The sequence below is a fragment of the Pleurodeles waltl genome, chromosome 3_1, assembly GCF_031143425.1.
Source record: "Pleurodeles waltl isolate 20211129_DDA chromosome 3_1, aPleWal1.hap1.20221129, whole genome shotgun sequence".
Classification (NCBI taxonomy): domain Eukaryota; kingdom Metazoa; phylum Chordata; class Amphibia; order Caudata; family Salamandridae; genus Pleurodeles; species Pleurodeles waltl.
The window spans coordinates 668,410,111-668,533,676 of NC_090440.1; the positions used below are offsets into that span (position 1 = coordinate 668,410,111).

At 46.7% G+C, this 123,566-nt stretch overlaps 1 protein-coding gene and 2 long non-coding RNA genes across 3 annotated transcripts; 2 read left to right on the plus strand and 1 right to left on the minus strand.

The window, feature by feature from the left end:
* Positions 1–64,598: 64,598 nt before the first annotated feature.
* LOC138283248 (uncharacterized) lies at positions 64,599–78,465 on the plus strand. The gene is made up of 3 exons (XR_011201150.1): positions 64,599–64,714; positions 67,169–67,237; positions 78,297–78,465. It is a non-coding gene; the product is annotated as an uncharacterized lncRNA (long non-coding RNA).
* Positions 78,466–78,680: 215 nt separating this feature from the next.
* Positions 78,681–111,429, minus strand: LOC138284451 (uncharacterized). Its single transcript, XR_011201398.1, has 3 exons — positions 110,933–111,429; positions 84,621–84,665; positions 78,681–79,262 (listed from the first exon to the last, which is right to left on the minus strand). It is a non-coding gene; the product is annotated as an uncharacterized lncRNA (long non-coding RNA).
* Positions 111,430–112,290: 861 nt separating this feature from the next.
* On the plus strand, positions 112,291–118,046 carry FTH1 (ferritin heavy chain 1). Its single transcript, XM_069223218.1, has 4 exons — positions 112,291–112,742; positions 115,711–115,857; positions 116,407–116,532; positions 117,726–118,046. The coding sequence occupies exons 1-4, from the start codon at positions 112,641–112,643 to the stop codon at positions 117,882–117,884; spliced, it is 534 nt and encodes a 177-aa protein (XP_069079319.1). The 5' UTR covers positions 112,291–112,640; the 3' UTR covers positions 117,885–118,046.
* Positions 118,047–123,566: the final 5,520 nt, after the last annotated feature.

A 123,566-nucleotide genomic window follows, 5' to 3' on the forward strand; every position in this document is an offset into this window, starting at 1 on the left:
AGTGTCAATTCATGTACTTTCAGGAACTTCATCCAGTGCATGCCTGCTCAGCACTGCCACTGCTGCTGACATGGGACTGTATACAACTTGCACACTCAGTCCAAAATTGTAGGTCAGTTTCCATTGTTATTCCATTGCCTTGGAAAACTCAAAACAATTAAAGTACAACTTCAGAATAATGAGGACGTTTGCCCTGTTGCTCAGTGGCATCGCATAATTGCCTTTCATTGCAAGAAGCTGTTGAGAAAGAACTGAAAATGCTGTTAAAGAATGGCATCATTGAACGCTCCACTGGTCCTATGCCGTGGATTTTGCCTATAGTGGTGGTGCCCAAAAAGGAAAGTGGAGGTGCCATAAACATTTGTGTTGATATGCGCCAGGCTAACAAAGCAATCAAGAGAGAAAAGTCAACACATATATGGATATGATCATGCAGTTGAACGGTGCCAAAGTCTTCTCTCCTCTTGACCTGAACAAAGGATGGCACGAACTCAAGCTGGAAGAGAATTAAAAGTACATTACCACTTTTTCAACTAATTTTGATTTGTTCAGAGATAAAAGATTGAGCTTTGGAGTGTCCTCAGCTGCAGAGACATTTCAGGATGTTATATGTCACTTAATTCAGCCGGTCAAGCATGCTTACACTGCAGTGATGACATAATGGTGTCTGGAGCAACAAGGAAGGAGCATGACAAAGCTGTTACACAGGTGCGTAAATTACTCAGTGATGCCGGTTTCACTCTGAATGCAGCAAAGTGTGCGTTTCATAAGAACAAACTTAAATTCTTTGGACACATAGGCCCTCATTACGACTTTTGCGGTCTTCACAGAAGACCACCAAAGCCACGGGTGCCAGAAGACCACCAGTGCTGGCACCCATCATATCATGGGTACTGCTGGATTTCCGCCACACTTTGGGTGGAAATCCAGCAGTAGTCGTGCTGGCAGGTGGAGGCGCTTATGCGGTTCCACCACCGCCCGCCAGTAGGACTCCACCAGCAATATTATAGGAAATAATACGGCCTGGCGGTGTCCTGCTGGCAGGGCGCTGCCGGCGGTGGCAGCACCCCTTCCTGTTCCCTGGACCAGGTAAGATAATCGTCCGACAGGGGAGGGGTGGAAGGGTGTAGGATGTTGTGTGTGCATGTGTCAGTGTGTGGTGTCTGCGTGTGTGCATGACTGTGTGTATGCATGGTTGTATGCATGTCTGAATGTTGAAATGAGTGCATATATGCATGTAAGTGTGTATGCATGTGTGTATGTGAGTGTTGTGGTGAATGTGTGTTTGTCTGCGTGTGAGTATGCATGTTTGGATGGTGTGAGTAAGCATGTATGCATGTAAGTGAGTATACGTGCTTGAATGTGTGTATGAATGTTGAGATGAATACGTGTATGGATGCATGTGAGTGAATGGGTACATGTAAGTGTAGGTGAATGAGTGTATGCGTAGTGCGTGTGGGTGTCTGTGTGGGTGTGTATGTATGCAGGGAGAGGGGTAGGAAATGGGGAGGGGGATGCTGTGTCAGAAGGGAGTGTGTTGGAGCTGTGGCTGGAGGGGTGGGGGCGTCATCTACCAGAGACAGGGAAGAAATTCCCTGTCACTGGTAGCCTTTCCGCCATGGTTTTCGTGGCGGTGCTACCGCTGCGGAAACCATGGCAGAAAGGCGGCTTCTAATACCGCCAGCGGTCTTCTGTGGACCGCCGGGTCAGAGTTGATCATCTCCAGCCCGATGGTTCGGAATGCCATGGTGGTATGAATGGAGCTGTGTGGGGTTGCAGCAGCCAACCCGCCAGACTCATAATGTGGCAGTCTGCACCACCAGCCTGTTGGCGGTGGGAATGCCACATTTACCCTGGCGGTCAAAAGGATCACCATATTCTCCGATGTAGGAATGATTCCTTACCCAGACAAAGTGAAAGTGCTGTCAGCTACTTCCCCACCACAAGATGTCACCCTGCTGCGATCCTTATTGGGCATTGCCAGGTATTACTCAAGGTACATTCGTGATTTTGCCACAGTGAGTGCCCCACTGAGCAAGTTGATGAAGCAAGACAATCCTTTTCAGTGGTCTGATGAATGTGATCAGAGTTTCAAAAATATAAAACATGCAATTGAGAATGCGACTGAGAAGTCCTCTTTTGGCCCCAAGCTACACTCTCAGATCATCGAAGATGTGTGCTCCAATGTGGCTGGGGGCAATTCTTGCTCATAGAGACATTGTGGCCTATCCCAGGCAAAGCCTATTTAACACAGAACAAGCCTAATATCAACCGAAAAGGAAGGTCTGGCTGTTGTCTGGGCCTACGAACATTTTCATGGGTTTCTATATGGAAAACGTTTTACTTTCTTTACAGACCATCAAGCACTACTCCCTATCTTCAGCAACCCAAAAGCCAAGATGCCCCCTCGCATTGAGAAGTAGGGGTTGTGACTGCAAGAGTACGACTATGTGATTGTGCACAAGCCAGGTAAAGATCAGAACCCTGAGGATTACTTTTCACGAGTGCCTCTACACCGACACTACTCAACATCTAAAACTGGTTAAGAATATATCAGTTTCATTATAAAGTCCAGCACGCCGGCAGCCATATCAGTTGAACAGATCATTGGCGCTACTAATGCTGACAAGAAAATGCTCATTCGCGGAGACATCATTTGAGCTCAGTAATGGAAAAAGAGTGTTCAACCTTGGAGGATGACATTGAATTTCAAACGTTTAAAAATTTACAGGATGAACTGTCTGTAACCAAAGAAAGCATTGTGCTGAGAGGCTTGAGAATCGTCATACCCAAGAGCCTACGGCAGCAAGTCATTGAACTGGCTCATGAAGGACCTTGTGGCATTGTAACCACCAAAAGAGCGCAAGGAGACCCAGGGGCTCATTATCACCGCCGCATGCCAAAGTCCTGCGTTGGGATGACCACCTATGGAGCAGTCCCTCCTGAGGCAGTATTACGAGTTTCCTGTGTGAAACTCACCAAAACATTGACACCGGCTCATAACTGAGCCAGATGCAACGTTGTGGTGCGTCGGATGCGACAGCACCCATCATGCTTTACACTGCCCGTAATTCGGGCAGTAAAAAGCTCAACAGAGCTGTCCACGGGCGTCCCTGCACCGCCCATGCCTAGTGCATGAGCAGTGCAGGGCCTCCCTTGGGGCCCCTGACACCCCTTTTCTGCCAGCCTTTACATGGCGGTCTGACTGCCATTCAAAGGCTGGCAGAAAGGGGAATTGTAATCTGGAGCACTGCCCTGGTGGATTATGACTGCCGAAACCACTAGGCTTGAGACTGGCGGCAACCTGGCGATTCTGGTGGTCAGACTGTGGCGGCTCCACCACGGTCGTAATGTAGTGGTCGGACAGTCTTAAGACCGCCACACTCGTAATGAGGGCCCGAGTGTGGTTCCCCGGCCTGTAAGAGATAGTTGAGAGAGAACTGAAGGAGTGCCATCTTTGCAACTGTCTTTCCCCTAAAGTAATTCAGCATCCATTGACAATGTCTGACCTTCCTAGACAGATTTAGCAAAATGTTGCTCTTGATTTCTGTGGGCCCTTAAGGAACGGACATCATCTAATGGTAGTCAATGATGAGCATTCCCTCTTTCCGCTAGTGGAGGAAATGTCATTTACTACCCAAGACAAGGTCTGACAATGGTATTAGAAATCCAATCACTCCAATCATCCACACTCTCCCACTCACTGCTGACAACATTATCTTTCATGAGCCAAGCTTGCTCATTAGATAATCTCACAATGGCATTCTTACTCCACCTTCTTTTATCCTTCAACATAGAAGAGTTGGAAACTCTAACTACCTTGGCAGGGCCAGTAAATTTCAATATTCCTTTAACAACCTTGTAGGATTTCTGGATCAACACCCAATAACCAACACTACAACCCACTTGCTTTACACCTCTCCTCTTATCAGTATAAGCTTTAGAAATGGTTTGCTTGGTTGAAGCATCTTTCTGAATCTTCTGTAAATCCAAGCTGTTGTCAGGAATTCCAACTCCATCTTTTAACCACACCAGATTCAAACTTCAAACAAGAAGAATGTTTTCTACCTCACCATAAAACAAAAGGTGAAACACCAATGGTACTCCGCAAAATGATTTAACTCCACACATCTCCATCAATTACTTGGGTACACTTAAATCATTTGAAAAAGCTGTTTGTACACCCTCTTTTAACATACTGTTGGACCTGGCCCTTTCTGTAGGGTCATCCCTAAACTTTTTGCCTTCCTTTCCTTATTTCTGCTGAATTTGTTTTTGTTGGCCTTAGAACTTTGAGCACTTTACCTCTGCTAACCAGTGCTAAAGTGCATGTGCGCTCCCCTCTAGACATGGTAGCGTATTTTATTTACTTATAAGTCCTTAGTAAAGTGATACCAGATGTATCCGGGGCCTGTACATTAAATGCCACAAGTGGGCCTGCAGCACTGAATGTGCCACCCACTTAAGTAGGACTTTAAACATGTCTCAGGCCTGCCATTGCAGAACCTGTGTACTCAGTTTTAACCTTCCATAATGACCTGGAAAAATATTCCTTTTTAATACATACAAGGTAGACCCAGGACAGCCCAGAGGGCAGGATTCAGTGTATTTACAAATGTTGACATGTACTTTTAAGTTTTACATGTCCTGGTGGTGAAAAACTCTTAAATTCATTTTTCACTACTGCAAGGCCTATCTGTCCCATAGGATAACATTGAAGTTGCATTATTACATTTTATAAGTGTAATTCGCAAATGGGAAGAGATGACCAGTTCATATTTGGTGTCTCTGGAATCCTAATTTAAAATCCTAACATGGTAAAGTTGGATTTTAAATTACAGTTCTGAAAATGCCACTTTTAGAAAGTTGGCATTTAATTGCCTTATCCATTTGGTGCCGGAAGCCTGTCTCTGGTCACATGACTGGGTGTAGATGGCAGTTGGGCTTTGTGTATTAGATGTAACTGGGTGGGCCATCACTGACAGGATGGGAGAGAGGGGCTGGACCAGCCTCACTTACACCGGAATAGGCTGTACTCTATCCCCACCCAAAGGGCTTAACAACCCTGCAAATTCACTTCAGCCAGCTTGGAGCCAGAACGGGGGGTAGGAGGGGTGTAGGGCATTCCATGCATTCCAGATACACTCTCAAGAAGCTACTCCTACCTTCAAGAACCAGGGCACCAGTGTATAAAAGAAAGACCTCAGGCACCACCACTTCAGTACACTTCTGGACCCGTGCCAGGAGGAATGACTGCAGTGCTGCTAGAAGGACTGCCACTCTGCTGGACTGCTCCTCTCAAGGAGTTGCTGCCTTGTTGTGCTGACCTGCTGTCTTCTGCCCTCCTGCCTGGGGCTGAAGAACTGGACCTGCAATCCATCTCCCGATCTGAGCCTCAGGGTCATAACAGGCTCCCCAACAGCTCCTGCACCTGTATTCAGTTAGTTCCTGACCCACAAGAGGTGCCTCTCAGGGCCTGAGCCATTGGTGTGGGTCTTGGGCTCTTTAGTACAAGTACTTTTGGGCTTTTTGTGAATGGGTCAGTTTGTACTGGAACCACACTGCTTGCACTGAAAATCAGCATCTCTTCACCCAACAAGCATCAGTCATTCGTGAAGGACCGCCAATGCAAAGTACCAGCCCACCCATCCGTGACGCCCGGCCTGCTCCTCGTGCCATACCGACCACCATTAGCGACACGCTCCTGGCGACTTTCTTCAACGCAACGTAAACGGGACTCTTGCCACAAAACCTGAGACGGCAAACCGTCAGCAGGACTAATCCGGGTTGTATCCGATCCACACTCCATCATGGTCGGCCTGAACTTTTGACTTTGACCCGGCTCAGCACGGCCAGTTGGCATTTTATGCTTTTAGGCGCTATATTGCAGTTTTTCTTTATAAATGCATAACTCTGGTTATACTGATTGGATTTTTGCCATTTTAGTCTGGTTTTATTTATTAATTTCTGATCTATTTTTCAAAATTGGTATTGGATCTTTTTGTGTGGTGTTTTCACTGTTTTACTGTTTGAAGTACAAATGTGTTACACATTGCCTCTAAATTAAGCCTGACTGCTCTGTGCCAGCTAACAGGGGGTGAGCACAGGTTATTTTGAGGTTTGCTTGTTCCTTACCCTTGCTAGAATAGTGGTTGCTGCTTGAGCAGGGCTCACATCCCAGTCAAGCAGTAACCTAATTTCTAACACGCACAGTTTGCTTTTCAACTAAACCATTTGAAGAAGGACTGTACAGAAGTGTCCTCACATGTATGATTCAGTGGGGCCTGCTGCCAATCTGAAGTGGTATAGTGGGGGGATGTTAGGGGAATAATAAAAAAAATGAAAACCTACCTGCCGATCCCGCTGCTGGCTGCCTCCGTCACTCCTCTCTTCCCGGGCACAGGCTCCTAATCCAGACACTGCTCTCATCCTATACCAAGCACGAGAGCTGCACCGGGATTGGCCTTAACGGGTTGGTCTGACTCCTACTCCTGCACAGGAGACTAGACTCACATGATGGCTCAATCGGAATGAGAAATAAAATGATAATAAAATTATTTTATAATCATTTCATTTTTCATTTGCTGGTGCCTAGCAGGGGGGCAACGCTCCTCTGCTATTACGGAAGAGTGTTATGTTGTCATGGTGTCGTGTGAGTTCAAATGGAATGCCGAGGTCTGAGCTGGCCGTGGGGAAGGAGCCGTACTTGTTCGACTTAAATAAATCAATAGAAATTACCTCATTTAATCAACCCTGCGTGTCAGCGTCGTCACTTAATTTGGCAACGAGGATGGGATGGGATCCAGTCACATCCGTGACGCACTGACATTTGAACAAGACGTGCTCCACGTTGCGGACAGCCGATAACTGGAACTGGAGCTTGACAAGCGGCGAACTGGAAATTGGAGCTTGGCTGGAACCGTAATTGCTGAGACAAGAAATCTGTGCCACTATTGAACTTTCGAGGAAACCTTTGGTTATGTGAAGTTCGGGTGAGGCCTCTGTGTTATTATTTTTATTTTTTGAAGGAGCAGTATGTCATCGAGGGCACGCACAGCCAAGCTTTTCTAATCTCTGTCGGCTGTCACCTAGAAACGCTCACTCACAATGCGACCTACAAGCTTGTGCAGTTTTCGCGACAACAATTACACTCAGAGTGTACAGCAAGCTCGTGTGAATTCCTCCCTAGGGAAAGCTTCCGCATTGTCTCCCCATGAGAACCTCTCATTAGAGGAAAGTACTTTAGCAGATATACTTCGTTGTAAAAGTAGAAACTGAAAGTGGACTATATAACAGCCTCATTCACTGTAGTGCAGTTGTGCTTATAACTTCGCTGCAGTTATTCATAATATGCCTATGGCTTCCTCCATCAATTTATCTCCTACCTTGTTAGATCTGCATGGTCAACCAGCCATTCAGTGGGAGGAGTAGATAGATTTATTTGACAATTATCTATTGGCTTTGGATGGACAAAATGTGTCACCCTTGAGAAAAAAAGCTTTATTATTATTAAGTACTATTGGTAAGGAAGCTCATCACATATTTAAGTATTTACCTGAAATCTCCGATGATGATGGACAACCTTTGCAGAATGTTTTTGATGAGGCGAAACTACGCTTGGAGAAGAGATTTTCTAAAGAAGAGAACATCGTCATGTCACGATATAAATTTTACACCAGACCACAGAGAGAAGGAGAGTCACTAGATGACTTTATTTCGAGTCTACAAGACCTTTCAGTGAAGTGCAAGTTTGGTACAAGGACGGATAAACTGATTCGAGACCAACTTATTGTGCATTGTCGGAGCAAAAACGACTCAAGAGCGGTTATGGGCGGCAAAAATCCGTTTCTTAAGGATGCGATAGGCATAGCTAAAATAGTTGAAGAATCGGAACTATGCATGAAGGAAATCAGCAAAAAGGACATCATCTCAGGAGAGGGGGATGTAGCACTTACATCAAAGAAAATTCTGCCTCTAAGAGTAGCAGCTTAGCTAGTAGACAGTCTATATACGAGGGTAAACCAGCCAAATCAAAAGAACGCTCCAGGTGTGGGAGCTCTTCTCACAACAATGATGCCAAGTAGTGTTATGCACTAAACAAGGAGTGCAGAAAGTGTGGTCGCAAAGGGCATTTTGTGTGAATGTGCAAGGATATGTACAGAATGCATGTGGCTGCGACTGAATCTTTTGCAGAGGAGAATAGTTTGGATGACCGTGTACTCATGGTGTGCCCAGACGAAAGTGATATAGAACGAGAATTGAGATGGAAGGGTAATGTTTCTATTTTAGGCAAAAGCGTAGAGTTGATGGTAGATTCAGGCTCATTATATACCATTGTACCAAAGTCAGTGTGGATTGAGAATTGGTCTGATGTGTCTTTGTTACCCAAAGACATCAACCCTAGAGAATATCAGGGATCAAAGATCAATGTATTAGGATATTTTATTTAACCCATTCTCTTTAAGTCAAGGAGCATTGAAGGGAAAATATATGTAGCTGATAGTGGTCCCCCCATATTAGGTTGGGCTCATCAATATGACTTACATATTGTCACTGATCCTCATTCTGTGGAGAAAGTGTTGATGGTGAGTGATGTCAGTCTTGATGAAATTTTAAGTGACGCAAAAGATGTTTTTGGAGAAAGACTGGACGAGTTGAAAGGGTACATACAAAAAATGATTTTACAAAAAGGGGCTGTGCCTGTGAAATACAAGGTGAGGAGGGTGCCTGTAGTAGTTAGAAGTGAAGTTAAGAAAATTCTGGATGACATGATGAAAGAGGGTATCATCGAACCTATAGAGGCGTCTTCATGGATCTCTCCAGTAGTTATAACCAAGAAGTGTGATGGAAAACTTTGTTTCTGTGTGGACTTGAGAAGTGTGAACCAATTTGTGGTGACTTATGTTTTTCCGCTGCCTAATATAAATGAACTCTTGTTATTGCTTAAGGGAGGTAAATTCTTCTCTAAGTTAGATCTCAAGAGTGCATACCATCAAATTAGGTTGCATGAAGATTCCAGGGAGTTAACAGCATTTATAACTATGGAAGGCACTTTTCAATTCACTAGAATGCCTTTTGGGCTGTCTTCAGCCGCTAGTGTTTTTTAACAAGCAATGTCACTTATCTTTAGAGGAGTGTGGAATGTAATATTTTTTCAGGATGACATCCTGATTTTTGGCCAAACTGAAACAGAGCACAATTCAGTTCTCAGAGGTGTGTTGTGTATACTCAGAGAAGCGGGGTTAACACTGAGAAAAGACAAATGTAAATTTCTGGTTGAGGAAATTGAATACTTGGGCCACACAATTTCTGGCGAAGGGGTTAAACCCAAGGAAGACTTGTTAAAGGCTATTAGGTCTGTACCTGTTCCGTGTGACAAAGAACAACTACATTCTTTTATGGGGCTCATTGAGTACTACAGCAAATTTGTAGAAAATTTTGCAATGAAAACAGAGTGCCTGCAAAAAACTGTTTTGTAAAGGTAATAGTTTCATTTGGGAGCTTGATCAACAAGAAGTGTTTGATACGTTGAAACAAGATATTTGCAATGCAGGGATATTAACACCCTTTGACATGCTTTGCAAGACGATTTTAACTGTAGATGCTAGTGCGCATGGCATAGGAGCAGTGTTGTCGCAGGTGGTTGGGAAGAAAGAAGTGACAGTAGCCTTTGCTTCACGATCTTTAACGGAGAGTGAACGTAACTATTCCGTGATTGAATGTGAGGCGTTAGCTGCTACTCGGTCGGTGGAGCATTTTAGGACTTTTCTATGGGGCATAACGTTTACATTGCGTTCTGATCACTCTACTCAAAATCTTAAGTCCAGGTGGGGCAGGTAAGGGCTCTGCCAGGTTAGCAAGACTAGCTCCAAGTTGCAAGAGTATAAATATGTGATTGAACACATTCCTGGTTGGAAAAATTCCCAAGCTGACTGCTTATCTAGATTGCCTTTGAAGTGTGAAGATGTTAAAGACAAACATGTTGTTTGTAGAGATGAGGAAGGTGCAGTAGCTTGGCTGTCTGATGTGGTAGACTGTGGGGCTGGAACTTTCGGGGCTAAAGATTGGGAGCGGAGTATGGAGAAGGATACTTTATTGAGTGAAGTGGTGCGTATGGTTTTAGGGGGAAAAAGGAGAGAGAGAGAGCGCAGTCAGTATAGCAGTGCGACCCTATGTAAAGTTAGTTGATGAGTTGACATTAATAAATGAAAAGCTGTTGATGAGGAACAACAAATTTGTACCTCCAGAGGGTATCAGAAGGAAGATTTTTGCATTGGCTCATGAGGGTCATCTTGGGCAGACCTTGAAAAAAAAAAGGGTTATAGAGAATTTTTGCTGGCCTGGTATGGATGATTTGATTTCTCAATGGGTGGAAGATTGTGTGGATTGCAAAGAAAGCGAAAAAAAAAAAAAAACTGGAGCCACAAGTGTGTGTGGACACATAGAAGATCCAGGTTCATCATGGAGTACTGTTTGCTTAGATTTTATTGGTCCCATCTGTGGCATAAGGAACAATTTTCAAAATGCTTTAGTCATGGTTGATGTTCATTCAAGATGGATCATAGTCAAATTTCTGCGTGATATCACAACGAGAAGTACCATTGACATCTTAAACAGAGTTTTTCTTGAAGATGGTCTTCCACGTATTTTGATAACTGACAATAGGACCCAACTCACATTACGAGAGATGAAGGAGTTTCTTGACAGTCAGGGGATTGTTCATTACTGCACTGCTTTATACAATCATCAAGCAAATGGTATGGTTGAAAGAATAAATTGTTTGGTGAAAGGTACCATTCTTATGGCTATTCAAAGTGGGAAAGAGGTGACAAAAATGGTGGAAGATATGGTTTGGGCTCATCGCATCACCATTAACAAAGCAACTGGTTGTTCTCCATTTGAAATGAGAGGCAGGAAACCAGGTTCAAAATTAACCCCTGCTTGGATGTTGTGTAGTAACCGCAAGACTGTTGAGGCTAAGAACGAAATGGAAAAAAAAATTGATGTAGTCGAAGGGGATTGGGTGAAAATCAAACAAGGGAGGTTATCTGGTGGACTTTCGAAATATATAGGTCCATTCAAAGTCAGTAAAGCGTGTAGGAATTATGTGGTGTTAGAGAATGGAAACAAATGGAATAGATGGAGAATGGCATTATATAAAAAAGGGGTGATAGAGATGTGAAACTTGTGAGTGACATGTCAAGTGGTAACAGTTTTATGTTGATGAGTGATGAAGAATTGGGTTGTACGTCCAAGAGTAGAGTTCCTGAAGACTGATCTGGAAGCAAGCTTTCTCAAAGATGTGTTGAGAATTCTGGTGATTGCACTCCAAGTTTAAACAGGAGTTATCGAAGTCAAAGGTTTTGGAAACCACCTTGTTACTTGGAAGACTATGTTCAACTCAAATGAACGTATTGTTATACTCTTCAAGTTTATGTTATGTCTACTTTATAGAGAAATTGTTTTGTATTAGTTAACAGGTTTTTGTTTTGTTAGATTTTCAGAAAGGATGTAGATGTGTTATGTCGTCATGGTGCTGTATGAGTTCGAATGGAATGCCGAGGTCTGAGCTGGCTGTCTGTTTGTGACAGTTGGATGTGACTGGCCAGGGTGAAGGAGCCGTACTTGTTCAACTTAAATAAATCAATAGAAATTACCTCATTTAATCAACCCTGCGTGTCAGCGGCGTCACTTCAAAGAGGCGCCCCTGGCTTGATTGCATTCTTTTCTAAAATTTGTGTCCTCTGGTATGAAATTAAATATGAAATCAAATGGGTCCCATTATCAGTCACGTCAGTTTGTGGATAACCTTCCACCAAAAAAGGATGCTCCAAAAAAGCAACCACACTGTTGGTGTCACAGCAATTCACAAAAGAATAGTACACCCATTTTGAAAAATATTCCACACCCACCACCATTGATCTGCATTCACTATTTAAAATCTTATAATGTCTTGCAAGTTCCAAACCTAACTTTCCCCATGGCCCACCTGGGCATGGAATAGAAACTAATGGATGTTGCTAAGGTTCCAGTGCTTATCAGACATTAAGCACTCTTTACAACTATCAACAGGTTTTCTGACCAGAACATCTATGCAAGACCACCAATAGAATTGCTTGATTTGAGGTGGCATCAATGGCTGTAAAAATTAATTCATCATCTTGACATATACTACTAGTTGATCAAATTCATTTTCAACTGGCATACATGACAAGCAATCTGCTCCAACATTTTGTCTGCCTGGCAAATATGTTATATCAAAATTAAATTCTTGTTTTCAAATATAGATGAAGCCTTTTTGGAATTGCTTCTTCCTAACATATACAGAGGTTTATGATTTGTGTATAAATCAAATTTGGTACCCAAAATATACATTTAAAGTTTCTCAACCGCCCACGAACAGACTGAAACCTCTCTTTTGATTATATTATATTTACACTCCTTATCTTTCAGCATATGCGATGCAAATGCCACAGTTTGCTCTTTGCTATCCATCATCTGACTCTAAACTGCTACCAAACCACACACACTAGAATAAACAGTAATTATACTTTTCAAACCATGTACAGAATGTTTAATCACCCGAGTCCTTTCTATCACACTTTTAATGCTGTCAAATGCTTCATTAGTCTCCTTTGTCCATTCAAATTTAGAACCTTTTATTAAGCTGACGTAGAGGTTGAACAATAAAAGCATATTCATGGACAAAACAAGCATAGTATTCACTAAAGTCTAAAAAGATCTTAGCACATCTTTAGCCTTAGGAATGGGGGCATTTTAAATTGCATCAAGCAAAGAAATTTGGTTTAATGTCCTCCTCATATATGGTATGGCCTAGATAATCAACTTGTTGTATAGGAAAATTTAATTTGTCTCTATTTATTGTCATTACATGTTCTACAAGTGTTTCAAGCACAATTTCCACACTCTTATTATGCTGTTCCACACTATCTGCATAAACCAAAATGTCATCCTAGATTGTTTGAATGCCACTCTGATAGGCAAAAATAATATTCATTATGCTCTGAAAAACACTAGAACATCTGAGAAAATTGTGACTGGTGAACCTAAATCTACCTTTACTCTTAAATTAATGCTACCAATATGGAAATCAGAAATTGGTCCTTTAAATAATATCTGTTTTGTTTTAACCATGCTTCCATCTATAGTCAAAACCACATTTGATGACTCATCGCAAAGATTTCTGTCATCATTTTTACATGATTAACATTGACATTGGATTTGGTTGACTGACACCCGCTGAAATTGACCAACTATTTTGCACAAATTACATTTGTTTCCTTGAGCTGGACAATATGAACTGTTAACCAAATGATTTCTAGAACCACATCTATAGCAGGTTTTGTACATATTACAACAATTATTTATATTTTTCTTCTGCAAGACACTGCACACACATTGAGGTCTATACTTCCTGTCAAATCCATCACTTCACCCAATGAAAGATTTTTGTAACTTAAATTCCTTTCTTCAGTCTTCTTTGAACTACTGTTAAAGACAAATTGATTTCAAAGGTATGTTTTTAGGTTACATCCAAATTCACATTTCGCAGACAGAACTCGCAAACTAGTCCTCTACAGTCTCATCCATGTTTTGGTTCCTCTTGAAAAAATTATGGCCCTCATTACAACCCTGGCGGTCGGTGTTAAAGCAGCGGTAACACCGCCAACAGGCCGGCGAAAACCGCCAACATAGACAGCCACTTTTACACTCCGACTGCCACAGTGGTAGAAACAAATAGCCTGGCGGTAACTGCCAACAGACAGGCGGAAGACAAAGTAATGCCCACTGTATTTCAACACGCCTATCTGCCACCTTTTCCTGGGCGGAACCAACGCCATCAAAAGCATGGCGGAAACAGTACACAGAAGGGAAAACACTCACCTCTCGACACCGAACGAGGAACCAGGACACCATGGAGCCCGAACTACAGGTGTTACCAATGTTGGTGTATCTTCTCATCTAACAGGAGTACGAACAGCGGCGGCGGCGACCACAGTGAGTACTGCACCTACAACACGGGGGGAAGAGAGTGACACACACACACAACACGCAATACCCCCACCCCCACCCTCACCCATAACAACATACACACAAATACATGCAGCAACATTACATATACACCCCCCGCCCCCTGGAAGAACGCAAGGACAAAAGGAAATTATTGTAACAAGTGTAATCATGAAAAATCAAAATTCTAAATTCAGTATATACAAATATGTACACCAACTACACAATTCCGGATAGTGTACCAATTATTGTCCGTGTACCACTGGTCTCAAAATGCATGGGCGAAGCCCACACTAGATACCTGACTGGAAACGGAGATAACCCTGCTGGGGCATCAGACCGAAAATATACAGGCACCTCGGGGGTAGGGGGGGCACCTCAGCCAGATGAACGCACAACGCCACTGCTGCACGAGGGGACTCCATGCCCATTGCTTTATCCTGGGGAGTGCAAAGCCACAGTCTCTTGAGTCTCTCCAGTAGGTGGTTTGCCCACTGATTGGTCCTGGAGAGTGCAAAGCCACAGTCTCTCAAGTCTCTCCAGTGGGTGGTTTGCCCACTGATTGGTCCTATGGAGTGCAAAGCCACAGTCTGTCAAGTCTCTCAAGTGGGTGTGTTGCCCACTGTTTGGTCCTGGGGAGTGCAAAGCCACAGTCTCTCAAGTTTCTCAAGTGGGTGGGTTGCCCACTGTTTGGTCCTGGGGAGTGCAAAGCCCAGTCTCTCAAGTCTCTCCAGTGGGTGGTTTGTCCACTGATTGGTCCTGGGGAGTGCAAAGCCATAGTCTCTCAAGTGGATGTGAATCTCCACTGGTTCTGGAGGGGGCCTGGTACCCAGAGTGCTTCATCCTGCCAAGGACTGAGGTAGTGGATGTGAATCTCCACTGGTTCTGGAGGGGGCATGGTGCCCAGAGTGCTTCATCCTACCAAGGACTGAGGTATTGGATGTGAATCTCCACTGGTTCTGGAGGGGGCCTGGTGCCCAGAGTGCTTCATCCTGCTAAGGACTGAGGTAGTGGATGTGAATCTCCACTGGTTCTGGAGGGGGCCTGGTGCCCAGAGTGCTCCACGTGCAGTGTGGCCGGTACAATTCCCTCACCTGGGTGTGTGTGCCACAAGATTGCCGAGGTACAGGTAGCATGATACGCCATGGAGGCAGTGACATACCCCACACTGCTGCGGCTTCGCCTTCCACCTGCAGGTGCAAACAGTGATGGAAGTCATGCCTCATGGAAGCTGCCCAGGGTCCAGGAACTCTCCTCCAGCCTCGGACGACTGACCACTGGGGATCGTAGCCATTTCAGCGGTGGTGCCACTGTCCAAGCACGTCGCGGGGCTGGTGGCGGTGCTTGCGGCGGTGTCTGTGGAGGCGGTGCTGGCGATGGTGCATGGGTCAGCACCTACTGAGGGACACAGCAGGACTTCTCCCACTGGGGAAGAGCTGGGGACTGTCGCTGAGTGTAGGAAAGTACCATCTTGCCTGGCATGTTACCCCCATTTTTCACTGTATATATGTTGTTTTAGTTGTATGTGTCACTGGGACCCTGGTAACCCAGGGCCCCAGTGCTCATACGTGTGCCTGAATGTGTTACCTGTGTAGTGACTAACTGTCTCACTGAGGCTCTGCTAATCAGAACCTCAGTGGTTATGCTCTCTCATTTCTTTCCAAATTGTCACTAACAGGCTAGTGACCATTTTTACCAATTTACATTGGCTTACTGGAACACCCTTATAATTCCCTAGTATATGGTACTGAGGTACCCAGGGTATTGGGGTTCCAGGAGATCCCTATGGGCTGCAGCATTTCTTTTGCCACCCATAGGGAGCTCTGACAATTCTTACACAGGCCTGCCACTGCAGCCTGAGTGAAATAACGTCCACGTTATTTCACAGCCATTTTACACTGCACTTAAGTAACTTATAAGTCACCTATATGTCTAACCTTTACCTGGTAAAGGTTAGGTGCAAAGTTACTTAGTGTGAGGGCACCCTGGCACTAGCCAAGGTGCCCCCACATTGTTCAGAGCCAATTCCCTGGACTTTGTGAGTGCGGGGACACCATTACACGCGTGCACTACATATAGGTCACTACCTATATGTAGCTTCACAATGGTAACTCCGAATATGGCCATGTAACATGTCTATGATCATGGAATTGCCCCCTCTATGCCATCCTGGCATAGTTGGCACAATCGCATGATCCCAGTGGTCTGTAGCACAGACCCTGGTACTGCCAAACTGCCCTTCCTGGGGTTTCACTGCAGCTGCTGCTGCTGCCAACCCCTCAGACAGGCATCTGCCCTCCTGGGGTCCAGCCAGGCCTGGCCCAGGATGGCAGAACAAAGAACTTCCTCTGAGAGAGGGTGTTACACCCTCTCCCTTTGGAAAATGGTGTGAAGGCAGGGGAGGAGTAGCCTCCCCCAGCCTCTGGAAATGCTTTGTTGGGCACAGATGTGCCCAATTCTGCATAAGCCAGTCTACACCGGTTCAGGGGACCCCTTAGCCCTGCTCTGGCGCGAAACTGGACAAAGGAAAGGGGAGTGACCACTCCCCTGACCTGCACCTCCCCTGGGAGGTGTCCAGAGCTCCTCCAGTATGCTCCAGACCTCTGCCATCTTGGAAACAGAGGTGCTGCTGGCACACTGGACTGCTCTGAGTGGCCAGTGCCACCAGGTGACGTCAGAGACTCCTTGTGATAGGCTCCTTCAGGTGTTGCTAGCCTATCCTCTCTCCTAGGTAGCCAAACCCTCTTTTCTGGCTATTTAGGGTCTCTGTCTCTGGGGAAACTTCAGATAACGAATGCAAGAGCTCATCCGAGTTCCTCTGCATCTCTCTCTTCACCTTCTGATAAGGAATCGACTGCTGACCGCGCTGGAAGCCTGCAAACCTGCAACATAGTAGCAAAGACGACTACTGCAACTCTGTAACGCTGATCCTGCCGCCTTCTCGACTGTTTTCCTGCTTGTGCATGCTGTGGGGGTAGTCTGCCTCCTCTCTGCACCAGAAGCTCAGAAGAAATCTCCCGTGGGTCGACGGAATCTTCCCCCTGCAACCGCAGGCACCAAAAAGCTGCATTACCGGTCCCTTGGGTCTCCTCTCAGCACGACGAGCGAGGTCCCTCGAATCCAGCGACTCTGTCCAAGTGACCCCCACAGTCCAGTGACTCTTCAGCCCAAGTTTGGTGGAGGTAAGTCCTTGCCTCACCTCGCTGGGCTGCATTGCTGGGAACCGCGACTTTGCAGCTACTCCGGCCCCTGTGCACTTCCGGCGGAAATCCTTTGTGCACAGCCAAGCCTGGGTCCACGGCACTCTAACCTGCATTGCACGACTTTCTAAGTTGGTCTCCGGCGACGTGGGACTCCTTTGTGCAACTTCGGCGAGCACCGTTTCACGCATCCTCGTAGTGCCTGTTTCTGGCACTTCTCCGGGTGCTACCGGCTTCAGAGAGGGCTCCTTGTCTTGCTCGACGTCCCCTCTCTCTGCTGGTCCAATTTGCGACCTCCTGGTCCCTCCTGGGCCTCAGCAGCGTCCGAAAACGCTAACCGCACGATTTGCAGCTAGCAAGGCTTGTTGGCGTTCTTTCGGCGGGAAAACACTTCTGCACGACTCTCCACGACGAGAGGGATCCGCCCACCAAAGGGGAAGTCTCTAGCCCTTTTCGTTCCTGCAGAAACCTCAGCTTCTTCTGTCCAGTAGAAGCTTCTTTGCACCCGCAGCTGGCATTTCCTGGGCATCTGCCCATCTCCGACTTGCTTGTGACTTTTGGACTTGGTCCCCTTGTTCCACAGGTACCCTAGATTGGAAATCCACAGTTGTTGCATTGCTGGTTTGTGTCTTTCTTGCATTATTCCTCTAACACAACTTCTTTGTCCTTAGGGGAACTTTAGTGCACTTTGCACTCACTTTTCAGGGTCTTGGGGAGGGTTATTTTTCTAACTCTCACTATTTTCTAATAGTCCCAGCGACCCTCTACAAGGTCACATAGGTTTGGGGTCCATTCGTGGTTCTCATTCCACTTTTGGAGTATATGGTTTGTGTTGCCCCTATCCCTATGTTTCCCCATTGCATCCTATTGTAACTATACATTGTTTGCACTGTTTTCTAAGACTATACTGCATATTTTTGCTATTGTGTATATATATCTTGTGTATATTTCCTATCCTCTCACTGAGGGTACACTCTAAGATACTTTGGCATATTGTCATAAAAATAAAGTACCTTTATTTTTAGTATAACTGTGTATTGTGTTTTCTTATGATATTGTGCATATGACACTAAGTGGTACTGTAGTAGCTTCACACGTCTCCTAGTTCAGCCTAAGCTGCTCTGCTAAGCTACCATTATCTATCAGCCTAAGCTGCTAGACACCCTATACACTAATAAGGGATAACTGGGCCTGGTGCAAGGTGCAAGTACCCCTTGGTACTCACTACAAGCCAGTCCAGCCTCCTACATTGGTTGTGCAGTGGTGGGATAAGTGCTTTGAGACTACTTACCACTCTTGTCATTGTACTTTTCATAAGAGAAAAATATACAAAACAAGGTCAGTGTATATACACATAGCCAAAAAGTTTTGCATTTCCTCTTTTCACTCTTTTCTAAGTGCTGAAAAGTACTTCTAACTTTCTAAAAAGTTCTAAAAAGTTTTAAAAGTTTTTTTCTCTGTCTTTCTAAAAGCTCTGACAAACTTTTTATCTTTTACTATCACTTTAACTCTCTCTAAAAATGTCTGGCACAGGCCAAAATGTTGATCTGTCCAAACTTGCATATGACAACCTTAGCTGGAAAAGAGCAAGGAGTCTCTGTATAGAGAGAGGTTTGAGTGTAGGGAAGAATCCTTCCTTGGAACTGTTACTTAACATGCTTAGAGAACAGGATAAGGCCATAGGTGCCTCATCTGTTGAAAAAGTACCTAATAGTTCCCAATCTGATTCAGGGACTCCCCCAGGAAAAGATTCAGGAAAGAAACTTCCTAGCCTGCCCATTACTAGACAGTCTAGCATAGTTGGTAATGATGATGAGCCACACCATACAAATAGTGTTGTCTCACATCATAGCAAAAGCATTTATTCTCACCATACTGGTAGTAATGTTTCTGTTAGCCAAGCTGTTAGGGTGGCTTCTGTAAGGGACAGGTCTCCTTCTGTTCATTCCCATCATACCTCTGTATCTAGGAATGTCCCTCCCACCAACCCTGATGACAGAATGTTAGAGAGGGAACTCAATAAGTTGAGGGTGGAACAAACCAGACTGAAGCTTAAAAAGCAACAGCTGGATTTGGATAGACAGTCTTTTGAACTAGAGAAGGAAAGACAGAAGTTGGGTTTAGAAACCCATGGTGGCAGCAGCAGTATTCCCTATAGTCATCCTGCAAAAGAGCATGATTCCAGGAATCTGCACAAGATAGTTCCCCCTTATAAGGAGGGGGATGACATTAACAAGTGGTTTGCTGCACTTGAGAGGGCCTGTGTTGTACAGGATGTCCCTCAAAGGCAGTGGGCTGCTATCCTATGGCTATCATTTAGTGGAAAAGGTAGGGATAGGCTCCTTACTGTGAAAGAAAATGATGCCAATAATTTCCAAATTCTTAAGAATGCACTCCTGGATGGTTATGGCTTAACCACTGAACAGTACAGGATAAAGTTCAGAGAGACCAAAAAGGAGTCTTCACAAGACTGGGTTGATTTCATTGACCATTCAGTGAAGGCCTTGGAGGGGTGGTTACATGGCAGTAAAGTTACTGATTATGACAGCCTGTATAACTTAATCCTGAGAGAGCATATTCTTAATAATTGTGTGTCTGATTTGTTGCACCAGTACTTGGTGGACTCTGATCTGACCTCTCCCCAAGAATTGGGAAAGAAGGCAGACAAATGGGTCAGAACAAGAGTGAACAGAAAAGTTCATACAGGGGGTGACAAAGATGGCAACAAAAAGAAGGATGGTAAGTCTTCAGACAAGTGTGAGGACAAATCTAAAAATGAGTCTTCATCAGGCCCACAAAAACACTCTGGTGGGGGTGGTGGGTCCAAATCCTCCTTTAATCAGAACAAGGAAAAGAAACCATGGTGCTATTTATGTAAAATAAAAGGCCATTGGACAACAGATCCCAGTTGTCCAAAGAAAGGCACCACTGCTCCTACCACTACAACCCCTACTGCTACACCTAGTGTCCCTACTAATAGCAGTGGTGGTGGGAGCAAACCTACTAATAGCCAATCCAAGGGAGTAGCTGGGCTCACTTTTGGTAATTTAGTTGGGGTTGGCCTTGTTAGGGAGGCCACAGAGGCTGTGTTAGTCTCTGAGGGGGCTATTGATTTAGCCACCTTAGTTGCTTGTCCCCTTAATATGGATAAGTACAAGCAGCTACCCCTAATAAATGGTGTTGAGGTTCAGGCCTACAGGGACACTGGTGCCAGTGTGACTATGGTCATAGAGAAACTGGTCCACCCTGAACAACACCTACTTGGTCACCAGTACCAAGTAACCGATGCTCACAACAACACACTTAGCCACCCCATGGCTGTTGTAAATCTCAACTGGGGGGGGGGGTTACTGGTCCAAAGAAAGTTGTGGTAGCTTCAGATTTACCTGTAGACTGTCTATTAGGGAATGATTTGGAGACATCAGCTTGGTCAGATGTGGAGTTGGAGGCCCATGCAGCAATGCTGGGCATCCCAGGGCATATTTTTGCTTTGACAAGGGCTCAGGCCAAAAAGCAAAAAGGACAGGGAAGCTTGGATCCTGGAACAATGGACCAAGTGCTCCCTAAAGCTAGGGCTAGTAGAAGCAAACCACTTCCTACTATCCCTCCCTCTACAGTGGATTCTACTTCTGAGGAAGAAGAATTCCCTCTCTGTGCAGAACCTACACCAGAGGAGCTGGAAGCAGACACTGCTGAGCTTTTGGGTGAAGGGGGGCCTGCCAGAGAGGAGCTGAGTGTGGCACAGCAAACCTGTCCCACATTAGAGGGTCTCAGACAGCAAGCTGTCAAACAGGCTAATGGGGATGTCAGTGACTCTCACAGAGTTTACTGGGAGGACAACCTCTTGTACACTGAGCATAGGGATCCTAAACCTGGAGCTGCCAGGAGATTAGTGATCCCTCAGGAGTACAGAAAGTTCCTCCTAACACTGGCACATGACATTCCCTTAGCTGGGCATCTAGGACAAATGAAAACTTGGGACAGGCTTGTTCCCCTGTTTCATTGGCCTAGAATGTCTGAGGACACAAAGGAATTTTGTAAGTCCTGTGAAACCTGTCAAGCCAGTGGCAAGACAGGTGGCACCCCAAAGGCACCCCTTATCCCACTGCCTGTGGTTGGGGTTCCCTTTGAAAGGGTAGGGGTTGACATAGTTGGCCCCCTTGACCCTCCTACTGCTTCAGGCAATAGGTTTATCTTGGTGGTAGTGGACCATGCCACAAGATATCCTGAAGCTATTCCTTTAAGGACCACTACAGCACCTGCAGTGGCAAAGGCCCTCCTGGGAATATTTTCCAGGGTGGGCTTCCCAAAGGAAGTGGTATCAGACAGGGGAAGCAATTTCATGTCTGCATACTTAAAGGCCATGTGGAAGGAGTGTGGTGTAACGTACAAGTTCACAACACCCTATCATCCACAAACAAATGGACTGGTGGAGAGATTTAATAAAACTCTCAAAGGCATGATTATGGGTCTCCCTGAAAAACTCCGCAGGAGATGGGATATCCTTCTACCATGCCTCCTTTTTGCCTACAGGGAGGTACCCCAGAAAGGAGTGGGCTTCAGCCCCTTTGAACTTCTTTTGGGACACCCTGTTAGGGGTCCACTCACACTTGTAAAGGAGGGTTGGGAACAACCTTTAAAAGCTCCTAAGCAGGATATTGTGGATTATGTACTTGGCCTCAGATCAAGGATGGCTGAGTACATGAAAAAGGCCAGTAAAAACCTTCAGGCCAGCCAAGAGCTCCAGAAGCAATGGCATGATCAGAAGGCTGTTTTGGTTCAGTACCAACCAGGGCAGAAAGTGTGGGTCTTGGAGCCTGTGGCCCCAAGAGCACTCCAAGATAAATGGAGTGGTCCCCACACAATTGTTGAAAAGAAGGGAGAAGTCACCTATTTAGTTGACTTAGGCACTGCCAGGAGTCCCCTTAGGGTGCTCCATGTCAACCGCCTGAAACCCTACTATGACAGGGCTGATCTCACCCTGCTCATGGCAACTGATGAGGGACAGGAAGAAGACAGTGATCCTCTACCTGATCTCTTCTCTTCCACAGAACAAGATGCTCTTGTGGAAGGTGTAGTTTTGGCTGATTGTCTTACTGCTGAGCAGAAAGATAATTGCATAAATCTCCTAGATCAATTCTCTGAACTCTTCTCTACTGTGCAGGTACCACTTCTTGGTGTGAGCACACTATAGATACTGGAGACAGTTTACCTGTCAAAAGTAAGATCTATAGGCAGCCTGACCATGTCAGGGACTGCATAAAGCAAGAGGTCCAGAAAATGTTAGAACTAGGAGTAGTTGAGCACTCTGACAGTCCATGGGCTTCTCCTGTGGTACTGGTACCAAAACCCCATTCCAAAGATGGAAAGAAGGAAATGCGGTTTTGTGTAGACTATAGAGGTCTCAACTTGGTAACCAAAACTGATGCTCACCCTATACCCAGGGCAGATGAGCTCATAGATACACTGGCATCTGCCAAGTATCTAAGCACTTTTGATTTGACTGCAGGGTATTGGCAGATCAAATTATCAGAAGATGCTAAACCTAAGACTGCATTTTCTACCATTGGAGGACATTACCAGTTTACTGTAATGCCTTTTGGTTTGAAAAATGCACCTGCCACTTTTCAGAGGTTGGTGAACACAGTCCTGCAAGGGCTGGAAGCTTTCAGTGCAGCATATTTGGACGATATAGCTGTCTTTAGCTCCAGCTGGGATGATCACCTGGTCCACCTATGGAAAGTTTTGGAGGCCCTGCAAAAGGCAGGCCTCACTATCAAGGCTTCAAAGTGCCAGATAGGGCAGGGTAAGGTGGTTTATCTGGGACACCTTGTTGGTGGGGAACAGATTGCACCACTTCAGGGGAAAATCCAAACAATTATTGATTGGGTTCCCCCTACCACTCAGACTCAGGTGAGAGCCTTCCTAGACCTCACTGGGTATTACAGGTGGTTCATTAAGAACTATGGCTCCATTGCAGCCCCTCTTAATGACCTCACATCCAAGAAAATGCCTAAAAAGGTATTATGGACAGCAAACTGTCAGAAAGCTTTTGAGGAGCTGAAGCAGGCCATGTGCTCTGCACCTGTCCTGAAAAGCCCTTGTTACTCTAAAAAATTCTATGTCCAAACTGATGCATCTGAATTAGGAGTAGGGGCAGTCCTATCACAACTTAATTCTGAGGGCCAGGATCAACCTGTTGCTTTTATTAGTAGGAGGTTGACCCCTAGAGAAAAGCGTTGGTCTGCCATTGAGAGGGAGGCCTTTGCTGTGGTCTGGGCTCTGAAGAAGTTGAGGCCATACCTGTTTGGCACTCACTTCATTGTTCAGACAGACCACAAACCTCTACTTTGTCTAAAACAAATGAAAGGTGAAAATCCTAAATTGTTGAGGTGGTCCATATCCCTACAGGGAATGGACTATACAGTGGAACATAGACCTGGGAGTAGCCACTCCAATGCAGATGGACTCTCCAGATATTTCCACTTAGACAATGAAGACTCATCAGGTCATGGCTAGTCTTATTGTCCTTCGTTTGGGGGGGGGGGTTGTGTAGGAAAGTACCATCTTGCCTGGCATGTTACCCCCATTTTTCACTGTATATATGTTGTTTTAGTTGTATGTGTCACTGGGACCCTGGTAACCCAGGGCCCCAGTGCTCATAAGTGTGCCTAAATGTGTTACCTGTGTAGTGACTAACTGTCTCACTGAGGCTCTGCTAATCAGAACCTCAGTGGTTATGCTCTCTCAATTCTTTCCAAATTGTCACTAACAGGCTAGTGACCATTTTTACCAATTTACATTGGCTTACTGGAACACCCTTATAATTCCCTAGTATATGGTACTGAGGTACCCAGGGTATTGGGGTTCCAGGAGATCCCTATGGGCTGCAGCATTTCTTTTGCCACCCATAGGGAGCTCTGACAATTCTTACACAGGCCTGCCACTGCAGCCTGAGTGAAATAACGTCCACGTTATTTCACAGCCATTTTACACTGCACTTAAGTAACTTATAAGTCACCTATATGTCTAACCTTTACCTGGTAAAGGTTAGGTGCAAAGTTACTTAGTGTGAGGGCACCCTGGCACTAGCCAAGGTGCCCCCACATTGTTCAGAGCCAATTCCCTGGACTTTGTGAGTGCGGGGACACCATTACACGCGTGCACTACATATAGGTCACTACCTATATGTAGCTTCACAATGGTAACTCCGAATATGGCCATGTAACATGTCTATGATCATGGAATTGCCCCCTCTATGCCATCCTGGCATAGTTGGCACAATCCCATGATCCCAGTGGTCTGTAGCACAGACCCTGGTACTGCCAAACTGCCCTTCCTGGGGTTTCACTGCAGCTGCTGCTGCTGCCAACCCCTCAGACAGGCATCTGCCCTCCTGGGGTCCAGCCAGGCCTGGCCCAGGATGGCAGAACAAAGAACTTCCTCTGAGAGAGGGTGTTACACCCTCTCCCTTTGGAAAATGGTGTGAAGGCAGTAGCCTCCCCCAGCCTCTGGAAATGCTTTGTTGGCCACAGATGTGCCCAATTCTGCATAAGCCAGTCTACACTGGTTCAGGGGACCCCTTAGCCCTGCTCTGGCGCGAAACTGGACAAAGGAAAGGGGAGTGACCACTCCCCTGACCTGCACCTCCCCTGGGAGGTGTCCAGAGCTCCTCCAGTATGCTCCAGACCTCTGCCATCTTGGAAACAGAGGTGCTGCTGGCACACTGGACTGCTCTGAGTGGCCAGTGCCACCAGGTGACGTCAGAGACTCCTTGTGATAGGCTCCTTCAGGTGTTGCTAGCCTATCCTCTCTCCTAGGTAGCCAAACCCTCTTTTCTGGCTATTTAGGGTCTCTGTCTCTGGGGAAACTTCAGATAACGAATGCAAGAGCTCATCCGAGTTCCTCTGCATCTCTCTCTTCACCTTCTGATAAGGAATCGACTGCTGACCGCGCTGGAAGCCTGCAAACCTGCAACATAGTAGCAAAGACGACTACTGCAACTCTGTAACGCTGATCCTGCCGCCTTCTCGACTGTTTTCCTGCTTGTGCATGCTGTGGGGGTAGTCTGCCTCCTCTCTGCACCAGAAGCTCAGAAGAAATCTCCCGTGGGTCGACGGAATCTTCCCCCTGCAACCGCAGGCACCAAAAAGCTGCATTACCGGTCCCTTGGGTCTCCTCTCAGCACGACGAGCGAGGTGCCTCGAATCCAGCGACTCTGTCCAAGTGACCCCCACAGTCCAGTGACTCTTCAGCCCAAGTTTGGTGGAGGTAAGTCCTTGCCTCACCTCGCTGGGCTGCATTGCTGGGAACCGCGACTTTGCAGCTACTCCGGCCCCTGTGCACTTCCGGCGGAAATCCTTTGTGCACAGCCAAGCCTGGGTCCACGGCACTCTAACCTGCATTGCACGACTTTCTAAGTTGGTCTCCGGCGACGTGGGACTCCTTTGTGCAACTTCGGCGAGCACCGTTTCACGCATCTTCGTAGTGCCTGTTTCTGGCACTTCTCCGGGTGCTACCGGCTTCAGAGAGGGCTCCTTGTCTTGCTCGACGTCCCCTCTCTCTGCTGGTCCAATTTGCGACCTCCTGGTCCCTCCTGGGCCTCAGCAGCGTCCGAAAACGCTAACCGCACGATTTGCAGCTAGCAAGGCTTGTTGGCGTTCTTTCGGCGGGAAAACACTTCTGCACAACTCTCCACGGCGAGAGGGATCCGCCCACCAAAGGGGAAGTCTCTAGCCCTTTTCGTTCCTGCAGAAACCTCAGCTTCTTCTGTCCAGTAGAAGCTTCTTTGAACCCGCAGCTGGCATTTCCTGGGGATCTGCCCATCTCCGACTTGCTTGTGACTTTTGGACTTGGTCCCCTTGTTCCACAGGTACCCTAGATTGGAAATCCACAGTTGTTGCATTGCTGGTTTGGGTCTTTCCTGCATTATTCCTCTAACACGACTTCTTTGTCCTTAGGGGAACTTTAGTGCATTTTGCACTCACTTTTCAGGGTCTTGGGGAGGGTTATTTTTCTAACTCTCACTATTTTCTAATAGTCCCAGCGACCCTCTACAAGGTCACATAGGTTTGGGGTCCATTCGTGGTTCGCATTCCACTTTTGGAGTATATGGTTTGTGTTGCCCCTATCCCTATGTTTCCCCATTGCATCCTATTGTAACTATACATTGTTTGCACTGTTTTCTAAGACTATACTGCATATTTTTGCTATTGTGTATATATATCTTGTGTATATTTCCTATCCTCTCACTGAGGGTACACTCTAAGATACTTTGGCATATTGTCATAAAAATAAAGTACCTTTATTTTTAGTATAACTGTGTATTGTTTTTTCTTATGATATTGTGCATATGACACTAAGTGGTACTGTAGTAGCTTCACACGTCTCCTAGTTCAGCCTAAGCTGCTCTGCTAAGCTACCATTATCTATCAGCCTAAGCTGCTAGACACCCTATACACTAATAAGGGATAACTGGGCCTGGTGCAAGGTGCAAGTACCCCTTGGTACTCACTACAAGCCAGTCCAGCCTCCTACACTGAGGCTGTAGACGTGCCGGTGGCTGTGCAGGTGGCTGTGAAGGAGGTAGTGCAGGTGGCAGTGCAGGTGGCGGGGCAGGTGGCGGTTGTGGTGGCGGGGCAGCTTGCGGTGTTCGCTGCCGTACAGGTTGGTGTGGTTGTGGACAGAGGTGTGACACTGGTCCCTCAGTCGGTGCCACAGTGCCCTGTCCTGACCTGCTCTTGTGCTTTTGTCCCTTCCCCATCTTTGATGGTGCCGCAGTTGTCTTGCCACTATCCCCTTTTGTTTTTACTGAGCCCTTGGTGGCTTGTAGTTTCGGCTTCTCCCTCTGGGATGTGGGCACCTTTTTCACCTTGGCAGGTGGCGGAATGCCCTTGCTACGTGGTACACTGGCAGCCCTGATGGGTGGCGCACTCGATGACCCTGCAATTGCTGGCACCACTGTGCCTGGGGATTTGGTGGCTGAGGTGCTGGGCTGGGACCTGGATAGCCTGATAGAGGTCAATGTTAGCCAGGAAGAGTTTTTTAGACACACTGGGACGGGAAGATGGAGGGGGTTTAGTGGTTGTAGAAGGTATACGTCTGCAGAATTTGGGTGAAGGTGGATGGGTTGGTGTTGGGTGTGTGTGTGCCTGCGTTTGTGTACTTTGGGAGGAGGGCTCACAGACACACTGGGAGAGGACATTGGGGATGTGTGACTGGCAGTGGGGGTGGTGATTGCACGTGAGCGGTGTGAGGAGATGGGCTTGCTGGTGATGGAGGTAGTGGCTGAGGATGTAGTGCATGCAGGTGTGAGTGGAGACGAGACAGGGAGGGAGGTGGACGACATGGAAGAGGGGTACACAGTGGAGGCAGTGGTTGTTGTAGAAGGCTGGACTGGCTTGTAGTGAGTACCAAGGGGTACTTACACCTTGCACCAGGCCCAGGTATCCCTTATTAGTTAGAGGGGTGTCTAACAGCTTAGGCTGATAGAAAAGGTAGCTTAGCAGAGCAGCTTAGGCTGAACTAGGAGACGAGTGAAGCTCCTACAGTAACACAAGTGTCATATGCACAATATCATAAGAAAACACAATACACAGATATACTAAAAATAAAGATACTTTATTTTTATGACAATATGCCAAAGTATCTCAGTGAGTACCCTCAGTATGAGGTTAGCAAATATACCCAAGATATATGTACACAATACCAAAATATGCAGTAATCGCAATAGAAAACAGTGCACACAATGTATAGTCACAATAGAATGCAATGGGGGCACATAGGGATAGGGGCAAAACAAACCATATACTCTAGAAGTGGAATGCGAACCACGAATGGACCCCAAACCTATGTGACCTTGTAGAGGGTCGCTGGGACTGTAAGAAAACAGTGAGGGTTAGAAAAATAGCCCACCCCAAGACCCTGAAAAGTGGGTGCAAAGTGCACCTAAGTTCCCCAAAGAGCACAGAAGTCGTGATAGGGGAATTCTGCAGGAAAGACCAACACCAGCAATGCAACAACGATGGATTTCCAGACAAGAGTACCTGTGGAACAAGGGGACCAAGTCCAAAAGTCACGATCAAGTCGGGAGTGGGCAGATGCCCAGGAAATGTCAGCTGTGGGTGCAAACAAGCTGCCACCGGATGGTAGAAGCTGAGGATTCTGCAAGAAAGACAAGGGCTAGAAACTTCCCCTTTGGAGGATGGATGTCCCACGTCGTGAAGAGTCGTGCAGAAGTGTTTTCCCGCAGAAAGACTGCAAACAAGCCTTGCTAGCTACAAGGGTCGTGGTTAGGGTTTTTGGATGCTGCTGTGGCCCAGGAGGGACCAGGATGTCACCAATTGTGTGAGGGGACAGAGGAGGCGTCCAGCAAGACAAAGAGCCCACTCAGAAGCAAGCAGCACCCGCAGAAGTGCTGGAACAGGCACTACGAAGTGGAGTGAACCGGAGCTCACCCGAAGTTGCACAAGAGGGTCCCACGAAGCCGGAGGACAACTCAGGAGGTCGTGCAATGCAGGTTAGAGTGCCGGGGACCCAGGCTTGGCTGTGTACAAAGGAAATCCTCGGTGAGTGCACAGGAGCCGGAGTAGCTGCAAAACACGCGGTTCCCAGCAATGCAGTCTAGCGTGGGGAGGCAAGGACTTACCTCCACCAAACTTGGACTGAAGAGTTACTGGACTGTGGGAGTCACTTGGACAGAGTTGCTGAGTTCAAGGGACCTCGCTCGTCGTGCTGAGAGGAGACCCAGAGGACCGGTGATGCAGTTCTTTGGTGCCTGCGGTTGCAGGGGGAAGATTCAGTCAACCCACGGGAGATTTCTTCGGAGCTTCTATTGCAGAGAGGAGGCAGACTACCCCCACAGCATGCACCACCATGAAAACAGTGGAGAAGGCGGCAGGATCAGCGTTACAATTTCGCAGTAGTCGTCTTTGCTACTTTGTTCCAGTTTTGCAGGCTTCCAGTGCGGTCAGCATTCGATTCCTTGGCAGAAGGTGAAGAGAGAGATGCAGAGGAACTCTGATGAGCTCTTGCATTCGTTATCTAAAGAATTCCCCAAAGCAGAGACCCTAAATAGCCAGAAAAGGAGGTTTGGCTACCTAGGTGAGAGGATAGGCTAGCAACACAGGTAAGAGCCTATCAGAAGGAGTCTCTGACGTCACCTGCTGGCCCTGGCCACTCAGAGCAGTCGAGTGTGCCAGCAGCACCTCTGTTTCCAAGATGGCAGAGGTCTGGAGAACACTGGAGGAGCTCTGGGCACCTCCCAGAGGAGGTGCAGGTCAGGGGAGTGGTCACTCCCCTTTCCTTTGTCCAGTTTCGTGCCAGAGCAGGGCTGGGGGATCCCTGAACCGGTGTAGACTGGCTTATGCAGAAATGGGCACCATCTGTGCCCATATAAGCATTTCCAGAGGCTGGGGGAGGCTACTCCTCCCCTGCCTTAACACCTTTTTCCAAAGGGAGAGGGTGTAACACCCTCTCTCTGAGGAAGTCCTTTGTTCTGCCTTCCCGGGCCAAGCCTGGCTGGACCCCAGGAGGGCAGAAACCTGTCTGAGGGGTTGGCTGCAGTGAAACCCCTGAAAAGGCAGTTTGGCAGTACCCGGGTCTGTGCTAGAGACCCGGGGAATCATGGGATTGTCTCCCCAATACCAGGATGGCATTGGGGGGGGGCAATTCCATGATCTTAGACATGTTACATGGCCATGTTCGGAGTTACCATTGTGAGGCTACACATAGGTAGTGACCTATGTGTAGTGCACGCGTGTAATGGTGTCCCCGCACTCACAAAGTCCGGGGAATTTGCCCTGAACAATGTGGGAGCACCTTGGCTAGTGCAAGGGTGCCCACACACTAAGTAACTTAGCACCCAACCTTTACCAGGTAAAGGTTAGACATATAGGTGACTTATAAGTTACTTAAGTGCAGTGGTAAATGGCTGTGAAATATCGTGGACGTTATTTCACTCAGGCTGCAGTGGCAGGCCTGTGTAAGAATTGTCAGAGCTCCCTATGGGTGGCAAAAGAAATGCTGCAGCTCATAAGGATCTCCTGGAACCCCAATACCCTGGGAACCTCAGTATCATATACTAGGGAATTATAAGGGTGTTCCAGTATGCCAATGTAAATTGGTGAAATTGGTCACTAGCCTGTTAGTGACAATTTGGAAAGAAATGAGAGAGCATAACCACTGAGGTTCTGAATAGCAGAGCCTCAGTGAGACAGTTAGTCATAACACAGGTAACACATACAGGGCACACTTATGAGCACTGGGGCCCTGGCTGGCAGGGTCCCAGTGACACATACAACTAAAACAACATATATACCGTGAAATATGGGGGTAACATGCCAGGCAAGATGGTACTTTCCTACACAACCCCCCCCCCCAAATGAAGGACAATAAGACTAGCCATGCCCCGATGAGTCTTCATTGTCTAAGTGGAAATATCTGGAGAGTCCATCTGCATTGGAGTGGGTACTCCCAGGTCTATGTTCCACTGTATAGTCCATTCCCTGTAGGGATATGGACCACCTCAACAATTTAGGGTTTTCACCTTTCATTTGTTTTAGCCAAAGTAGAGGTTTGTGGTCTGTCTGAACAATGAAGTGAGTGCCAAACAAGTATGGCCTCAACTTCTTCAGTGCCCAGACCACAGCAAAGGCCTCCATCTCTATGGCAGACCAACGCTTTTCTCTAGGGGTCAACCTCCTGCTGATAATAGCAACAGGTTGACCTGGCCCTCAGAATTAAGTTGTGATAAGACTGCCCCTACCCCTAATTCAGATGCATCAGTTTGGACAATGAATTTTTTGGAGTAACAGAGGCTTTTCAGGTGCAGAGCACATGGCCTGCTTCAGCTCCTCAAAAGCTTTCTGACAGTTTGCTGTCCATAATACCTTCTTAGGCATTTTCTTAGATGTGAGGTTATTAAGAGGGGCTGCAATGGAGCCATAGTTCTTTATGAACCTCCTGCAGTACCCAGTGAGGCCTAAAAAGGCTCTCACCTGAGTCTGAGTTGTAGGGGGAACCCAATCTATAATAGTTTGGATTTTCCCCTGGAGTGGTGCAATCTGTTCTCCACCAACCAGGTGTCCCAGATAAACCACCTTCCCCTGTCCTATCTGGCACTTTGAAGGCTTGATAGTGAGGCCTGCCTTTTGCAGGGCCTCCAAAACTTTCCATAGGTGGACCAGGTGATCATCCTAGCTGGAGCTAAAGACAGCTATATCATCTACTGTAGATATGCTGCACTAAAAGCTTCCAGCCCTTGCAGGACTGTATTCACCAACCTTTGAAAAGTGGCAGGTGCATTTTTCAATCCAAAAGGCATTACTGTGAATTGGTAATGGCCTCCAATGGTTGAAAATGCAGTTTTTGCTTTTGCATCTTCTGATAACTTGATCTGCCAATACCCTGCAGTCAAATCAAAAGTGCTTAGATACTTGGCAGATGCCAGTGTATCTATTAGCTCATCTGCCCTGGGTATAAGGTGAGCATCAGTTTTGGTTACCTGGTTGAGACCTCTATAGTCTACACAAAACCGCATTTCCTTCTTTCCATCCTTGGAATGAGGTTTTGGTACAAGTACAACAGGAGAGGCCCATGGACTTTCAGAGTGCTCTACCACTCCCAGTTCAAGCATTTTCTGTACTTCTTGCTTTATGCAGTCTCTGACATGGTCAGGCTGCCTATAGATCTTACTTTTGACAGGCAAGCTGTCTCCAGTATCTATAGTGTGCTCACACCAAGAAGTGGTGCCTGGCACAGTAGAGAAGAGTTCAGAAAACTGACCCAGGAGATTTATGCAGTGGTCTTTCTGCTCAGCAGTAAGACAATCTGCAAAAACTACACCTTCCACTAGAGCATCTTGTTCTGTGGAAGAGAAGAGATCAGGGAGAGGGTCACTCTCTTCTTCCTGTCCCTCATCTGTTGCCATGAGCAGGGTGAGATCAGCCCTGTCATAGTAGGGTTTCAGGCGATTGACATGGAGCACCCTAAGGGGACTCCTGGCAGTGCCTAAGTCAACTAAGTAGGTGACTTCACCCTTCTTTTCAACAATTATGTGGGGTCCACTCCATTTGTCTTGGAGTGCTCTTGGTGCCACAGGCTCCAAGACCCACACTTTCTGCCCTGGTTGGTACTGAACCAAAACAGCCTTCTGGTCATGCCATTGCTTTTGGAGCTCTTGGCTGGCCTGAAGGTTTTTACTGGCCTTTTTCATGTACTCAGCCATCCTAGATCTGAGGCCAAGTACATAGTCCACTATGTCTTGCTTTGGAGCTTTTAAAGGTTGTTCCCAACCCTCCTTAACATGTGTTAGAGGACCCCTCACAGGGTGTCCAAATAGGAGTTCAAAGGGGCTGAAGCCCACTCCTTTTTGGGGTACCTCCCTGTAAGCAAAAAGGAGGCAAGGTAACAGGATATCTCATCTCCTGCGGAGTTTTTCAGGGAGTCCCATAATCATGCCTTTGAGAGTTTTGTTAAATCTCTCCACCAGTCCATTTGTTTGTGGATGATAGGGTGTGGTGAACTTGTGTGTCACACCACATTCCTTCCACATGGCCTTTAAGTAAGCAGACATGAAATTGCTTCCCCTGTCTGATACCACCTCTTTTGGGAAGCCCACCCTGGAAAAGATTCCCAGGAGGGCCTTTGCCACTGCAGGAGCTGTAGTGGTCCTTAGAGGAATTGCTTCAGGATATCTGGTGGCATGGTCCACTACCACCAAGATAAACCTATTGCCTGAAGCAGTAGGAGGGTCAAGGGGGCCAACTATGTCAACCCCTACCCTTTCAAAGGGAACCCCAACCACAGGCAGTGGAATAAGGGGTGCCTTTGGAGTGCCACCTTTCTTGCCACTGGCTTGACAGGTTTCACAGGACTTACAAAATTCCTTTGTGTCCTCTGACATTCTAGGCCAATGAAACAAGGGGACAAGCCTGTCCCAAGTTTTCATTTGCCCCAAATGTCCAGCTAAGGGAATGTCGTGGGCTAGAGTTAGGAGGAACTTTCTGTACTCCTGAGGAATCACCAATCTCCTGGCAGCTCCAGGTTTTGGATTCCTTGCTTCAGTGTACAAGAGGTTGTCCTCCCAGTAAACTCTGTGAGAGTCACTGACATCCCCATTTGCTTGTTTGACAGCTTGCTGCCTTAGACCCTCTAGTGTGGGACAGGTATGCTGTGCCACACTCAGCTCCTCCCTGGCAGGCCCCCCTTCACCCAAAAGCTCAGCAGTGTCTGCTTCCAGCTCCTCTGGTGTAGGTTCTGCATAAGGTGGAAATTCTTCTTCCTCAGAAGTTGAATCCACTGTAGAGGGAGGGATAGTAGGTAGTGTTTTACCTTTACTAACCCTAGCTTTAGGGAGCACTTGGTCTATTCTTCCAGGATCCAAGTTACCCTGTACTTTTTGCTTTTTGGCCTGAGCCCTGGTCAAAGCAAAAATATGCCCTGGAATGCCCAGCATTGCTGCATGAGCCTCCAACTCCACTTCTGCCCAAGCTAATGTCTCTAAATCATTCCCTAATAGACAGTCTACAGGTAAATCTGAGGCAACCACAACTTTCTTTGGACCAGTAACCCCCCCCAGTTGAGATTCACAACAGCCATGGGATGGCTAAGAGTGTTGTTATGAGCATCGGTTACTTGGTACTGGTGACCAAGTAGGTGTTGTTCAGGGTGGACCAGTTTCTCTATTACCATGGTAACACTGGCACCTGTGTCCCTGTAGGCCTGAACCTCAACACCATTTATTAGGGGTAGTTGCTTGTATTATCCATGTTAAGGGGACAAGCAACCAAGGTGGCTAAATCAATAGCCCCCTCAGAGACTAACACAGCCTCTGTGGTCTCCCTAATCAGACCAACCCCAACTAAGTTACCAAAAGTGAGCCCAGCTACTCCCTTGGATTGGCTATTAGTAGGTTTGCTCCCACCACCACTGCTATTACTAGGGGCACTAGGTGTAGCAGCAGGGGTTGTAGTGGTAGGAGGCTTGGCGCTTTTCTTCGGACAACTGGGATCTGTTGTCCAATGGCCTTTTATTTTACATAAATAGCACCATGGTTTCTTTTCTTTGTTTTGATTTTAAGAGGATTTGGGCCCACCAGAGTGTTTTTGTGGGCCTGATGAAGACTCATTTTTAGATTTGTCCCCACCCTTGTCAGAAGACTTACCATCCTTCTTCTTGCCATCTTTGTAACCCCCTGTATGAACTTTTCTGTTCACCCTTGTTCTGACCCATTTGTCTGCCTTCTTTCCCAATTCTTGGGGAGAGGTCAGATCAGAGTCTACCAGGTACTGGTGTAACAAATCAGACACACAATTATTAAGAATATGCTCTCAGGATTAAGTTATACAGGCTTTCATAGTCAGAAACTTTACTGCCATGTAACCACCCCTCCAAGGCCTTCACTGAATGGTCAACAAAGTCTACCCAGTCTTGTGAAGACTCCTTTTTGGTTTCTCTGAACTTCATCCTGTACTGTTCAGTGGTTAAGCCATAACCATCTAGGAGTGCATTCTTAAGAACTGTAAAATTATTGGCATCACTTTCTTTCACAGTAAGGAGCCTATCCCTACCCTTTCCACTGAAAGATAGCCATAGGATAGCAGCCCACTGCCTTTGAGGGACCTCCTGTACAACACAGGCCCTCTCAAGTGCAGCAAACCACTTGTTAATGTCATCCCCCTCCTTCTAAGGGGGAACTATCTTGTGCAGATTCCTAGAATCATGCTCTTTTGCAGGATGACTATTTGGAATACTGCTGCTGCCACCATGGGTTTCAAACCCCAATTTCTGTCTTTCTCTTTCTATCTCTAAGGACTGCCTATCTAAATCCAGCTGTTGCTTCTTGAGCTTCAGCCTGGATTGTTCCACTCTCAATCTATTGAGCTCCCTTTCTAACACTCTGTCATCAGGGTGGGTGGGTGAGGCATGTCTTGAAACAGAAGTATGGTGAGAATGAACAGAGGGAGACCTGACCCTAACAGATGGCACTCTAACAACCTGGCTAACAGAAGTAACACTCCTACTATGATGGGAAGGAACACTCTTACTGTGATGTGAGGTAACACTATTACTGTGGTGTGAAATCACACCAGTACCAGTTATGCTAGGTGGTCTGCTAATGGGCAGGTTGGGAAGGTTCCCTTCTAAATCCTTTGCTAGGGGTGCCCCAGGGTCAGATTGGGAACCATCAGCTAATTTCTCAACAGAAGTGCCAACTCTGGTCTTATTTTGTTCAATTAGCATATTAACCAACAGTTCTCTACAGGGATTCTTCCCTACCCCTAAACCTCTTTCAATGCAGAGACTCCTTGCTCCTTTCCAGCTAAGGTGATCATAAGCAAGTTTGGGCAGATCAACAGTTTGGCCTGTGCCAGACATTTTAGAAAGTGTTTAAAGGATAGAAAAAGAAATAAAAAGTTTTTAGAACTTTTTAAAGAACAGAAAAAAACTTTTAAAACTTTTAAAGAACTTTTTGAAAGTTTAGAGGTACTTTTCAGCACTTAGAAAAGAAGTGAGAGAAGACAACCAAAACTTTTTGGTTAGGTGTACATACACTGTACTTGTTTTGTATATTTTTCTCCTCTGAAAAGTACAATGACAAAAGTGGTAAGTAGTTGCAAAGTACTTATCCCACCACTGCACAACCAATGTAGGAGGCTGGACTGGCTTGTAGTGAGTACCAAGGGGTACTTACACCTTGCACCAGGCCCAGGTATCCCTTATTAGTGTAGAGGGGTGTCTAGCAGCTTACGCTGATAGAAAAGGTAGCTTAGCAGAGCAGCTTAGGCTGAACTAGGAGACGAGTGAAGCTCCTACAGTACCACAAGTGTCATATGCACAATATCATAAGAAAACACAATACACAGATATACTAAAAATAAAGATACTTTATTTTTATGACAATATGCCAAAGTATCTCAGTGAGTACCCTCAGTATGAGGATAGCAAATATACACAAGATATATGTACAAAATACCAAAATATGCAGTAATAGCAATAGAAAACAGTGCAAACAATGTATAGTCACAATAGAATGCAATGGGGGCACATAGGGATAGGGGCAACACAAACCATATACTCTAGAAGTGGAATGCGAACCACGAATGGACCCCAAACCTATGTGACCTTGTAGAGGGTCGCTGGGACTGTACGAAAACAGTGAGGGTTAGAAAAATAGCCCACCCCAAGACCCTGAAAAGTGGGTGCAAAGTGCACCTAAGTTCCCCAAGGAGCACAGAAGTCGTGATAGGGGAATTCTGCAGGAAAGACCAACACCAGCAATGCAACAATGATGGATTTCCAGACGAGAGTATAAGTAGAACAAGGGGACCAAGTCCAAAAGTCACGATCAAGTCGGGAGTGGGCAGATGCCCAGGAAATGCCAGCTGTGGGTGCAAAGAAGCTGCCACTGGATGGTAGAAGCTGAGGATTTTGCAAGAACGACAAGGGCTAGAAACTTCTCCTTTGGAGGATGGATGTCGCACGTCGTGAAGAGTCGTGCAGAAGTGTTTTCCTGCAGAAAGACCACAAACAAGCCTTGCTAGCTGCAAGGGTCGCGGTTAGGGTTTTTGGATGCTGCTGTGGCCCAGGAGGGACTAGGATGTCACCAATTGCGTGAGGGGACAGAGGGGGCGTCCAGCAAGACAAAGAGCCCACTCTGAAGCAACCAGCACCTGCAGAAGTGCCGGAACAGGCACTACGAATTGGAGTGAACCGGAGCTCACCCGAAGTTGCACAAGAGGGTCCCACGAAACCGGAGGACAACTCAGGAGGTCGTGCAATGCAGGTTAGAGTGCCGGGGACCCAGGCTTGGCTGTGCACAAAGGAAATCCTCGGTGAGTGCACAGGAGCCGAAGTAGCTGCAAAACACGCGGTTCCCAGCAATGCAGTCTAGCTGGGGAGGCAAGGATTTACCTCCACCAAACTTGGACTGAAGAGTCACTGAACTGTGGAAGTCACTTGGACAGAGTTGCTGAGTTCAAGGGACCTCGCTCGTCGTGCTGAGAGGAGACCCAGAGGACCGGTGATGCAGTTCTTTGGTGCCTGCGGTTGCAGGGGGAAGATTCCGTCGACCCACGGGAGATTTCTTCGGAGCTTCTAGTGCAGAGAGGAAGCAGACTATCCCCACAGCATGCACCACCAGGAAAACAGTCGAGAAGGCGGCAGGATCAGCGTTACAATGTCGCAGTAGTCGTCTTTGCTACTTTGTTGCAGTTTTGCAGGCTTCCAGCGCGGTCAGCAGTCGATTCCTTGGCAGAAGGTGAAGAGAGAGATGCAGAGGAACTCTGATGAGCTTTTGCATTCGTTATCTAAAGAATTCCCCAAAGCAGAGACCCTAAATAGCCAGAAAAGGAGGTTTGGCTACCTAGGTGAGAGGATAGGCTAGCAACACAGGTAAGAGCCTATCAGAAGGAGTCTCTGATGTCACCTGCTGGCCCTGGCCACTCAGAGCAGTCCAGTGTGCCAGCAGCACCTCTGTTTCCAAGATGGCAGAGGTCTGGAGCACACTGGAGGAGCTCTGGGCACCTCCCAGGGGAGGTGCAGGTCAGGGGAGTGATCACTCCCCTTTCCTTTGTCCAGTTTCGCGCCAGAGCAGGGCTGGGGGATCCCTGAACCGGTGTAGACTGGCTTATGCAGAAATGGGCACCATCTGTGCCCATGAAAGCATTTCCAGAGGCTGGGGGAGGCTACTCCTCCCCTGCCTTAACACCTTTTTCCAAAGGGAGAGGGTGTAACACCCTCTCTCTGAGGAAGTCCTTTGTTCTGCCTTCCTGGGCCAAGCCTGGCTGGACCCCAGGAGGGCAGAAACCTGTCTGAGGGGTTGGCTGCAGTGAAACCCCTGAAAAGGCAGTTTGGCAGTACCCAGGTCTGTGCTAGAGACCCGGGGAATCATGGGATTGTCTCCCCAATACCAGGATGGCATTGGGGGGGGGCAATTCCATGATCTTAGACATGTTACATGGCCATGTTCGGAGTTACCATTGTGAAACTACACATAGGTAGTGAGCTATGTGCAGTGCACGCGTGTAATGGTGTCCCCGCACTCACAAAGTCCGGGGAATTTGCCCTGAACAATGTGGGAGCACACACTAAGTAACTTAGCACCCAACCATTACCAGGTAAAGGTTAGACATATAGGTGACTTATAAGTTACTTAAGTGCAGTGGTAAATGGCTGTGAAATAACGTGGACGTTATTTCACTCAGGCTGCAGTGGCAGGCCTGTGTAAAAATTGTCAGAGCTCCCTATGGGTGGCAAAAGAAATGCTGCAGCCCATAGGGATCTCCCGGAACCCCAATACCCTGGGTACCTCAGTACCATATACTAGGGAATTATAAGGGTGTTCCAGTATGCCAATGTAAATTGGTGAAATGGGTCACTAGCCTGTTAGTGACAATTTGGAAAGAAATGAGAAAGCATAACCACTGAGGTTCTGAATAGCAGAGCCTCAGTGAGACAGTTAGTCATAACACAGGTAACACATACAGGGCACACTTATGAGCACTGGGGCCCTGGCTGGCAGGGTCCCAATGACACATACAACTAAAACAACATATATACAGTGAAATATGGGGGTAACATGCCAGGCAAGATGATACTTTCCTACACAACCCCCCCCCAAACGAAGGACAATAAGGCTAGCCATGCCCTGATGAGTCTTCATTGTCTAAGTGGAAATATCTGGAGAGTCCATCTGCATTGGAGTGGGTACTCCCAGGTCTATGTTCCACTGTATAGTCCATTCCCTGTAGGGATATGGACCACCTCAACAATTTAGGGTTTTCACCTTTCATTTGTTTTAGCCAAAGTAGAGGTTTGTGGTCTGTCTGAACAATGAAGTGAGTGCCAAACAGGTATGGCCTCAACTTCTTCAGTGCCCAGACCACAGCAAAGGCCTCCCTCTCTATGGCAGACCAACGCTTTTCTCTAGGGGTCAACCTCCTGCTGATAAAAGCAATAGGTTGATCCTGGCCCTCAGAATTAAGTTTTGATAAGACTGCCCCTACCCCTAATTCAGATGCATCAGTTTGGACAATTAATTTTTTGGAGTAACAGGGGCTTTTCAGGACCGGTGCAGAGCACATGGCCTGCTTCAGCTCCTCAAAAGCTTTCTGACAGTTTGTTGTCCATAATACCTTCTTAGGCATTTTCTTGGATGTGAGGTCATTAAGAGGGGCTGCAATGGAGCCATAGTTCTTTATGAACCTCCTATAGTACCCAGTGAGGCCTAAAAAGGCTCTCACCTGAGTCTGAGTTGTAGGGGGAACCCAATCTATAATAGTTTGGATTTTCCCCTGGAGTGGTGCAATCTGTTCTCCACCTACCAGGTGTCCCAGATAAACCACCTTCCCCTGCCCTATCTGGTACTTTGAAGCCTTGATAGTGAGGCCTGCCTTTTGCAGGGCCTCCAAAACTTTCCATAGGTGGACCAGGTGATCATCCCAGCTGGAGCTAAAGACAGCTATATCATCTAGATATGCTGCACTAAAAGCTTCCAGCCCTTGCAGGACTGTATTCACCAACCTTTGAAAAGTGGCAGGTGCATTTTTCAATCCAAAAGGCATTACTGTGCATTGGTAATGGCCTGCAATGGTTGAAAATGCAGTTTTTGCTTTTGCATCTTCTGATAACTTGATCTGCCAATACCCTGCAGTCAAATCAAAAGTGCTTAGATACTTGGCAGATGCCAGTGTATCTATTAGCTCATCTACCCTGGGTATAGGGTGAGCATCAGTTTTGGTTACCTGGTTGAGACCTCTATAGTCTACACAAAACCGCATTTCCTTCTTTCCATCCTTGGAATGAGGTTTTGGTACAAGTACCACAGGAGAGGCCCATGGACTTTCAGAGTGCTCAACGACTCCCAGTTCCAGCATTTTCTGTACTTCTTGCTTTATGCAGTCTCTGACATGGCCAGGCTGCCTATAGATCTTACTTTTGACAGGCAAGCTGTCTCCAGTATCTATAGTGTGCTCACACCAAGAAGTGGTGCCTGGCACAGTAGAGAAGAGTTCAGAAAACTGACCCAGGAGATTTATGCAGTGGTCTTTCTGCTCAGCAGTAAGACACTCTGCAAAAACTACACCTTCCACTAGAGCATCTTGTTCTGTGGCAGAGAAGAGATCAGGGAGAGGGTCACTCTCTTCTTCCTGTCCCTCATCTGTTGCCATGAGCAGGGTGAGATCAGCCCTGTCATAGTAGGGTTTCAGGCGATTGACATGGAGCACCCTAAGGGGACTCCTGGCAGTGCCTAAGTCAACTAAGTAGGTGACTTCACCCTTCTTTTCAACAATTATGTGGGGTCCACTCCATTTGTCTTGGAGTGCTCTTGGTGCCACAGGCTCCAAGACCCACACTTTCTGCCCTGGTTGGTACTGAACCAAAACAGCCTTCTGGTCATGCCATTGCTTTTGGAGCTCTTGGCTGGCCTGAAGGTTTTTACTGGCCTTTTTCATGTACTCAGCCATCCTAGATCTGAGGCCAAGTACATAGTCCACTATGGGGGTCATTCTGACTCCCGCCGGCCGCGGTAACCGCAGGGCCGGCGGGAGCCGCCGAATGACCGCACCGCGGTCAAATGACCGCAGCGGCCATTCTGGCTTTCCCGCTGGGCCGGCGGGTGACCCCAACCACAGGCAGTGGAATAAGGGGTGCCTTTGGAGTGCCACCTGTCTTGCCACTGGCTTGACAGGTTTCACAGGACTTACAAAATTCCTTTGTGTCCTCTGACATTCTACTCCAATGAAACAAGCGGACAACCCTGTCCCAAGTTTTCATTTGCCCCAAATGTCTAGCTAAGGGAATGTCGTGGGCTAGAGTTAGGAGGAACTTTCTGTACTCCTGAGGAATCACCAATCTCCTGGCAGCTCCAGGTTTTGGATCCCTTGCTTCAGTGTACAAGAGGTTGTCCTCCCAATAAACTCTGTGAGAGTCACTGACATCCCCATTTGCTTGTTTGACAGCTTGCTGCCTTAGACCCTCTAGTGTGGGACAGGTATGCTGTGCCACACTCAGCTCCTCCCTGGCAGGCCCCCCTTCACCCAAAAGCTCAGCAGTATCTGCTTCCAGCTCCTCTGGCGTAGGTTCTGCACAGGGTGGAAATTCTTCTTCCTCAGAAGTTGAATCCACTGTAGAGGGAGGGATAGTAGGTAGTGTTTTACCTTTACTAACCCTAGCTTTAGGGAGCACTTGGTCCATTCTTCCAGGATCCAAGTTACCCTGTCCTTTTTGCTTTTTGGCCTGAGCCCTGGTCAAAGCAAAAATATGCCCTGGAATGCCCAGCATTGCTGCATGAGCCTCCAACTCCACTTCTGCCCAAGCTGATGTCTCTAAGTCATTCCCTAATAGACAGTCTACAGGTAAATCTGAGGCAACCACAACTTTCTTTGGACTAGTAACCCCCCCCCCCAGTTGAGATTCACAACAGCCATGGGGTGGCTAAGATTGTTGTTATGAGCATCGGTTACTTGGTACTGGTGACCAAGTAGGTGTTGTTCAGGGTGGACCAGTTTCTCTATTACCATGGTAACACTGGCACCTGTGTCCCTGTAGGCCTGAACCTCAACACCATTTATTAGGGGTAGTTGCTTGTACTTATCCATGTTAAGGGGACAAGCAACCAAGGTGGCTAAATCAATAGCCCCCTCAGAGACTAACACAGACCAACCCCAACTAAGTTACCAAAAGTGAGCCCAGCTACTCCCTTGGATTGGCTATTAGTAGGTTTGCTCCCACCACCACTGCTATTACTAGGGGCACTAGGTGTAGCAGCAGGGGTTGTAGTGGTAGGAGGCTTGGTGCTTTTCTTTGGACAACTGGGATCTGTTGTCCAATGGCCTTTTATTTTTACATAAATAGCACCATGGTTTATTTTCTTTGTTTTGATTTGAAGAGGATTTGGCCCCCCCCCCCCCACCAGAGTGTTTTTGTGGGCCTGATGAAGACTCATTTTTAGATTTGTCCCCACCCTTGTCAGAAGACTTACCATCCTTCTTCTTGCCATCTTTGTCACCCCCTGTATGAACTTTTCTGTTCACCCTTGTTCTGACCCATTTGTCTGCCTTCTTTCCCAATTCTTGGGGAGAGGTCAGATCAGAGTCTACCAGGTACTGGTGTAACAAATCAGACACACAATTATTAAGAATATGCTCTCTCAGGATTACGTTATACAGGCTTTCATAGTCAGAAACTTTACTGCCATGTAACCACCCCTCCAAGGCCTTCACTGAATGGTCAACAAAGTCTACCCAGTCTTGTGAAGACTCCTTTTTGGTTTCTCTAAACTTCATCCTGTACTGTTCAGTGGTTAAGCCATAACCATCTAGGAGTGCATTCTTAAGAACTGTAAAATTATTGGCATCACTTTCTTTCACAGTAAGGAGCCTATCCCTACCCTTTCCACTGAAAGATAGCCATAGGGTAGCAGCCCACTGCCTTTGAGGGACCTCCTGTACAACACAGGCCCTCTCAAGTGCAGCAAACCACTTGTTAATGTCATCCCCCTCCTTCTAAGGGGGAACTATCTTGTGCAGATTCCTAGAATCATTCTCTTTTGCAGGATAACTATTTGGAATACTGCTGCTGCCACCATGGGTTTCAAACCCCAATTTCTGTCTTTCTCTTTCTATCTCTAAGGACTGCCTATCTAAATCCAGCTGTTGCTTCTTGAGCTTCAGCCTGGATTGTTCCACTCTCAATCTATTGAGCTCCCTTTCTAACACTCTGTCATCAGGGTGGGTGGGTGAGGCATGTCTTGAAACAGAAGTATGGTGAGAATGAACAGAGGGAGACCTGATCCTAACAGATGGCACTCTAACAACCTGGCTAACAGAAGTAACACTCCTACTATGATGGGAAGGACCACTCTTACTGTGATGTGAGGTAACACTATTACTGTGGTGCAAAATCACATCAGTACCAGTTATGCTAGGTGGTCTGCTAATGGGCAGGTTGGGAAGGTTCCCTTCTAAATCCTTTGCTAGGGGTGCCCCAGGGTCAGATTGGGAACCATCAGCTAATTTCTCAACAGAAGTGCCAACTCTGGTCTTATCTTGTTCAATGAGCATATTAACCAACAGTTCTCTACAGGGATTCTTCCCTACCCCTAAACCTCTTTCAATGCAGAGACTCCTTGCTCCTTTCCAGCTAAGGTGATCATAAGCAAGTTTGGACAGATCAACAGTTTGGCCTGTGCCAGACATTTTAGAAAGTGTTTAAGGGATAGAAAAAGAAAGAGCAAGTTTTTAGAACTTTTTAAAGAACAGAAAAAAACTTTTTAAACTTTTTAAGAACTTTTTGAAAGTTTAGAGGTACTTTTCAGCACTTAGAAAAGAAGTGAGAGAAGACAAGCAAAACTTTTTGGTTAGGTGTACATACACTGAACTTGTTTTGTATATTTTTCTCCTATGAAAAATACAATGACAAAAGTGGTAAGTAGTTGCAAAGTACTTATCCCACCGCTGCACAACCAATGTAGGAGGCAGGACTGGCTTGTAGTGAGTACCAAGGGGTACTTACACCTTGCACCAGGCCGAGGTATCCCTTATTAGTGTAGAGGGGTGTCTAGCAGCTTAGGCTGATAGAAAAGGTAGCTTAGCAGAGCAGCTTAGGCTGAACTAGGAGACGAGTGAAGCTCCTACAGTACCACAAGTGTCATATGCACAATATCATAAGAAAACACAATACACAGATATACTAAAAATAAAGATACTTTATTTTTATGGTAATATGCCAAAGTATCTCAGTGAGTACCCTCAGTATGAGGATAGCAAATATACACAAGATATATGTACACAATACCAAAATATGCAGTAATAGCAATAGAAAACAGTTCAAACAATGTATTGTCACAATAGAATGCAGTGGGGGCACATAGGGATAGGGGCAACACAAACCATATACTCTAGAAGTGGAATGCGAACCACGAATGGACCCCAACCCTATGTGACCTTGTAGAGGGTCGCTGGGACTGTAAGAAAACAGTGAGGGTTAGAAAAATAGCCCACCCCAAGACCCTGAAAAGTGGGTGCAAAGTGCACCTAAGTTCCCCAAAGAGCACAGAAGTTGTGATAGGGGAATTCTGCAGGAAAGACCAACACCAGCAATGCAACAACGATGGATCTCCAGACGAGAGTACCTGTGGAACAAGGGGACCAAGTCCAAAAGTCACGATCAAGTCGGGAGTGGGCAGATGCCCAGGAAATGCCAGCTGTGGGTGCAAAGAAGCTGCCACTGGATGGTAGAAGCTGAGGATTCTGCAAGAACGACAAGGGCTAGAAACTTCCCCTTTGGAGGATGGATGTCCCACGTCGTGAAGAGTCGTGCAGAAGTGTTTTCCCGCAGAAAGACCACAAACAAGCCTTGCTAGGTGCAAGGGTCGCGGTTAGGGTTTTTGGATGCTGCTGTGGCCCAGGAGGGACCAGGATGTCACCAATTGCGTGAGGGGACAGAGGGGGCGTCCAGCAAGACAAAGAGCTCACTCAGAAGCAAGCAGCACCCGCAGAAGTGCCGGAACAAGCACTACGAAGAGGAGTGAACCGGAGCTCACCCGAAGTTGCACAAGAGGGTCCCACGAAGCCAGAGGACAACTCAGGAGGTCGTGCAATGCAGGTTAGAGTGCCGGGGACCCAGGCTTGGCTGTGCACAAAGGAAATCCTCGGTGAGTGCACAGGAGCCGGAGTAGCTGCAAAACACGCGGTTCCCAGCAATGCAGTCTAGCTTGGGGAGGCAAGGACTTACCTCCACCAAACTTGGACTGAAGAGTCACTGGACTGTGGGAGTCACTTGGACAGAGTTGCTGAGTTCAAGGGACCTTGCTCGTCGTGCTGAGAGGAGACCCAGAGGACCGGTGATGCAGTTCTTTGGTGCCTGCGGTTGCAGGGGGAAGATTCCGTCAACCCACTGGAGATTTCTTCGGAGCTGCTAGTGCAGAGAGGAGGCAGACTACCCCCACAGCATGCACCACCAGGAAAACAGCCGAGAAGGCGGCAGGATCAGCGTTACAATGTCGCAGTAGTTGTCTTTGCTACTTTGTTGCAGTTTTGCAGGCTTCCAGCGCGGTCAGCAGTCGATTCCTTGGCAGAAGGTGAAGAGAGAGATGCAGAGGAACTCTGATGAGCTCTTGCATTCGTTATCTAAAGAATTCCCCAAAGCAGAGACCCTAAATAGCCAGAAAAGGAGGTTTGGCTACCTAGGTGAGAGGATAGGCTAGCAACACAGGTAAGAGCCTATCAGAAGGAGTCTCTGACGTCACCTGCTGGCCCTGGCCACTCAGAGCAGTCCAGTGTGCCAGCAGCACCTCTGTTTCCAAGATGGCAGAGGTCTGGAGCACACTGTAGGAGCTCTGGGCACCTCCCAGGGGAGGTGCAGGTCAGGGGAGTGGTCACTCCCCTTTCCTTTCTCCAGTTTCGTGCCAGAGCAGGGCTGGGGGATCCCTGAACCGTCGTAGACTGGCTTATGCAGAAATGGGCACCATCTGTGCCCATGAAAGCATTTCCAGAGGCTGGGGGAGGCTACTCCTCCCCTGCCTTAACACCTTTTTCCAAAGGGAGAGGGTGTAACACCCTCTCTCTGAGGAAGTCCTTTGTTCTGCCTTCCTGGGCCAAGCCTGGCTGGACCCCAGGAGTGCAGAAACCTGTCTGAGGGGTTGGCTGCAGTGAAACCCCTGAAAAGGCAGTTTGGCAGTACCCGGGTCTGTGCTAGAGACCCGGGGAATCATGGGATTGTCCCCCCAATACCAGGATGGCATTGGGGGGGCAATTCCATGATCTTAGACATGTTACATGGCCATGTTCCGAGTTACCATTGTGAAGCTACACATAGGTAGTGACCTATGTGTAGTGCACGCGTGTAATGGTGTCCCCGCACTCACAAAGTCCGGGGAATTTGCCCTGAACAATGTGGGAGCACCTTGGCTAGTGCCAGGGTGCCCACACACTAAGTAACTTAGCACCCAACCTTTACCAGGTAAAGGTTAGACATATAGGTGACTTATAAGTTACTTAAGTGCAGTGGTAAATGGCTGTGAAATAACGTGGACGTTATTTCACTCAGGCTGCAGTGGCAGGCCTGTGTAAGAATTGTCAGAGCTCCCTATGGGTGGCAAAAGAAATGCTGGAGCCCATAGGGATCTCCTGGAACCCCAATACCCTGGGTACCTCAGTACCATATACTAGGGAATTATAAGGGTGTTCCAGTATGCCAATGTAAATTGGTGAAATTGGTCACTAGCCTGTTAGTGACAATTTGGAAAGAAATAAGAGAGCATAACCACTGAGGTTCTGAATAGCAGAGCCTCAGTGAGACAGTTAGTCATAACACAGGTAACACATACAGGGCACACTTATGAGCACTGGGGCCCTGGCTGGCAGGGTCCCAGTGACACATACAACTAAAACAACATATATACAGTGAAATATGGGGGTAACATGCCAGGCAAGATGGTACTTTCCTACAGTTGTTGCTGGGTTTGCATGGGGATGGTGCTTGTGTGAGTGCCTCTGGGATGTGTGGTGCTTATGTTTGCCATGTCCACTCTTGTGTGTTGATGTGTGTGCATGCTGGTCTGATGGTGTGCTTGGGATAGGCTGAGGTACAGGGTATTGGGTCTGGGTGGAGGAAGTTGGAGGGGGGAGGCTGGACACAGGGACAATGGCTGCCATCAGTGCTGAGGCCAGAGCCTGAAATGCTCGCTGTTGGGCCGCCTGCCCGGAATGAATGCCCTCCAGGTATGCATTTGTTTGTTGCAAATGCCTCTCAACACCCTGGATGGCATTCAAAATGGTAGATAGCCCAACAGTGAGGGATCTCAGGAGGTCAATAGCCTCCTCACTGAGGGCAGCAGGGCTGACTGGGGCAGGGCCTGAGGTGCCTGGGGCAAAGGAGATGGCCACCCTCCTGGGTGAGCGGGCACAGGACACACGGAGGGGCTGCTGGGAGGGCAGTCCTGGTATGGGGGGGTGGCGGCTGTATCTGTTGATGCGGTGGGCACAGAGGTGCCTGCCACCGCGAAGGGAGCTTCCATCAGAGGAGGAGTCGCTGTCACTGGTGTCTGCTCCTGTCCCCGCCGTGGAGCTCCCCTCACCCTCCGTCCCACTGGTCGCTTCAGACTCCGTTGGTTCACCTTCCAGGGCCAAGTGGGTTGGAGCTCATTCCTGCTCCTGTGCCAATGCTCCTCTGCCTGATGATGTTATTGCACACAAGAACAGGGAGACCACAAAAAGGGGGGGGAAGACAGAAGAAAAACATGTTTAGTGCATGCAACACAACTACCGTTGGCGGACACAACACACAGGGAGCAGCCCTCAGCACTACGCCATGCACTAACAGATCCTAGAAAATTCACCTGACCATGGGGTACGAAGCCTAAGCCCAATTGCTGCACACCTGGAAGTCACAGGAGCCTGACTAGGTGTAGATGGCTCTTACCACTAGTGGGGTTGGGGTGCCACATAGCCTGCCTCACAAGGGACCTTGCCTACCAAGTTTGCCCGGGCCTAGGGGAACCCACTGCCCACCTCCCCCACCCAGACACCTCATAATGCGTGCAATGTCAGCTGAATGAGAGTGTACCCACCGCCTTGTGGCTGCTGTGTTGCCCTCAAGCGCCCATCCAACTCCGATATGCCACCGCCAGGATCCAGTACATCAGGGGGGTCATGGTGCGACGGGCACCCCTTCCACGTTGGGAGGCCATCCCCAGCTGGGCCTCCGCCGTCTTCTTGCTCCAGCGGCGCAGGTCGTCCCATCTTTTACGGCAGTGGGTGCTCTGTCTGTGGTAGACCCCGAGGGTCCGGACGTCCTTGGCGATGGCACGCCAAATACCCTTCTTCTGGTGGGCGCTGACCTAGAGGAATGGTATAGGGGGAAAGGAAATTACTCACCCGTCCGGACCGTCATACTCATTGCCCACCAGTTCCCATCCATGCCCTGACGCACATACACTCACCATCCGCACATGCAGGCCTCTGCCCCCTCCATGTATCTTCCATCCACACCACTCAAAGCAGGCATTGCCCATGCAGCATGCTCACAGTGTACTCACCTGTTTGTCTGGAGGACCGTACAGTTGCGTGTACTGGGGGAGGACCCCATCCACTAGTTTCTCCAACTCCTCCGAAGTGAAGGCAGGGGCCCTTTCCCCAGACAATGTAGCCATCGTCGCTTCCAGACACAGGTCACAGCAGCACTTGCAGTGTAGGTCCTCTCCTGTTGAAGGTCAGGTATCAAGTGAGTGAACAGACAGAAAATGGCAGTCACGTCCGCGGCGGTGCGTAACGTCACCGCCGGCGTACATCGTCATTGGCTCCTGGGACCCATAGGGCCCAATGTTAACCAAGGCAGAATTGTGCCGCGGTCTTCGACCGCCCACCGCAACGGTGTACAACGCCAGCGCAGTTACCTCATAGCCCCTTGTCCCACCTTACAGGTCAGGAAGCCGCCATTTCAAGGGCCCACATGGGATGGATAAAAACTGCGTCTCACCAATCTAGGCCGGGAATACAGACAGATACCGGCGCATTGCGGATTAATAACGTTTCTGCAAATAACACATTGTGATACCTCAGTGTTGGATGACTCTCTGCTCACTTTTCTCCTCCATAGGGCACGTCTGCTGGGGCACGTGATGAGATGGCGGCATCCTCTGGTGTACAGACCCCTGGTGGACCTGTCGACAATGGAAGAGAGACACATCATAATAACATGCAGACTTGATTGTGCAACAATCCTGGAACTGTGTGCCCAGTTGGAGCCAGACCTGATGTCAGCTATCCGCCATCCCACAGGGATACCCCCTCTAGTGCAGGTCCTGTCTGTACTCCATTTCCTGGCCAGTGGTTCTTTTCAAATAACAGTGGCCATGGCATCAGGGATGTCCCAGCCAATGTTCTCTAACATGTTGTCCAGAGTGTTGTCTGCCCTGCTGAAACATATGCACAGCTACATCATTTTCCCTCAGGTGGAGGATTTGCCCACAGTGAAAGGTGAGTTCTGTGCCCTGGGACATATCCCCAACATCATTGGTGCAATTGATGGTACACATGTGGCATTTGTGCCCCCTTGCAGGAATGAACAGGTGTACAGAAACAGGAAGAGCTACCATTCGATGAATGTGCAGATGGTGTGGCCGACCAGTACATCTCCCATGTCAATGCCTGGCTCTGTGCATGACGCTTACATTTTGAGAAATAGTAGCATCCCTTATGTGATGGGGCAACTCCTGAGACACCGTGTGTGGCTAATAGGTGAGGCCAGGGTCCCAATACAATTGACATAGGTGTCTGGGTATGGGGTTGTCCCTAAGGGTTAGTGTGTGTCTAACAGTTGTCCCTCGACATTTGCAGGTGACTCTGGTTACCCCAACCTGTCATGGCTACTGACTCCAGTGAGGAATCCCAGGACAAGGGCAGAGGAACGCTACAATGAGGCACATGGGCGAACTAGGAGGATAATAGAGCACACCTTCAGCCTCCTGAAGGCCAGATTCTGTGCCTCCATCTGACAGGTGGTTCCTTATACTACTCACCGAAGAAGGTGTGCCAGATAATCGTGGCCTGCTGTATGCTGCACAACCTGGCTTTGCGATGCCAGGTGCCTTTTCTGCAGGAGGATGGGCCAGATGGTGGTCTTGTGGCAGCTGTGGAGCCTGTGGACAGTGAAGAAGAGGAGGCAGAAGAAGAGGATATCGACAACCGAAACAACATCATCATGCAATACTTCCAGTGAGACACAGGTAAGAAGATGTCACTGCTTCCCACATCTCATACTATTGTTGGAGCTAGCATAAGTCTGTCATTTTCACTCAGTGTATGGACACTGACTTGTCACTTTGACTTTCCATTTCTCAGATCTGGGTCCCACTTTGTGCCCTCTGCTATGTTTGCTCCTGGCCTACAGCTGTGTTACATTGGTATGTGAACAAATAAATTGACATTGCTATATTCCATAGATATTGCAATTACACATTTGTGAAAGCACAGACTGACTCCAGATTGTTTTGTGATTGAAGTGTGTTTATTCCAGTGCAAATAAGTGGAGGGGGTTGTCAAATGGGCTGGGGTGATGGTGGAGGTATGTCCATGGCAGAGTCCAGTCTATTTGTTTCACAGGTGCATTGTCCAAAGGGACATAGGAAGTGGAGCAATGGCAATTTAAGGATGGACAGGGTGACACAGTGGGACAGAAGAGTGACATTCAGGGGGGTCTTATTTCCTGGCAGGGATCTTGGCAATGTTCTCTGTCTTGTTCCTGGATCTCAGGGACCGTTTCCAGGGTGGTTCTCCATCTGCATGGGGTGGGGTGCTGGTGTCCTGTTGTTCCTGTGGCGGTGCCTCCTGTCCACTAGCGCCAGCGGAGGTGGAGGGCTGTTCATCATCCAGGTTAGTGTCAGGGGCCCGTTGGTGTGCCACTGTGTCCGATCCCCATGTAGTTTTCCTCCTGCAGCTGCTGGGTCACCTGAAACTTGGCCAGTACCGTGCCCATGGTCTCCTGGGAATGGTGGTAAGCTCCCATGATGTTGGAGAGTGCCTTGTGGAGAGTGGGTTCCCTGGGCCTGTCCTCCCCCTGTCGCACAGCAGTCCCCCCAGCATCCCTGTTATCCTGTGCCCCTGTCCCCTGAACCGTGTGCCCACTGCCACTGCCCCCAGGTCCCTGATCGTCCTGTGTTAGTGGGTTTGCCTGGGTTCCCTGTAGTGGTGGACACACTGCTGATTGACGTGTCCTGGGGACAGAGGGATGGGCCCACTGGGTGGGTGCTGTGCTGGTGTTTCCTGAGGGGGGAGGCTCTGTGGTGGTTTGTGACTGTGTCAGGGGAACCGACTGTCCCGAGGTCCCTGATGGGCCGGGCTGGTCATCTTGATCCAGGCGTACAGAGCTGCTGTCATCACTGTGGGTCTCTTCTGCGGGGGAATGGATATGTCTGGCACCTCCTGTCCTGTGACGTTGGGTATGGGTCCTGTTGGGGTGTAAATGCATAGTTATTGTATCTGTGTGTTCCATCTTGTGCAATGGGTGAGTCCTGTGCTTGCATTATTGGCTTGGTCCTTGTGTGATTGTGTGATTGGTGATTTTGGGGCATGAGTGAGTCTCTCTACTGAACATGCTTTGGTGATGGGTGTCCATGCATTGGTGTTACATGCAGGGCTTGGTTTTGGGATGTGTGGGTTTTGTTAGTGGGGTATCTGTGGGTTGTTGGGGTGATGGGTGTGAGGGTAAGGGTGGCGGTATGTGATGGCATGCAGGTGGGGTGTGGGGGATAAAGTAGTAAAGATATGTCTTACCAGAGTCCAGTCCTCCTGCTACTCCTGTGAGGCCCTCAGGATGCAGTAATGCCAAGACTTGCTCCTCCCATGTTGTTAGTTGTGGGGGAGGAGGTGGGTGTCCACCGCCAGTCCTCTGTACAGCAATCTGGTGTCTGGATACCACGGAATGCACCTTCCCCGTAGGTCGTTCCACCTCTTCCTGATGTCATCCCGTGTTCTTGGATGCTGTCCCACTGCGTTTACCCTGTCAACAATTCTGCGCCATAGCTCCATCTTCCTTGCAATGGATGTCTGCTGCACCTGTGATCCGAATAGCTGTGGCTCTACCCGGACGATTTCCTCCACCATGACCCTGAGCTCCTCCTCAAAGAACCTGGGGTGTCTTTGAGATGCCATGATGTGGTGTGGGTAATGTGTGAGGTGGTGTCTGTTGTGATGTGTGAGGGGATGTGTTGGTGTGTGTTGTTTGAGGTGCGTGGATGTTGTGTAAGTGATGGTGTTGTGTATCTGTGGATGCTGGTGTTGTTTTAGGTAGTCTCTCTCTCTGGCCTTCTTTCAAAATTTTGGTAGTAAGGGTTTGTGGGTGATGTGGGTGTGTGCTTTATATTGGATTGGGTGTGTGGTTATGGTGTGTATATGTGTATCAGGTGTGTGTATTTCGAATTGTCCAATGTGGTTGCGTTTTGTAAATGTGTGTGTATTTTGAGTGCGGCGGTGTGTACCGCCAATGGAATACCGCGGTTGAAAGACTGTCGCGTTGATTTGTGGGTCGTGATACTGTGGGCGTATTCCTGTTGGTGTGACGGTGTTGGTTTTGGTATCGCCAGTTTATCACTGACCTTTGGTGTGGCGGACTTGTGTGGGTGTCGGCATTGTGGCAGATTCCGAGCTGTGGGTCGTAATACCTGTAGCGGAATTCCACGGCCGCAGCAGTATGTTGGCGGTCTTCTGCACGGCGGAAAGTGGGATTTACCGCCAGGGTTGTAATGAGGGCCTATGTCTTTCAAGCACAACTGACGGTTCATCAGAGTATTGCTTAGCCATACGAGCAACAGCTTCACAGTACACATCCCAAATACCTAACATAGAAGCTGGTACATCGACTTCTGGCAAATTATCAAAACTAGTTTCCTTGCATCCTCCAAATAGTTGAATAATAAGGCAGTAAGTTGCATCAATTGCCACCACATAGTTTCGACACTCCAAGCCACTTACTCCATGCCATTGTTGGTTTTCCTGACCTTTGCAAAAAAAGGAAGTGGCTGTACCACATTGCTTGCACTAGCCATGTTAAAATACCACAAGTTGTTAGATGCATGACATAAAATGTTAAATCGTAAATAGTAAGGAGCATGTCAACTGTTTCCAGAATAGTGAAACCACAATATGTAAGAAATGAACGTGTTCACCAGTCATAACTTTTTGTAAATAAAGCTTCCAATATTCACCAATGGTTCTCTAGAGAAACAAATCACTGCCACTTGACGTGAATATTCTGAAGCTCTTGTGGTAAGCATACTGCCACTTGATGTAGATTTCAGAAGCACTGGTTATTAGCATGAGGGAACAGATGTCAAATCCAAACCCAATCCAAGATGGCCCCAACCTGTGTCATACATCATAACGTAACAGGTCAGGTCGGCTGTTTATGCTCCTCCTGGCAAATGGACAAGTATATTCAAGGATTAAAAATACGATTTTCTGATGTCTTTAATGACAAACTTGGGGAATATAAAGGATTCAAACATTGCATTAAACTATGTAATGATGCCTTTCCCATACGATAGAAAATAAAAAAAGTACTCAGACTTTTTTCATTACCACAGAATGTCTATTCAGATTCCGTAGGATGCCTTTTGGTTTGACCAGTGCAGCCTCATCTTTTCAAAGGCTGATGAAAAAGACATTGGAAGGAATACAAGACACAATAGCCTTCCAGGATGATATTCTTGTTTAAGGCAACAATGAGGAAGATCATGACAACAATTTGAGGAAGGTTTAAACAGCCCTATTTTCTGAAGGTCTCACTTTATGCTCAGAGAAATGTAAAGCCAAAAAACAGGAAGCAGAGTATCTTGGACATCGCATTAGTGGTGCTAGAATTAAACCCAAGAGCAACCACATCGAGAATATTTCTTAGGCACCTATTCCCAAATGAAAGGAACAACTTGTAGCCTGTCTATGATTGACAGATTCCTATGCAAAATTTATTCCTAACTATGCGTCCAGAATAGATCCTTTTAGATGTGTTTTAAAAAAAATGCTAAATTTGAGTAGACTCATGATATGACTTCTGCATTAAATACACTTAAGTTAATGATTGCTGAGGCACCTTGTTTAAAACCCTTTATTATTGGGACAGAGTGTATTGTGACGGTTGACACAAGCAATAGTGGACTGGGAGGAGTATTAATACAAAGAGAGCATGGCAAGGAATGGTTTGCAGCCTACGTGTCACATGCACTGAGACAATGAGAAAAATTACTCAGTCATAGAGAGAGAGAGAGTTGCTTGCATTGTTGTGGGGAACGGAACACTTTAGGACCTTTCTGTGGGGGACTAAATTTGCTATGGTACCTGGTGGAGGGAGTAGTGTCAGCAAATTAGCTATATTGGCTTCCAGATTACAGAGTTTTCAATTCCATTTAGAGTATGTGCCGGGAAAAAATAATCTCCATGCTGATTGCATGTCTAGGATTTCTTTATCTTTACCTAGTAAGGATACAGTGGAGATTGAGGAAGGTGAATGTGAAATTGCATCATTCACATTACATGATGTCAGTTTGTTAAATTGGAATTATCCTATTATTCAGGAGGAAGAAGGGAAAAAAGAAATGGCGTGGATAGTGAATTGAACAGGGATGTGATGTATCGGATGTGGCTGGCCAGAGGAAGGGAAAGTTCAAGGAGAACTGTTCCTTTTTTTTAAGTGTGGGAGGAATTGAGAGAAGAGAATAGAAATGTTGTGAGAGGTGACAAGTTTGTTGCTCCTTTTAAATGGAGAAAGACCATCGTAGGTATTGTGCATGAGGGACATCTAGGGATGTCAAACACTAGGAGACAAGTCAAGGAGAATTTCTGGTGGCTGGGGATTGATTCATTGGTAAAACATTATGTGAGAAGGTGTGAAAAGTGTGCAGTGAGCGACAAAACAACAAGGGCGTTGACTCCTGATCCCCATCCAGTTGAATTACCAGTGGCACTGTGGCAGAAATTTGGTCTGGGGATTATTGGCCCTTTTACATTATCACCCAGACAGGAAGCGTTTGGTGTAGTCATGGTGGACTATTTTTCAAAATGGCCTGAGATCAAGCCACCTCAGAGAGCATTGCAGAGTTTTAAGTTGAGGTATTTTTTAGGTAAGGCATTCCTCAAGAGGTAGTTACTGACAAAGGTCCACAGTTTTTAGTGAATATATGGAAAAGTATTTGGAGAAGTGTGGGGTATCACATAAACCTATTGCTGTGTTCCACCCTGACACCAGTGGCCAAGTGGAAAGGTTCAATTGTGCTGTTAAGGAAGCAATTCAGTTGACAGTAAAAGGTGGCTTGAACTGGAAGCTTTATAATCAATGTTGCTGGCATATAGGATATCTCTCAACTCTGTAACATCAGTGAGCCTGTTCGAGCTATTAAGGGGACAGAAACCTAATCCCAATCTAGTCCCTTGGTGGTTGAGGCATCAGAAGGGAAATAGGGATGATGTGGCAGAGGTGGAGTTTAAGACAAAATGGCGTAGAGTAGAAGGGTATGAAATGAAAATGAAGGGCACATTAGGTAAAAGGAAAGGAACTGGCAACAAACAGAGAGTGAATATTAATGATATGGTGCACCTTAAGAAAGGAAAGGGCAAGTGGTAAAGGTTGTGCGTGTTAGTGTGATCCTACACGTTTTTTTGAAGTTTTTCAAAATGGTGTACAAGTGGAAGGGGGTAGCTTTTGGAACCTTAGTTGGGTGTCTTTGTTCAAAGGGAAGGTCCCTGATGCTGGTGAATGTAAAGATAATGTTTTTTTGGATGTGACTGAAGCTGAGTGTGTGGATAACACAGATGTAACCAGAGACATGTGGTCCAGTCGGGAAACGGAAGACACAAACCCCCTTTGAGGTTCAAACATTATGTTTTGACTCATATATATATATATATATATATATATATATATATATATTTTTTTTTTTTTTTAATTTAATAAGTGAAATAATACCAGACAAACAGACACCAGGCTGTCTGTTTGTCTGGTATTATTTCACTTATTAAATGAAGATTTTGTGAAAATCCTGTGAGTGCTGCGTCGTTTACAGAAGTGTCAAGTTGGTGTGAAAATAAATTAAGGGATAGGTCCTTCCCTGGCGCAGGCACCGACATTAAGAAAGCGCGCCTGAATTGGACCTTTTGGGTCAATATATATATATATATATTTATATATATATATATATATAAACAACCTGGTGGCGGTCGTCACTTGGTAGTTATAGATAGGACCATGTTTCTATACAAAAAGCTTTCAAAACTTTCCCAAATCATTTGCCAGTACCGGCAGCTGAAGCCTGTTAAGTTTCGGGGTGATCCGGTGGGGGTGGGGGGGGGGGGGGGGGTGGGGGGCCTGGGGGTTGAGAAAAAAGGGGGGGTCCCAAAACAAGTTTTTCCCATTCATTTTTCCGTAGGGATTTTGAACAGCCATAGCGCAAAAACTACTTTTTTTAAAATATATTTTTATTGTCATTTTATCAACAAACATTCAGATAACTACTTATCCCTCAACGCCCTCACCCCTCCCCGTACTTCTATTTTGGCTCGGATCCTGATGCTCCTTCCTCCCGGGCATTGTCACTCTGAATTAGTTCCGTTAATTGCCTGGTATGCTGCTAGTCTCTTTGCGAGCTGGTAACGCTGTTCTCAGCTGAGTCCGACTCCTCCGAGGATGCACTTTGTTCCCAGGAGTCATTTGTTGGGTCTTTTAAGCGGTCTAGTAGGCTGTCCTATTGCTGCACCCCTTCCACGCTCCTGGCCCCTCTTGCCATCTCCTGGCGTAGTGCCTCTCCCTCAGCTTCAGCCCACTTAACTAAAGTGTCCCGCCATCTAAGTGCTTGTGGGCCTTTGGGGTCCTTCCAGTGCATTGTAATTTCCCTTCTTGCTAGGATCAATGCTAAGTCTATATATTTAGTTGTTGCTTTCTTCGAGTGAGGTCTGGGAAAGCCTCCCAGCAATGCCACTGCAGGGGTGGTTCCCAGCTTCCTATTTGTCACTGTCGTAATATTGTGTATTACCTTTTCCTAGTATTGTTTTAACTCTCTACATTTCCATAGCATGTGTATCAGGTCTGCCTTTTGCTCTGCACATCTAGGGCATGCATTGTTCGTGTTGTTATACATTAACGCTATTCTTGCAGGGCTAAGGTATGCTCTGTGATATATGTATATATTTATCAGTTTGAAACAGGCGTTCCTGGATACTTTGTAAACCTGGGTAGTGATGTTCTCCCAGCGTTCGTCATCCATGTGCTCCTCAATGTCTGCTTGCCAAAGGGTTTTTAGAGTTTCGAGAGGGGTTAGCATATCTGTTTGAAGTGTTTTGTAAATTGTCAATATCACCTTTTTGTCTCCCCCTATTGTACAGATGATATGGCATCCAGCGTGTGTAGGGGGTTCCCTTAGTCCCTGCTTCCAATGTCGTTGTATTACTGCTGTTAAAGATCTGTGCATGAGGAACATCCCCGGTGATATTCCGTAGTGTGTCATCATGTCTGTGTATATCATGAGCTCTCCGTTTCTGAAGAGCATCCCCACCATGGTAACACCATACGTCCCTAGTTTTGTGATCCCCACAATGGAACTCCCTCCAGGAAGCAGGGCCAGGCATTTCAGAGGGATTTTCGGTGAGTATGGGGATTTGGTTCGTCTGCGCTGTAGGCTACGCCTCCAGCATGTGCTTATGACCCGAAGGTCGAGCGGCCTTGTCTCCCTCTTTCCCTCCTATGCTAGGAGTATCCCTGCAAGAGTTGTTACCGCTTTCTCCTTCAGAGGATCCACTGCCTCTGCTGCTGTCGCTACATGCCATTCTTTGGCCAGCCACTGGAGCTGGCCTGCTAGATAGTATAATTCCATGTCTGGGGCTGCCAGTCCACCTTCCGCTGTAGGTCGTTGGAGTTTGTGCAGGTCTAGTCTGTGGCACCCCCCCCAGATAAGGCTAGTAAGGATGGAGTCAATTTCCCTGAAGGGTAATCGGGGAATCAATGCGGGCAAGGTTGAAAAGCCGTATAGCAGTCTCTTCAGTGCCACCATTTTTACCAGGGCTACTCGACCGATTACCGATAGCGTCAGTGTCTTCCAGAATTGGGCATCTGTTCTTAATTTCCGTATTGCACTATTCACATTACCCTCTAACAGGTCTCTCAGATCATGGTAGATCTTGATGTCCAGATATCGGAACGTGGTCGGGGACCATCCCAGATTCTGGACGGTTGTGATCCTGGGGGCCCCTTTCTGCAGCGGGAAGAGGAGGGATTTCTGCCAATTAATGCGAAGCCCCAAGACATCCCCAAACCATTCCAACAGGGCCATGACTCTAGGCAGATCCCTGTTTGGATCTCTCAAGAATAATATGTCGTCTGCATATAAAGCGATCTGGTGCGTCCTATCCTCTATGGTTAGTCCTTCATAGTGTTCCTCGGTTCTGGCCATCAGTGCTAAGGGCTCAACCGCGATGGCGAACAGTAGTGGCGATAGCGAGCATCCTTGCCTGGTGCCCCTCCCTATTCTATATGAGCTCGATATTGTTCGACCTGTGCGGACTCGTGCTGTGGGAGAGGTATATAACAGCTTCGACCATCTAAGGAACCCCGGACCCAGACCCATCTTCCTCATCACTGCCTCCAGGTAATCCCATCTAACACTATCAAACGCTTTCTCAATATCCACCACTAATATTGCAGCTGTGGTGAGATTTGGGGAGCCTGAGCGCATTATTCCAATCAGTCTTCTGATGTTAATGGCTGTACTACGTTGGGAATAAAGCCGGTTTGGTCGGGGTGGATCAGTTTTTCCATGTGGGGCAATAACCTGGTAACGAGGATACGACTCAATGTTTTATAGTCCATGTTCAACATGAATAGATGGCGGTTTGATCGCACATCTGTGGACGGGCAGTCCTGTTTTGGCAATGGGACAATAATTGCTTCGTTTGCGGAACTGGGCAGATTACTGGTTTCAAACGCCTCCTCATATATGTCACTGAGTCGTGGCGCCAGAAAGTCCACATATACTTGAAAAGATTCTGCTGGTAACCCATCTGCTCCTGGTACTTTCCCTCTGGCCATTTTTTCCACCGTGACGGTCACCTCCCGGGGGGTTATCACCTCCCTTAGTGTTTGTTGGTCATCCCCTCCCAAAGTTTGAAGCCAGATGTTTTCCAGCCGTCTCAACCGGTCCTACTCTAGGGGTGCAGTAGGGGGGGCATAGAGTGCTGCATAATATTTGGCGAAGTTAGTATTGATTTTCCCCTGGCTGTATAATCTTCTTCCCTCTGTGTCCTCTATCTCCATCACAAGTGATTGTTGTCTTGGTGGAGACGCCAGCCAGGCCAGTAAGGCCCCCGCTTTGTCTCCTTCTGCGTGTTGTCTACTGATATATTTCTTATAGTCAAAGCGTCAGAGTTTTTCCAGGGAGTTTGCTATTTTGTTCTTAGTCTCGGATATGCTAGGGGCCAAGTCTGGGTTATCTGGTCTGTTGCGCTCCAAGGTCCTCAATGTCGTCTCATGTTTATCGAGTTCCCCCTCTATTGACCTCCTAACCCCCAGTGTTCCGGCCATGCATTATCCTCTGATAGTCACCTTGAACACCTCCCATTCCTGTGCTCGGCAGGAGGTTGAGCGTGCATTGTGCGTGAAAAATTCTTTAATTTCGTCTCGGATGGTTTGCTGGAAAGCGCTATCCTCTAAAGACTCTACTTTAAGTCGCCAGTCTGGTATCAGGGGCCGATCCCTTCACCAGTCTAAAGTGATCAGTAGCGGATTGTGGTCAGATATTGTACTGCATAGGTATTCCGCACTACGTACCATGCAATTTACGTCCGGGGAGGTTCGGACAGCATCCAGTCAGACATGTAAGTCATGCATGGGTGAATAGAAAGCGTAGTCCCTTTCTTGCGGGTGGAGATGTCTCCAGGAGTCTATCAGTCCCCAATCCCTTTGCCAGTCAGTGAAACACTTGGCTGTCCTGCATATAGGGGAGGTCTCCAGGGGTGGGTGAGATCTGTCTAGCACTGTGTTCGACATACAATTCAAGTCGCCTCCCACCACTGTTGCCTGGGTTAAGTGGGGTCCCCATTTGTGGGATATTGCGTGAAGGAAAGAGCTCTGGTCCTGATTAGGGGCGTAGATACCTCCCAGTGTGATGTCCCTTCCCCCTAGCCGGCCTTTCAAAAAGACATAGCGTCCGTCCTTGTCTATATGTGTTTCCGTTTTTTGGAAGAGGACCCTCGGTCATATCCATATCAGAACCCCTCGTGCGTACGCTGAGTATTCTGTGGCGTATACCTGACCTCTCCATCTCTTCGTCAGTGCTGTCACCTCTTTTCCTATGAGGTGGGTTTCTTGTAGGATTGCTATTTGCACTCCTTGTCTTTTGAGCTGATTGTAAACCCTGTAGCGCTTACCCGGACTGTTCAGTCCTCTAATATTCCATGTGAGGAGTTTATAATCTAGTGGTCTGTCCAAGCTCAGTATTTATGTGTGGATCATTGGTGTGTTTGCATCCATACCCCCATTCCGTGTGTGTCAATGCCCAGGAGCTTGGCCATGTAAATCTACTGCTTGGATCTGTTTCCCCTATTTTAAACCTACTACTTGCTAACTTAACGATTCTTCCATAAACCAAACTCCCTGTCCCCAGGATCGGTAGGGTAACTTTTCCTATCCAAACCTTCCCCAACTCAGTAAACATTGTGTGTGGGGGGCTAGGCAAGAGCCGTGTGCTTAACCCATGAGCCCCCTTTCAACGCAGGTTCACTTCATTTTGTGTCTTTCTCCCCGGTACCCCAGCTGTACTTGCGGTAAGTCGGATGTGACAGAGTCCCAGATCCGTGGAGCTTATGCTTCAGTGTCGTTGTGTACAGCTGAGTTCCCGGGCCGGCCAGCTCCGCAAGTCCTTATTTCTGCTGATCCTCCTTTGTTACACTCAATTGAAGCATGTCTCTCCGGTTGTTCATTTGGGTATGGGCAGGCCTTCGTTGTTGTTTCAGATGATCTCGTCAGATGTTCCTGGGGTGAATCGTGGGAGGTTGTTGTTTGTGTCCTGTGATGAGCAGGAAATTTCATCAAGCACCGAGTCCTGATCCAATAGGGACTCAGACTGGCACGGGGATGTGGCCTCCCCCCCGTCCCAAGGACATCACGGCCTTCACCGCATCTTGTCTTTCCCGCACTGTCTGGTTGTGTGGCGGGGCCAAGTCTGTAATGTGTTTCCCCCACCGCCGGGGGGGGGGGGGGGCTCTCTGAGTTTTTTTAGTCGCTCCTTCTTTGTGCTCTCTCTCTGTCGGTCCCAGCTCATCCAGCCATTCCCGTGCTTGCTGCGGCGTGAAAAAGAGCGTGTCATTGTTTGTAATGATCTTTAGTTTGGCAGGAAACAGCATGGCATAATGAATGCTGCGCTCTCTAAGTCGCCGTTTGACCTCCATAAAAGTGGCTCTTTGTTTCTGGGTGTCTGTGGCAGGCTGAACGGTATAAACCAGACGGAGATTGGGTAGTGCGGTAAGTAAGGCTTTTTATTATTGTTCTTTCTTTTCTCAGGTGTTTCAAAAGAGTACAGTTTGTTATAGCGTAACACGTTCAATTTCTCTTCATCTAACTCTGTCGTTCTTCTTCCTCTTGTCTCCTAGGTCAGTGGATTCTGGGAACTCGGGGTGGCTCCAGGGGAGTATCGGCAAGAGAAACAGAAGAACGCCAAGGTAAGTACAAGGATATTTCTGGGATTTCTCTTTAGATAGGAAAAAGGGAAAGGTAAGTAGGGAGATAGAGAGAGTGTGAATACACCCGTGCTCTGTATCAAACAAAATGACTGTGATTCACACGGTGTTCCCAGGTAGGTCAGGATAGTCAGTCTCCCTTTTCTTTATAGAGACTGGGCCCCTTCCTTTTCCCCCTTCCCCTCTCACCCCTCCCCAGTTCCCTTCCCTGGTGGGTTTTTAACTTTACTTTCTCTTGTCCCTAGGAGGGACCGTACCTTCGTAAGCCACGACCCTCCGGGGTCGTGGCTGGGTTCTTTGGTCCTTGCCTCTGGCGCTCCTTCGTGTGTGGCCTCGCTCTCCTCGTTTCCAATTTCGTCTGCCTCCTTCTCCGTCGTCTCCCGCCGCTCTGCTCCTCCTCCTCGATCCGTCTTCTTCTCTCCGTTCGCTCCTCTCCCTCCCGTCTCGCGTCCTGAGTCCTTTTGACCCCCGGCGATCCGGAAGGTCCTGAGCGTTTCCCTGGAAACAGGGAAACGCGGTAGTGACGTCGCAAGCGTTCCCATGGTAACATGGGAACGCGGATCTGACGTGTCGGGTTCACCCGACACGGAGTCGACTGCCGCTTCCAGAAGAGTGATCGGGGCTGCCCGATCACACACCCCTTCCCAAGAACGGTCCTGCTCGAGGACCAGAGTAGAGCAAGGAAACCTGGACAAGTAATCCGCAGGACCCTGTTGCGACCCAGGGACATGACAGACCTGGAAGGAAAAAGGCTGTAGTTCAAGGAACCAGTGTAAGATCCTAGAGTTGGAATCCTTATGTGAGGCAAGCCAGGTAAGAGGGGCATGATCTGTATACAGGAGAAAAGGCCTACCCAAGAGATAATACTGCAAGTTCTCCACTGCCCATTTAATGGCCAAACACTCTTTCTCAATGGTGGGATAATGACATTCTCGGGGAAGAAGTTTCCTGCTGATAAACACAATTGGGTGATCCCTACCTTCTGGGTCAGGCTGCGCGAGCACCGCCCCAAGGCCCACATTAGAAGCATCCGTATACAGATGAAAAGGTCTAGAAAAATCAGGGCATTGCAAAACAGGCTCCGAGGTAAGAGAGGATCTTAACTGTTCAAAACTAGTCCTCTGACCGTCTGTAAAAGGTACCAACTTGTTAGGGTGATAACAGATCAGTAAGGGGGGCCGCAATAGTGGAATAACCCGGTATAAATCTACGGTAGTAGCCCACTAAACCCAGGAAAGAACGCAAATCTTTTTTTGTTTTTGGGATTGGGGTGTTTTTAATTGCTTCAATCTTAGTCATTTGTGGTTGTAGCGTACCACTACCTATCTTATAGCCTAGATATGATATGTCAGTCTTCCCTAACATACACTTCTTAGGATTAGCCGTTAACCCCGCTCCTGTCAGTGTGGTCAAAATTTGGTTGAGATGGTGTAGATGGTCTAGCCAGGTGTTGCTAAAAATGACGACATCATTGAGATAGGCTGCAGAGAATGTGTGGAAGGGCTTTAATAACCTATCCATTAACCTCTGATAGGTTGCCGGGGCTCCGTGGAGACCAAAGGGTAGCACTGTGAATTGATAAAGAGCGGATTGAGTAGAGAAGGCTGTTTTCTCTTTATCTTCGGGGAAAAGGGGAATCTGCCAATAACCTTTAGTGAGGTCCAAGGTAGACATATATTTAGCTCTTCCTAGCTTCTCTAGGACATCATCCACTCGGGGAATAGGATAAGTGTCAAACATGGATATTGCATTGAGTTTGCGGAAGTCAATACAAAAGCGAACTGTTCCGTCAGGTTTTGGGACCAGGACTAATGGAGAGCACCAGGGGCTGACAGAGGGCTCAATTACTCCTAAGTTTATTATTTTTTCTATTTCTTCTTCTATGATATGTTTCCTAGCCTCGGGAATGCGATAAGGCCGTAGTCGAATAGTTTTCCCTGGTGGTGTTCTTATTCTGTGGTAGATCAGGGAAGTTCTGCCAGGTATGTCCGAAAAAAAATGTGGGTACTGGTTTAACAGGGTGTACAACTGATCCTTCTTTGACATTGTCAGAGAAGTGTTGATACAGGGCATATTTTCCTTCTGTTGATCTCCGAAAGGAAACATTTCTATATCTAACTCCTTGCTGGGAGATACAAAACGGCCCATCTCTACTGTGCCGTTAACCTCATCCACTGTTTCCCATTTCTTGAGGAGATTCACATGGTAAATTTGTTTTTTTGGGGGGTTGACACTTAGGGGGTCATTCTGACCCTGGCGGTAATTACCGCCATGGCGGAGGTTGGCGGTAGCACCGCCAACAGGCTGGCGGTGCACCGCTGGGCATTCTGACCGCGGCGGTTCAGCCGCGGCCAGAAACGGAAAGTCGGCGGTGTACCGCCGACTTTCCGCTGCCCTTGAGAATCCTCCATGGCGGCGGAGCGCGCTCCGCCGCCGTGGGGATTCTGACACCCCCTACCGCCATCCTGTTCCTGGCGGGTCTCCCACCAGGAACAGGATGGCGGTAGGGGGTGCCGTGGGGCTCCTGGGGGCCCCTGCAGTGCCCATGGCATGGGCACTGCAGGGGCCCCTGTAAGAGGGCCCCACAAAGTATTTCAGTGTCTGCTATGCAGACACTGAAATACACGACGGGTGCCACTGCACCCGTCGCACCTTCCCACTCCGCCGGCTCAATTCTGAGCCGGCGTCCTCGTGGGAAGGCTGTTTCCCACTGGGCTGGCGGGCGGCCTTTTGGCGGTCGCCCGCCAGCCCAGTGGGAAACCCAGAATGACCGCCGCGGTCTTTCGACCGCGGTACGGTCTTCTGGCGGTTCCCGCTTGGCGGGTGGCTCCCGCCGCCCGCCAATATCAGAATCCCCCCCTTTGTTCTATGAGATAGGTGACAGGGGAGATTGCTCTAATAACCCTATATGGCCCCTGCCATCTGGCCAACAATTTCTGTTCCGACGTGGGTCGCATGATCAAGACTTGATCATTCGGAAGAAATGTACGCAATTTACTTCCCCTATCATGATATTGTTTTTGAGTCTCTTGGGCCTTTTCCAGATGTTGTCGTACATTCTCCCATAATTCTTGTAAATGTGATTTAAGCTTTTGGACGTATTCTAATAATGGTCGTCCTTCCTCATCCTCTTCCTCTTCCTCTTCTTCCTCCCAGGTCTCGACGGCCATATCTAAAAGAGAACGGGGTTGCCTTCCGAACACCAGTTCGAACGGGGACTGTCCTGTTGAAGCCTGTTCGTGGGTTCTAATGGCATAGAGAACTAAGGTCAGTTTCTGGTCCCAATCCCTCCCCGTTTCATCAACTATTTTCTTTAATAGTGTTTTAATGGTCCGATTGTATCGTTCAACGAGTCCGTCTGTCTGGGGATGATACACTGAAGTTTTGATTTGCGTAATGCCGAGTACCCTACATATCTGTTTCATGAGGTTGGACATGAAGGGTGTCCCCTGGTCAGTGAGAATCTCTCGGGGAAACCCTGTCCGAGTGAATACCGTTATCATTGCCTGTTCTACCGTTTTAGTCGTCATGCTGGCGAGGGGAATGGCTTCGGGGTACCTGGTTGCATAGTCTACGATAACCAGTATATAAGTGTGTCCCTTAGATGAGGGAAGTAAGGGTCCAATTAGATCCATCCCCACCCTGCTAAATGGAATATCGATGATGGGAAGAGGTAGAAGAGGTGCTTTCCGGGGCCGGCCTGGTTCAGTGAGTTGACATCTAGGGCATTGCAAGCAATATTTCCTAATGTGGGCAAAAACCCCTGGCCAGTAGAACCTCCGGAGGAGATATTCCTCGGTTTTTTCTCTGCCGAAATGGCCCCCTCCCGGTTGATTGTGTGCTAGGAGGAGTACTTGGTCCCTATCGTTTTCTGGGACTACTAATTGGTGTTTGCGTTCCCCTGCCTGGGTAGTGGTTACCCTATACAGAAGGTTTCTTTGTGCTAGAAAATAGGGACCCACCTCGTCGGTTTCTTCAGTTTTTGCTGTTCTCCATGCATGAGTGAGGGTAGGGTCCTCCCTCTGATGTTGGCGGAAACTGCTGGGTGCTCTACAATTCTCTGCTATCACTCTTATGGGGTGATCAGTCTCTTTAACCTCTCGAAACTTCGCCTTTCCGTCTCTTTTTTCCCAACGGGAAAGTTTCCTAGGATATGGGGGACTCTCAATGGGGCTATAAAAAAAAGGAGCCTCGGTCCACCATTCGAGGCTCTCCTTCTGAGTTTGGGTAACATTTAGGAGTTGTTGAAAATGCACGTAGTCTGTGCCAACAATGCATTCTTCAATCAGTTGATCCATAACTCCCATGGGAAGAAAGTCTCTATATTCCCCCCACTCTAACTCTACTGTGGTAAGGGGGTATTGCTCCTTGTCGCCATGTATACAGCAAATGGTAACTCTTTGGCTGGAATTCTTATCCACCGGGTCTATTAGATCTTGTCGGATGACGGATTGACTACACCCTGAGTCTATGAGAGCAGAGAGGAGGTGACCATTGATTTTTAGGGTCTGTTTAAATTTGGTGTCCCCTTCCCCAGTACATAGGACTCTGCGTTGTGTTACTCCTATCTCCATAGGTTCAACTCCCTCTGTTTTCCTGGGGCATACGCGAGCTATATGGCCCCATTCTCCACAGTTAAAACATTGAGGTCCCTGCATTAGATGACCCTCCCCTGATCTACGGGGAGATGTGTCTTCTAAAGGATATCTCGGTACAGGCTTTGGTGGAGGGGTGAGGGTTTTTACGTTGGGCCGGGGTTGTAGTGATCTCACATCGGTGGACCTGTGGTACGCACAGGCCAAATCTATAGCCATGTCTGTATCCACATTTGGATGTTGCCTTATCCAATTTTTTGTACTGGTGGGTAGGGAGTCCAAGTATTGTTCGAGGATGATTGTCTTGATAACATCCTCTCTACTAGTTCCTATAGGTCCCAACCATTTTAGCGCCAAATCTTTAACCCTAAAGTAGAAGGTTCGGGGGTCCTCCGTCTGTCCCCACTTGACTTTACGGAACTTTACTCTATAGTACTCGGTATCGTGGCCAACCCGTTCCAAAATGCTCCTTTTTATGTCCTTGTAGGACGTGGTACCATCTGGATTGGCCGCCTGATAAGCTGCCTGTATGAGACCTGTGAGTAAAGGAGCAATGTATTGTCCCCATCTTTCTTCGGGCCATTGAGCGGAGGAAGCTACCCGTTCAAAGTTAGTAAAGAAAGAGTCCGGATCTTCCCCTTCCTGATATCTTTGTAGAACCGAACTGGGGACATTAGGGTGAACTTTACTGGCGGCTATGGTCTTGGTTAACTTTTTCATCGCCGTTTCATGGACAAGCTGGTTGTTCGCCAAAATCGTGGCTTGACTCTTTAGGGCGGACTGTAAAGCCTCCCTATCTTCTTTGGCCTCTCGTTGGTGAGCTTCCCACACCAACTGTAAATGGCGCTGGCCTTCTGCCAGCTGTTTAATCATGTCCTCCAGAGTAGGACTTTCACTCATTGTCTATACCGTTCCTCAGCCGTCGCGGTCTGAATCCCACTTCTGACACCACTGTGGCAGGCTGAACGGTATAAACCAGACGGAGATTGGGTAGTGCGGTAAGTAAGGCTTTTTATTATTGTTCTTTCTTTTCTCAGGTGTTTCAAAAGAGTACAGTTTGTTATAGCGTAACACGTTCAATTTCTCTTCATCTAACTCTGCCGTTCTTCCTCCTCTTGTCTCCTAGGTCAGTGGATTCTGGGAACTCGGGGTGGCTCCAGGGGAGTACCGGCAAGAGAAACAGAAGAACGCCAAGGTAAGTACAAGGATATTTCTGGGATTTCTTTTTAGATAGGAAAAAGGGAAAGATAAGTAGGGAGACAGAGAGAGTGTGAATACACCCGTGCTCTGTATCAAACAAAAATGACTGTGATTCACACGGTGTTCCCAGGTAGGTCAGGATAATCAGTCTCCCTTTTCTTTATAGAGACTGGGCCCCTTACTTTTCCCCCTTCCCCTCTCACCCCTCCCCAGTTCCCTTCCCTGGTGGGTTTTTAACTTTACTTTCTCTTGTCCCTAGGAGGGACCGTACCTTCGTAAGCCACGACCCTCTGGGGTCATGGCTGGGTTCTTTGGTCCTTGCCTCTGGCGCTCCTTCGTGTGTGGCCTCGCTCTCCTCGTTTCCAATTTCGTCTGCCTCCTTCTCCGTCTTCTCCCGCCGCTCCGCTCCTCCTCCTCGATCCGTCTTCTTCTCTCCGTTCGCTCCTCTCCCTCCCGTCTCGCGTCCTGAGTCCTTTTGACCCCCGGCGATCCGGAAGGTCCGAGCGTTTCCCTGGAAACAGGGAAACGCGGTAGTGACGTCGCGAGCGTTCCCATGGTAACATGGGAACGCGGATCTGACGTGTCGGGCTCACCCGACACGGAGTCGACTGCCGCTTCCAGAAGAGTGATCGGGGCTGCCCGATCACAGTGTCTTTGGTGAAGTCGGGGAAGATCATTATTCGCTGTCCTTCCATCGTGATCTCCCCTTTTTTCCTTGCTTGTGACAGGATGAAGTCTCGGTCTTTAAAATGTAGTAACTTTGCTACAATCGGGCGCGGTCTAGTACTAGGAGGAGGAGGTCTCGCAGGTACTCTATGAGCTCTTTCTATTGCAAAATATTGTGATAGACCCTCCGGTGCTATCTCTTTGCGTATCCACTGCTCTAAGTAAGACTCTATGTCCGGAGCATCTCGTTCCGATTTTTCGGGAATGCCCACCAGGCGTAAGTTGCTTCTTCGTGTTCTATTTTCGGCGTCCTCCACGCGTGTCTCAAGTATTTTAATCCTGGACGTCAGAGAGGTCACGGTTCTGGGGATTGTCTTGCATTCTGGGGTGAGTTGTTCTAGTGAGTTTTCGTTGGCCACCACTCTGTCGGTTAATTGTCTGTGGTCGTCTCTTAGGAGCATCAGATCTGCAGATAGAGAGTCTGTTTTTAGTTCTAGAGCTTCTCTGGATGCTTGAATTGCCTATAGCAGGGTGTCCAGGGTGGTTCCCTTGTTGGCCTCACCAGCTACCCCTTCTCTTTGTGAGCTATTGTCCTCTCCTGGGCCTTCTCGCTTCTTGGGTTTGCCCATTTCTAGCAGCTGCACTTACTTTTCAGGGCTGGGCGCAGCTCTACCTCCTCACTGGCTGCTCCCTCAGGTTAGATTCCCTCTTTTTTATTTTTTTATTTTCCTCTCCCCCCTTCCCGTTGGGGGCTATTCTGTGCTTTCTTTCGCCTTGCCAGGATGAGTCGCTGCTGGTATGGCCCTCCTTACTGTAGAGCGGTGTGTGGGAGTTCTTTGGGGCGTCCAGATCTCGTCCTTGTGCTTTCAGACTGCCTTGCTCAGACACCACCTCAAATTCCAGGCCCCGAGTTCCAGAATTGGGTCTTCCACCGGGGTAGGGCCGGATCGCGTCCCTCGCCCGCCCGTTCCTGTCTGCTCATCCAGCGCGCACAGCCCCTACCGTCCTCGCCTGTCTTCTGGAGGAGGGAGTGGCCGCAGCTTCCCGGGCCTTCACCAATTCCCACGCCTGGGCCTCAGCGCCGCCCTCAGGGCCGCCAGTCTGCAGCTCTTCTCTCGACTGGGGCCTGCCATTTTTTTTTCTCCCTCCCTCCAGGGGAGGGAGTCGGATGGGGGGGGCCTCTGGGCCCTTTTATGCTGCTGTTGTCTCTGCCGCGAGCCGCGGCATGGGTCCGGCCCTCGCCGCGGGCCCGCCCATCCTCCACTCCTTACCGCTTGCTCGTCAGGCTGTCACAGAGCTGGGCATGGGGGCCAAGCAATTCCTTTGTGCCCCGATCCTTTTCCGCCATATCAGGGCTGGGCGATCCCCCTATTCCCGGCCCGCACCTCAGGCTCAGCTGCCGCGACTCCACAAAGCCGCCATTTTGTCCAACGGCTCCGCTACGGCGACCAGGCCATCTGTCCGCTCGGAGTCAGCCAGATCCCTCTTGGCTTGCATTAAACAATGCTCCAGGGGCTCCACTGCATGCCTCGGATCTTTCCTGGCGATCAGGATGTTTGTGCGAAGATCAGAGGCCGCCGGGAGCTCCGCTTTACGTGTGCTGCTCCATCGGCCTCAGTCCACGCCCCCTAGCGCAAAAACTCCTTGGCAGAATTACACCAGATTTGGCAGGAAGGTAGTTCTTGGTCCAGAAAGAGTGCGTTTTTGGTTTGGTGTAATTCAGTTTAGTAGTTTTTGAGAAAGTAAGGGAAAATAAATTTGCATATCTAGGGACGTGAAGGATTCGCAACCCCTAGTGATCACGTGCAGAGATCTGATCGGCTGATAACACTTCAACAACAGAAGCTGTTGTAGTGTTTTCAACCATATTGGGACTCGTCTTCAAACGACCCCCCTCGTTGAGCCACTGATGGCCCTGGGGACCGCCCCCCCCAGGCTAGCTCTTGCTATGTCCTGGGGGTGCCCACCCCTGGGACATAGCTGTTTGCTGTGGCTTGGCTTCAGCGCTGCAGCCAAGCCAAGCCACAGCAAACACTTTGGGTTTTGACAGCTGGACCTTTAAAGCAGGTCCCACTGTCAAAATCCGAAGTTTTGTCTCTGAAGCCTGCACGTGTACAGGGGACAGAGATGAAATGCTTTAGCAAGCATGGAGCTACTGGCAAAGCAGCTCCGTGTTTGCTGAAGCATTGGCACTGCGGAGGAAGCCTTGAGGCCCCCGCCTCCAGTGCCAGGTAGCCCGTAAAGGGCATTTTAATAAACTTTTTAAAAAATGAAAAATAAAAAAAAAGTAGGGACCCCACAAAGCCCGCAAAGGGCTTTTGATTAATATTATTATTATTTTTTAATAATATTTAAATAAATAAAAAATATATAGGGACCGTGAGGGAGCCCTTGTGGTCCCTGAAAGTCCATAAAGGGCTACATTTAAAAAAAAAAAAAAAACTATAGCTCAGTGTGAAGGTCACAGACCTTCATGCTGCGCTATGGGGGTTTGAGTCCACCTGGACTCAGCACCATTTTTTTTTTTCAATAAAAAAATATATACTTTAAAAAAAATATTTAATACATTTTTTGTTAAATCTAACCAAAAATCTCTCATTCTAGGTATATGAGATATTAAAGCCAAAAAAGCTCTTTCTTTCTCTCTCTTTCTCTCTCACTTTCTTTCTCCCTTTCAATCAATTTCTCCCACTCACACACCCATTTAGAGGCACATGCACCCACTCACAGACCCACTCAGATACTTACGCACCCACAAAGACCCACTGACACCCTCATGCAGCCACTCACAGACCCGCACACAGACTGACACACCCATTAAAAACACTGATGTACGCACCCTCACAACCAGACAGGCAATCTGACAGCCACTTTCACCCCCAGAAACACCTTCTCACATCTATTCTCACACCCAGAGACGCTGCAGCAAACTCCCTGCACACACAGCAAAAGGACTGTGCACAGTGTGGGTTTGGGTGGTTGGGGGGTGTTGGCCGCAGGGTCTGGCTGCAGGCCAGGTCTTGTGGGCAACCTCCCCTGCGCATGGGTGAAGGACGTGACTGGTTGGGCTGCAGTGGTTGGATTAACATACAATACTTAAAATTACTATACGTTCAAAAAAACATTGAAATTCACTGAAAAAACAAATGTTACTGGGACGTTATAGTTACATAGACGTTATAGTCAGGTTCTGAATTTACTCGTACAAAACTGTCGAAATTCAGCAGTTATAGTTATCTCAGCTAACAATAACTGGTGCTCCTGTCATGCACTGCTTATGACCTCACATATTACATCACTGATGACATCACTGATGACATCATCCAGTGGGTGTAAGTGGTTGTAACGATGGGTGAGTGGGTGTGTGAGTGTGTCTATGGGTGAATGAACTGCTGAATCATTTGCTGTATGGGAGACTGAATGGATGTGTAAGTTGCTGTATAGGTGAGCAAGTGACTGTGTGAGCAGCTGCATTTCATTTAGTGAGTGGGTCTGTGGGTGGCTGCATGTGTGAGTGAGTGGGTGTCAGAGTGGTTGTCTGAATAAGTGAATGGGTGTCACTGTATTGGTAAGTGACTTGATGAGTCACTTACTATATGGATGAGTCAGTGAGTGTCTGAATGGCTGTAAGTATAACTGAGTGGCTGTGTCAGTGACCGTATGCGAAAGTCAGTGGGTGTATGAGTAGATTTATTGTAAACTGAGTGGGTGAGTCCGTTTTTATATAGTGGGTGGATGTGTGAGAACTTGTGTTGGTCAGTGAGGGGTTGTGTGAATGGGTGACTGAGTGGGTATGTAAGTGTCAGTTCATGTGGGTGAGTTGGTGTGTGAATAGTTGTACAGTTCAGTGATTGCGTGTGTAAGTGACTAATAATGAGTCAGTGACTGTATGAGTGAGTGTATCTACAACTGATTAACTGGATGTGTCACTAGAATAGTGATCTATTAATGGGCTGCGTGAGTATGAGTGGGTGTGTCAGTGGGTGTATAAGTGGCTGTGTAAGTAACTTTATGAGCCTGTGAATACCTCAGTTAGTAGAGTATGGGTGAGTGAGTGGTTGTCTCAGTGGCTGTTTGACTGACTGACTGAATGTCTGTATATCACTACTTTTATGCATCTCTGGATAAGTATGTGAGTAGATGTGTGTGCATGGGTATACAAGAGTTTATATCAGCAAATGACTTTGTGTATGACTGTGTGGATGATGTCATCATTGATACCATATGAGATGTCATCAGTGATGTCACTGACCACGGCGTGAATGATGTAATATGTGAGGTCACAAGCAGTGAATTACGGGAGCACCAGTTTTAGAGTTTTAGTTAGTTCAGGTAACTATAACTGCTGAATTTCTACTGTTTTGTACAAGTAAATTCAGAACCTAACTATAACTTCCATATAACCTTTGTTTTTTTCAGTGGAAAAAAATATCTATATACATATATATATATCCATATATATATATATATATATATATATATATATATATATATATATATATATAAGAGATGTTAGATGTGCACGCGAGCATTACAGGTTGTATGCCTATGCCCATCGTACGTGATGCTCCTTTGAAATCATGCTGCCTTCAAGACATGAGACACGAGTGCAAGATTAAAAAATGCACGCTTGTGTCTCATATCCTGTAGCGATATTTAGGTTCAACATGCTGAGACTATCTCGAGATGGTGTTATGATTCGAGAGAGATATTGTCAGTTGTGATTCATTCATAGCTTGGTAGTTTCTTGATCCCCTATGTAAAACAACATAAAGGATTCTTGTGACAGCGGAATACCCACTGGTCTTCGAGGATTTATTCAAGGAGGTGCATTTGTATACTTTCGTAACAACCCTGCTAAGCACTAGTCTGTTTTCCAATGTATCGGCATTTAGGAATGTTTTTGTCCTGCTTGATGCCTCTCTAGTCCTGTGATCAGCACTTCTCCTAGCTCTGTATAGGGCCTGGAAACGAGTTACTTTGCGCTGTGTGCTAAACACTAGAAAATCAAGCCAAACCTGGAGTCGCTCACCTGGGCTGCATGAAAAAAAGGATTTATTTGCCAGCCAACATTTGCTGGGTAAACAAGAGAGAGTTTAGAACAGAGGAACAGGGAACTAGATGTGCCCATTCACCAACACTGGCGGGAGGTACATCTTGAAAGGATGAGCACAAAACACAAATCCATGCTCTGTACCAAGAGGAGACGAGGCATGCACAGGAACATATCACATATATCTTTATTAGTAAGATAGCTTAGTGGACTACTGCACCCACCGCATAGAACTCGAGTAGTCTAAAAGGTGTGCAAATCTTAACAGGCCCGCTGCTCTGCTTTACATCCTTCTAATTAAGCAAATTGCCATTCATGCTGTTCATTATTTAGGGCACACAGGTATATATAATCATTCCGTCTGCAGCTAGTTACCCCACTATTACAGGCAATCAGAGCAGCGAATTCGCATCAAGGTGCTACATTTAGAGACCAGAAGGTCTTACCTGGTGCATCTGCTTCAAAAAATACCCGTCTAGTGTTTACTGACTAGAGAAAGAAGAATAGGACAGCACAGACTGTACAATGTCCAACAGCAGATTTATAAGCATTTTTTATTGTTGAAAGGCCAGCAGGGTTCTTAATCACTATTCAGTGTCTTCAGCTCAGGTATCATGGGCCTGGCAGGCCTGAAGGGTTACTTTACAGCATTTACGAGTTACTCTGCTTGAAGATCGAACAGCAGCAGAGGTAGATTAGAGAAAAATTGGAAAGGGAGGAGGAACGAAGAACTAGTACATGAATCACAGCAGGTGTATGCAGCGGATGGGCACTTATTAAGTTGAATCAATTTGTGCTTGGTCCATGCTCCACAGAGAGGAACGGAAGTGATCCTTGCCAGGGCCAATTAGGAGGCAACAAAGGAGAGTGACGCTGAGCCAATAAATGGTAAGCAATGGGGGGCTTTAATTCCCCTATTGGAACAACTGTCTTGCAAGCGAGGGCGCATGCAGCGCGTGCGCTGTTGCAGGCTCGATCAAAAAAGTTTAGACCCTCCTTTAGACAGGCCTCTGTCAAGCAACAAATAAAAATGAAAGTTTATTACATTTCTTATCCTTTTAGGTGGTATTAATATATTTATTGTACAAAATCATGTGCATGTGAGGTTACCTTTAACTTCCCCCGCCTGCAGCCCCTCCTGTAACATAGCAGGACACCATAGACTACAGGTGGGGGGAGCCTATCTGGGTATCCACTACTCTAAAATGACAGGGGATTGGAGGACTGTGATGAAGAAAAGTAAGACTTGGAGTAATGACTATTAAAGATAAGTAATCCAGGCATTACCCCTAGTCCCTCTTCCTTATAACAGACGAAACATTGCCGAATATACCCCACAAGGTCGTTGTGGTGCCACAGCAGCGTGCTTCACCCACATGGCATGGCAGTGTTCGACACTAAAATCCTACTGACAAACGGTAGTCATTAATCTTGACAGAGATACGGGGTAGAAAATCCCCCTTACACCAAGAGTCTCATGCTTGGGTTGCTTCCCACACCGAAGGGAAAGAAACTTAGCTGAAAATTCATACTCCTAGGGCTCCTACTGGCAAAACGCCATATAGCCATTAACTGACTGAGCCCCCATTATATGGTGAATGGCTCAGGGACATGTTGGAATGGGCTGTAGCGGAGGAAGTGAGAATGAAGCATGTGCGAAGAGATGAAAAACTTGTAGACGACCTGTCGGCATTGGCATAGATGTTACTAGACATAAAGGGTGAGCCGAATGAATTGGATGATGCAGGGTGGACGGGAATGACTTACTGATGGGGAGGAACAAATGAACAGCATAGGAAAGTTAAAAGAATGGGTGGAAGAGGCTGAGGAATGAATGTTGCTTGGTGTCCGCACTATCGATAGTTGTCAGATTATCCAGAGCCGAGACTGGTTCTCTCACACACTGAACTCTCTGTAACGCAAGACACTGGCATTTGGGACAAATGGAGCGCTGACATGGAGCAGCAGGGGTGGGAGGTGGGCTTGTTGGGGAGATGTTTCTTCTGTTACTGAACAAAAGAAAGAACACAATCTATTTCCTGCTAAATTACTGGATTGTTAATGTGCTGTGCTGTGCAGTCACTGTCCAATAAAACTTTTTTTTTTAAACCTGGCTAAACATAAAAGCATATGGTAAGTACTGAACAGGTGACCACAGAAAAGGAAGACAAAAACAGACAAAATGCTGTGCACACTAGAGCAAATTTAATGCAGGATCTGCCAGGATTCATACGCAATGAAGACATTGAGTTATTCATAGGGTTGGAGAGGCCTGTGTATTGTTGGACAGGTCAGTGAAGACTGGGCTCATACAAACACTGAGATGCACAACGCCAGTGTTTTTTTTTTTTTAATTGTTTTTATTAACATTTTATTGGTGTACATAGTCAATTCTGTTCTTTGTATACACATACACTTATTCATGCAATTATACGAGCTGCAACACTTTCCAATGTTAGTCTCTAACATATCATTCGCTGGGTTCCCACTCAAATCTGATGTTCAGCCTCTGTATGGTCTTGGCTCTGTGTGTGATCTGCGTATTGGTTGCGCATGTTCCTGAGTCGTGCATCTTGCTATCGTTCTCTTGGTCACATACCAATCCTACGCTTAAAACTAAACCAACTATATACATGGTGGTGTATCGCAGAGAGGTTGAGTACTGACTACTAGTTGTAAGGGTGCGGGCCAAGGGCTCTCCACCGGACTGTGCGTTAGGTCCAGTCGCTGCCTCTGTAATTTCCCTATTGGATGGCGGCGTCACCAGGGCGAACTGGGGTACTCCCTTCGCCTATCGTCCCTTACAGTATCCATATCCGCTGGCGCCCTCCAGGTCTGCCCGCCTTCTCCTCTGTCTCTTTAACTCATAGCCCGTTTGAGGAGGGGTAGTCCAGAGTGTCCCCTTTTATGTTAAGGTTCAGTGTGTCCCTCCTATTCCGGTTTCTCTCTCTTCCTGTTCTGTGTTTGCCACCAACCCTCCTGTCAGTGTTCCTGCTTCCCAGTCCCTACTTTCCCATTTGGTCAGTGCCTCTTCCCAGGTCGGAGCAATGTGCGTTTGGCGCACTCCAGAGCCTCCTCGCGTCGCAATACCTGCAGTTTGGCCCTTGCCCACTTCAATAGGTCCCGTCTTCAGTCCTCCATGGGGGGGGGGCCCTTGGCGATTTCCAACCTAATGTAATCCGCCTCCTAAACAACACTAAAGCCAGGTCTGGGAATCGCTTGCCTATCTTCCCAAGGGTCGGTCCCAGGTACAAGCCCAGCAGGCACAAAGAAGGGGTCAGTTCCAGTGTAGCACCCAAAAGGCCCTCCAGGTCAGTCAATGCTGCCCTCCAGCTCCGCAGGAGCTCTGGGCAGTGCCACATCATGTGGTCCAGATCCGCATCCACTTCACCGCATCTGGGGCACCCCCTGAGTTCACCCTCATATATAAGGTTCAGCCGTTGCGGGGTGAGGTATGTCCTGTGGGTGTAGTTATACTGTATGTATCAAAGTCATGTATTACGTGAGACCACCCGCGGATATGCCAGAACCCTCCTCCACTCCGCCTCCGACATATCTCTGCCTAGTGTCTTTTCCCATCTCTCCCTCAGTGTCTGCAGTGGGTCAAGTGTGTCATCATTTTGGGCCTTATACAGCCCAGACACCTGGTGACGATCGACTCTGGAGGTTAGCAGGAGGTGCAGGAGCCGGTGTGTGGTAGGTTCCGCATTAACCATGCCCCAGTGCACCTTTATATGATGTAACAGGTATTGGTGTAGTAAAAATTGCCCAGCTGGTATTCCCTTTTGATCAGCCATTTCTGTGAAGGACCTCAGTACCCCGCCCCGGAAGAGGTCCCCTATACTCTCTACCCCAGCTTTGGACCAAACTCCAAGTCCGGAACCCAGCAAGGTGCCCTCCTTGGTACCCTGTGTTATCACCGACAAAGGCAGTGCTGCAAAGTAAGGGCGTCCCTCTCTCATGCGTCGCGAGCACCTCTTCCAGCACGATAGGGCTACCTTCGTCATGACACTCCCTTCCTGTGCTTCCACTCGTCGACCTATCATTTGTGCTATGATCCACTCTGTATCTATCGCACCGTTAGGTGTGTAACTGTCTAGGCGACCCTCCCAAGTGCACCATCTGGAGATACACTGTAGCTGACATGCCAGGTAATAAAGTTCAAAATCCGGGACTCCCAATCCCCCTGCACTAGTCAGTCTACACATGAACGTGAGCGCAGTGTGTCTGCGACCTCCATCCCAAATAAGGTCTCTGAGAAGGCTGTTCAGCTCCCTAAACCATGCCAGGGGGAGTAACACCGCTAAGTTGGTAAAGTAATAAAGGAGGCGTGGCAGCATAATCATCTTGGATAAAGATACTCTGGCCATTATGGATAATTTAAGAGATCGCCAGAATCCCACAGATGCCCGAAGCGAACGGAGTGCCCTCCCTACGTTACCTTCATGTAGGTCTCTGAGGTCATAGAACACCTGTATGCCCAAATACTTGAAGGTGTGTGGTGCCCATACCATGTCCTCCGGGCAGGATGGAGGGCGCGGACCTCCTGCTGTCAAGGGAAATACAAAGGTCTTTCCCCTATTAAGACGCAGGCTGGACAGGCCTCCAAAGTCGTCCAGTTTATCCAGTGCCCACGGTAGCCCCAATTCACCCTCCCTTAGGTAGATCAGGATGTCATTGGTGTAGAGTGAGATAATATGTTCATCCTGTCCCCATTCCACTCCCCTGCCCCTGCCCTCCGTCCATAGTCGGGTTGCCAGAGGCTCAATAGCTAAAGCAAATAACAATGGGGATAATGGGCACCCCTGCCTGGTGCCCCTGTATGTAGGATAAGTTTCCGACACCGTCCTGCCCGTCCTTACTCTTGCCAGTGAAGCTGTGTATGGCAGGTCCACCCATCTCACCCATCCTTCCCCCAGTCCCATCCAAAGCATGACATTCCTCAGATAGTCCCATCGGATCGAGTCAAAGGCCTTCTCAAAGTCGATCGCGAGGAGCATCCCTGTAGGGGGCTTCTCTTCATGCGGCATGTGCAAGATGGCAAAAAGGCATCATTTATGGCCCCCGGTGTGTTTCTGCTCTCCCCCTTCATATCACGCACTCTTATGATAGGTGTCCCCCCCCTTCTTGGTCTCACCAGCCAAGCTAACATCTTGCCCGATCTGTCCTCCTCTGCCTGCACCGAGGCCAAGTGTCTCTGCATAGTATGGCATCTCAACTGCTCCTCGACCTGTGAGTGGGTCTTCTTAGCTTCCTTGTACCTGCTGTGTTCAATCTTCTCTAACTTATTTAATTCCTGCTCCAGTGTGCGTCTAATTCTGACTGTCTGTCCCAGGCAATAACTCCTGGTCGCCACCTGTGACGGGCTGGACCGGGCCGACCCGCCCAATATCTCGACTGGCGCTGACGCCTCTTGGGCTGACCCAGATATGTCTCCGGGGTAAACCAATCCTGTGGGCTCTAGGCTGTCTCCGCGGGCACCTGGGAGGTCAAAAGGCCAGGTCACGGAGCTGAGAAGGAGAACAGCGGATGAGCGGAGGAGAGTCAGAAGTAAGGATACGGAAGATACCGAGGACGAATCCAGAAGGTCCCCCAGGACGCAAGAACCGAGGAGACTCCTAGTACCATCAGCACCCCTCGAGTGCGGTACAGGAGTGAAGAACGGGACCGCGGTCCCAACCAGGGAGAAAGAAAGTCAGCTCCGGGAAGCAGAACTTTAAGACCCGCGTGGCCAAGTCAGGTAAGGGGCTGTGGCCGGGCAGGGTTAAGGAGGATGGGAGGGAGATTGCACTTTGGGTTGCACGTTTGCGGGATACATAGTGAGATGAGAGAGTAAAAATAAAAGGGAAAGCACGAAAGGGTTGGGCGCACGGTTGGGGAAAGAACAGGAAGGAGAGGGGGAAAGGGGATTTGGGAGTACAGAAGACACAGAAAGACATTGACAATAGAAGAACCAGGTTCTGGTAACAGACAGGAAAGTGAGGAGAAAGTAACTGCAACTATAAGGAAAGGAGACTCAGGAAAAAGCAGAGAGAGAGAGAGAGAAAGAGAACCCAGGAAAAGAAACAAAGAAAAGCCAAAATCAACCACTACAGGACAGAACTGAGCAAAGCAGGGACAGGAGAAGAGGGAGAGAGAAGAGACAAGGATAAAGGAAATCCTCCACCCCCCTCTAAAGACCAGGGATAGGGCCAGAAGAGGAAAGGGAAAGACAGAGACAGAAAAGAGAAGAAGGGAAAGAACTTGCACAATCACTTACCGCGCCTATTCTTCTTCTGTCCTCACATGCTTCCCAAGAGGCCTATGAAGAAATCAGAAAGAAGAAGAAGAGATCAGTAAACCATGTCTGGAGGAGACGTCTGAAGAACAGAAAAATAATATAAAAGACTTACATCACCAGAAAGTGTTATTTACCACTAATAAAATCTACTTACCTGTAGAATCAACGAGTCCTGTGTGATTGCTACCGCCCATCCTGCGACAAAGTGATGTCAGAAGTGGGATCTTGAGAAAACGCCATAATGGAGGAAAAGCCCACCATGGCGGAAGGTATTGCACAGTTAGCGGAGGGACAACGTCACCTACAACTAATGTGGGAGAAACAAATGAAGGAAGCAAGAGAAGAACGCAAGGCTCTACAGACTGCACTTCAGAGCCAAGCCACAATCATGGCAAACAACCAACTGGTACATGAAACCGCCTTAGGAAAACCTACCGACACCATAGCCCACACGAAGGTGCATCCCAATGTACCTAGCAGCGTCTTACAAAGATATCAGGACCAGGAAGATCCGGATTCCTTTTTCCTCAATTTTGAAAGAGTTGCAAGCACTGCTAGTTGGCCGGAGGAAAAATGGGGACAGTATATTGCACCTCTACTGACTGGGCACCTACAAGCTACATATCAAGCAATCAATCCTAGTGGTACTCTCCCCTATAAAGAGATCATGAAAACCATATTAGAAAGGGTGGGGCTCGACAGTGAAAGCTACTGGTCCAGATTTCGCCAAACTAAGTGGCAATCACAGGAGAACCCTCGCACCCTGTACTACAGGGTTCAACATGCTGCAGGACGATGGTTGCATCCAAGTGAAAAGACCAGAGAAGAAATGTTTGACGTCATAGTCTTGGAACAATTTTTAGATGCCCTACTTAACACTACCCGTAATTGGGTTTGACAGCACCCAGGGTTGACCAATGAAACAGTCATCGACCTTGCTTGTGCCTTTCACAGAAGCCCAGATTTCAGAGCTACCTCTAGCAGAACCCCAGTCCCTTCCCCTGTTCGTCCGACCGTAGGGAGAGGTGCGACCCCAAGACAAATGGTGTCCCAAGACCTGGAGTGTATACGGGTACACCATCCCCCTCAAACCGCTTTTCCCAATACTGGTCCTCAGTGTTACAACTGTTCAGTGTGGGGTCATATAGCATGATATTGCCCCCAGAAAAAGGACATGGAAGAACCAATGGAGATTGGAGTTGCAAAGGGAAGAGTCTTCTAGGCTGGGGGAGACAACCCCACCTACACACTCCCTATCATTCTCAATGGAGTGAAGAGGGTAGCACTGATTGATTCCGGATACAGCCAGAGCGTCATCCGCCAGGAATTGGTTGAACCAGGTCAAGGGCTACCACAGGCACAAGTCTTGATCGCCTGTGTACACGGGGACCAAATATATTATCCGGTGGCTATAATCAACTTCCAGTGGCGAGAAGAAAAAGAAACTCTCAAGGTGGGAGTATTACCTCACCTGGATGAGGACGTTTTTATCAAAACTGACTATGTGGCCTTTCCCTTCTTGTTGACAAAAGCGGGACAGGAGCACACTCTGAAAATGTGGTGGGGGGGAAGTTCCCTATGAAGCAGGTGAGGGAGTGAGCCGAAGTCCTAGGGTACATCTAAGCAGAAGTCAGAAAAGGATACAATGACAACAAAATGCACAAAACCCCAAAGGAACAACCAGGCTAAACCCGGGAGCCACAGGCAAAGTGTGTACCGTGGCAGGAGACTTTCGACAGAGTCAACGAGACGATCCCGCCTTAAAAAACGCGTGGCAGCAAGTCTTGAATCCCGAGAAACATGTGGTAGGTCCGAAATTCCTCATATACAACCAACTCTTATATAGAATACCAAATTCAGAAGACGGAAGGCAGAAACAATTGATAGTTCCTAGTAGTCACAGACAACAGGTCCTACATCTTGCTCATGGGGACAATGGGGAAGGGCATCTAGGTAGGGAAAAAACAGAGGAGGCCGTACTCAGGCGGTTTTATTGGCCCGGAGTCTTCGGGGATATCCGTAGGCACTGTTCTGATTGTCCGAAATGTCAATTATATAATCCCGCTCCACACCCACCCGCTCCACTACAACCCTTACCAATCACAGAGACCCCCTTTTCGTGTGTGGGCGTGGACATTATTGGCCCCCTCAACCCATCCAGTAAGGGGCGGCAATATGTCTTGGTGTTGGTAGATTATGCCACACAGTATCCAGAAGCTATTCCCCTCCCTAGCATGCATACTACAGTAATTGCCCAAGCCATGATTGATTTTTTTTCCAGGGTAGGGTTCCCTAAGGAAATCTTAACTGATCAGGGCACACCCTTTATGTCCAGACTCATGGCTGAAGTAAGTAAGACCTTAGGAGTAAAGCAGATTAGAACATCAGTATATCATCCACAAACCGGCGGTCTTGTGGAAAGATATAACCAGACTATTAAGTCCTTGCTCAGAAAGAGTATTACCGAAGATGGTAGAGATTGGGAAAATAAATTACCCCTTGTACTGTACGCGATTCACACGCACGTTCAGTCTTCTTTAGGCCATATTCCTTTCGAATTGTTGTTTGGGCGGCCACCTCGAACCCTTCCCGAGATGCTGGCTGAACAATGGGAAGAGTTAGACGATGAGGTTAAAGACCTCCTGACTTACACGAGGGAGTTGAGGGATACCCTACATTCCGTATGGGAAAAAAGCCCACAATATCTTACGCGAATCCCAAGAGAAGCAAAAAAAAGGGTATGACGCTAGAAGTGTACTCCGTAGTCTAAATGTAGGGGACAAGGCCTTAGTACTCCTTCCCAGTTGTGAGAACAAACTATTGGCTAAGTGGCAAGGACCCTACGAGGTTCTTGAGCAAGTTAATCTCACTACCTATAAACTGGCTCTTCCCCACGGCCACGATAGGGAACAAATATATCATATAAACATCCTAAAAAAATGGCAAGAGCCAATGAGTGCCCAACCCGTTCGGTATATCACAAATACAAGCACTGAGGACATCCCATTCCTATCCCTTCCCCTGAAACACTGTCCTGAGGAGTCTATTCCCCAAACCAATGCCACCCTCCCAGATACACAGCTTGTACCCCTCTTACACGTTTTTTCCAAACAACCCGGACGTACCCAGTTAGCAGCACACCCGATACGAACCAAAAATGAGTCCATATCCCGACAATGGCCCTATCGTATCCCAGAAGCCAAAAGAACAGTAATAGAACAAGAGGTCAACAATGTTAGAGGCGGGTATCATAGAACCCTCCAACAGCCCCTGGTGTTCTCCGGTAGTGTTGGTTCCAAAACCGGATCGTTTTTGCGTGGATTATAGACGAGTCAATGAGGTAACATATTTCGATGCTTATTCCGTGCCACGCATTGACGAACTCCTGGAGAAATTGGGTCAAGCCAGATTTATGTCCACTCTCGATCTCACAAAAGGATATTGGCAAATCCCATTGAGAATAGCAGATAAGGAAAAAAACGCATTTGCAGCCCCATCAGGTCTTTAGCAGTTCACAGTCCTCCCTTTTGGGCTCCATGGGGCCCCGGCCACATTCCAAAGACTCATGGCTAAGGTGTTGCGTCCTCATCAACAATACGCGGCTGCGTATCTGGACAATATAGTAATATACAGCAACACCTGGACAGAACATCTAGAACACTTGGGGGCGGTCTTACAGGAATTACGGGACGCCCATTTAACTGCAAACCCTGAGAAATGCAAGTTAGGGTTTACTAATATAAGATATCTTGGCTACTTGTTAGGGGAAGGACTGGTTTGCCCTCAGATAGAGAAAGTAGATGCCATCAAACAGATACCCCTACCAAGGACAAAGAAAGGTGTACATGCTTTTCTCTGTCTTGTTGGGTACTACCGGCAGTTTATTCCGCAATTCTCAACGGTAGCAGAACCTCTCACCAACCTGCTCAAGAAGTCTACTCCCAACACTCTACCCTCTCTTCCCGAAGCTGCACGCCACAGCTTTGACCGCTTGAAAAATGCCCTATCCACCAACCCTGTGCTATGCTGTCCAGATTTCCAAAGACCATTTCTTTTACAGACGGACGCGTCTGATGTAGGACTTGGGGCGGTTTTATCTCAAACCCAGACAGATGGGTCCATCCACCCAGTACTGTACATTAGTAGGAAACTCCTCCCGAGAGAGACTCACTATCCCACTATTGAGAAAGAATGTTTGGCTATTAAGTGGGTTGTTGAGGCATTGCGCTATTATCTCACTGGGCTAACGTTTACACTTCTTACTGATCATACACCCCTCACCTGGCTTTCTCGCAACAAAGACTCTAATGTTCGTGTTCTAAGGTGGTTTCTCTCTTTGCAACCCTTCTCCTTCCAGATTCTGCACTCTCCTGGCCGCCACATGTTGAATGCAGATTTTTTGTCTCGCTATCCTCCTCCTGAGCGTCATCGACTGCCGCTCTCTAGGGGGAGTGTCTGTGACGGACCGGGCCGACCCGCACAATATCTCGACTGGCGCTGACGCCTCTTGGGCTGACCTGGATATGTCTTCGGGGTCAACCAATCCTGTGGGCTCGAGGCTGTCTCTGTGGGCACCTGGGAGGTCAAAAGGCCAGGTCGCGGAGCTGAGAAGGAGAACGGCGGATGAGCGGAGGAGAGCCGGAAGTAAGGATACGGAAGATACCGAGGACACCGAGGACGAATCCAGAAGGTCCGCCAGGACGCAAGAACCGAGGAGACTCCTTGTACCATCGGCTCCCCTCAAGTGCGGTACAGGAGTGAAGTACGGGACCGCCGCGTTCCCAACCAGGGACGAAGAAAGTCATCTCCGGGAAGCAGAACTTAAAGACCAGCCACGTTTCAGGAGAAGCGTGGCCAAGTCAGGTACGGGGCTGTGGCCGGGCAGGGTTAGGGAGGACGGGAGGGAGATTGCACTTTCGGTTGCACGCTCACGGGATACATTGTGAGATGAGAGAGAAAAAATTAAAGGGAAAGCATAAAAGGGTTGGGTGCACGGTTGGGGAAAGAACAGGAAGGGGGGAGGGGATTTGGGAGTACAGAAGACACAGGAAGATATTGACAATAGAAGAACCAGGTTCCGGTAACAGACAGGAAAGTGAGGAGAAAGGAACTGCAACTATAAGGAAAGGAGACTCAGGAAAAAGCACAGAGCGAGAGAGAGAGAACCCAGGAAAAGAAACAAAGAAAAGCCATAATCAACCACTACAGGACAGAACTGAGCAAAGCAGGGACAGGAGAAGAGGGAGAGAGAAGAGACAAGGATAACGGAAATCCTCCACCTCCCCTCTAAAGACCAGGGATAGGGCCAGAAGAGGAAAGGGAAAGACTGAGACAGAGACAGAAAAGAGAAGAAGGAAAAGAACTTGCACAATCACTTACCGCGCCTATTGTTCTTCTTCTGTCCACACATGCTTCCCGAGAGGCCTATGAAGAAATCAGAAAGAAGAAGAAGAGATCAGTAAACCATGTCTGGAGGAGACGTCTGAAGAACAGAAAAATAATATAAAAGACTTACATCACCAGAAAGTGTTATTTACCACTAATAAAATCTACTTACCTGTAGACTCAATGAGTCCTGTGTGATTGCTACCGCCAATCCTGCGACACCACCTTAAGTGCCTCCCACTCCACGTCTAGCCGACGCGGATCCCTTATTAATAGTGATATGGCTTGCCAGGTAAGAGCGTAGCGCTTCTCTGTACGCCTGGTCTTGCAGCACTGCCGGGGTCAATCTCCACATTGGTATGGGGGGTCTATCGTTGATCGCCCTACATGTGAGCATGAGGGGGTTATGGTCAGAGAGGGTGCGTCCTAAACATTTCCTGCGCTACTGAGACCGAGCATACTATCCTATCTATCCTGGTGTGGACCCGGTGTAGGCATGAGTAATAGGAATAATCCCTCTCCTCTGGGTGTTGGTTGCGCCAAACATCTACCAGCTCCCAGGCCCTCATCTAATCCCTCTGGTTTTTAGCTATTTTGTGTGTTACTGCGCCTGCTAACAGGGTAGTGGAACGATCAAGGTCTATGTCCATTATGCTGTTAAAGTCCCCACCAATCAATAGCTCCTCACCTTATTGGCGGATGATATGACTCGCGAGGCGCTGCATGAAGGGGATCTGGTCTTGGTTAGGGGCATATACACTAGTCAGGGCAATCGGGACTCCATGTAGCTTTCCCTTCACTGTTACAAACCTGCCCTCTTGGTCTATATCCGTCGAGGTAGCTTCAAAGGAGACTCCCGCTCCATCCTACACCAGAGCTTCCCTGGCGTAAGCCGAGTATTTGGTGGAATATACCTGCCCTCTCCATCTACGTCTTAATTTTTCAATTTTGTTTGCAATGAGGTGCGTTTCCTGTAGTGGGCCACATGGATACCCCGCCTTTTCAAGTAGGCTAACACTCTATGTCGTTTAGCGGGTGACCCCATCCCCCTTATATTCCATGTTAGTATATTATACTCTGTCATATTAATGTGTCTGCAGCAGACCATGCACCCTCCACTCGCCAAGACCTCGAGCCCGGCCCCCCGCTTGCATTTCCTGTATGTATGGGACCCTCAACTGCAACATCACCATCAAAACATAAAACTGTAACTCCCAACTCCCCATCCCCAGGGCGCCTCTCCATCTGTAGGTAGCCCATAAAAGAGTGCAACAGTGCAACTTAGTCAACAAGTTAGGTGTGGGTCTCGCCATCTTAAGCTGAGTGGCCGAGACACCTGTGGGGTGGTAACTCCATGCCCGTCAGGGCCTGCTGTTTCTACTGTGCTCCTCACCTCAGGTCCAGATTATGGATTTGTTCAGCCCAGTTCGTCTGCCGTTTGGGGGGGGTCACCATCGGGGCAGACGCGGAGCAGCCCGAGCCTCCAACCGAGGACACAGAGGCCCGGTCCGATTCTCCTCCACTACCGTCCTGTGAGGACACCTCCTTACTTATGGATAGTGCCGCCTCTAGAGCCGCTCTTTTAGCAAGGTCTTTCTGGGCCTGGGTCGGTTCACCCCGCAGGCGGCGTCTGTTCCGCTGTCTCCTCTATCCCCCACGGAGGTTCCGCCCGGTCTGGTCACTCCCACGTGTCTCTAGCCTTTCCCACGCCTCCTCGGCTTTCTTGAAAAACATAGTTTGGTCATCAACAATCACCCTCAGCTTGGCCGGGAAGAGGAGTGAGCACTGGATCCCTTCTTCCCTAAGTGCCCTCTTCACGGTCAGGAAGGAAGCCCGTCTAGTTTGTACTTCCAGTGTGAAATCCGGAAACAGCATCACCTCACCATTCACTACCCTGAAGGGTCCGACTTCTCTGGCACTCTGGAGCAGGGCGTCTCTGTCTTTGTAGTGCAGTAGTTTGGCCACCACCTCCCGGGGCGATCTTCCCGGCTCCAGGGGTCTCGTGGGCACCCAGTGCGCACGCTCCAGGGAGAAAAATTGAATCAGGCTCTCTGGTATTACCACGGTGTGCAGCCACTCCTCTAGGAACTCTACCATGTTTGTTCCTTCCGCTCCTTCTAGTAGGCCAACTACCCACACATTGTTTCTGAGCTTCTCCCTTCCGCATCTTCTGCCCGTCGCTTTAGGCGCAGGAGTTGGTTAGATTGATTACTGTGGCTGCCAGGTCCTCGTGTTTCGGGGTAAGTTCCATCAGTGTAGTTTCTGCCTCCCGCACTCTGTCCGTCAGCTTTTGGTGGTCCGCTCTCAGAAGGCCCACCTCTACTGCCACCTAGTTGATATTGCGTTGCAGGGTTGCTTTGGTATCCTCAATGGCACCTAGTATTTTATCAAGTGTGGCTTGCACTGTTGGATGGGTGAGGTCTCCGGTGTGTTCCCCGCCGCGTTCCGTCAGAGTTCTGCGGCTCGTCATGTTGCCCTTGCTCCGGGTCCTGGATGACATCTGCGGTGCGCTACTCCATAGTTTAAGTGCCCCGCTGGGATGGGGCCTCTATTTTGGTTGGTTCTGATTCTCGACAGCTACGTTCATGGCTCATTCCGATAGGTCCTGCTTATGTCGCAACAACCGTTCCCTTGTCCGATGGGTACTCCCCCCACTGGTGCTCTCTGCCCCCTCGGTATACCAGATCAAGTCGTTTGGGGGCCATCTGCTAGTATCCCCTCTGGTTCGTGACTGTAGCATCGCTGCGGTGTGCCAAAAGTCCATATGGGAGGACTGGCGTCCTGCGGGTGTCTCTTCACTGCCCAGAATGAGTTTGCCCGCTTCTCATCCGCTCCTGAGGCGGTCGTTGCCCCTTCCAGCTTCGGCCGCATCCACCACCCGTCCCCAGCAGATCTGCTCCACCAGATGGCAGGCAGGGCCCAGCAGCTGCTCCCTTCACTCTATGGGGCACCCTTTGGTCCCCTGCGGGGTCCCCATAATCTCTGGCGTTTCCGCCCGGGGGCCCGGAAATCTCTTGTCCCGTGCTGGACACCAGCCGAGTCCCACGCCCAGGACTTTTCTCCCCAGCCGCCGCCCTCTTGCTCGGTGCGCACGGGGGTCAGAGCTCCGACTGCCGCCCCCTGATCCTCAAGGGGACGAAGCAGTCCCACCGAGGCCGGAGTCAGGAGGGGCCCCGGGCATCCCCCCGAGCACAGCCCCGGGTCTCACCGGTGTCGGCCCGAGGCCCGCTGTAGCCTGCGACCCCTCACCTTCTCCCCTAGCGACGCCTCTCAACTCGAGCCTGCGGCTTCAGGGCTGAGCTCCAGCACGCGCCGAGGCTGCTCCCTCCCCGTCGCGCAGGGGAGCCCGGAGGGCCAAATTCTGGCTCCGCCGCTTCCCGCCAGTTCAGGCTATCGCGGTCCGCGTGGATTGTCCTGCTGGATCCCAGTGAGAGCTGTTTCTCAGGATCTCGTGGCAGGGCCTGTCGGAGCCGTTCGGTTATGCGCCTGACATCTTGGCTGGGTCAGCCACGCCCCCTGCACAACGCCACTGTTATGGATAAAATTACTTCCGGGTTATCATGAGCACTTCTGGGATAGGTATGAGAGAGTAAGTCCTTAAGGCCTTTTCAAACATGGAGAAGACACCTAGCAGTGTCATTTAGTTGCTGTAGATTCTCCGTTTCTTTTACTTTTCACCCGTTCATTCATCCCGGTTTTCTCCCTTTGGGGTCACTCTTGGTAAGGTTTCTCATTTGTTTGCTTTCGTAGTGCCTTTTGGCCTATGCCTTTGTTTCTCTCTTGGTTCCATGTATAATTTCTCAGCTTCTGACCTGACGGTCTCCTGGCTTTCTGGTCTGATGGAAGCTCCCTACACCAACACCCGCCATTACAATGGGTAAACCTTGTTCTATTCTTCGATATTTCCTGTGTCTCCACAATGATACTTTATCCTTACCTGTCCTATTTTACTTAACTCATACTTGGTTCTTACTCCCTCAAAGGGGTATCTATGGTAGAAGTCCTCTGAAGCCTTTACTGAATCAGATGAATCCCCCCAGAAGGTGAATCTTATTCAGGATATCGCTTTACTTTTTCCTTATTTGTTCCCTGTTCCTTGAGAGGTGTATTGTTTCCCAGATAACTCTGCCCAAGGATTTAGGGATAAGAAGCCTTTTTAGGAGGTGTGAAAACGTGGAATCTGACAACAGTGACCCACTGTCAAAACAGAGAAATAATCATCCCACATGACATAGTCAAGAAGGTAGTGTAACCACTTCTTGAGTGGAAGGAATAGAAGTAGGTACGGTGGCAGAACCCTCCAGTGCAAAGAACCAAAGGAGGAAGAAACAACATAAAGCTTGTAATAAGTGACAAAAGTGTCAAGTGAGGCTCTAAAAGAGGAGCTTCCTTATATTGAGGCCAAGAGGCTGAAGTCCTACTCGTGCACCATGCTTGAACTCCAGCAGGAACCCCAGGGAGCTCATAATCCAAGGCAGATTCAAATGTCGTCTACCTGCTTATCATAGAAACAGAAGGCTTTCTGACTATGTGGGCCATTCCAAACGTAACAAACAAAGAAGTAACAAACAAAGAATCATGTAGGAAATGCCTTTTTGCATGATCACCCCCAAAAATTTGGATTGATGCTGCTGTTTTTGTAACTCTGAGAGTGCAATGAGACCTGCTAACCAGACCTCAGTGCCAGTGCGTTGGCCCATAAAAGTGTAATGTTAGATTGGCTATACCCAACTAGCATAACTTTACTTACTTGTAAGTCTCTAATATACGGTACTGGGGTATGCAGGGCCTGTGAGTTACAGTGTCCCACCAGGGCTGTAACACGAATTGTGCCACCCTGGATGTGAGAACATGAAAATGTCTCTCATCCTGACACTGCAGAATGAGTGCAGTTTTAAACTGCTAACTCGACTTTGCCATGTGAACTAATGGCAAAGCCCAACCCTCCCTTTTTAATATATATGTCACCTCTATAGCAGGCCTATCGAGTCCTAAGGCAGGGTGCTGTATATTAAAAAGAAGGACATATATGTTTATATGTCCTAATAGTAAAAACCCCAAATTCTCATTTTTATTGTGGAAAGGCTAGTAGCACCGCTAATAAGTACAGGGTTACACACAGACCACTCAGCTGTGCTAACTTATCAATGGGACAACTAAAATTGGAACTTCAAAGTAACTTTCAAGTAAAAGTAACTTCTAGAAAGTTGCCACTCTGTTGCCCAAGTTTTCCTGTGGCTACTGCAGATGCTCCCTTGTGAGCTCCTGGGGAAACATTTGAAGAGGTTTCACCTCTCTCTGGCAGGAAGCCACACAGGGTGTGATCGCAAAAGGCGAGCTTTTAAGGGAAAGCCATCTTTGAAGGGCAAAAGGTTGGACACACACACAAGAGGGGCTGCTTTTTTGTTGAGGTAGACGGGTCGGCTTTGGGGGCAGAGAGGAGAAACCAGTTGCCAAATCGGTTTTTGTGTGGGCATGTAGCATTCAGGTAGCCACACCTCTAGGGTGGGCCACCGAACTTTACACACTGAGATAGGGGTTCTGCCATCTTGAGAGTGGGCAGAATAGTACACTCTGGGATAGCTAGATGCCACACATCATAGGAAGTCATCATCCGCTGGGAAAGCTCTTACTAGAGCATAGGTTAGTGAGCATCACATCCCCCTCGAGGGCTCTTTCTGGGCATAAATATGGCACCCCGCCTCAGATCACATCTGGACTGGAGAGAGGACCAAAAAAGGACTGCACATGTGTTCTCTGGACCTGGCAAGAGAGACTGGACCAACCACTGGACTGCACCTGCTTATCCTTGGGCTAGCATAAAGAGGACTGTGCCTGTGGTGCCTGGCTCATGGAAAAGTTACTATAGAGACCCAGACAAGAAAAGGTGACTCCAAGAGTCATTAAGCTGACCACATGTTACAGCACCAGGGCCACAAATGCTGAAGTAGTGCGTTCTGGCCAGTTAATAGCCACAATCGCTTGGCCACTGCGGATGTGTAGCTGACGTTCAAAAGTTGCACCTGGGTCTGCTGGACCTGGGAGAGTCATCTGAGTGTAGTTTGGGTGACCAAGACGGACACTAGCATTCACCTATGGAAACTATTGGTTTCACTGTTACTGAAGGACAGTACTCCAGTGGCAACTGGACTTTTGCAGGAGCAAGGAAGACTTTGAAGGACATCGACTTCTTTGGCCAAAACTGCCCCCACTTTGACCCTGGACCGAGAAGTAGCCCCAGGAAGACCCCTGTCGACCACACAGCATCCTTAGCATCTTACAGCATCTTCAGAATCCTACATCCTTTGCATCAGGACCGCTCTGTTAAAGTCTATGGTGGTTCATCTATACTGCATAGAAATTGACTTGAGACTGCATTAGTAGCAAGGTAACTGCCCTACTACTCCTTATTGTCCTCCAGACTGTCGGTCGCCCACAGCGGCCAAAGTAGCCAAACACAACTCTTTAAAAGTTTTTAAAGTTTTCAAACTTTGCACTTACCAGTGCTTGTTCCCGTATTTGGGAGAAAAGCTGAGATGTATGTTTTACTTAAAATCTACATCTCCAGAACCTTTTGGGGGATTTTGTTCATTTTGGTGTCTAAAAATTCCTGAAAATAAGATTGTTTTTTTAAATTGGTGTTGGATTTCTGTTGTGTTGTGTGGCTTTCTTATTTTGGCATTGTGGTACTTCTAAGTGTTTTACATTTGTTCCTTTGTTTAAGCCTTACTGCTGGAACCCACAGCTACCAAGTGTTGAGCTGAGGTTTAACAAACGAGCATGTCTGGACCCATGTTGATTTGTGAGTGTAATATTTGGTGAGGTCACACAACCACACTATATAATACACCACAATTCCTCACAAATCAATTTGATGGAACGTTTCTCTTTTGGACAGGTAGATCTTATCCACACACCCAACTTCCAACCCAGCCAGGCCAGATAAATCAGGAGGAAATGTGGGAGGAGCCAGCTCCTCAACCATAAACTTTTATTGTTATTTGTAGTTTGCTACGGACCTCACCTAGGGAGGGTAAAACGTCATGTTTTGGAATGTTGGCAGGGAAAGATATGAGGAGGTAATGCACACATGGTGCTTTTGGATGGATGGAGTGTAAAGAAGATTGTAGAAAAAAATAAACACACATGCTGCAAATTATTATTTTTTTAGATGTTTTTGTTTACTTAATTTTACATTAACTCCCAATCTCTCGCACCCAATCTTTTGATCTGTTCACGAATTAGAACGGCTATGGGTTTGTTAGACATAACTAAGCCATCCTGAGAGGAGGCTAAAAGTGTTTCAGGGAAAAGAGAATAATCTCTTTCAAGCGTCATACACAGCTGAGCAAACAGGCTGACTCACAAAAATAGACAACGCGTGTGTCAATTTTTTCCTCCCATATCCCTCCCCTCAGCCAAATGAGTCTCCCAGATCTGACTGGTTATATCAATACAAGAGAAAAAAAGAAAATGATTTTAGTAGTACTGGAAAAGTCCAGTCTGTTCCTGTATCTAGCAGGTTGCCCACAATGAAACATGGTGAATGTGTCCCACCGCGATTTGCTGACAAAGGGTCATACAGCAGAGTCCGAACTTTGCGTGCTTTACTGTTCAGAGCGGCAACTTGCAAGAGGGTGAGAGAGACTTATTTTCAGTTCTAACTGGGCCCAACAAAAACGACTCATTTAAGGGACCATCAGCACTCCTTTTCTTTCAGTCTCATCCTGCATAGGAAGTAGCTCAAGCTCAAAACCTTGATGCCAATGTCATGATGAAACAAAGACACCCAGCTTCCACTGCTTAATTTGTAAATAAAAACGTGCCGCTGCCCAAAGCTCTCATCTGAACATTGCGGCTGTTGCAATTAAATGTGTGAGCAAAGAATTCTAGGGCAGCATAATCCTAAAGCCATCTCGGGCCTCTTTAATCCATTTACAGCCACTCCCTGCCCCTTGAGCTCACTCTTGCAGCTTTCTGCTTTCTCCCTTTGTGAAGCTTTTTCATTTTTCTCATAAATGTTTTTTTTTGCTCGCAGCAAATGCTTGAGGCAGAAGAATAAGCGCCGGCCCTAAAAAATAAGTGCCAATGCCCGCACCGGAATCCACTGGCTCAAATTAAGCACTGCCAGCTTTTCACTTCGCACGTGTTTAATAGATTGACTATGATTTAGAGACAGGTTTCTTCCTTTCCCGAGCTTTGTATAAAAGTGACTTGTGTGCACTCTAAAAATGTGAAATGAATATGTCTACATGAGTAATTACACTGATAACGAATAAAACACAGGAAGTGTTTTTAATACCCAAAGGATTCATTTTTGTCAAGCATAGAATAAAAAAAAATAGACAAACAATGAGGTTGGAAACGTATGTCTTGCATGCAGCTCCTTCTGACGCCTTCACATATCATTAAGCTACATTATAGAGAGTTGCAGTGCTTAATTTGTGCTTGTTGTTTCCTTCAGCACCGGCACTTATTTTTGATGGCCGGCGCTTATTCTTCTGCCTCAAGCATTTGCTGCGAGCAAAAGACACATATTGGAAAGACCGAGGAAGAGAAAAACGAAAAAGCGTCACAATGGGAGAACGCAGAAACCTGCAAGAGTGAGTTTAAGGGGCCTGTAAATTGATTAAAGAGGCTGGAGATGGCTTTGGGATTACGCTGCCTCAGTATTCGGTGCTCGCCCATTTAAAAGCAGCTGCATGTTTAAGAGGAAGGCTTTGGGCACCGGCACGCTTATATTTACAAATTAAGCACTGGAAAGTTGTAACCTAAGACGTGCGGGTAACAGAAGAATCAATGCAACAAAATCAGTAACCTACTGAGCTGGCTCCACAAATCTGTCATCTGCATTTTACAAGCAGAACTTTGCAGCAGGCACATTAATCGTCGCTTATATTTAACGCAGAGTGAATCCGGTGACTCGACTACACACAGATCTGTCTTACCTTATTACCATCTAGAACGTGTTGGGTAAGCAAAAATCTCAGCAGCAGGTGCCCCAATTCTGTACAACATTTTAAAATGCATTGTTTCTGACCAACGAAGTAATCCTGAACATAACTACTATCCACACATGTCCTTGGTGCCAGTGTCCTTGGACGGTGGGGTGCAGTGTCTTTAGAAAATGTCTGTGTAAACTGACTATCAGGCTACCTCCTTCTGACTCTGCCTCTCTTGACCCCACCACCCCCTTAGTGGTGAGAGAGCTATCTTATATAATCTATATTAACATGAACTGTTTATGAATTAATGTGTGATAATGCTGCATATAAATTGTATTAATACATTTTGCTTAAACTTGCACTTGAAAAGATTCATTGGCCTAAAACGAGTCCTGATGTGTAATAAATTATCATAAAGGGACGCGTTACCAGTTCTGGTAGCAGAGCGACGGTTTGGCCCTTTGGGGCCCTAGGACGGAGAATTATTGTTTAAATTGTTTTTCTGAGAAAATGCAAATTGTAGACATGATGTGGTTCTAAATTCCCCATGACTTTCCCGAGATCTCGGAGCCTGCCTAAGTGAGTTGGGAATGTTCTCGGCGTTTTTGCATGTGTGGTGTAGGATTTTGCACTTGCTCAGCTTATGCATTTTGCAGGTGATTTGTGAAGTTTGCGTGTATTTAGGCCAGGTAATGTTGTTGTAGTAGGAGTGGGCGTACTCCGCAGTATGAGAGTAGGGAAGTCAGCGCACTTCATATGAGTGTGGCGCTTTGTGCTCAAAAACATTATCCACATGGTTGGTTGTTAATGTACGGACCCGTCACGGTCTAAGACTCCGGAGCATATTGACAAGTGTAGGAGACACTTGGGTTTATGTTGTAATTTGTGCGGTTTATTAGGTCAATGGGGCGTGGTTGACAAGTCGAGTTTGAGTCAAAGTGTATGTGTGAAACCTTTGATGGAGATTTGGAAAGTTCTAAAGTGCACTAGGACAAACCATTGACAAGTCGAGAGTAGGATTTGCAGGTCGAATTCTACTTGCGTATGCGGGAACTGAGAAGGAGAGAGTGGCGGCCGAGGCTGCAAGTGAAATCTCTGTAAAGTTCTGAAGCAAATGTGTACCCTTCCTGTAGTAAACCGGCAAATTTGAGTTGTTGTTATTGTTAAAGATGCTCGCAGTAATTTTGCATTAATTTGGTGTGAATCTAGTGAGGGACGGACAAGCCGCAAGAATTTGTCAGCTGCAGTGTGTGTGAGTGTGACGTCAGTGGTGCCGCGCTGGATAGGTCAGTTGCCGAGAGGGGTCACGCACAGATTGGCAGCCGTCCGTGAGAGGCACTAGGTTGAGAAAGGTGGGTGAAGAGTGTTCTGGGAATTAAAGTCACTTCTTGATTAAATACAAAACGCAAAGATTAATTTTATCAAAGCTTTTAAGAGCGCTCTGAAAGGAGACACATACATTATGGCGAGTGAAGGGGAGCCTACACCGCCTGAGGGTACTCCAGCCTATATAGTCATGGAGGAAAAGGGTGTTGCGCCTTGCTTATGGATGAAACAATGACGCAAACCCACAGAGAAGGAGGGATGTTTAGCGTTTCCAGAACACAGAACGTTCAATACGAGAATTTTGGAGAATTTGAGGTGGATGTTAAATGTACAAAAGCCACCTCAGAGGCCAGCCCAGTATGAGGCATTAGCAGTCTGGGATTTGATGGCTATTAAACAAAGACAGCAGAAATTTGAGAGGAGAATGAGAAGGGCAGAAAAGACGTTAGCTGAGGCTAGAGGGGACAATGAGAGCAAAATGTGGAGAAGGGGGATAGTCGATGGACTTAAATTGTTCCCAGCAATAACACAGGGAGATGAGACACAGAGAAAGAAAGCCACTTGTAAGACAGATAAAGACTCTAATAAACCAAAAGAGACTAAGAGGTCTTTGATTGAGGAAGACGACTCAGATGATGAAGAGTTTCTTAATCAGTTGTTACATGATCGCCCACCACCTTATGCAGTAGACGACAATGCTCCGAGCACTAGTGCGGGTCCTGGGAACCAGACACAGGAGAAGGGAGTTACTGATACAGTACAGACTAGTGATACGGGTTTGATACAGAATGGTGTCAGTGTACCCACTGCGCTGGACATGCAGATACAGTTGCAACCTCCGCTGCAGATACAGAGAATCTATCCAGACGTCCCAGTACTAGAGATTACTACGAATCTGATAGTGCCGCCTGACCCAATATATACAAAATCGAGGTTAGTGCAGATTGAGCCAACTCCGCAATTGCTGCCCCAGCCGCAGCAACAGCTGGTTCCGAGTTATAACACAGTAGCAGGATCTTCATTAGTGCCTGCACCAGTTACAGCGAGTCAAGCTTTGGGAGCTCCTGCTCCGCGGGGTTTGGGACCAGGTCAGACTCCTGCTGCCATATCATTACCAATTACTGTCGGTCCACCAGTACCACTGTATGTGCAAGATAAGTCAGGCACATGTGATCAGGGAGTGAGGACACCAGAAATGACAAGAGGAGGGTTCACAGGAACCCCCCCAGCCCATTCTATCAAGAGAACAAGCAGCAGAAGGACTCAGATCTTTGTTAGACCTCAGTCCGATTGGAGCTCCTCTAGAGGCAATGAGACAAGCAGGGTTAAGTGTGTTAGCACCACAGACAATGAGTGCAGAGACATCAAGGTCACCGTTGATGCAGGCGGGAAACATCTTGTTGCAAGGTTTCTCTGTGCAACAATTGAATGAGTGGTTAGAAAAAACTTATGCTTCACAAAAGACTGTAGTAACTGCGGAGAAGCCAGAAAGGTCAGAAAAAGATGAGTACCTGAACTTTGTGAGACTGGGTGTGGAAGCTGCTGAACTGGTGGAAGGGACAATAGGGGTAAACAGATTAGAATCATATACAGAAGCAGAATTGAGATACTTGTTCCCCAAAATCACTAAAGAAGTGGGCAAGGTGCACCAGAGGTTGGCGAACCTGGCAGACAAATACAATATTGACATTGAGAATACTAAACATTTGAAAAGGAGTTATAGATTAGACTTTGACTCTAAAGATTTTGACCACATGAGGTCGGCCGGAATACAAGCGCATCTTAAAGAAATATTGCAAAGTGCGCAGATTTGGGGAGACTTAGAAAAATGGGACGGCAGATGGGCAAAGAAAAGAGATAAGGAGAAAGGGGACAGTCCGGGATCAAGTCCGACTAAAGCTTCACCAGACACTGAGACAGTAAAGATGTTACAGATGAGAGAAACAGCTGGAGGGGGTTCTAGTCCATGTACTGTGGACTAGGGGAGACATTCTGTCTTTCACAAATGATTATCCCAGGCTGAGGGAGAAGACGATAGAGTGGTATCAGCAGACAGACAGGTTTGTGAAACTTGCGAAGTGTCTCTGGGAGGACTTGAATACCTTGTTTGAGATTATTGTTCCGCCCGACTTACGGCTTGAGTGCAAGAGAGGTGTGGATTGGCCAACGCAAGAACCGGCAAGGGATAAGGTGACCGGAACACCATCTGAGGAGGTGATGAAGTACTATCATAAAGTGATTGAGTTTTTGAAGCAGAAAGTGTCGCCTAAAGTGACTGATTGGCAGGAAATCGACCGGACCTCACAGGAGGTTAAAGAGTCAATCCATGCTTATTATGAGAGGTTGTTGAAGGCATTCAAACATTACAGTGGTACTGAGACAATTGAGCCGAAACACATGAACCATCTTGTGTTCAGATTTGTTGAAGGGTTGAGACCAGAGGTTAGCCAGATGATTAAGAATCATTTGATCTGTTGGCAAGCGAAGCCGATTGATGAGGTGTTGCAGTATGCGAAATACTGTAGTGACGAGATTGAGCTGAAGCAGAGAAAATTGAAGGAGAAAGTGATGGTGATGCAGATAAGGGCAGCGCAGGCAGGTATGCAAGGGAATGGAATCCAGCAGATGGTACAGCAACAACCGCAAGGGAATGGCGTGTTTCAGGCGCAACCGAGAGGCCGAGGTCGAGGTTTTGTGAATTGTGGTCCAGACTTGAACACTGTTGTGGTTCAAAAAGATGGGCAGGGGATGAAAAAGATGTCACGTGTGCGGGGGCTTGGGGCATTGGAAGTGGGAATGCCCGAATGTGGTGCATGATGGTGTCGTTCAACAAAGCACTGATGTCGGTACATTTCAAAATGTGAGGGGTCCAAAATTGGGGGGTAAAAATCAAAACTTCCAGAATAACATGGTTCAGATGCAGCAAATGCAAATGCCGCGTGTTCAACCAGCATAAATGCAGCAAGTACAACAGCAGATTCCCATGGTACCTAGACAGCAAATGCAATTACCATTAGCTCCAAAGGGACAGCAACAGGTGATGCTTCCTCAGCAGGTCACAGGCCAAATGATGAGCCACAATAATACAGTACAGCAGTTCCCATTGCGTGGTGAAGATGGAATGCATGATGAATGGTCGGATGACAGTTCTGACAGTGAGGAGTGCAGGCTTGCAGCGTCCCTAGTAGTAGATCAGAGGGGACCCTATGTAGAGGGAAAGGGCATGGGTCACAAGGTTTCATTCTTGGTTGACACTGGAGCTACACGCTCTACAGTCAGAAGTGCAGAGGTTCCGAAACTGCCACTTTCAGGACGTACCATAAGAGTAGTAGGGACAGCGAATCAGTATTTGACAAACCCGATTACCGATCCGGTTCAAGTTGAGATTGGAAACTTTCAGGGACTGCATAAGTTTGAAGTCTGCGATTCGAGTCCTGTATCCCTACTGGGAAGAGACTTACTGTGCAAGACGAAATGTTCGATTACCTGTTCTAATGATGGAATTGAGGTGCAGACAAACAGTGATGATGAGGGGGATGAGGGGCAATTTACAGAATCAGAAACAGAGACTGCAAATGAAGATTACCCTTTGATAACCTTATTTGCGATGCTTACAGTGACTGACTTGCCAGGTGAATTGTGACAGAGAAAGTGTGGGACTTGACAGGAAAGGAAGTGGGACTGATAAAAGGAGTTGAACCAGTTAAGGTACAGGTGAAGCCGAATGCAGTGTTTCCTCAGGTGCCGCAGTATCACATGGCACAAGATGTCCTTATACAGGTGTCGAAGATAATTGCAGACTTTGTAAAGCAAGGAGTCCTGAAGGAAGTATTGAGCAGTCCATGTAATTCACCAATAATGGGTTTGAAAAAGCCTTGTGGGAAGGTTCGAATTGTGCAGGATTTGAGAAAGATAAACGAGATTGTGGTAAAATGTTGCCCCATAGTGCCAAATCCAGCAGTGATTAGGTTCAGGTATGTGTGATGCAGAGTGGTTCACCGTTGTTGACTTTTCACAAGCATTCTTTTCGGTGCCTCTTCATGAGGACAGCCAATTTCTATTCAGTTTCAAATTCCTGGACAAGGTGTACAGTTGGTGCAGAATTCCTCAAGGGTTTTCTGAGTCACCATCTATCTTCAATCAGATATTGAAGAAGGACTTAGAGTCCTTAGAAATGCCTTTCAGTTCGACTCTGGTGCAGTACATTGACGATTTGCTGATTGCGTCAAGAACAAAAGATGACTGCAGGTATGACACAATTGCCTTACTGAACCATTTGGGACAGAACGGACATAAAGTGTCCCCAAAGAAGCTGCAGTATTCTCAGAAAGAGGTGAAATACTTAGGGCACTTGATTGAGAAAGGGTCCAGGAGAATATCAAAGGAAAGGGTGACAGCCATACTACAGATGTACCCCCCGACAACAAAGAGAGATGTCAGAATGTTTTTGGGAATAGTGGGCTACTGTCGCCAGTGGATTCCCAACTTTTCGATTATCTCTAAACCATTGATAAAGCTGACAGGCAAGGAACCTAAGGATGAACCGTATACTATAACTCTGTCCGAGGAAGAGCTTGAGTCATTCATGGAATTGAGAGAGTGTATGTGCAGGGCACCAGCTTTAGGAATGCCTGATTACACAAAGCTTTTTCTGCTGTTTTGTCATGAACGTGATGCTTGTTCTTTGTCTGTCTTAACACAGATCCATGGAGGTGCAAACCGCCCTGTAGCATATTTTTCAGCTACCTTGGACCCAGTCGCAGCAGCCTTACCGGGTTGTTTGCGTGCAGTTGCAGCAGTTGGTCAGAGCCTCACACAGTGTGAAGGCATAGTGATGGGACATCCCTTAACAGTAATGGTTCCACATTCAGTTGAAATTCTGTTGACTCGAACTAAGACTCAGCACATGACAAATGCCCGGCTTACCCGATATTAGACAATTATTTTGGGGTCGCCTAATGTCTCATTAAAGCGATGTACTATATTGAACCCGGCAACTCTACTTCCTGTTGAAAATACTGAGATTAGTAATTCAGAGGAGGTGGAGCACGACTGTCTTGAGGTAACAGAACTATGTACCAAACCCCGACCTGACATTCAAGATACGCAGTTAAAGGAAAATGACTGCATTATGTTCGTTGATGGATCATGTTTGAGCGACTCAGTCGGAATACTAAGAGCTGGTTATGCCGTGTGTACAATCACCGGTATTATAGAAGCTTCCTGGCTCAAGAGAGTGTATTCCGCACAAGTGGCTGAGTTAATTGCCCTTACTAATGCATGCCACGCAGCTGAAAATTTAAAAGTCACTATCGATACTGACAGCAGATACGTATTTGGCATTGTACATGATTTTGGCCAATTGTGGTCACAGAGGGGTTTCATGACCTCTTCTGGTTCTCCAGTAAAAAACAGCGAACAGATTAAGGATTTGTTACATACGATTCAGTTACCTCTTGAAATTGCTGTGGTGAAATGCAATGCTCACTTTAAGTCACAAGACTATCGTTCAAGGAACAGTGGGAATTGTTACCGCAAACTGAAAATGAGACATGCCTGAACTTTGCATTAAGAGTCGTTGACACATTAGATTAGCTAAAATCACTGCAGGGTCGTGCTAGCAGGGAAGAGAAATGCTCCTGGCAGAGAATGCAATGCGTACAAAGAGCTGATAACTTGTGGGTCTCAGAGGAGGGAAAACTAGTTTTGCCAAACAGTCTTTTACCACAGTTTGCAAGGCTCTATCATGGACAGGCACATCTTGGGAGAGACGCAATGATCAGATTGTTCAAAATTGATTGGTTCAATCCAAAATTCAGACAAGCCGCAGAAGTTACCTGTCACAGGTGCATCATCTGTCAACAGATGAATGCAGGAAAGGGAACTGTGGTCACTTTGAGCCACAAAGGGAGAGCTGGAGGTCCGTTCAGCAAGATGCAAATGGATTTTATTGAAATGCCTGTATGTGGAGGATTGAAGTACGTGTTGGTGATTGTGTGTGTTTTCAGCCATTGGATTGAAGCTTACCCTACAAATAGGAATGACAGTCTCACAGTTGCAAAGCTGAAACTTAGAGAGCTAATACCCAGGTTCGGGTTTCCGGTCTCTTTAGAATTGGATAGGGGCAGACACTTCGACAATGAGGTGATAAAGCTCTTGTGTGCTGCATTAGACATTGAACAAAAGCTTCATTGTAGCTACCCCCCGAAGCATCAGGACTATTGGAACAGATGAATGGTACCTTGAAGTCGAGAATGGCAAAAATGTGTGCAGCTACCAATATGAAATGGCCAGATGCATTGCCTTTAGTGCTAATGTCAATGAGAAACACACCCAATAAGAAGACAGGACTATCACCCCATGTAATCTTGATGGGGAGAGCTATGAGGTTGCCCGCAGTACCTGCAAATGCTCTTGTGAATATCACGGATGATATGGTGTTGGACTACTGCAAAGGTTTGGCTGATGTGGTCCGCTCTTTTTCCCACCAGGTGGAGGCCAACACATTGCCACCGATCAGTGATCCAGGTCACAACCTGCAAACCGGTGACTGGGTGGTTGTCAAGAAGCACGTGAGGAAACCCTGTTTGGAGCCGTGCTGGAAGGGGCCATATCAAGTAATACTGACAACAACCACTGCCGTGAAATGTGCAGGCGTTCCAAACTGGATTCATGCCAGTCACACAAAGAAGGTCACATGTCCGACTGATGAGGAACTTGAGGTTTCCGACTCAGCAATTCCAGAGAAGGAAGTCTCAGGGTCGGAGAACGGTCAAAGGGGAACTGAGAATGCAGGAGAGCCCACTGAGGACGGCCTAGTCCCTCAAACAGCAAACGAGTTCGAGAGAGGTGATGGTGAGCCTATCTCAGTAGAGGCGACAGGAGAACTAAGTCAAGGAGAGGTTCTCCCAGAAGTAGACGGATACGGGTTAGAGCTTGAACCCGTTACAAATCCAGAGGAAGAAGGGGAAATAATAGAAGAAAGTCAAAACACACCGGCATCTCCTGAGCCAGTTGCAGGTCCTTCAAGAGAAAACACCATAGCACAAGAGGAGGGTGCTGTACAGCGTCCTGAAAGGTCGAGCAGGAAGAAAATGCATAAAGGTGATAATTGGCCAAAGAAACAAGCTGCAATGGGAAAGATTGTTCCGGGTGAGGCAATAGAGGAAGAAATTGATACAACCAGAAAGGAGGATCTAAGTGAAGGACAGCTGCAGAGTGAACACAGGTTGAAAAGGAAAGGGGTTGCAAACAGAAGGTACGCGGGTCCTGAATGGGCGTATGCAACAACATCTGAGTGGCAACAAGAATTCTTAGAGTTTTGTTTTGATCGAGAAGTACCAGGCCAATATTACGGTACCTGAAAGTAGTCAGAGAAAGAGACTGTGTTAAAATTGAAATTGAAAGCTGAGAAAAAAGACTTATGAATTACCGGATGTGACACTGATAACCTGAACTGACTCTGAAACCTGAATATGACAAGCTACTAACCTGATTTGACAAAAGGGGTCCTGGGGTGAGCAAAATGCTGTAAATACACACAGAAAAGAAAAAGAGATTTGCATCAAGAAAAAAAAAGAAGAGCTTTTAATCATCCTCAAGTTGACTGTTTGTTTGAGTTATTCTGCTATCTGATTCTTAACAGACCATGGCTTTCAATAGAGGTAGTAACAAGAAGGGTAAAGTGTGTGGTTGGTTAAATGTTATATTAGGTATTGTGTGTGCAATAATAATTGTGGGTGTGATTGTGGGAATGCCATGGTTGGATAAGAAAGCGACTAACAATGCTTCAAAACCTGAAACTGCTACACTAACTCCATGGGAAAAGTTGGAGCAAGATACACAACACTTGCATGAGGGAACTAATTCAAAAGGGGAACTCTCCACTAATGTCTTCTATCGCCTGCTGAATGAGTATGTTGATAAAATGGATGCGAGAAACATTTATGTGTGCACAAAGATTCCTTCATCAGTACAAGAAGGGGTTACTTATCATAGCTTGCCATTAACATATGGGATAAGCTGTAGTCTGCTACTAACAAGATTCTATGACCAGGAACATGTGCAATATTTTTATTCAAATTTAGATGTAGTGTTTTCTTTTGTACCTGTGATTGAGTTTCTGAACAAGTTAGCTAAAGAGCATAGCATAAAATTAGTTAGAGGTTTCTTTGAACCGACCCTGACATTTGGGACAGCTTATGCACACCGCAACAATCTAACCTGCTTATTAACATCTGTGGAGAAAAGGTTTTTTAGATCACACTGATGATGGACGCAAAGCACTGAAGGAAAGATTAGAAAAGGGTCTAGAAAAAGGCACATATGCAAATGATTATGCTTATGCCGCAATAAAGACGCAAGGCAAATTAGCTAAAGATGCATTACATGTAGGAAGGCTTTGTATATATAGGCTAAAATCTGATCATGACACTTTATTTGTGGGAACGAGTGAATGCAGGCATGTGTTTTTGTTTCAGAGTAAATGGACATTCATGTTAAATGGACAGGATCCAGCGATCCCTGGGATCTATTATATCTGTAGACTTAATGCTTATTACCGTCTCCCTAAGGGATGGTATGGGACATTTTATTTGGGAATAGTTTTCCCAAAGGTTTACCAGACTTAAAGCAAATACCTAAAATGTCTGAATTACAACATGCTAGACAAAAACAAGAGACAGCGACTGCTGTCGTTGGTGACATATTTGGAGCCATAATTCCTTCAGTAGGGGTTATTTTAAACTCCATAAAGATTCAAAAGTTGTCTACTATTGTGGATAACATGTTGACAAACTTCACAGGGGCTATACTCCTGATGGATACTGAACTTGCTGTGGAAAGAGCTATGACTCTTCAAAATCGGCTTGCTTTAGACATTCTTTTAGCAAAGAGCGACGTAGTCTGCAAGATGCTCAACAAGCGTCATTGTTGCTCATTTATACAGGACAAGATGTTGAAATGCGCTTTATGCGTAAAGTGAAAAATTAAAAGTGAAAGGTTGAAAGGGAAAGGTTTGTGTGATGACGAACGTCATCAGAGGAGGGACTGAGAGAGCGTAGCTTATATAATCTATATTAACATAAAATGTTTATGAATTAATGTGTGAAAATGCCGCATAGAAATTGTATTAATACATTTTGCTTAAAAGTGCACTTGAAATGTGACCACGGGGAGTGCCCGTCAATGTATACGTGGATTAATGAAAATGACTAATGTTGATAAAATATGATATTAAAGTATGATTTATACTAATTATTAATGATTACGTTATTGAAATTGTGCTAATAAACTTTGTAGGCCTTAAATTAGCATGAGCCGAAGCTTAGCTGCCTGGCTCTCATTTTAAAATGTGTTTTTCCTAACTTACAGTGTGCTGACTCGCAAAAGGACATGACCTCTTGTTTTCTTCAAACTAGAAGCTGAATGTAACCATAGTAGATCCGTTCTCATGAAATTCATATTGCTTGTAGAAATGTTTTAACTAAAATACAACAGTGTAGATTAATATAATGTACAAGGTCGTTCTAATCGGTGAAGACAATGGAGCTACTGACCAAAAGATGTGCAAAGAATTACAGAAGGATGATATCATACCTTCGAAGACGTCAATCACATGGACCAATAAAATGTCTGTAAAATAATATGGGGTGAAAGATTAATGACATAATCTGTTTTCTAATAGGGTAAAAATAGTGGGGTATAACTGTAAAGCAGTGAAATTATAGGTGAATGTACAACGAAAAAAGGGATAAAAACCCACGACACAGAGAACCATTAGAACTGAGTAAGGGAATGCTATTGATTTGATCCAGAAACTTTGTCACTCTGTTTGGTGACTTATTGGTTTACTAAAGCCATCCTCTTCCTTAGATTGCCCATTTTACACTTTACCTCCTTATGAGGGAAGTGCCCCTTTGCCCGAGAGCTGGGGTTTTGACTGATGGCGAATCAACTGATGTCCTGAAGACGAAGACTGAACCTGAGTGCTGACCTAAACCTTGGAGGGTAATTATGACAATGAAATTGTGATTTGTCTGTTTGCTTTTCCTTTCTAGGTACCAACTGCTTACTTTTGACAGAGACCATAGCTAGATGTTTTCCAAATTGGTGTTCTAAATTGTTTTGCATGAAGCCCAACATGCTAATGCTAACCAGTGGTTAGGACAGGGTTTCACTAAAATTGACGCAAATAGACAAACGACTGAATCTATGTTTTGTTGAACTGACGCGTTAATGACACTCTGCTAAAGTTGATCTATGTTCATGCCGTGTTATGTTCTGATGTTTGTGATTCTTGCCTTAATGAAATCTTAGAGTTGCCATATTGTGACTATGCTATTGTGTTTCTTGGTTTTGAGATTAACCCATCTAATTTTAGAATTGTAAATCAATAGGGAATAAACATCACTAAATTCTACTAAACTGGTGTGGTTATTCATGACTGCAAGGTCATGGTGGTTTCTTAAGTTGATTAATGTCTTTGACTAAAGTGAGATGCATTGTTGTGATAAATATTGATGACATTATTGACGTATTGATTGATATATAGATTAGCTATCTCGTCATAAGGTGTCTCTCAACTGGGTCAAAAGATTCATTGGCCTAAAACGAGTCCTGATGTGTAATAAATTATCATAAAGGGACGCGTTACCAGTGGCATCACCCTTTTAACGAATCTATGGGATCAGGAAATATATTTCGCCACTGCTCCTACCAAGATTTAATTCTGTGGCTTTCTGGTTACACACAGACCTTTGCCGTGAATTAACTAATAGAGGTTTCATAATGAACTATAGTGCATTTCCCACTAACAACCTTATATAAATGTATTTTTCACTTAAGTTGGGAAATATTTTATATGTAGCTACCGGATGGTGAAAGATTAGAATCGGCGGTGTATTCTCGCAGGCCTCATAAAACTCTTCTCAGTAGGGCTCAAATACATGTCGCTGCATTCGACATGCACGTAGTGTGCTACATTTTACTTTTGTTTAATTTCTCTCACTAGGTGAGTGCCGGCGGGGAAGGGACGTTGTGTGCTACATTTTACTTTTATTTAATTTCTCTTACTGGTTGAGTGACGAACAGGGAGGGTCCCTGTGCGCTCTACCAACCCTCATGGCACACACTTCACGAACAGGTCAAGCACAGAGCTGCTAGCTTAATTAGAGACAACAGCATATTGAAGAAATGCCTTACTGTGGGAAGGCACCTTTAACGATGGAACCAGTGAAGGGAAAAGTATTCTTGAGAAACATGAGTAACCTGTGTGAGTGGGAAATTTCACTTTCAAAGTTAATTTGCTCATTGTTCACAAATGTATTGAGCTGGGTAGATTTTGTGGAATTTTGCAGTGTTCGCGCAGTTTTGTGGGTTTGCCAAACTCCTCACCCACATGTGAACCACCGTGGGCAAACACAAAAACACATGCTCCACCGTTCCCTCACTTCGGGCAGTTCTCACTTTTGCATCTGCTCCCTCCTACTTATCTACCACAGGGATGTGGAATATTTTATTGCATGCTTGCCCCTCTTCACACCTGTATAGCTTTGTTTTTTCAGACCTCATGCGTTTCTCTGCCTTTACTTCTCTATTTCATCTCACATTCAATGGATCTTTCTTTCACTTCTCAGTGTTTCACGTCTAGTGGTATAATAAAACCGCAAATAAAACAAATCCAGGGCCCATCGGGTAGCAACAATGCATTCACTTACATAGCTGTCTGCTTTCTCCTTTCCTTGCCCTTTAATAATGTATCAGATACGTTGCTCCAATGGTCCAGCACTCTCTTCTATTAAAAAAGCCCAGTTTCATACAGCTGTGGGCCACCAAATGAGGTATGGACCACTTTGTCTAACTAAATGAGATGCATTAATTTGGATGTCAAGAGTTATAGCCATGATATCCTATAGTACTTATGTTAACAATCCATATATGTTTATGTACAAAATGTATACTTTGGACCATAAAATGTAGGCACTGAGCCCATTATTAGGTATCAATGTTCTTTCTAGTTCTGTGTAAATGCCTTGTAAATGATCATTACACACAGGGACCATTATCAGACACCAAAACTGTGTTTAATCTAGTGTGGTGCAATAATCTGGCCTTTTGGATGTTCACACTTATATACTAAGACTAGTAGTAGATACCACTGTTGTGCGTAACTAAAAGCGAAGCCTTCTGGATGTTAACACTGATAGTAAATATATTCCTTAGCATTTATGCAAATAATCTATACAACTTTTTATACAATATGTATTTTGCTTTTAGATATGTTAAATAAGACCATTGGACATGCAGTTGATTCTTACAATGTTGATTTTAGCTCAACAGATGAAACTGTGGGTTCTTCCTTTAGACGCATTATGTGCGACCACTGGACTTGTCTGATTCTTAACAGTGTAAATCATTATCTCTAAGGATGAAACTGCATGTTTTTGATATGTATCCCTCTCAAAAAAACGATATGTTCGTCAGATTGGGTGGACCCTAATACATGCATTACTATATATCTTTGCCAGTACAGATCTACTTTTGACCGGTTATCTACATAATCTGTGCGAATCAGTAATGGATGCATATTCCTGAATGTATTAATAGGTATTGTACGATCTTGTAGAAATCTGCGTGGGGCAGAGGGCCCTTTCTTTACTTTTTTGCTCATGGTATTGTATGATCTTATAGAAATCTGCTTAGGGCAGAGGGCCCTTTTTTTTCTTTTTTGCTCATGGTTCAGAATCTCTTCACACAATCGGGTGACCTCTGTCAGTTTTCTTAACTGAAACCATATTCTTTCTACTCTAACCGTTAACAACTTGCCAGCATCTTTGTCTTAATATACACTTTGTGCACTTTCAATATTTTCACCTTATAACTAACAATGGGGTATAGGTCTTTTCTTTTCTTTGATTAGATCCACCATCAAAAATGGTTTCCGTTTAAATCATCACTTTCTATATAGTATAAAGAATCTCTGAAGAACTCGATAATTCTGCACTTCGGTGATGGTCATACTTGTAGAATTTAAGTTCTCTGTTAACCTATTTAATATGTTTTTGCAACCTTGAGAAAGCCCCAGATACATATACCTTTTGTAGGGCGAAACATGTGTCAGCTGTTGCTTTTGAAGCATCTGTAATAAATGACCATTGGATTCATTGACATGGCTTTGCGTATTGATTGAAATAAATTGCATGTGAAGTTTGGACTCTTACATCGGATTTAGGGAGGATCCACCGATCTCTTTTTCTGCTTTAATAATGTGTGTTTTTGTTTCCTGGAGTCGAGAAATATCTATCCATCTAATGCTTGTTAATGTAAATCAAGACATTTCTCTGATGCTCCTGACAGACCTCCCCGATTGCATTTCTGAATGTTGGCCAGTGTGTTGTTTCAAACAATAAAGCTATCCAATTTCGGGGGGTTTGTGGTTGAGCGGTCGATAAAATGCTCTTTGTTCTTTATGGTAGTTACTGTCAGCAAGATTGTTGGCGATAGATGTATGTTTTGATTTAATATTGCACCTTAATGAAAAGATCATCAGTGACATAGACAAGTGGTGTTTTGTTTATGTAGCTGCCTATTGTTAAACAAACTGTCATCATAATGTCATCATGGAAAAAAAAGGGCATGAAAATTGATTCTGCAATTCCTTAAATAACTTCCAAGTTGCCTCACGTCATCTGTAATCTATAACAGAGCTCTACTGTTTCCCAGTTCCATGCATGAGTAGCACATCAACGCCAGGAAGTTTTTTTAGGATACTAGGACTTGTATTCTTGTCTTTAAGTTTTTTAAAAAGGATTGCAGATCCCAGCATGCAATGAAAAATTGGGCCTGGTGAGATACTCAGACATGGAGTCGGCAACTTCAGAGCCCTGTTGTTGCCTGAAAGCCAGTGCTGGCTGCCAGTGTGACAGATCACATTTTTTTTTTTTTGCAGTTTTATATAGCGCAAATTCGACCTGAAGATATTGGAGCACTATACATGAGCACCAGTTACATTACACAAGGACAAATTTGTTTTTGGTAGGCATGGGGAGATTAAGTGATGTGCCCAGAATCACAAGATGTTGAGACTATGCTGAGACTTGAACCTGGTTCCCCAGTTCCAAAGTCAACAGCTCTGGTCACTACCCCATATCCTTTCCCCACTGGGTCACCTGGTGTCTATGCTTTCAATGCAGCCTCTTTATGACATAAATCATGTTTTCAAATAGATTCAAAAGTTAATTGTTTTCTAACATAATTGTACTTTTTTATTTTAGAGTGAAGGCAGCCTCCTTCTAGAGGCCTGATTTCTGAGACTGTGTAAAGTGTTTTAAAGTGTACCCAATATACATGATGCACATATCCCAGAATGCACCACGCGCTGTGCATAAACTGAATCTTGCTCATTTTACAACTTTGCACTGGTGTATAAATGCATTTATGTCTGAAATTGGAGTCCCTGGGCTAATGAAACAGCTGTGACTTTCCTGCCTCTAAGGATTCAAAAACCCAATTATTAGGGCCCGTGACAAATGTACAGCGCAATTTAGATCCTAATCTTTGGCAGAATAAGCACAAGAAGGCTACTGACACATCCCGTTACATTATACAAGCCAAACGGTGGCAGACACGCCCACGTTCTCCATCTGCTTCGTGTCCCTGCGTCACAATGTCACTGATTAGCTCTTTGAGCCTGTCTTATGTTCTCATTAGCAAACTAGCCAATTGTAGCTGTTCCATCATTTCGTTGGCAGCTTATTCAACAGTCTAATAGAGTACAGAAACATATTTTCAACAGGAAATTCCTTCTAAGGATTGTCAAAGGCCTTCCCAACTGTTGCACTCAATTAATGTAAAACGCTCTTCTTTATGTATTTATCTATTTATTCATCAAAATAGATGGATGATCAAATTAATTTTCTGCAGTTCTGTAAAGGGCAACAAACTAATGGGAAGGTGGCCGTCAGACAAGATGATCTTTTCCCTTCTCTTTCTAACATAACATATCCAATAATTTCATCTCCTTTGAAAGGTCATCCATCCCGTAGAATATTTTCTGTTAAAAATAAATATACTATATCATTCTCCATCTGACAAAGGTATTTCTTCGTTCAAGTATTAAAATTTTGTCCTTGCGCACTACACCGAGATCATAACGTCTTTGTTCTTAAAAATTGAGGTTTTGACCTCATGCCTCTATTCGTACTTTCCAACTCCAAACCATTACTCTGCAACTTCTATTTCTCTTGAACTCTGGTTCCTGCTTTATCTCTCTTTGTTTCTCTTTCTGGCACTCATTTCTTTCTCCTGCTCCTTTCTCTCTCAGCATTGTTTCTCTTTCTGCCCTATTACTCTTTCTCTCTCCCTCTCGTTTCTCTTTCTAACTCCTCCTCGTTTCTCTTTCTCCATTGTTCCTCTTTGTCCCCCACATTGTCTTCCTCTTGTTTCTCTTTCTCTCACTCTGTTTTCATATTTTTTACCCACATAAATCCACTCTATTCTATAACAACAATCCACATAAATACACTCCACTCTAAGCCACATAGTTCCACTCAACATAATTTCACTCAACGCCATACTGTTTCATGCCACACTATCAGCTACACACAAATCCATTCCACACCACATAATTCTACACCAAACCACATAATTACACTTCACAACACAATTCCACTAAACACCACATATATCCAATTCACCGTACATAATAAACATCATACCACAAAATTCAACAGCACACCACATAATTAAACTCTACTACATACCACTCCACAACGCAAAATATAATTACACATCATTACAATCCATAACTCACAATCCCGCTCCACATAATTCCAGTACACTCAATACCACATAATTACTAGCCACATAATTCTACAGCACACCAAACGACATAATTCCACTACACAAATCCACTACACACCACACAATTCAACAACTAACTTATCCAATCCAGTGGCAGCCACTTGTCAACAGGGGTGAAGAGGCAAAGGTATTAAAAAATAAATAATAATAATAAAAAATAAAAAATAAACGTACCTTTATGTTGAGAGGGATGGTTCCGTCTCTCCTTCCTCCTCGGACTCCTCAAAGCACAAGACTTCCAGACACCTCTCCAATCACAACGCTGCTATCAACAGCATGACAGCAAAGTCATGATTGGTCTGAGCACCCTGTGATTGGTCGGAGCGCCCTGCTTCGTCGCTCAGACAGGGAGTAGGGCCCGGTGCACTTTCTACTCCTGGCTATTCAATACGGCCAGGTGGAGAAATGTACAGTGTGCTTGACTGTTTGGCCAGCCCAACATGGCTGGCCAAAGCGTCACGTGCACTTATGTACACATAGCCCTCCTCCAGCCCAGCCCCGCCATAACCCTGCTCACGAGCAAAAATAAAATGATAATAACGCTACATCATTATAGGGTGACCAGATTTTGAGGAGCAAAAACCGGGACCGATCAGACATGAAAGAAAGACTAAAGACATTATGCTCACTTTTATATCTGGCCTGTCCCGATTTTTACGTAGCTTTGTGAATGCGTGCCTATACCTACGTGTGTGCACACATACATACACGCATTTACAAGACTACATATATCAAATTAGCCATGGCTTGACCCCCCCCCCACCCTGCACCCCCAACCAACCCCCACGCATGTCTCTCTGCTGGGAGCAGACAGGGGACTGTGTTGCCTGACAATAACAGATAAATCACTTTAATTATTTCATACTTTGTAGACGTCTTAAATTTATGCGTCCCTTAATGATCAGACCTTTGTCTAAAAAACAGGGACATTTATTAAATAATCTGACCTTTGTCCCAAAAACCGGTACATTTATTCAAAATTAAGGGACGCGTTGGGACACCGGGACAGTCTTCTAAAAACCGGGACTGTCCGGGGAAATTCAGGACGTCTGGTCACCCTACATTATTATCATTTATTTTTTTCCTATCTTCCACTGCATAAAGCAGTGAGGCGACGCTCCTCTGCCTTGGCGGAGGAGCTACCGCTGAAAATCCAACCCACATAATTCCACTACACACTACATACATATACTCCATAACACATAGGTAAAAGACTTTCCCATTTACAACGCCAGTAGTTCTAACTCGAACAAATGAGAGACCGATTGCATTTCCAATGCATGTTATTAATGAACTTCGACTGCTGGTTAAGGAGGTAAAAAAGGTAGACTTTCTGGTGAGTCGTCGAGGGCAGTAATTCGCTTGTGATTCAATTACCTTCGTTTATGGAGGAGCAGTGTCGTCGGTTCTCTTTCAGTGTAGAATCGCGCTTACATTTAAAACGGCATAGCTATCGAACAGCTGCGCGCGCCTTGTTAAATAAGGGGCGTGGTCTTCTCAACGCGTGTGACGTCAACGACCTAGATATAAGGAGGGTGCTGATACAAACAAGCCAGAAAGACGAGACTATAGTTGGTTGCAGGTTGCTAGTTGCCAAGCAGACTGAGTGCTCCTGCTCCAACAGTGTTTGGACGGAGCTCTCTGCCTGCAACCACCCCAAGTGCATTTTTTCTGGCCAGGGAGAGCCGTTAGATTTCCAAGGTCGAGGACGCAGCCCAGGAAGCCAGTATCGTCATCCTCTCCAAGGCCTGGTTTTCTCCTGACTTCTGCCCACCTCCCCGTGTTCTCGGTACGTTTCAGGCCTACCTTTCGCAAGACCTATCGTAAAGGCTGTTTAGAACTCCGAGATCTCCTAAACTCCGTCTAATCTCTCCTAAACACCATGAGCTCCCAGGTGAGGCAAAACTACCACCAGGACTGTGAAGCAGCCATCAACCGCCAGATCAACCTCGAGCTTTACGCCTCTTATGTTTACTTGTCTATGGTAAGTGAATGTCCACTTTTATGTGGTGTGTAGGGGAGGGGGGTCTTACCTTTAAGGCCTTTATAGGCAAAACGATACGTGAGGCTTACTATTATAAATAATAAATCTCTGCGCCTGTGGTCCAAAGTAAACTCTGTGGTGGGGGAAAGGCTACTTAACTCCGGTCACGGTCTTCTGCTTCGGGTTACAAGCTTGCGTAAGAGAATAAGCCGGGTTGCATTGATTGTTGTTCTTGACTCACGATTTTAAACACCAGATCTGTCAGACGTGCACGCAGGAGGTTACTTTACTGTGAATGGGTCTTGTTGACTTGTACATCTGAGACCCCTGGTAGTAATGCGTGTTCTACGCATGTCCGCTTAGTGGCGTCCTTGTGGGGATTTAAGACGTACGGTCTGTTTACTCTGGCCTAGCGAGATGACTTCAGGTGGTCTTTGTGGTTGGTCTTGGATGTGAGTGAGCATGTGGTGTACGCTTTTCTTGGCAAAAGCTCAAATGTATTGGTCAAGTTGGGCAATGCTGCAGTTTTTTTTTTAAGTATATAATGTTTGGATGTGGTTGTTGTGAAATCCATAGATTTCACTTGAAATCACTTTTGCTGATCATACCCTAAGCCCTTCATCATGTCTCCATGACGACTCTTACATACTTTAACTAAGGTAGTCGTGTGCTAGCTGGGGCTTGGTTGCTGTGGTTTTCTTGCTTGCATTGGACGCATCTGCTACTTGGCTCTGGGCATTAAATCCTAACCGGATTAATGCCCAATTGGTTTGTGCACATGCAAGCATACTTATAGTAAGTCTTCGTCACCATTCCATACATACAGGTGGAGGTTGTACAGGCTATTTAGTTTAGTAGGGCGTGAAACTGCGTCAAACGTCTCTGCACTTGTATGGCAGTGGGAGTTTTATGCTGTCGTTCAGTCGGCCATTTTGCTTTCTGCAGTGTTGCTTCAGACATGGAGATGTGGATGAGGGATGCTGACTGGTATGGCGTGCCTTTCTGCATTAATACTGGAGTTCCTTATAAGTGTTGGTGTTTACTTTAGAAAACCGCCGTGAGCCGAAATCATCTCTGCAAAACAACTTCCCTTCGTTCCTTAAACCCTAACCCGTTTATATATTGTACTATCATATGCCAACCCAAGCTTATAGCGTTGGCCTTGCTCAGCCCACTTCATCCATTGGCTAATTTCAATGAGCGACTACAGTTGAGGCTGGTGTCTGGGATCTACTGTTCTCCTCTCGGTGCAGAGGTTACACCGGAGCTATACAAGAGTAATGTCATACTGCGTGTTCACCCACATTGCTATTATCATTTCTCTATTGAAGAGACAGCGTGCTGGTGTGGCCTTTAGATTCTGGTCAGGGGATCGTTCACGGGCGAGCCATGACCTCTAAACGACTGCATTTCATGACAGTTTGCCCGTCGAATAGTAAGTCGGAGCGCGATTTACTCTGCCCCGGCGCTGCTTGTCTTCCAAGTCCCTGCCCTTCCCGTAGTAGGTCCTCCCGTTCCTGTGCTATTGGCCTCGTCCTTGCATATTAAGGCAGCCCCTTCGACGCTTGGTACCCGCGTTTCTCCGAGATGGTGTTCGCTATTGGCCTGGCACGCTGTCGGCTCACGTGGCAGGGCTCAAGTGCGTTTAGGGAGGCGTGCAGCCCAGCAGAGGGCAGGGTGCTCTGCGGACAGCAAAACAAGTCTCCGCACTTCGAGCCGAAAGCATGCCAGAAAGTATTCTTGGCTCTGAATGTGTTTACCAGAAACGCGTGCCAACCTCGTAATGCCCTGCAGTGGGCGCGGAACTCTTGCTGTTCTCCTTGAAACACGGAGTGCTGCTCGCACTCCTCCACCACTGTACCCCTGTCCTGGCAATAGGCCCCTGCTACTCTTGTACTGCTATCTAAGGCGCTGGCTTGCACGATATGCTGTGTACTGCCTACCTGTGGTTCTGTCAGTGCGACCATCTATTTGCTATACTACCCCTAGCTGCTTCTGTTTACAGGCACGCCCTGCTATACTTGTAATTTGGTTTTCATGTGGTATTGTGGTTGTTGGATTAAGTCTCTTTGACTAGATTTGTCGTATATAACTACTATATGCATACATATTGGGGGGTGGGGGGGAGCGTGTCTAGTAGTGGGCTCACGGACTCACTAGCACCAGAGCAAAGGGAGAATTCCGGGCTATCTTTTCAGTTAAGGTAGAAATCCACCTGGAACGTAATATGCCCTAAACTAATGTAGTGACATGCCCTGGTAAACAGCTAAATAACGAGCAGGTTTCCACTCTACTGGAGTACATCTACTTGCCTAACATTTTACTGTTTATTGTTCATTTACAATTGGATAGCACACTACCTTTTGGTAGGACCGAGTATAACAAAGCACCTGTACTGATGCTACTTTGTAACCTTTTACTGAATGTAACGTCTGAATCGGCTGCGAGTCTGTAATTGTGACCTATTTAGTATACATTCACTACAATGTTTTTGCAGTAACTCTTGATGCATCTATTAATATAGCCAGTCCTGACATGGCTCGTGCTTGCAAGCGTTAGGACTCGAGCAGTCCAACAGATCCACTTTCAATGAAATCTGCAGTCCCCATAGTGCCTTGTTTTTCTGCCGTTTATGAAAATCCTCCTTGCAGCACTTAATTCTTTTTCGAAATATTAACCTACACATGCTTCCAATAAAGCACCTCTATGCTTGCAGGCAATGGTCTATAGAATTTCAGCCCAGAAACCTGCAAAATTTAATTGCAATGCCAATTTCTGTAGTGCTGGGACCCGCACTTCTTACGTCAGTCGACCCTTCCAGTACGTGCATGCACTGCGATGCCTTTAAACGCCGACTTGTGGCCACTACCATTATATCTGCCAGGGTTTCTACTAACAAGACATGTTAGAGCCAAGCATTAAGTTTGTCTTCGAAGAGTCCTTACTCGCATATTGCTTTTTGTTCTAGTCCTACTACTTTGATCGCGATGACGTTGCCCTGAAGAACTTTGCCAAGTTCTTCTTGCACCAGTCTCACGAGGAGCGTGAACATGCTGAGAAACTGATGAAGCTGCAGAACCAGCGGGGTGGCCGTATCTTCCTTCAGGAAGTTAAGGTAGGGTGCTTGCTCTAGGGATTGTCTTGGTCAGTCCTCTGTTCAGAGGAGAGCTACAGTAACCAATGTTTACCTTTACTCGTGCTTTACGGCAGCTCACTGTTAACTTAAAACTACGAAAACTGAGTCGGTAAACTGCTGATACAGAGTTTCTATACATATTTTACTCGGGTAAGGTCTGCCTCTTTAATTGCTAAACTTAACAGCAGGCTGAAATGAGTGAGTAATTTACTACTGAAATTACTCCTGCTATATTTAGGGGAAATTCTGAAGAAAGAAAATCTTGGCGATTATCTGGGTGTTTGCACAGATGCTTGGAGATAGTCCGGCATTAGACCACCTGTCTCTTTTTTTTTTTTTTTTTTTTTTTTTTAACTCTATCCCAGCTACTGCATTCATGAACTGATCTTCATGTAATCCTCCGTTTGAGGTGGTTCAAGGTTACTGTTGCTATAGTCCTGTATTTAAGATGTGTGTAGGGAGGGGCCACCTGCCTATGTGAATGAGGAATACAATAATGATATGTTAATAGTCCATTCTATGTTGCAGAAGCCAGAACGGGACGAGTGGGGAAGTGGTCTAGAGGCCATGGAGGGTGCCCTGCAGCTGGAAAAGAGCGTGAACCAGTCACTTCTGGATCTGCACAAGCTGTCCACCGATCGCAATGATCCTCATGTGAGTGTCAAGCACAGCAGTGTCTATTAGCTGTCTTCATGAGGCTGCAATGCTGCTTTGCGATTAGTGCTCACTTCTGCTGTTGGATTCTCGGGGCACACATCCAGAGGATGTATACCGGGGTCCCTGCATTGTAGCCCTGGTGATCCCCAAGAGTTTCAAGAAATAAAAGAAAGTTCTGACTTTGACAGTCAGATGTTGCATGCAGTGTGATTAAAGCTTTCCCCTGCTGAATCCCTCTAAAGTCAGGGTATATTGTCTTAAGTGCTGTAGAGCTAGCTGCTGACATCAAATCTAGTACTTTCTCATAACACTGAAGGCTTTCTGTTCATTGTACCCGAGTACAAGGGGTGGACATGACTAAGGGAATTGAGAAATCAACCTGGCAGGTTGGTGGCTTGTAGGGCCAGTGCATTGTTGGCTATATTCCACGCATTGTCGGCTGAGTCTACCCTGGCCTTGCTAGATATCCACTTATCTGCTGGGCATTCCTTTGAAATTCCCCTCTTAAAGGTATTTGAATGCTGCATAGGCATATTGCATCTTATCATAGCTCGCCAAGTTCTGAAAAACCAGAAGTGCGCTGTGTAACCAAATCTAGTTTGGTAGCCTCTTCCTGAGGATCCTGGTTCTACATGACCTAAAGGTCACCTCAGTGATATAGCTACAGAGGATGGGAGACTTAATTTGACTACAGATTACAAACACTACCTGCCCGGTCTAGTGGGTTTGTATGGCCTCTTCGGTGCTGATTGGTTGGTAGCATAATAGTCAGATTTTTCGGAAGACTGCCTTTGGATGTTGAGTTTTGGTGTTTCAAATGACTACAAAGTCTAGAGTGTAAATGTCCTTTACTTCTATTGATGCATCATGGTCGCACCAGAAATTCTCATCAAATATCATTTTCCAGGCCAGATATAAGAACGCATTCTCAGTACCCGAGCTTTCCACAACCGCCTCTCTTGTAACATGCTCGTCTAAAATGTATAATTTCTATAGGAACGGGTTTCAGTATTGTCCTTGTTAACACTGGGGAGGGGCGTTTGCACTCACCCAATCACCTGGTACTTGCATATTTAGGTGTCGGACCCAATTTTGAGTGCAATTTTATTTATTTTACAGTGCTGCAGTCCTTGAGTAAGAAGTGTGTGTATTCTTTGAGCAAGTTAATTAATGTGAATTTTTCTTTACAGTTGTGCGACTTTCTAGAGACCCATTATCTGGAAGAACAAGTGAAGTCCATTAAGGAGCTGGGTGACCACGTGACAAACCTGCGCAGAATGGGTGCTCCTAGCAATGGCATGGCAGAGTACCTGTTCGATAAGCACACCCTTGGTGAAGAGTCCAGTTAGGCTCAGTTCGACAACCATTCCAGACTCCTGAAGTTGCTTTTCCATCTTTCTTTGTCTTGAATTCATTTTTTTTTTCTTTCTCTCCCAGCGAGAGAACTTGTTACAAGTTCAGGTTTTCTTTGCTGTAACGCTTTTGCATCCATTAAAGTGACTCTGAAAGTTTTCGTTTTACGTGTTGGTATGTGGCTTGGAGGTTCATTGTATTCAGGACAGTGGATAGTACATCTAGACACATTACTACATGTACTTTAAAGTTTCATAACATTTTTAGTAATTTACTGATTATACTTTCTCAGCGCTGAAGTATTTCCACTTAATCCCATAGATTAGGGAGAAGTCCTTATTCACAACGTAGATTTCTGATTTCTACATACATATATATATATATATATATATAATTTTTTTTTTGCTTCCTAAATTTAGGAAATGGGCGGTATTGGGGATGGCAGAGGGGCCGAAGAGACGGGAGGTGGTAATGTAGAGGTTGAAATTCTATTTAAAAAAAAAATATATATTTTTTTTAAATACGATGTCAATTGACATTAACACCAGTCTTGTGTATAGTTTCCTCAGCCTAGAAACTATTGTGACTGTATATCCATACTGGTGTTTCCTGCTTGTGAAGGGAATCTAACATCCATGCTGCCTTGTTTTCCTGTTGGACTCATGTAGAGGAGAGTGGAGGACTGTAGGAGCTGGTTCTGGTTGCAGTACCCCCACGTTTTGCCTGGTATTTAGATGGGAATTTGAAATGCACTGATTTACTGCTAACCAGGTCCCCAGAGCCACTGTCTTTCCCTTAAACAAAACACCTGGTCCCCAAGTTATCAGGCCCTTCAGCCCCCTGTAAGTCCCTAGTAAATGGTACATAGGGCATGGCACTGAAGAGGGCCCTCAGAGGTGCTGCACAAATTGTCACTTTGAGGGACCCAGCACCATCCTTATACAGACTGCATGACCAGGTGCTCCCAAAATTTAAAACATGACCTGGCACAGCCTATGTTCCAGCCCCCCTATCTGCATGTAATTTATGTAAGTCACCTCTAGCAGACCTTCCAGCCCTAAGGCAGGGTGCATTATATTACACAGGAACATGGGAGGGCATGAAGAGATATACCCCAGGCATGGGGACCAGGGAAGTCATTGGCACTGGTCACTATGTAAATTATGGTGTCTCTGACTATAGGGATGTTTGGTATCATAACTACACACAGGGCAACTTGGCGGTGCCCCCCCCCCCCCCCCCCCCCCCCGAGCCTACAGAGGGCTTTCTGACTTCAGGCTCCACAGATGTGTTTCTGACCCCTTTTTCTCCCCACCCCAAAATCACCACCACCTCAAAGGTGAGGGTCTGGCAGGACAGAGAAACCTGCACTGGGTGGTGGTATCACCTCAACCAGACAGGATGGACATTCCATGACAGGGAGCTTCTAAGGCCTAGCCACCTTTGTAATGCAACCCAGGACTCTCCAGATGGTGGAGATGGCTGGCAGCCCGTCTTCCAAACCACCTTTGGTGGCAGAACAGGTAGGAAAATCGGGCAGATGAGGTGGACACTATTAAATTCCTCCCTCTTGTTTGGAAGGAATTGGGATTTTAGGGCTATGCCCACTTCCCAGCAGAAGTGGTCGGAGAGAGGGTGTAGTCACCCTAAACTCGGGCAACCCATTGGCTGCCACCTGGCAATCCCTGTAATGCCTCTAAATTGAGTGTTTAGATGGCACCCGTATAACTCATATCCTGGCCTTTCTTCCTGTAAAGGAGAAACATTTTATTCTCAAAGATTTACTGTCTGACAATATTGAATACCGCCATCCCAAACCCCCATTCTACTATGATCTCAAAAATATCCCTTCCCAAACTCTTCTCTCCTTTACTACCCTAGTAAATTCTCCTTTATCTCTCCTTTGACTCACCCTAAACCCAATATAACTATGTTCTCCATAATACCTTTCTACAGACTTACACCCCCCACCTCTCTACTCACCCCATCTTACTATTATCGCCCAATTAACACTTCTGGATTCTTTCCTCTTCTCACTCCATTATTCTAGTCAAATCAACTAACCAACTCAAATGTCCTGTGCTCAACTTATACCTTCCTATAATAACACTGTACTCCTATTTCCATATACTAATCCTCTTGGGTTCCATGCTACTTGCTGAAACGCTCTTAGCTGCTTTGTCAGGGGTATTAAGTGCTATATAATTACCTATGAAGCAAAGGACAAATAAGAGTTGTACCTGCAGAAAAGAAAAAGCAGCTGACTTGGAACCAAACCCTCTGGCCTCCCTACTGACCTTAATGGATGGTGCCCAAAGTACTTGTTCTCCCTGCAGCTGAGCCTCCAAGAAACTCTGGAGGACAGCCTGCCTTCTACAAAGACTCGAACTGCTGTGACAACGTTTCCATGTAAAGAGACTGCAACCCTTGGAAGAGCAAGGACCTGACACCTGAAGTGGCCCTGCCAACCATGGCCAGAGGTGGAGCCAGCCCAGTTCCCCATCTGTTTAGAGTCCTAGTCCACTCAGGTTGCACCTCTCTTGGGGTGCCCCCTCTTTGTTTTTACACATCCCCAGTGGTCTGCAGCTTCTGCACACAGGCCCTTCTCCTGCAGCCTTGTGGTGAGAGAAAACCCAACATCTCCAGCAACCACTGCATCTGTTGTCCCTGACCCAGTCTGAGGTGTCAACGATGTCCCCTTGGTTCCTTAACGCCATGTCCACCCTGGTCCTATCCTCTCCCTGCTGGACTACCTGAATGAGTGCTCCCAGGTGGAAAAACTTGATGCCTAAGGGCACACCTGCATCTGTGTCTCCTGGGCCCTGGAGAAGAGGACCATAGGTGCACCTATGTACCCCTCCCCCACATAAACACCCCAAGTCTAGTACCTACCTGTTTGTCATGGACTGGCTTCCTAGCCAGAGCCTGGTTTTACGAGGAACAAATTCCCATTGGGCGCAAGACACCTTACTGCACCCAGCTTCCCAGAATGGCCTGCTGGTGTGGTTCTGATCAGTGTCCAGAGATTGGCTTTGTAAGTTGTTAACCCTGTGATTTATTAAACATTGTTATCCTCCATGGGATAAAATTGAGAGAACTCTGAAAATTGTACTGTATTTCTGAAGCTACAAAGTCTTTATGCTGCAAAGTCTACCTTTTTATGGAGTTCTTGTGTTTGAAACAAATAATTTTCTAAATTGGTCTCAGATTTTGAGTGTCTCGGTTATTTCCTTTGTATAACAAAGGCATGTGTGAAAATCACTTGTTGTAGGATTTGATTTTATTGGTTTCCTTGATGCTTAAAGTTGCCAAGGCTGTTGTTATCAAACCTTACACCATTTAATAAAGGGTCAAATTCGTTTTTTCTGAAGGCTCACCTTCCTAAAGACAGGTCATATTTGAACTGTATGATCTTTATTAATTGTTACGCTGATTACTGTAAATATTCACCTTCGTACTTGGGCTGTTGGTTCTTTTTATATTTAGGGTTTGCTAGCAGACTAAGTTAGCAAACTGCACCACTGATATTACCCCTGTCCTCCGTTGCTCTTCTACCCCTATTTTTTGTTTATTAAATGGCCTCTGCTAATACTTCTGCGTTCACACTTTATAATTTTACTAATAAACTATAACTGACCTTCATCTTAGAATACAAAGTAAAAATAGAGGCAGTGTAGAGGTAATGCTTTATGTGCATTAATGATGGTGCATGTCATGCTGATCTAACGTCTTGATTTGCAAAGAAACTTGAGTGCCCCTCCTTTGTTTTGGCCAGTGCTGTTGAAGGTTTTTGCTGGTGCAGAGGCACATATGTAAAGTGTTAACCAAGGTGATGGTATTGACTTTTATGCTATAATAATGAAGTTGCTACCTACTGTGATTTGGGAAGTTTGCACCCCTGGGAGCAGCCCATGCTCAGGATTGCTTTGGTATCACTTTCTTGATCCCTTATTCTGACACTTGGGTTTTGGATCCATCAGTGGGGGTTCCCGCCTCAGACCACTGCATCTTATTTAGCAGGGAGGCTTTGTAGCAGGGTTTTCAGTGCATTTGTATGCTGAATTTGCAGCATAGAAGCAAGCATAGGCAAAGCCATTAGGTCTCACCTACGTGAGAGCTCAATGTTTTTTTTAGCCATGCTGGACAGCAGCATGGCTGCAAGTGAGGGGTGTGGTGTATTGCGCAAGTAAGCCAAAAAATGCAGTTATGATAAATGTTCAAAATGTTTTTTAAAACGAGTGAAGAAAGAGGTGGTGGATAACAGTAAGCGGTGGGGTGAGCAAACTGGCACTGAGAGACGGTAGCAATGCCTTGTGACTGTGCCAAAGCTCTCAATCATGGCTTTATATAAAGTGTTTAACGAGCCATGACGCAGATCTCTGGAGTTACGGCTGAACAGCTTAGCCCCAGTTTATTTTTCACTTTTGCTGCGCCCGCGGCAATCCATGCTCATTTTCCCATATGGAGCTACCCCTAGGAGAAGGCAGCATGTGAACCGGAGCTGGTATCCTGAAGCTCCTGCCTCAATCACAGCGTGGTCAGCGGACAGACGCCAAGTTGAAGCAATCTGTTCTTGGTCCATGTGCCATAGAAAGAAAAAGGAAGTGATGCTTGGAGTGCATTTGTCAATTAGGGAAGAGCAAGGAAGGGTGACCATTGATGGCAAGCAATGGGCCCCTTTTATTGGTTTATAAAATACATCATCCTCCCTCACAATCGAGTGAATGCGTTATTGCATGCGATACTTGAAAAGGAAAAGGGCAATTCTATTAAACAAGCTGCTATCTCTTTCTAGATTGGTTACTTCACATCCTTAGATGGCGCACACCTGCAGAACGCCAGCAGCCTAAAGGTTAAGCTCTACAGCCCACAACCTGAAACCGTTTCTGAGGGATAGCTAAAGGGCTGTTTGGATGGGCATAGAACAATTCAGGGGATGCATAAAATATGTTAAACGTAGGAGGAAACTTAACTGCAGCCGTTGAGTGTGTGTGTTTGGTGTCGGGGATTGCCCAGGTTTACTTTAAGTATTGTAAAGTATTTTAAATCTAATTCGGCATTTGTATGTTGTGAAATGTAAGTAGGAGGCAGACCCTGTATGGCCAAGATTTTGTTCATTGCATATTTTGCTACTTGACAGTTCTGGTAAGAAATGCTCTGAGTAAGGGAGTGATGGCCGCATTACTGCAAGATAGTTCCCTGCGCCCACTTGTGTGAGTGGCAGTTGGTCCGTTTTACTGATCGGAACCCAAGGTATTTAACCTGGGAAATGGTATTAACCCATTCAGAAATCTTGCTGCATCGGGGGTGTCATTTGAATCTCTCATCAATGCCATTTGCATGAACCTAGAGCCAGCGTTCGAATCTGAATGAGAAAAGTTGTCACTGGGCTGTTTCGTTTAGAGCTACAGTTTGACCCCAGGGAGGGTAAACTGTCCACCAGGAATGCATTCAGATAGTGTGGTACTACAGCTTTCAGGGCACATAGAGGTGGTTAATGCTGGTGTCCTGATGACTTGTGTTAATGTTGTTGGGGATACAGCTAGTCTCCTGCTATGCCCCTCGGTAGGGTGACGTATTACCATAAATTTTGGAAAGTGAATTTTCTTTACAGATGTCCATTCAGTTAAAAGATTTGTGCAATGTTCCCAGTTGGATAAGTTCGGTAAGTTTCACTC

Coding starts and splice junctions, on each gene's coding strand:
- FTH1 (XM_069223218.1), top strand. CDS start 112,641: ATGAGCTCCCAGGTGAGGCAAAACTACCACCAGGACTGTGAAGCAGCC. Junction 115,858..116,406: donor TCTTCCTTCAGGAAGTTAAG/GTAGGGTGCTTG, acceptor TCTATGTTGCAG/AAGCCAGAACGGGACGAGTG. Junction 116,533..117,725: donor CCGATCGCAATGATCCTCAT/GTGAGTGTCAAG, acceptor TTTTCTTTACAG/TTGTGCGACTTTCTAGAGAC.